Source organism: Neofelis nebulosa, chromosome 7, assembly GCF_028018385.1.
Source record: "Neofelis nebulosa isolate mNeoNeb1 chromosome 7, mNeoNeb1.pri, whole genome shotgun sequence".
Taxonomy (NCBI): domain Eukaryota; kingdom Metazoa; phylum Chordata; class Mammalia; order Carnivora; family Felidae; genus Neofelis; species Neofelis nebulosa.
This window is the reverse complement of record NC_080788.1, coordinates 99,642,482-99,786,660: the sequence shown is the minus strand read 5'-3', so window position 1 is coordinate 99,786,660 and position 144,179 is coordinate 99,642,482. Positions and strand designations below refer to the sequence as shown.

Here is a 144,179-nt window from a genome sequence, read left to right as displayed (position 1 = left end):
ATCTTATACCACTTTGTAATGTACTATTGTCATCTCTTGATTTGTAGTTGAGGAAATGAAGGCTCTCTAAAAATGAGATAACTTACCCAAGGCCACATATGGAGTCAGAATTTGATCCCGTGTGGGTCTGACCCCAAGGCCAGTGACCTGTGTCTTCTCATTGTCCAGTCAGATTTTAATAAGACCTGTTTGAATGACATTTATGAGAAGCCACCGAGTTTCATCTAATTTACTTTCTGGATCTAGGATTACTTTCTCCTCTTTTTTATGTAATCTACAGTTTGCTTACATTTCATCCCTTTTAGTTGCCCAGAATGTAAAAAACAGAACTGAACAACAGTCCCCTATCACAAAACCCAAACTCCCATGACTTGCAGACAACAGAAGCAAACTGTCCGCACGATGGTTTAAATACTCTGACGTCGTGCTTGCTGCGGCAGCACATATACTGAACACTGTCATCAAGCAGGCCAATATTCAAATTCTCAGGGGGTTGCTGAGTATTAAACAAGGTCATGTATGTAAGCACCTGATAGACGTACAATAAACAGTCACTTGATCTGACAAATACTTCACTGAGTGGCAAACAAAGCTGACCCGACTTCTGTCCCCATTAGACAGCCTTGGAGGAGAGGAAGGGAATGAACAGTGAAGGTGGGGGAATAACACAAAGGGCCAGGGCCTCAAGGCCGCGCAGCCAAACGCAGCTGAGAGTGTGGAGACCAAACCTCCCGCTTCACAAAGTCAAGGTCTGGGGCTTTTAACTGTGTTCAGGGCTTGGTAAAGCTTTCTTCTCCATTAGTGAAGCTTCCAGTTCCAGTTGCCACTTGGGAGGGAAGCAGTCAAGCCTGGCAGGTAACAAGTAGCTCTGTGACGACAACACTGCTCAGACATCAAGCCTGTTGACAGAACAAGCTGACAAGTTCATACCCCCATGCGGGATTGCGAATTCTCTGATGTGTTTTGCCACCTTCAAGTGTGGACAGATGTATTTGGGGGGAAAAATGATTTTATGGCAAGTTAGGTTTTTCTTGTTGCTCAGCAGCCCCTGTAGTTTTGACAGGTGCAAGAGAAGTGGTGGATGTAGGTTTGCAAATCTAGCTAGGATGCCTCGACGCCTCCCCCAGTTGTGCATCGTGGAGGATCAGCAGGCTGTGCTGGCATTTGTCCCATCAGGATGCATGTGGCTGGTGCTGCTTGGAAGAAGCCTTCCTGGATAAACTCGCCCCACCCCCGTCTTTCAACCTTTCTGGTGAATTCCTTTAGGGAGCTCACGGTGTGCCAAATACTGTTCGAAGTATATGTAACTAATCACTTTATCTTCACATCAGCCTGTGAGGCAGCCACTATATTTGCCGCATGTCACAAATGAGGAAACAGGGACACAGGACAGTTAAGTATCTTGCCCCCAGTCACCCTTGTAAATAAGTGGCAGGGCCATGTTCTGGACCTAAGCAGAAAGATGCTGGAGTCCACACAGTGTGCAGGACCTTGCACTGAGAGGCTGGAGATGCTGGGATTCATCCCTCACTCTGCCACTTCCTCATAGTGACGTCTACATTCGCCGAGCACGTACTGTGGTCCTAGCCCTGCGCTAAGCACCTTCAATACATTTTTCACTTAATACAACAATAGGAAGTGAATACTACTGTTATCCTTACAAATGGGAGGATTGAGGGGTGCCTGGCTGGCTCAGTGGGTTAAGCCTCCGACTTCGGCTCAGGTCATGATCTCGCAGTTCATGAGTTTGAGCCCTGTGTCAGGCTCTGTGCAGACAGCTCAGGGCCTGGAGCCTGCTTTGGATTCTGTGTCTCCCTCTCTCTCTCTGCCCCTCCTCCACTTGCACTCTGTCTCTCAAAAAAAAAATTTTTTTTTAATGGAAGGTTGTCCTTCTAAAAAAAAAATGGGGAGACTGAGTCTTAGAAACGTAAGGAAGTTGCCCAAGTTTACAAAACTAGTAAGAGTTGAGGCCAAGACAACTTTATCTCTCTGACCCCAGAGGTCTTAACTACTACAGTGTCCTGCCTCTGTCCCATATTAGTTGTCTTGAGTATTTGACCTCTCTAGGCTTCATTTTCCTCATCTTGAAATGGGCATAATATTAGTAACTATCTCAAAAGATCAATGTGAGGCTGAAACAAAGGTATATGAAGAAAATCTACAAACCATAATGTACCAGACAATTTTTAGCTACTATCATTTTTTTTAATTGCCCTTTCAAGTACTTATCTAACCAGGCCCCCAACTAAATGCGAGTTTCTCAAGAGTGGAAACCATGACTTCTCTGCTTGTCATTTTATCTCCAAAAGAATTTGGCATAGAATTTGGATGTATGGTCAGGTGCATAGGTAGAGCCTGGTGAATGTTTCTTTTTTTTTTTTTTTTTTTTTAAATTTTTTTTAACATTTTTTATTTTATTTTTGAGACAGGGAGAGACAGAGCATGAATAGGGGAGGGGCAGAGAGAGAGGGAGACACAGAATCTGAAACAGGCTCCAGGCTCTGAGCCGTCAGCACAGAGCCCGACGCGGGGCTCGAACTCACGGACCACGAGATCATGACCTGAGCCGAAGTCGGACGCTTAACCGACTGAGCCACCCAGGCGCCCCCTGGTGAATGTTTCTTAAATAAGCATAAGCATGTGGGACAACAATGCCAGAAGTTTTGTCTTAGAGGAAGCTTGGCTAAGCCACTTTGCAAAGACAACTTCAGGCTTTTAGCCAATAATTGTCTTATCTATAATAATTATGAAAGACATGTACATTGTTTTACTTTAAAACAATACACGAACTAATGTGAATCAAATCAATGTGGGAAAAGACTCCAAGAAAAAACCCATAATTTCACTCTAAATCCATTAACCTGAGGTATCCATCCCTCCACAGCTATTTCAAAAGCTCACTCGGTTTAGAAGAAAGGGAGTCTGCTTTGTGGGAAATATGTGATTTATGTAGCAGGACTAGTGACAATGACCTCCCTTTCCTTGAATTTTCTAACCTATTCTCTACAAGGATAAACTCTCTTGTGTTAATTGAGGGATTCTCTCCATGACTAGTTTGATCAATGTGTGACCATTATATTATCAATACACATTTTCTGTAAGACGTGCTGTAATTCACATTCTTCTCCAAGCAAATTAATTCAGTCCTTCTCAGAGCTGAAGCCTCTGGCACGTGTGACCTCACTGATTTACATGCACTGAGACATAACTCAGAGGGTGGAGGAGAGAAGAGAGAAAAGAGAGGGCAAATCTCTTGCCTCTGTCTTCTCCACCCAGTGGTTTTGTGCAGGGGAATCCCAGACAGTCCTGTAGCACGACCATGTCTTTAGTCTTGAACAAGGTAATGCAAATAAATGAGGCTTTTTCCTTCAAACAGGACAAGTTCCTTGTAGGTCAGGGTCTTTGCACTTGTCACTCCTTCTGTCTTGGGTGTGTATTCCCAGATCCCCCCATCACTGTCTCCTTTCTGCCTTTCAGTTTCTTTCCCCAGAGGCCTTCATCCCTCGCCAAAGTAGTCCACTTCCCAGTCCCACCCAGTAAGCCTGTTTAAGTATCTCCACATTTACCTGGGCCCAAAGGTATCTTACGTGTTTCTGTACTTCCTACCTGTCCCCCTCAACTTGGGCTCAAACTCCTACAGGGCAGACAAATCTGCTGCACCCCTAGATGCTTGGCATAGTGTGGACTTCACTCTGGGGAGACAGGCCGCCCTCCCTGCCAACCTCACTCCTACCCCCCTCCCCCATCTCCATGCCAGAAGGGCTGTACTGAGGGCACATCCGAGGAAGTGGGGTGCCCTGGCCCTTGGTGGTGCCCTGTATTCTCATGGTGACTGGGGCACTGTAGCTCTGTCTGTGGCACCACCTCAGCTCAAATCCTGATCCACACACTTGGTGTACTATTTCAAGGAGTCTATATCATGACTGTGAGGGTACAAATTCCTGTGCCAGCTCTTAGCAGCTGGGTGATCTTGGGCGAATTATTTAATCCCACTAGGCCTGAATTTCTTCCCCCTAACAAAGGGGACATAAAGCACCTATTCTGCAGAGTTGTGAAGATTCACTGAGATAATGAATGTACTGTGCTGTGCCCAGGGCCTACTACAAGGCAAGCTGTCAATAAATTGTAGCTCTGAATTTATTAATGATGGAAGATCATTTATGCTTATGCTGCCAGTCCCTCTCCCATGGTGGACCCCACTAATTGATTATACCATTCTTTCTGTTAAAAAAACAAAAAGAATGGCTTCACAACCTTCATGTAACACCACTGTCTCCTAGAGGGTCACTACCAATCAATCATTCAGTGTTGGTGTGCAGACTGAGGCCTATTAGCCCTTCCTGATTTAGGAAGCTCTTAACAGGCTGTCAGGATTATTAACATTGAGCTTGATGTCCAAAAAGGAGATTTGTAGTTAATTTTGCTTCTGGACAAGTGATATATTCAGAAGTATACACCCATGAACAAACCCACTAATGTGGGAGAAAGAACAGTAATGGGAGAGCCTGCTCTTGAGAGATGAAGTGGAGGGGAAGGCCCCACCTCCTCCCATTAGGTCTGGCTCTCAAGAGGTTACAGAAACAGGACTATCAGAAGGCAAGTTGTGAGCACTGCTCTGATTTACTCTCTGATATATCGCTTTAGATGTAAGAGCTCTGATGGAAACTGGAAAAAAAATGTCCTTCATGATTGGTTCCCTTTGAATTCTCATTAAGTATTCCAAACACCTCCTAACAATTTCTGGGTTCCAATCAATATCAACAGAGGACTACAGTTTTTAATAACTTATTTTTAAATTGAATCAAGCAGCTTATTACTTTTTTTTTGGTACCATTTTAGAAGTGACAATGAGATTATTAAGGAGCTTTTCCGACAGCTGAGAAGCCTGCTGGCTTGGATGGATAACAATAATACTTTCAGAGCAAAAATGTAAAGAAGCTAGAAAGATGAACTATAGACATAAAAATAGAAAGTGAGGCTTGTGTTTAACTTACTTCTGTTAAGTCTGGCCCTCCCCTAAAAAGCAAATTAGGAGATGCCAGCTTCCCCACACCCCCAGGTCTCCTTTCTTATTCCCACTTTCAGTGGGTTTTCTTCATTTCTTGAAGGACCCAGTGCCCCAACTTTCTCCATCAGTTTCATCATTGAAATCTTCCCCTAAGAAATTAGTTGGGGAAAAGATAATTCATACCAGAGTGGAAATGCCTAGTGGCTTAATATTTCCTCTTATAGACAATATACAGACTTCATCGCTTAAAGACTTAGGGCTGAATTGTGTCCCTCCACCAATCCGGTGTTGGAGTCCTAACCCCCAGTAACTCAGTATGTGAGAGATAGGGCCTCTAAAGAAGTAATTAAAGTTAAATGAAGTCATTGGAGTGGGCTTTAACCAATATGACTTGTGTCCTTATAAAAAAGAGGAGATTAGGGGCACCTGGGTGGCTGAGTTGATTAAGCATTTGACTCTTAGTTTTGGCTCAGGGCATGATCTCATGGTTTGTGAGTTCAAGCCCCTTGTCGGGCTCTGCACTGGCAGTGTGGAACCTGCTTGAGATTCTCTCTCTCTCTCTCTCTCTCTCTCTCTCTGCCCCTCCCCTGCTCGTGTTCTCTCTCTCTCCCTCTCTCTCTCTTTCTCTCTCTCAATAAATACAATCTAAAAAAAGAAGAAGAGGAGGAGATTAGGACACAGACAGGCACAGGGGGAAGACCTCTTGAAGGTGGAGACAGAAGACAGCCATCTACCAGCCAAGGAGGGAGGCCTCAGAAGAAGCTGACCCTGCTGACACTTTCATCTTGAACTCCTAGCCTCCAGAGCTCTGAGGAAATAGATCCTTGTTGTTTAAGTCACCCACTCTGTGGTATTTTGTTATGGCAGTCCTAGCAAACTAGTACAAATAGATTTGGAATCAGTGAAATTTATGTTAGAATCTCAACTCTCGCGTTTAGTAACTGTGAAATCTCAGGTAGACAGCTCCCTGAACTTTAGCTTTCGCAACTATTTTTTTTTCTTTTTTTCTTTTTTTTTTTAAATTTTTTTTTTTAACGTTTATTTATTTTTGAGACAGAGAGAGACAGAGCATGAACAGGGGAGGAGCAGAGAGAGAGGGAGACACAGAATCCGAAACAGGCTCCAGGCTCTGAGCTGTCAGCACAGAGCCCGACGCGGGGCTCGAACTCACGGGCCGTGAGATCATGACCCGAGCCGAAGTCGGACGCTTAACCGACCAAGCCACCCAGGCGCCCCTAGCTTTCTCAACTATTAATAGAGATGACAATCCCAACCTCATAGGGTGCTTGTGAGGGTTAAGTGAGACAGTATGCATTATTGGTTAGCATAGTACTTTCATGGCACCTGGTACCTTGTCAAGTATTATTATTACCACCATTACTACTTTTATACTGGAATTTTAACTGGATACAGATGGAGGAGATCAGTACTTTTATACCATCACTTGTCTTTACATAGTAGATACTCATAAAACATTTATTCCTGGATCATGCTTCCCTGGGGGCTTCTCACTCCTAAGGGACCCTCAATTCCCATACAGATGGCACTGCAAGCTACAGGTGGCCTTGGTCTTCAAGAAGGTAGATAAGAATTGTGGAAAAATATAAGCAGAGTCTATCCTGCAACAAAGGAGGTGAGATGAGTCTTCACCAACTTTTCATTTGAAATAAATTTTAAGCTTACAGAACTATCAGTGATTATAGTTAGACATAGTTTATTAAATGATTCATACTAATACTGAAGCAGCTTGTTTCTAATTAATTTTCTGAGAAAGACACTTAAATGTAGGCTTTAAGACAAATGTCTTGACTTGTGGAACAGTTATGTAATAATTATTGTTTCAGGCCAGACCCATTAAATTTCAAAAAAAAATTCTGAATTTTGACAATTAAATTGTTTTTAGAATCTATGGTTTTTCTAGCAATCAAAACTTCTGATAAGGGAAGGGAAGACCTCACTAAAACTAATACTATAGGGGCGCCTGGGTGGCTCAGTCGGTTAAGCGTCCGACTTCGGCTCAGGTCATGATCTCACAGTCCGTGAGTTTGAGCCCCGCGTCGGGCTCTGTGCTGACAGCTCAGAGTCTGGAGCCTGCTTCTGATTCTGTGTCTCCCTCTCTCTCTGACCCTCCCCCGCTCATGCTCTGTCTCTCTCTGTCTCAAAAATAAATAAACGTTAAAAAAAAAAAAAACTAATACTATATCCCCTACCCTACAGTTTCACAAAAAGGTTATAAAACAGATCACTCAAAACCATTTATCCACAAGGCGTTCTACGCAGTCAATACAAATAAGTCACATTCCCTTGCATTGCATCAGGAAGCAGACATAGAGCCCCTTTGGACCTCTGGGTTCTAGGATTTTAGAAGTGAGCACATTAGCATCAACTGCACATTTTAAGGCTTTCCCACAAGCTTAATCAGTTAATGGAAGTAAAGCTGAGATTGAACCAGGTAGGTACGTAACACCAAAATGCAAAACCAATGTAACCTTTCTTCTAAGTTTTGTCCCTAGTGTGCACACTCTATCGCCGCCATTCCTTGCCAGTAGCAGTGAGGTGTCCCCTTTTTGTCTCTCTACTCCAACTTTCGCAGGAAATGTCTCTATTCATTTATCCTAAGTCCATAATGTTCCCCATCCTGCAGCTGTATGTTCTACTATGCCCCCCTCCACTCTCTGGTGCCCGAAGCCCACTACAACCTCCCCTTCTCAATTATCTATCTCTTATCTATTTCCCTGTGCAATACAACTGATCACACTGTGCAACAGACTCAAGAAATCCTGGGTAGAAAGGCTGAGAAGAGGGGGGATCTGGGTCCCACTCTCATATCTGGCCTCTGGGAGTTCCTAGAGCACAGCTGTTAAGAGTATATCATTAGTTCTCACAGTTCGTGAGTTCGAGCCCCAGGTTGGGTTCTGTGCTGACAGCCTGGAGCCTGCTTCAGATTCTGTGTCTCCCTCTCTCTGCCCCTCCCCAACTCATCCCACCCCCCCCCACCGCCTCTCTCTCTCTCTCTCAAAAATAAACATTAAAAAAAGGGTACATCATTAGATTGCCAATCAGTACCTCCGCAAATCTAGAACTGACCCAAATAAATGCACATTAAAATCTTTGAAGAAGTAGCCTAACAATAGAAAAACAGACAAAACATTGAGTTGTTTGTTTTTTCTTTAGACTTCTTTTGTAGTTGATTTCCCCTTCAAGAAGAATAAGAGCAAGATAACTTTCTTTGAATTGAAATGAAATTCTCCGTTAGGAATGGTTATATACACAAGACTTGCAGAAAACCATTTCCCAACTTCTCCAACAGCACACAAATGATCACGGGGACATGTTCTCTTCACTTCCGTTAGTGTGTCACCTCCACATTGTCCAGCAGAGGAGAAAAGAAAGACTGACTTGTGCTTAGTCACACAGGATAACCGAAACTTCACTGCACATATATTTTTGCTCGCTACATCGCTGGGCCCAGCAGAACACTAAATTGTTTTCTGCTTTTCTTAAGTAACGATCAATCAATAGATTGATTCAGCTTAGCCTCCCTGTGTTTACAATCTCATGGTAAACCAGGGCCACGCTTGATTTCCTTTGTCCTGCATCCTTCAGTCGCCAAGAAGCTTTTCTGCCTGTTCAGGTGACCCTACTCCCCAGGCGAGCTTAGCTCTTCATGGGTAAACTTGGTTTGCAAGTGCACACCCATAGTCTTTGATTCAGCAATTCCCCACAGCTTTTGCATCCGACCTGACTATACTGTCTCTCCTTTCTTCACATTGTAATTTGTCCATCAACTTTATCAGCCAGTCAATGTGTTCTATTTTAAAAATTCTTTTAGGCTTTACTGGTGAGAGAATATAGAAACGAATAATGCTGTGATGCTCTGGACTTCTTTAATGCAATGCTCCTGGTAAGCATGTAGTAGATACCCATTAACCAATTAAGAGACAAAGAAAACACCAAAATGTAGCTCAGTTGTACACCTTCAGAGAGTGCAGTCACTGACAAACTGCAGATACTTAGGACACGAGGCTTCATCATCCCCTGTGCAGGTGATGGGGAGACTTGAATGAAGCAAGTGTCATTTAAAAGGGAAAGCTTTGGAGTGCCTGGGTGACTCAGTCGGTTAAGCGTCCGACTCTTGGTTTCAGCTCAGGTCATGGTCTCTCAGTTCATGAGATGGAGCCCCTCCTGGGGCTCTGTGCTGAAGGCCCAGAGCCTATTTTGGGGTGTCTCTCTCTCTCTCTCTGCCCCCCCCCCCACTCTCACTGTCCTAAGTAAATAAATAAAATTTTTAAAAAAAGAGAGCTTCTTTTGTCTTTAGCAGTGGTAACATCAGTGAAACTTCCTTCTTTTCTTCCCTCTTTCCTTCCTTCCTTCCTGTCTGTCTTAAAATCATCATACTAAGCAAACACCTATTGTTTAACAGAAAACTCTGCCTTCTCAGTATTAACTGGAATGCACATACTTCCAATCGAGATGTTTAGTCTTCTGTTTAATAATGTATTGGATCTATTTCTGCCCTTGTAATCAAAGATTTTTATCCAAGTTTAGCCCTAGACTGTAGTGTCTTTGAAAAGTATTGTTCATTCTAGGACTTTGTAAAAATGGAATAAGCCAGACTTTAGGAAAGGTACTATCAACTATTTGGACTTCCCAGACCTAGGACCAGAAGCTCTGACTGATATGGATTTACTCCTAAAGGGAATGGATGGTTCCCTTTCAATCTCTGGTGGCAGAAAAGGACAGCCCAACGACAGTCATTCTCGAACAGGAACACAAGTGGGTCTTGCAATGAGGATGGGAAAAGGAACTTTTTCTTACTCTTCGGCCAGAGGTTGGACTGGCCATCCAGAGTATGTATGGTGGTGGGTGGAGATCTTAATTTTTAAGGTTGAGCCAACCTCTACTACTCAGAGGCCTATCCAACTGTGGGCCTAAGAGTAGTCACTTTTGATGGCCTACCTAAACTGTTCTCAAAAGTCAACTGATAAACATGAGGCAAAGCTTCACTATATCATCTTTGTCACTTGCAAATCTCATCCTGAATCTAAAAGTAGAATGAAGTTTTTTAATTCACGGTATCCCTAGCATATAGCACAGCTCTTGGCAAACGTAATATTGGATTGAAGTTTCATAAAATTCTATGGTATTATCAGTATAGGAGTTTTATCTGTATTGACTAAAGGGAACAAGCCCTTGATTGACTTATTTCTTTTTTTTTTTTTTTAAATTTTTTTTTTCAATGTTTTTTATTTATTTTTGGGACAGAGAGACACAGAGCATGAACGGGGGAGGGGCAGAGAGAGAGGGAGACACAGAATTGGAAACAGGCTCCAGGCTCCGAGCTGTCAGCACAGAGCCCGACGCGGGGCTCGAACTCACAGACGCGAGATCGTGACCTGGCTGAAGTCGGCCGCTCAACCGACTGCGCCATCCAGGCGCCCTTGATTGACTTATTTCTAACTTGAGTGGCAAAAGTCTAGCTCAACTAGCTTGCTTTCATTTTTGTTAAACTAAATTGGTTGATCCTGTCATTGAAAACAAGTGAACCCACTAGTGTTCCCACAGGCACAGAGGAGAAAATCACTGATTCACCCCACTGTCATTCTGAGCCTTGTCTCCATTTCTCTCAATGTAGGTGCTGACTGGGCCAGCAAAAAGCATCAAAGCCAATAAATGTTTTGTTTTCCCAATCCATGTAAAGACACATTTTCATCATGTTCTTGGACCTACTGAAATTAACCCACATATTCTTTTTTTTCTAATGTTTATCTTTGAAAGAGAGAAAGAGAGAGAGAAAGCACAAGCGGGGGAGGGCAGAGAGAGAGGGAGACACAGAATCTGAAGCAGGCTTCAGGCTCTGAGCTGTCAGCACAGAGCCTGATGCAGCACTTGAACTCACAAACCATGAGATCATGACCTGAGCTGAAGTCAGCCACTTAACCAATTGAGCAACACAGGTGCCCCAAGCCACATAGTCTTAAAAACCACCTGTACAGTCATAAAAATAAAAAGGGAATTAATCAATGAAAGATATAGTTAGGTGCACCTTGATCTGAGAATGTAAAGAATATCATGTTTTTATTTTTTTATTTAAAAAAAAATTTTTTTTTTACGTTTATTTATTTTTGAGACAGAGAGAGACAGAGCATGAACGGGGGAGGGGCAGAGAGAGAGGGAGACACAGAATCAGAAGCAGGCTCCAGGCTCTGAGCCATCAGCCCAGAGCCTGACGCGGGGCTCGAACTCACGGACCGTGAGATCGTGACCTGAGCTGAAGTCGGACGCTTAACCGACTGAGCCACCCAGGCGCCCCGAGAATATCATGTTTTTAGAAACCTGGTGCGTGAAAGGTACTGTTAGACACTTCCCTTAGCATTTTCTTATGCAATTTCTCAATACAACTCAAGTTAGGTATTACATTCCCCACTTTATTAATGAGGAAATTGAGGTTGATTGTTAATTCACTCAACAAGTATTTATGAAGCACTCATATTCCAGGTGCTGTTCTAGATGCTGGATATACATAGCAGTGAGCAGAAAAAGGTCCTCATGGAATTTATGCCCATGTCCTTGCAGCTTAGTAAGTGGATTTACATCCAGATCTGTCTTATCCCGATATTCATGCTTTTTCACTACACATGGCAACTGGAATGGAGGAACTCGAAGAGAGAAGACTGTGCTATTTGAGTAATCTGAATAAATGTTATGTGGTGCTGCCTTTGTTCTGTAATAAAAGAGTGTACCCAAAAAGTAAACTTCAATTCTTGGTTCTAAATTGTTTACTTTTTAAACAATAAGCATATATTATTTTTTCACTAAAAAATATATTGTTAAATTCCCCTTCTCCTGTATAGACTCCAGAAAAAGATCAGATTTTCACTAGAAGGAATTATTCTGAGTTTTTCAGAGGATGCTAAGACTCATTGACATGTTTTGCCCTTTTGGAAAAAATCCAATGGACCCTTCCATCCATATGTTCTTGTGTTCCATACAGTAAAATAATAACTCAGGATTGATTCTCCTTTACTATAAATTATATCTTCAAAAACCCCAAGCTCCAACTTCTCTGCTTACTATGTACCCTACTATATGTTCTTCCTTACCCTAGCTCTTTCTTTTGAAATCCCACCTGTGGAGGCTTCATAACCTCACCCACACAGGCTACCCTCCTCCTCTGACCTTTATGACATTCTGGAACCCTTCTCTGGCATCTATGGTCTTCTATAATCATGAGTGACTTTTGTCTTATTCTCTAACAAAACATTAACTCGGAGAGGTCAGGGATGCCCTTCTCAAGTCTCTCATAATCAACAGATGAGCGGTAAATGCTTTTAATTGGCTGTATTATTCTTTATAATTAAGCCCATAATTATCTCTACTCAGATTTTTTAACTGCCATTTTAGAGAAGCAGATATTTTCAAAGCCACAAAGAAACATGCCACTCAGATAAAAACCCCACGTTACAGTTAACTTGAATCTGTAAGATACGGAAGAGGATTTTCATTCAATCTATAAATAATTATTTGTCATTAATACTGCACAAGGAATTATTCCAGGAGAATTGGAGGTTGCACTGAAGAACCAAATGTACATGCAAATTTGTGAAGTGTTATAAAATAATTTAATAGTTAATCAATTACGAGGTGATTATAAGCAATTCAAAGAGATTTGAATCATGGATTTAGGGCAAGGAAAATGATCTTGCTCGTTCAGTCTCTTGTCAGGAATAGTTCAGTAAAATTGAAAAACCTAGGGCTCAAAAACCAGAAATAAATGAAACTATTCAAAAATCTGCATAAAGACAGTCTAATATAGTATCCATTAGTAGCATCAAGGAAGAGAAATATGGAGCAATACATATTAACCAGTTCATAAAAATTGGTATCTCATTTTTCTATGTAACTACTCCATAAATGTCACTGAAGCTGAGAAAACATTGCATAGTAGAATGCTACTTCCAAAAATTATGACAAAATGTCGCTTTACAGGTTGGTTTGGCTACACATACATATGACCTGAGTTCTACTCCAAGGATATCTGCATGACCCTGGGCACCCTATTTAACCTTCCAGAGACTCTGCTTTTTAAAGAGAAAGTCACTTACTCTGCAGGGTCATGAGAACATCAAATATATGAAGGTGATAGTGAAAAATTAGGAACCGTACCAAAGATATTATTATGTTTCTTATCTGCTTAAATATTAAACTAATGTATTTATTACATTAAACTTTTACTTAAAGATATAAATAGTTATTTTCTGCTTGAGAAATTGACTAAAAATCATATCAAAGAACAGGAATTAATAATAAATGGCTAATAGTACTATAGCCATATTGGAGCAGTTACCCTCTCTGAAATGAGTTTGGGCTCTAATTTATCCCATTTAGATGTCATCATGTAGCAAGTGGTTTTTACCTTTCACTTATCACATGAATTTGTACAGGATGTTTTAAGTACTAAGTGGGTCCTAGAGTCTATCCTGATTCTCATTGGGCTGGGAGAATATGATCTGTAAGTCTTTTCCTTGGAGACTACATAGCAGATTTCTCTCCTTCTCCTCATCTTTCTTCTCCTCCTTCTTTGCCTTCTCCTCCTCCTCCTATTTTTTCTTCATTCCCTTCTCTTTTTCTTCCTCTTTTGCAGAAATATAGTGTAGCTATTAAAACCAAAGTTTTGTAGAGCTTCAAAGGATCCAAGGAACCATCTAGGCATTCCTAAGACTTAGAAATTTAGGGCCCACAGGGTACAGGATCTGCACAGGACCTATTCAAGATCATATAGCCCATACAGTCTTTAGAAATCTAACTTGAGAACCAGAACCTATGATTCCCATCTTCAAGGAACGATCAAGTTGAAAGAATCAGTCCATTCAAATCTTCATATTCAAGTCCAGGATCTTTACAAATTCTCTTACCTTACCAATATTAAAAAATATATGAATGATAACTTTATTGTTTCTTTTCTACTAGCTCAATGCAGGAAAAAAAGAATTGTACTGGACATCAGAAGTCCTGGCTTAAAATCCTGGCTCTGATCATTACTTTGTCAGCTTGGAGAAGTCACTAGATTTCTTTAAGTCCCAGTTTCTGTACCTTTAAAACTAACACGCCTGCCAGGATTATTTTGCAGAGTTTTAACAAAGAAGATGGTAGATGTGGATGTATATAACCTATAGGTTATATAGTCCTGAATGAACACAGGCACTTTTGTTATATATTCTGTGATCTCCTGAATGATTTTTAAAGATTAAAAGAGAAAGTTATATTCTATGGGATGGAAACACAAATAAATTCTGTTTAAATATAGAAGATAAGAATAATGTCAGAAAGAGAACAGGAAGCTCCAGCCCTCATTGCCATACAGAGACACTGACTTAACAACAATAGATGGAATAAAATGCCTTTAGGAGAACTCCAGAAACTACTTAAGAAACCTGATACCCCAGGTGAATGCAAAGCCAAGAACAGCTGGGTTAAAATGGGTAAAGAAAACCACTGCATTGGATCTGCAGTTTGCCCCTCACCTCAGCTGGTACAGTTTAGGGAAGAAAAAGCCCAACGCAGGGCTTCTCTCTTAGAATAGAGAGAGAAGAGTGGAATGTGCCTCTGATGTTCCAGTTGCCCAAGACACTGTTTTTTGTCTCACCTGGTTTGGAAAGACAATGGAACCAGTTTACTTTGTTTGGATGCTGGGAGTTGAGGGCATGCGTTGGGGTTGGGGGACGGGAGGCAGGGCAATGACACAGAGAACAAAAGAGTTCTGGGGCTTGCTGCAGCACCGTAGAGACTGCAGTGCCACAAACAGACACCAGAAGGAGCAAGAGATTATAAGCTCCTAACAAATCAGCAAACCTTTCTGACTGGAAAATTACATGCACAACAGGAAAGACACATCCCCAGAAAAAGTTTCAGAAGTCTCCAGAATCTCTGCCCAGTCTAACTGGCGAAGGTCTTCCTCTGTACAGAACTTCCCTTAAAGACTAGAAGAGGTGGCTGTTTTTTTCAAATATGTAACTTTCAACAACAACAACACAAATTCACCAGGCATGCAAAGAAACAGGGAAACATGGCCCAATCAGAGGGACAACAATAACAAAAAGCTCCACAAACTGACCATAAAGAAACGTGTGAATTACCTGACAAAGAATTCAAAATAGATGTCTTAAAGAAGTTCAATGTGCTTAGAACACAGACAACTAAGTGAAACAAAAAACAAAAAAAGGATACATGAACAGAATGCGAATATAAACAAAGAGACAGGAACTAAAAAGAACCAAGTGAAAATTTGGCAGCTGAAATTAGGTGGTATAAAAGGCAGAATGGGCAGAGCGTCACTACAAGTGGAGGAATAGATGACAATTTCATGAGATGAAGCTGCCGTTCATGGCCTGCTTATGCACACAAAATGGTTATCTGGGTTCGGATTCCTCTGAGAAGCATACCCAGAGACATGAATTTAAGTGTAAGTTTTCTTTGGGGGATGATCCCAAGGAATACTATTAAGGAAGTGCATAAAGAAAGACATGATATTATCAGGCCACGTTGGGCATCTTGAGCTTACGGGGACTCTGGAAGACAATGTGGAACATGCCTCAAAATTATCTAGACCAAGAGATGTTAGGGACCTGTGTATTTATCCGCCAAAACCTTCACCTACCCAGCATCATTTATTGGGGCTGCTTCCAGAGGGATTGACTCTCTAGCCCTGCTGGCTGTGTCTTCACTGAGCACACGCCCTCAGCTAGAAAAATCCTTTAAAAACTCAGATTGTAGGGGCACCTGGGTGGCGCAGTCGGTTAAGCGTCCGACTTCAGCCAGGTCACGATCTCGCGGTCCGTGAGTTTGAGCCCCGCGTCAGGCTCTGGGCTGATGGCTCGGAGCCTGGAGCCTGTTTCCAATTCTGTGTCTCCCTCTCTCTCTGCCCCTCCCCCGTTCATGCTCTGTCTCTCTCTGTCCCAAAAATAAATAAAAAACGTTGAAAAAAAATTAAAAAAAAAAAAAACTCAGATTGTTGTACGAAGCAGCCTTCAGCACGAAGAGGTGCATGCTAAGAGCACCAACAGCATCTGCCACAAGAGCTGAATATGTAAGTAATTAAAATGTGACTAACTGAATAATTTGATTTTGGTCTTTTGAATGCCAGGAAAAAAGGCACCCATAAGCTCACCAAGAAAAGTTAAATATATTGTAAAGACACCAATAGGTTTGTGAGCATGCAAGGTAATAAAGAAACCAAAGTAATGCTAGGCCTAATGGGAAGGGTAATGACATAAGCTATTAAGAAGAAACATAGCTGCTTTATTTCTTTCAAGTACCACACTCATGACTGGTCTCGGCCTGTGTCTTCTCCTCATCTCCCTTTACTATACTATATTAGTCAGGATAGGCTATGCTATGTTACAGTAACACATCGCCCTCCCGTCTCTGGCTTAACATAACAAAAGTTAGTTTCTCCTAAGTTGTTCTCCAAGCAGTGAAACAACAGTTCTGATAGCTGTTTTCCCATGTGGTGATTCAGTAATCAGGGCAGCCTTGATCTTCTGGTTCAACAAAATCTCAACACATTTTCCATAACATTGTGCGGGAACTTTTTAACTGACCCTATCTGGAAATAAAACATACCACTTCTGTACACATTTCTTTGGCCAGAACTGGTCACAAACTCTTCCCTAACAACAAAGGGGTGGGATGAATAGTTTCCCATATGCCCAGGAAGGATGGGCTCCCTAAATATTGTGAGACACTGGTAATGTCTACCACACCATCATGTTTTTTGAAACTTTAGCTTCTGTATAATCATATTGGCTAATTTGGCCTCTACTACACTTCTTACCCTTTATACTTAGGCAGCCCCCCCCCCCCCCCAGCTAATGGACTCAGTCTTTCCATTTTCAAATTCCTATACTCAGTGTCTTCTAGCATGACCAAAAGTGGTAATGGCTAAATTGAAAATAAATTCTGGTATGAATGACTTCTGACTTTGAGACTTACACATTAGAGGCACTATTTACTGAACACCTAAAGAAAAAGGATTCTCCCAGCAAATTTATTTTTCTAGCAAACTATCGTCTTCTTAAAGGCAAAGAAAAATATTTGAAAACTTACAGAATGTGGGGAAATTCACCAGGAAGAAAACTCCTGAGAACATGATAAAAAACAACGGCATTGGAACCATATTGAAAGTTCTAAGGAGGAAGTAGCTGTGATTTCTAATAGAGACAAAGTAAGTGGTAGAAAGTCAGATTAACACCATAATAGCATATGGAAAGTAGAATTCCAAAATACAAGATCAGGAATATAAGAGGTGCTTCCAAATTCTAATATGTGACAATGTAGATTAGCTAGGAGAAAGGGGATCCCAAGGAGAAATGCTCACACTCCTTTGGAAATTAGTTCAGAATTCTTCTGAAAATTATTTATTAGATACTTTCCAAATTATAACACATTTGTAACATACGCTTGTTACAAACATTGAAATAACCTAGTACAAAAGTGTATAAAGACTAAGCCAATCATTTCTCTTTTTGCTCCTTTCTCAGCCCGATCTCAGAAGCAGTGCTGATAATATGGTATTCTGACCCTTTCTTCTTGTTCATACATATACATTCAAGTGAATATATTTATACCCAGTGGTGTGTGGGTTGGTTGGGTTTTTTTTAATGTTTATCTTTTTTTGAGAGGGGGGGTAGGGGCAGAGAGAGGGAGACTAAGGATCCGACATGGGCTCTGTACTGAGAGCAGAGAGCCCAATGTGGGGCTGGAATCCACAAACTGTGAGATTATGACCTGAGTTGAAGTCAGACGCTTACCTGAATGAGCCACCCAGGCACCCAGAACTGGTTGGTTTTTAACAAAAGGGAATCATAATGTGCACATTAGCCTGCAATTTGCTTTTTCATTTGACAGGATATTAGGATAACCATATATGTCACTATCTATACATCTAGGTAATTTTTCTTTAAAAACGTATGTGTGTGGTGCTGGCTTCGGCAGCACATATACTAAAATTGGAACAATAAAAATGTATGTGTGTGTATAAAGTACATAAGACACTCATAAACTTGGTTTACATAAGTGGGATATCCTATGTGCTGGGGAAATAGAATTGATACGTTTTTAATGACTTCCATACTCTCCCTCCATCTCTACCTACAGACCATCCCCTGACCTCCTTAGGTAACCATGGTTTACAATTGATGTACATGCTTTAATAAGCTTCCATGTGATTATATAATCATATGCAAACATATTTACATAGGTATTTTAAGCAGGCGTCCTTGTCAACCTCCCAAAAACAAAATCATCTTGTGTACACTCTGTGTACCTTCCTTTTCTGAAGCCACAAGATTGATGGAAATCCATGTAAATCAAATGCTAACCAATTCATGTCTTCATATTCCATGGTGTGGATGCAATATAATTTATTCAACATTACACTATCAGTGAAAGTTATTGCTCCCCACCCCCCACTTTAGGGACAATCTGAACATCTTGTAAGTGAGTCTAAGCTTGTTCCATTCACTGCCCAACAGGCCAGTAGGTTGAGAAACAAGATGTTGGGGTGTGAAAAGCAACTTTATTTAGAAATCCAGCAAATCAGAGAGATTGTGCACTATTGTCCTAAAGTACCACCTTAACTCGGCATGAAATTCAAGCCTCTTAGGTTAGGAAGAGGAGGAAGTGGCAGGTGACTAACATCAAAAGTAGTTGACATCCATAGGTGCCTGCAAGGGTCCAAGGGAAGTCATATAACTTCTTTGTCCTTAGTCATTTGATCTTTGCATACAGGAATCTGGTCATGTCCTTACTGTAAACCTTAAATGCAGTGTTGTTATTTTTGTACATGCTTCTGCATCTGCTTGGGGAGGTGGATTTCAGGTAAAGAACAGCCTTGCAGATCGTAGCTGTAAGCAAAATTCCTTTGATGGTTAACATATGTATGTACAAGACTAAACAGAAGTGTCTAACCTATAGGTCACAGCAGCAAAGGAGACAGAAGCCACTGTGGAGTCAGGCATACTAAGTTTTTCCCATTACAATCTTTCTATGCATTCTATAATATTCTTACATATCAATCCTTTTTATAACATAGCTTCCTAGAAATGAAATTGGTGAGTGGAACTTCTCAACTCTTTTAGATGGTTATTTTGACTTTAATACATGTTTCCATACAGTTTCCATAGAATGTTTACCTACAATTAATTGACCATAGGTATGTGATTCTATTTCTAGATTCTTTCTGTTTCAGAGATCTATGTCTGTTCTTAAGTCACAGACACAACATGTTGATTAAGCATAGCTTTACAGTAAATCTTAAAATAAGTTAGTATCAGTCTTTCAAGTAGGATATTTTTCAAAACACTTTTGGGTATTCTGGCTTCTTTGCATCTTCAAGTAGATTTTAAAATCAGTTTGTCAATTTCTACCCCTCATTCCCAAAAGTCCTCTGAAAATTTTAATTGGAATTGCATTGAATCTATAGATCAATTTGGGAGAAATTTCTTGTTACACAATATTGTGACTACCAATCTATGAACATAGCAATCTCACCATTTGTTGAAGTTGCCTTGAATTTTTCTCCGGAATGTTTTGTAGTTGTCAATGTATAGATATTCCACATATTTTGTTAATCCAATTTCATGTTTTTTGATGCTGTTGTAAATGCTACAGTTTTTAATATCAATTGCTAGTCGTGCATTGCTAGTATGATTGATGTTTGTGTATCTTGTATATCCAGTGAGTTCTCTTCATTCTGACTGAAAGGAATATAAATGATTCCTGGTCCTGTGTGTGCTCTGAAAATTGTTTGTATTACAGTTCCAGTAATTGCTCTTTCCTCAGAAGTTGTTTCACCCAGCCGACTGGTGGAGGTTCACCCTATACATGCACACACTGTATTCAGTCAGAGACCCAAGCAAATCTCTATGCTGAAACTCTTTGTCTCACTCATACCTCTCTGCAGATTGTACCTTCCTTGACCTTCCCCAAATCTAGTCTGTCTGTCTCCTCAACTCAGAGAGATTGGTGGGATTTGTTTGGGTTCCTCCTCCCTGTTCCACAGTCTAGAAATTACCATCTGTTAGAAAGCCCTGACGGTAGAAAGCTGACGGTAGGACTCACCTCTTTGCCTTCTCTCAGGAATCACAGTGCTACACTGCCTATTATCCAATGTCTGACAATAGTCGTTTCCTATAATTAATCCTGCCTTTTAGTATTAATGGAAGGAGGATTATTCCCATATGGCCCAAAGAGGGAACTGTCCCCCTTTAATTTTTCATGTAATAAATGGTGTTGATAGTTTTACTGACATTAGATTCCTGGGAAAATCCCTACTTGGTCATAGTTTATTAATCTTTTGAAACAATGTTAAAATCTATTTTGTAATGTACTGTTTAGCACTTTCACATCTATTACTTAGGTGATATTAGCCTATAGTATTTTTTTAGTTATTGCATTTTCTGTTAACTGTATTATTAAATTTTATTATTAAAGTTATGATGGCTTTATAAAGCAGATCAGGGAACATTCTGTATTTTTCTTTATATTATCTTGATAACATTGAAATTACTTGTTTTTAAAAAGTTAACTATAACTCATCTGTGCAACCGTCCTATCCTTTTTAATGATAAATCTGAAATTACCTTTCAAATCTCTTTTCTGGAAATTGGTCTATGCAAGCTTTCCACTTTGAGAACATATTAACATCTTTTTTGAAGGTTCTTTTCTTTTGCTTTTTGCAATGTCATTCCATTCAAAACCAATAGAAACATAATAGTGTTAGCATGCTTACAATAGAATATTCGAACAGAAAATCTGTATACATTATCCTTTACAGCAACTTTACATGGTAGATTAACTGATTGTTTAAAAATGTTCTTTTTAAACTCCTCTGCTATCTTCATTCTTGGAATATTATGGTAGAAGGCCTATCTAGTACTATTTACAGGTATAAAATTAAGCCTGTGTAACTTACATAGAATCCATTAATTTAAGAGCTCAATTTAATATCTTTGACTCTTCAGTACGAGGAATATATGAGGAAGAAAAATCTATCTTGACATATTGACAAAAAGCCAAAGGTTCAATCTGCATAAAAATATTAAAGCTATCCAGGGGCGCCTGGGTGGCTCAGTCAGTTAAGCTTCCGACTTCAGCTCAGGTCATGATCTCCCGGTTTGTGAGTTTGAGGCCCGCATGGGGCTCTGTGCTGACAGCTCAGAGCCCGGAGCCTGCTTCAGATTCTGTGTCTCTCCCTCTCTCCGCCCCTCCCATGCTCATGCTCTGTTTCTCTGTCTCTCAATAATAAATAAACGTTAAAAAAATTAAAAAAATATATTAAAGGTATCCAATTCTGAGAATACCTACTCAGCTACCACAAAAGAAAGTTGATGCTACATTGATGCTGGATTTGAAGGACTAATTAAGTCAAAATATTTTTGACAGAAAAAGCATTCATTTCTTTTAGGTTTTATTTTATTTTTTAAATGTTTGTTTATTCATTTTGAGAGAGAAAGTGAGAGAGAGTGCAGGCTTGTGCCTGAGTGGGGGGGGGGGGGGAGGGGGGAGGGGGTGGGAGAGAGAGAGAATCCCAAGCCGGCTCTGCCCAACTCAGGGCTCAGTCTCACAGTTCATGAGATCATGACTTGAGCCAAAATCAAGAGTCAGCCGCTTAACCAACTGAGCCACCCAGGTGCCCCCATTTCCTTTAGGTTTTAAATTTTTTTGTCATAGAGTTTCACAGAGTATTTTCCCAGTGTTTGTTAATTGTGAGTTCTATCGTACTTTCCATTATATCAATAATTATATTTCCTTTGGCATGCCTCATAATGCCCATTTTATTTACTGTTGTGCGAAAAATAAAAGATGCTAAGTAACCCCTCCAACCAAAATTTTCTGTTCCTACCTTTCCCATTTCTTCTCTTTCTCAAGTAATACCAGGGCCTCAGGGTACTTTTCCTTCCCCACTAGCTCCTTACCCTTACCATCTTAGGAGTCATTTGTTACTTAGTTTAAAATCTTTTCTGAAGTATTTTTCTCAGATGGAATATGTGAGTGCTACACTCTGTATATTCTTGCAAATATTCTTTAACCTAACAATCAAGTGATCTCTCGGGTGGCTATGAAATACTTAGGATGGTTTTTGTTTGTTTGTTTGTTTGTTTGTTCGTGTTTGTTTTTTGCTTTTAGTAGGCTGTGGGCTTTATTTCACTTGTATGTATGTATGTATGTATGTATGTATGTATGTATGTATTTAAATTTATGTTCAAGTTAGTTAACATACAGTGTAGTCTTGGCTCCAGTGATTCATCTGTTACGTATGACACCCAGTGCTCACCCCAAAAAGTGCCCTCCTTAATGCCCATTGCCCATTTAACCCACCCTGGAAACCCTCCTCCAGCAACCCTGTTTGTTCTCTGTATTAAGAGTCTCATAACATTTGCCTCCCTCTCTGTTTTTATCTTATTTTTCCTTCCCTTCCCCTATGTTCATCTGTTGAGTTTCTCAAATTCCATATATGATTGAGATCACATGATATCTGTCTTTCTCTGAATGACTTCTTTCACTTAGCATAATACACTCTAGTTCCATCCATGTTGTAGCAAATGGCAAAATTTCATTCTTTTTCATTGCTGAGCACTATTCCATTCTGTATATATATACACCACATCTTCTTTATCCATTCATCCATCAATGAACATTTGGGCTCTTTCCATACTTTGGCTATTGTTGATAACATTGCTATAAACATTGGGGTGCATGTGCCCCCTTCAAATCAACACTCATGTATCCTTTGGATAAATTCCTAGTAACGCAATTGCTGGGTCATAGGCTAGTTCTTTTATTTCACATTCTTGATGTCTTCAAGGCTGTACAGAGAAGTCCAGTGCCAATCTGATTATTTCTTCTTTATAATTAAGTTTTCTCTCTAGGAGCCTGTAAGATATTCTTTTTCCCTTGGAGTTCAAGAATTATGTCCATATATAGCTGGGTAATTTTTCATCAATGTCATCTATAATTCTAAAACCCTTTCAATCTGTAATCTCACATATTTTCTTTAATTCAGGACAATTACTTTTTCAATCATGATTTTCTTCCTCCATCTGTGCCTTTTCCTCCTTCTAGGAGTCCCATTATTCACACATCGGGCCTCCTGGATTTATCCTCCAACTCTCTTACCTTGATACCAGATTCATTAAACTTCTATCTTCCCAGATTCTCCTGTCTACCCTTTCTACATTATTAGTAATTTTTAGTTAGGAATACTACAGAATTTGAATATAGTAGTACTAAATGGGCAAAACACTCTTAATTTACTGTAATATTTGTGTAATTTGAAAGGCAATAGGATATCAATAAGAAATAAATATGGGAGTTATTAAAGGATGGCACAAACATTACAAATATAAAATTAAATGTTAATGGGCTAAATTACCCCATGACTTTCCTCAGAATTTCTTCTGAAATAAAAACATCACTATTTAAATAGTGCAATTTTTACAAACCACCATCAGCAAGTCCTTAATCACAAAGTAAATACAGAGTATTTTATCTATGTGTCAAAGAATCTTAAATTGCCAAAGCCTATAATGAGCTCCTTTAATTGATTCCTCCCTTTACAACTAAGGACTGAGGGCTTTAGGGGAGAATGCAGGGAGAAGAGAGAGACTTCTTTCTTCTCTGAGTGCTCATTCTTTAGAATCAAAGAGATTATTGTGTCAAAAATCAAGCACTTTAGTCAAAAATTAAGTAGGAAAGCACCTAAATTTTTCATTGGAAAGCATTTGTTTTTGAAAAAAAAATGGAAAAGCTGCTAGTACATTTTAAATGTGCTCAACCCATTACTAAAAAACATCATTTGGGTGAATACTTTAGTAAGTTTCAGAGTATAATAAGGCACTTTACACAAATGAGAACATCTGCAGTCACCCCAGGAATGATAAAATTACAGAGCTTTCAATCCTCATGCTTCAGGGCATGGGCTGATCACCAGCTGGAAGAGAGAAGATATTCCCTACAGTATTTCTATAATACCATCAATTATATTCAGATTTTTATTTCTTTTTAAACACAGCTCATTGGAGGACTTTAAAGTACATTATGGCCACATGAAGGGAAAATCTTCAAAAGTTTAGAAAATATTTGTAGAGAAATGAATTCAAGAAAAACAATAAACTCGCCGAGAAGGTAAACAGAATAGTATAGAAGCTAACAAAGATCATTTTGGGGGTGCCTGGGTGGCTCAGGTCATGATCTCATGGCTCCTGAAATCAAGCCCCACATCAGGCTCCTTTGCTGACAGCACAGAGCCTGCTTGGGATTCTCTCTCTCTCCCTCTCTCTCTGCCTCTCCCTCTTTCTCTGCTTCCTGCCCCCATCTACCCCTCCCTCTCATGTGTGCTCTCTTTCAAATAAATAAACTTTAAAAAAATATCATTTTGGGTATTTCTTACACATAGAGCTTGACAGAGTGAGAACTCAGCATTTTTTGAATGAATGAGCAAGGAAGCAAAATTACATGTGCCTGGATTCAAATCCCAGCCTCATCAATATTTGACCTTGAGTACTTTGTTTATCCTCAGATTATTCATCTTTAAAATGAAGACGATTATGCCCACCTCTTTTTATTATCACAGAGACTGAACTATGTAATCCATGTAAATAAATAAACCCACTTCCTGGAACAAAATGAACACTTAACAAATTACAGTCATTTTAACAGCTCTCCTGGGATTGGTTTAGCTAATTCCTGGCCAAATAGATCTAACAATTAAATCATCTCAATATATTGTGTAATAGCTCAATTCTTTGTGTATTGATTATATTATAAATCTGTATTTTATTGAGTCTCTGTGAAACCAACAGTGTATTACACTTCAGACATTTCCTAAAATTATCCTTTATTTTTAAAAAAATGTTTAAGTTTATTTATTTTAAGAGAAAGAAAGAGAGCACACACAAGAGAGGGAGGGACAGAGAAGGAGAGACAGAATCCCAAGCAGGTTCCGTGCCATCAGTGCACAGCCCAATGTGGGGTTTCAACTCACAAACCTTGAGATCATGACCTGAGCCAAGATCAAGAGTCTATTGCTTAACTGACTATGCCACCCAGGCACCCCAAATTATCCTTTATTTTTAACTTAGGATACGTTTTCTGCTAATAAGCAGACCTGTTAGATGGTGTCTTTGTCAGCAGGAAAGAATATCCAATGGAAAAAAGACAGTCTCTTTAACAAATGGTGCTGGGAGAACTGGACAGCAACATGCAGAAGGTTGAAACTAGACCACTTTCTCACACCATTCACAAAAATAAACTCAAAATGGATAAAGGACCTGAATGTGAGACAGGAAACCATCAAAACCTTAGAGGAGAAAGCAGGAAAAGACCTCTCTGACCTCAGCCGTAGCAATCTCTTACTCGGCACATCCCCAAAGGCAAGGGAATTAAAAGCAAAAGTGAATTACTGGGACCTTATGAAGATAAAAAGCTTCTGCACAGCAAAGGAAACAACCAACAAAACTAAAAGGCAACCAACGGAATGGGAAAAGATATTTGCAAATGACACATCGGACAAAGGGCTAGTATCCAAAATCTATAAAGAGCTCATCAAACTCCACACCCAAAAAACAAATAACCCAGTGAAGAAATGGGCAGAAAACATGAATAGACACTTCTCTAAAGAAGACATCCGGATGGCCAACAGGCACATGAAAAGATGTTCAACGTCGCTCCTTATCAGGGAAATACAAATCAAAACCACACTCAGATACCACCTCACGCCAGTCAGAGTGGCCAAAATGAAGAAATCAGGAGACTATAGATGCTGGAGAGGATGTGGAGAAACAGGAACCCTCTTGCACTGTTGGTGGGAATGCAAATTGGTTCAGCCGCTCTGGAAAGCAGTGTGGAGGTTCCTCAGAAAATTAAAAATAGACCTACCCTATGACCCAGCAATAGCACTGCTAGGAATTGACCCAAGGGATACAGGAGTACTGATGCATAGGGGCACTTGTACCCCAATGTTTATAGCAGCACTCTCAACAATAGCCAAATTGTGGAAAGAGCCTAAATGTCCATCAACTGATGAATGGATAAAGAAATTGTGGTTTATATACACAATGGAATACTATGTGGCAATGAGAAAAAATGAAATATGGCCTTTTGTAGCAACGTGGATGGAACTGGAGAGTGTGATCCTAAGTGAAATAAGCCATACAGAGAAAGACAGATACCATATGGTTTCACTCTTATGTGGATCCTGAGAAACTTAACAGAAACCCATGGGGGAGGGGAAGGAAAAAAAAAAAAAAAAGAGGTTAGAGTGGGAGAGAGCCAAAGCATAAGAGACTGTTAAAAACTGAGAACAAACTGAGGGTTGATGGGGGGTGGGAGGGAGGGCAGGGTGGGTGATGGGTATTGAGGAGGGCACCTTTTGGGATGAGCACTGGGTGTTGTATGGAAACCAATTTGACCGTAAATTTCATATATTAAAAAATAAAAAAAAAAAAAAGATGGTGTCTTTGTCTTTTTGGGGTGCTAAAACAAAATACCACAGACTGGATAGCTTATAAATAATAGAAATGTATTTCTCACATTCTGGAGGCTGGGAATTACAAGATCAAGGTGCCCACAGATTTGGCATCTGGCAAGATGCCATCATAGATGGTGGTCTTCTCATGGTAACCTCATGAGGCTGGAAGAGGGTAAGGGAGACTTCTTGGGCCACTGTTATAAGTGTACTAATCCCATTCATGAAGGTTCTGTTCTCATGACCTAATCAGTTCTCAAAAGCCCCCCCTCCGAATACCATCACCTTGCAAGTTAGGATTTCAAGATATGAATTTTGGGGAGATACATTTAATCTATAGCAGATGGTATACTATGATAAGCAAAGTTCAAACTCATAAAAGGAGTAACAGCTGCTTGCCTTGAAATGTCCATAGCCTTGGCCCAAGGCCACTTTGACTTTCAGGCAAATGCATACAAAAGTCATGGAAAGGGTTGTAAATTATGAGTGGTACTGACACTCCTTTCTAACAGTTTCTTAATAATTAACTAGTGTTAGCAATTTCTTCTGGGACCCTTAAATTACATAAATCCGGCAGATACAAATAATGTTCCAAGCCCACATGAAGTAACTGTATATCTGTAAACAGGAGTACATATGCCTTTGGATGCTGTGAACTAAGCCAGTTAAAAACCAGATTAAAAATAAATCAAATGGTATTTGTGATTAGCATAACTTTAAATAACAATGAGAACTCCCCCCCCCCCCCGCAAACAATAATCAAATGCTATTTTCATTGCAACTGAAGGTGTTGGAAAGATAACCTAGTTTATTGGACTGTTTCTCTGAGGGCAGGATTATGGTCCATTTTTCACTGGGCAATAAAGTGCTTTTAAATTATAAACGTAGCTGCATATAATCAAGTTATCTTTTTTTGGAAGATGAAAAATGGAAGATTTCTTAAACCTTGGAATGAGTTTTTGCCATTTACTCAGCAAAAGGCAGCCATGTACAATTTCAAAAAGCGGCTATCTCAGAATGTCACTAAGTCACTTGACTCAAAGATTTTTCTTTCTTTTTTTTGGGGGGGGGGTTGCTGGGGAGGGTTCCTCCTCCTCCTACATTAATCAAATTAACAGTTCTGTGGGCAAGGGACAGGACCAGATATCTCCATCAATGTTTGGGGACAGGGAGAAGAAGGGGGCTTAATATTTGAGGACTAACACTTAAACTAACCCCCATCCCCTACCCGCACCCCTCCACCAGCACCCCCACGCACTTCACTGGAGGAAACAAGAAGAAACGGAAAGAACCCACCATTCTGAAGCTGTGGTAAAGGCTCAGGCCACGTGACACTGAATAATGCTGTTTGGATTCAAACACGGAGACTCCGCAGTGACACAGTGATTCATCTGCAGCTTGTTACTAAACTGTGGGCACTGAGAAATAGGCAACCCATACCTGCCTCAAACTGAGCCAAAGGTACTGCTGGCCTCGCGAAAGCACAACCAGGCGCTGAGAGCAGGGTGACAGCACAGCTTTGGAAGGCAGGGAGAGTGAGGAGAGGAGAGAGGCACGTTCGCACCCTAGGGTTCACACCACGGCTTGGGAAGCCTCTGGGCCGAGCCTGAATTTAAAGCGGGAAAGGTAGGGGGCAGAGATTTTAACTAACATACTGAGCCTTTCAGTCTCACGGCAGCACTAAGAAATTAATATTATTAATCCCGTCTTAAAACCCAGCGACTGAGGGTGAAAGAAGCAAAGAAGCGCTTCCCAGGGCTCACGCCAGACGCCTGGGATGGGGTAGAGCCGGGGCCGGGCTGCACCGCGTTCCTGGAGGGGAGAAGAGCCCGGCTGCGGTACCGAAATCCAGGCCTGGGTGAGGCGCCAGCCCAGGCTGCCAGCAGCGGAAAGAGAAGGCGGGGAGGGTGGTCCTCGGTGTCGCCCGGCCCTAGCTGGTGGTAGGTCGGCGCGGACACCAGAGCTGGAAGCCAAACACAAGACAGTTGGCGAGAAGCGCCAGCCCCCTCCGCCAGCCTACTCGCTGCGGGGAGGGGTTTCTCACGCCCCCTGCTCCTGGGTGACTGCACCGGAGGTCGGAAGGAAGCGGGGCGAAGGATGAGTCATCCCGCCTAATTCCTCCTTCCCGGGCCCTCGCCTCCGCACGCCGGCCCCCTCCCGAGATCCTGCAGCCAGGAGCGAAGACTCGCTCATCCTCAGAGTCCGCTACGAAACCCCCCCTGGCCTGCAGAAGAGAGGAGAAGGACGGGGCGCGTGGCCAATGAGAGCTTCGCTCTCTCGCCGCCGTCCAATGGGCCGCTGTTTACAGGGCAGGGCGGGACTAGGAGGGGGCGGTCCGGGGCTGGCGCGCGGCGTCGCGGTTCTTTGGCTCACAGACAGAGTGGCTTGGAGAGAAAGCGCCTCCCCGGGAGTCGGTGCCCAGGCGACGCGGGAAGGCGCCACCACCGCCGCCGCCGCTGGCCAAGGTGCTGGAGACGAGAGGCCGTCGGCCGCTTCACCAGCTCAGGCAACCGTTGCAGCCGCTGCTGCCTCGCTCCCAGCCCGGTCCTCATGGAAGAGATGGAAGAAGAGTTAAAATGCCCTGTGTGCGGCTCCTTCTATCGGGAGCCCATCATCCTGCCCTGCTCTCACAATTTATGTCAAGCGTGCGCCCGCAACATCCTGGTACAGACCCCGGAGTCTGAGTCCCCCCAGAGCCGTCGGGCCTCGGGCTCTGGGGTCTCCGACTATGACTATCTGGACCTGGACAAGATGAGCCTGTACAGCGAAGCAGACAGCGGCTATGGTTCCTACGGGGGCTTCGCCAGTGCCCCCACTACGCCGTGCCAGAAGTCCCCCAACGGCGTCCGCGTGTTCCCGCCGGCTATGCCGCCACCGGCCACCCATCTGTCACCGGCCTTGGCCCCGGTGCCCCGCAACTCCTGTATCACCTGTCCCCAGTGCCACCGCAGCCTCATACTGGATGACCGGGGGCTCCGCGGCTTCCCCAAGAACCGCGTCCTGGAAGGGGTAATTGACCGCTACCAACAGAGCAAAGCCGCAGCCCTCAAGTGCCAGCTCTGCGAGAAGGCGCCTAAGGAGGCCACCGTCATGTGCGAACAGTGCGATGTCTTCTACTGCGATCCGTGCCGCCTGCGCTGCCACCCGCCCCGAGGGCCCCTAGCCAAGCACCGCCTGGTGCCCCCGGCCCAGGGCCGCGTGAGCCGGCGGCTGAGCCCGCGCAAGGTATCCACCTGCACAGATCACGAGCTGGAGAACCACAGCATGTATTGCGTGCAGTGCAAGATGCCTGTGTGCTACCAGTGCTTGGAGGAGGGCAAACACTCCAGCCACGAAGTCAAAGCCCTGGGGGCCATGTGGAAACTGCACAAGGTGAGTCCTTAAAAAAAAAAGAAAAAAAAAAACCCACCCCTAACTCCCTGCGCCTCGGATCCTCCGGTTTTGCAGCAGACGGTCTCCTTTTTGCGCAAGTGCATCCCAGCGGGGGCGCAATGCAGGTCCTCCTATATTTGCTTCCCCCGTCTGGTGCACTGCAGAAGCGCAGGGGGACCTTAAACCGAGAGCTGGGGAGTTGAATATCCCTAGAGTTGTTGCGGGGATGCCTTAGAGCGGGTCTCCCCGGGGGCGCCGCCTAGCACAGGGCGCCCCCTCTCCGCTGCGGAGGCGCAGCTTGTGGCCGCCGCCAGCCTGCTGGAAAGCGCGGCGTAACCCCGCCAGTGCCCGGGGCTGCCAGGAACGCTTCAGGGCAGATGAGGCTGCGGTCCACAGGGACCGGGTGGGGGCGGTGAGGCGGCGCGGAACGCGGAAAGGCTGGAGCTGCGGGATAGGCGGGCGCGGTGATTCGCGGCGGGGGCGGGGAGAACTCCGCGGGAGGAATACTGATGAGTCTGCGCTGCCCCAAACTTGGGAGTCTGCGCTGGAGCGGATGCGGGACCTGGTGCTTTGCCCCCAGGAGTGGGGAGTGTAGCGAGGGGAAAGAAAAATCCTGTGGTGGCTACGGCAACCAGGCTTGAGGGCTTCGGGCCCTGACCCTCCCCAGGCTAGGGACCTGGGGCTGAAGTAGCAGGACCAGAGGTTTCTGGGTGGTCTAGGCCTGAAAGCTGCGCAGGTGCGTCTCCCAGGGTACTCCGTGCTCCCAACCACCACGCATCCGTTGGTCCAGGATTCAACCCTTTTCCCCTTTCAGTAGTTGTCCTAGCAAGCTTTGAGGCACCTGTTACCATCGGATTTATCTTTCTGATCTCTTTTGATGGCACCTCCACCAAAACTAGCTTCAAGAAGAGTGCCTTTAACAACATTTAGGTCATGCCACTCCTCTGCTCAGAATCCTCCAAACGTCCATTTCTTAGACGGTCCCTGGAATGGCCCACCACGACCTGCTTGACCTGTTCACATTCGGTCTCATCGACCTTATTTCCTCCCACTCTTCCCCTCTGCTCCAGTTACACTGTCCCCTAACCAATACCAGACACCTTTCCGGCCCCTGGGCCTTTGCATTTGATGTTTCTTCAACCTGGGACAGCCTTACCCAAAACCCTGTAATGGAATGGCTCACTCTCTTCCCTCCTTAAGATTGTCGCTCACGTGTCACCTTTGCCAGACCCTTCTGGCCACAGTTGCCACCACTCCTCTCAGCCACCACTAACTGGCATGCTGTATATTTTAATTATCCTGTTATTTTTGTATTTATTTATTGCTCCCCTCCTCACACACTAGAAAATAAGCTTCATGAGGAGAAAGATCTTGATAATGTTATGCCCACCCTGCTTAGAAGGAAGGGAACCACTCTTGAGGAGATGTGTGTAAATTGCACTTTTAATTTTTTTAAGATTAAAAAAATATTTGTTTATTTTGAGAGAGAGCAAGAGTGTGAGCAGGTAAGGTGCAGAGAGAGAGGGAGAGAGAGAATCTCAAGGAGGCTCCCTGCTGTCAGTACAGAGTTGGACTTGGGGCTCAATTCCAGGAACCTTGAGATCATGATCTGCCCTGAAATCAAGCGTTGGTAGCTTAACTCACTGAGCCACCCAGGTGCCCCATTCTAATTTTAAATAATTCACTTTGTTGGAGATGCAAAGGGTAAGACAGGAGTTCAGGATTGTTGTAAGGAGATTTTCTTCACATCATTGAGTTGCAAGCCCAAGGATCAGGCAGGGCAGTAAAGTTGGTGCTCAGGCCTCCTATGTGCCCCACTAAGGATTTCCCAGCATTGCTTGGAGACCAGAAAGACTAGCCTTTGAGAGAAACGATGGGGTTAAGGCTGGAACATTGATATTTTATTTACAACAAGAAAAGAAATAAGATATCACTGTTTTCAGCCATCAGGGAGGTTTTCTCAATTCAGTATTAGTTGAATGTGACCTGTGTTTACAGTCATTTGTGTTCTCACATGTAACCTATTACATCTTATGTGTACTGATGAAAATCTAAATCAGCACAAATCTGAGCCCTACTAGGCACATGCCACTATTTTGAAGACACTTCAATTTAAAATTGTTAACGATACTTAATTTTGAAAGTTTTCAAAACTTTAGTTCGCCGCCAATCTTTTCTTCATGTTATGATTTCACTCTTAAACTGCTAACTACAGCCTCTTTTAAATTACCCTTCAAAACTACCCTTGGAACTAAGAAATTAATCGCCCTGTCTGAAAAAAGAACTTAGAGTCACAGGCTAATTAGGATGGTCAAACCACAGCATTATTTTTCTGTGATGGAGAGCCTATATACTTTATCCATTAAGACCAAAAGCAACCTTTCATCTTTGTCAAGCCCTGTGTAGATTTGAAATGTTAAATTATTCGTTTTATGAGAAATGGAATTTGTGAGTAGACACTGGTGTGGACTGAGTTGAAATTTGGATGTCTGTTAAAAAACCAATAATGTCAAAGACCTTGAGACATAAGTAGGCTAGAAAAGGAAGGTTAGTTCATTGCAGGGGTGGGGGGGAGGGGGCAGGGAGAACATTTCTTCTCTGATCTATTGCACATTTTTTCCAAAATAGTGAATATGTATAATTTTTGTTCAGTCAATATCAGGATCATTAAACTGCCAAAAATAAATAAATAAATAAATAAATAAATAAATAAATAAGGCACACAGATGACAGATTTTAACATTTGCTTTATCATCTTAGATGAACAACAAGCATTACTCGCCCATCTTATCTTCTTAATAAAGTAATTAATGTGTTAATACTAAATTTTCCCATATAGTCTCTTTGTGCTCTGTTTCCACAAAAGCTCATAGGCCAGAATTTCTATGCCCTTCAAAACAATGGAAAGCAAAGAATTACATTAAGTAGTTTTCCCAAAGTTAGGCAAGTAGTTATCGACACAGGTTATTACTAGACCCAAAAGTTTTCATTAATGTTCTACTGTATTAATTAGTCATTTCTAGTGATTAAAATTCTATGAATAAGTATTTCCCTCAAGGACTAAATCATCATCTTACACATTAAGACAAAATGGCTGAAGTTTATTTTTAGAGGCTTTAAAAACAACTGGTTGAATCTCATTAGTTGTCAATTGACCAAATTAAAATACTTCTCACATGTGTATGGCCTTCAAAATCCATGAAAAATAATACTGCCTTATAAGAAAAATGTCTGGTAACAATTTATATTTAGTACCAGCATTTGCTATGTTATTTTACCCAACTTAGGCTGGTATGAAGAATTGCTACACAAAAAAATAATTTTGTAGATACTTTCAAATAGGCAATTGGAACCACTGTTACTGCTTTGTATTTTTAGCAATTCACATTTCTAAATCTAACATCCTCCTTGAATTCTTGGTATATTTTATCAATCACTGAATCAGTAATATATTTGTAACTGTTCTTTTGTACTTGTGCAGTTGAGCAAGGATTTTCTTTTCCTTTCTATACTATCTACTCTGAATCTTGTTTCAAATGTTATTTTTCTCTTACCTTCTTTTTTTTTTTAATGAAAATTTGCAATTTAGCTACATTTTAAAATAAACTGTCAGTGCTTTAATTTTCAAACTATTCTGGAAAACAAATATCTGCTTTTTAGTATGTTGGCATCTCATCAAATATGTGTGTAGCAAAGCGTGTCATTTAATATAACTAAAATGATATTCAGTTAACTATAAGCAGTAAACACAGTATAATCTAGATGTTCCTATGGTAAATATAATAGGTAGCAGATATGCATGTTTTTTATAGTTTTAGACTTTACTTCTAGGACAATCAGAACATTCTGTGCACAGTGTTACAGATATTGAGGAGAATGTATCAGAGAAGTCAGTTGTTCTTTGTACCAAGGCATAATAGAAATAGCTAGATGACAAGAGATCCCATTCCAGACCTGATGCTGCCACTTACTTGCCAAGAGCTTGAAGCAAGTCTTACAACTTCTATGCTTCCTACCCACAAAACTATACTTGTGGAAATATTTTGAAAAACTAATTTAAATGTTTATTCATTTCAGTTTGGCACAAGAGAAAGTTTTGTGTAAAACAGAAGTTACTGTCTCACTAGTCAACAATTATTGCATAAAAATCTCATGCCCTAATTTTGGAGACTTTGCTCGCTCCTTTCAGAGCACAGGATAAGGTAAAAGGCTTCTCTTGAGGGTAGCCTGAAAGACTGAGCCATACCCTCATGGGTGGTGGGGGGGGGGGGGTTCAGAGAATACTCAGTTGAATTAAACTCAAGGAATGAAAACACTACACAAAGATTTATGTATATAGTAAACAAAGGGATTTTATTTTTCAATAACAAAGCTAAAATGATAATTGATAGGACTCCGTTGTTTCAGATTCTCCAGTGAAGATAGTGTTATCACTCTGAAGTAGCAGAAATTGTTCTTCCTGTATATACCATGAAACAATGCTATTAATTGAAATTTCAGGTTAAGTCGCAGTTTGCATAAAGTAAGAGAAAACTACCATAGCTATCTGTTATTGACTAATAATAATACACAGTCAAAAATTATCCTTACTTTCAGTGCAGTAAATTCTCTCATCTAAGCATTTCTCAAAGTGTGTGCATGCATACAACTCAACCTTGGCACAGGGGAGGAAAGAACCCATTACATGGTAAAAAGAACAAAATCGTTCTAAATAATATCATTGTTATCAATTTTATCAGGGACTCTTGGTTATAAGGAACAGAACACCCACTTAAGTGATCTCAGAGGATTTCATGGGTATGAAACAAAATCAAGTTTCAAGGAGGACAAACTGAAAGACTAGAAACTAAGTTTATTCTCTGTATCAGTCAGGTTAGACTAAGTTATGCTACAGTAACCATTTCCTAATTTCCGTGAATTATAACAGAAGTATATAATTTCTTACCTCAGTGCCCACTGAGAATCAGCTGTGGCCCTTCTCCACATCTTCTTATTCTTGAACTTCAGCTGAAACAGCATGTTTGGAACATGCCAACCTTACCATAGAGGGAAGACAGCAAAGCAGAACTACTCAATAGCACCTGAAGTTTCTACTCAGATGTGGCGTTTCGCCTCTGCTTATATTCCATTGGCTAAAACAAGTCATGTGGCCATGCCTGATGTCCCTGCTGCGGGCAATACACTCTTCCAACAGAAAGAGGCATCAGAAAAGGACCCTATAGAGGGGGGCAGAGGATATTTTGGACAAATAATAAAAATCTGCCACATGCTCAACTCCCTCATTCTGTCTCTTACAGTGGTCCTCTTTGGCCTGAACAAGGCCTGACAAGAGTCCTCCAGCCACAACTCAGAATGACATTTCAGTGCAAGTGTTCACTGTCATCTGGATAGAGTCTCTGTCTCTTTCCATTTTCAAGTTTAGAGAAAGAATCTGATTAGCTCAACTTGAGTGAGGTATTTCCTGATGGTGTTCCAGGTCATGACCCCACCCCTTTGGTGAGGTGGATGCAGAAGACTAGAGTGAGGCACTCACCTTACGTGCAAAATTTAAGGGGGCACCAAACCTCAGTAATTCGGGGGTGCCTGGGTGGCTCAGTCGGTTAAGCGTCCAACTTCGGCTCAGGTCATGATCTCGCGGTCCATGAGTTCGAGCCCCTCATCGGGCTCTGTGCTGACAGCTCAGAGCCTGGAGCCTGCTTCAGATTCTGTGTCTCCCTCTCTCTCTGCCCCTCCCCTGCTCATGCTGTCTCTCTCTCCATCTCAAAAATAAATAAACATTTAAAAAATTTCAAACACTCAGTAATCAAGATACAAAATATTATAATACAATATCTTAAACAATAAAAATTAATGCAAAAAAATCCATGATGGACAACATATCAACATTTTAAATAAAGACAAAGTCGGGGGGGCACCTGGGTGGCTCAGTTGGTTGAGCGTCCAACTTCGGCTCAGGTTATGATCTCACGGTTATGATCTCACGGTTTGTGGGTTTGAGGCCTGCATCAGGCTCTGTGCTGACAGCTCATAGCCTGGAGCCTGCTTCAGATCCTGTGTCTCCCTCGCTCTCTGCCCCTCCCCCACTCACACTCTGTCTCTCTCTCTCAAAGACAAATAAACATTTTAAAACATTTTAAAAAAATAAAGGCAAGGTCAGTAACAGTGCCATGTTGAGCCATATTGGAGCCTGTGTCAAAAGGAAATATCAGTAGTATTAGTCCTCTCTTTGTTTAATATTTTGACCTTTTGTTCTTCATAGATTCTTTGCATTAATTTTATTTTTAAAAAATACTGCATTAAAATAGTATTAATGTTGATGACTGAGGTTTTTGGCACTCCCTTAAATTCTACACTGGAGGCGAGTGCCTCAACTCCCCATCCCCCCTCTCCACCCCCAGTCCCAGCCCTGATGGACAGAGGAAAGCTCCAGGCAGAAGGCCTTTGAGAGCAGCGGGGGCAGGGAGGCACTGAAGTACCTTTTGTGCAGTCTGAGAGGAAACCCTTCTGGGTGCAGAAGAAAGCCCCTTTGCTCTCCTTGGACCTTCTGCATTCTAGCTGCAGCACTAATCTCTTGAGCTGCTTTGAAGGTGAAGCAAGAGTTGATGATGATGAAAAAGAAGACAGAGAAGTATAGCGAACACCGCAGCTGTAGCTCGCTGCTTCCTCTCCCCAGCAGTGTTCCACCACCAAAGTGATGTGTGTTGTTATTACTATTATATGTTATGGTGAATGTGGCCACATCAGAGCAAAGTAGTTTCTGACTTGACTAATGTATGAGCAGAGGAAGGAGCACAGAAGGTGCCAAAGCATGATTTTGTACTAACTTTGGGTACCTCTTTTAAAGTATGTAGTTGGGTTGGGAGTGGGAGAAAATTAAATTCATATAGTTTCATGTCAATAATTGCAGCTACTTCATAGAAGGAAAAAAGAGCTTTAGTAACCATGGAGTTCAGTGTTTTGTGTTTTTTGTCTTTTGGCCTCATAACGGCAGTATTCTTCTTGCCCTAGTTAAATGTTTCCCTCACCACCAGTTCCTACCGCTGCCCAGTGCCTGCGATTCTGGTGGGGTTGCCAATCCAACGCCCTGCCTTACCTGGCCAGGTGGGAGGGCATGTGACATAGGCCTGGCCAGTCATGACACCCTATCCCTTTGGCCCAAGTAATTCATTTAAAAGATTAGCACATGTCCCAAGCCAGTCCAATCAGCGTCCTTTCTGAGGTTTGTATCTACTGAGTCAGGGACAGAGAGCCTTGCTCTTCTCTGGGCTTGTTAATATTATTAGCTAGAATAATAAAAGCCAGAAGCTGTCTATATCCATGCCTCTTCCACCTACCCCATAAGTAGAAGAAAATAAGGCAACCCACAGAAATACAGAGCTGAGAAATGGAGAGTGAATTCGGAGAACAGTATTTGAGCTTCTGGAACCTGTCATGACTGAGGAGGCCAGCTAACCCCTCTTGCCTTTTGAGTTACTGAGCCAAGAGACCTCCCTCCTTTTTTGCGTTAGCTAGTTTGTGTCAGTTTTCAGCCACTTTCAACTGAGAAGTCCTAACTTATAAAAACAAATTAACACATGTGAACATTTGTGTTTGAAGATACTAATTCTTATTCATTCTAGATATTGTCTCTAGAATATTATATTCTGATGCCAAAAATACAAACAAATACAAAAATACAAATGGAAAGCACTTTTGATTTAATGAAGCAGGAATCATGTGATATTTAATCTAACACTGTCTGCCCATTCGCTGCTGTGTAGTCTGTACTAGTCTATTGGCTGTTTTCCTCTATTCTTATTGAGGGGTTTCTTACAAAGAAGTGTAAGGAAATTTCTTTTTTACCAACTTTAAATTACTTGGTGTATGTGGTGATGATACTGTCAAGGGCAACAGCCTGGACAGGGAGATTCTGAAATCAATAATCAATTTTATTTTTTTTCCAAAGTCAAGAAACCTCTGAAAACATACATGTTGCTTTGACCCGTTCTCTAGGTCAGAGTTTCTCAAACTGCGTTCCCTCAAAGTTTCTGTGATTAAATAATTTTGAGACACTCCACTCTACATGTGCTCCAGGTGGTCCACATTGTACATTATTATAACAATGTACTGACCCATTTGGCAGCAAAAAAACCCTGCTTGATTTAATCTAGAAATGTCTAAACTTATTTGTCTTTGGAAACTTTATTTTTTCATTTTTTTCCAGCCTTATTGTGATACTATTGACATATAGCCTATGGAAGTTAAAGGTGTACAAAGTGATGATTTGATACATGTATATATTGTGAAATGATTGCCACAACAAGGTTTGTTAGCACATCCATCTGCTCACACAAGTGCCTTTTGTATGTGTGTGGCGATAACTTTTAAGAATTACACTCTGGGGGTGCCTCGGCTCAGTCAGTTAGGTATCCAACTCCTAGTTTCGCTCAGGTCATGATGATCTCACGGTTCATGGGTTCAAGCCCCACATTGGGTTCTATGCTGACAGCATGGATCTTGCTTGGGATTCTCTCTCTCTCCCCTTCTCTTTCTCTGTCTCTCTCTCTCTCTCACTCTCTCTAAATAAACATTAAAAAAAAAAGATTTACACTCTCAGCTTTCAAGTATATAATACTGTATTGTAAATTATAGTCATCATATTATATTAGATCCCTAGAACGTATTCATGTTATAGCTGGAAATTTGTACCCTTTGACTAACATCTGTCCATTTACCCAACCCCCAACTCTTGACAACCACCATTCTATTCTCTATTTCTTTGGGTTCAGCTTTTTTAAATTCCACATATAAGTGAGAACATAGAGTATTTGTCTTTCTTTGGCTTATAACCTCTAAGGTCCATCCATGTTGTTGCCAAAGGCAGACTTTCCTTTTTTTTGGCTGAATAATAGTCCTCTGTGTACATATACCACATTTTCTTTATCCATTCATCTGTTGATGGACACTTAAGTTGTAGAACCTCTTTTTTAGTGCCAAACACGTTTGGGAAACACTGTTCTAGACAATGATAAGCCAGTAGCAAAGTAAGTTTCTTGTGTATGCAGAGTAGACTACTCTAAAACTCTAGTCTATGGATAACTGTTTCAAATAAGACTATCGTTAAACCATACATTGATTTTTTTTTTTTTTTGAGAGAGAGAGAGAGAGAGAAAGCACACAATCAGGGGAGGGGCAGAGGAAGAGGGAGAAAAAATCTTAAGCAGGCTCCATGCCTAGTGCAGAGCCTGACACAGCACTTGATCTCATAGCCGTGAGATCATGACCTGAGCCAAAATCAAGAGACAGACAGTTAACCAACTGAGCCACCCAGGCACCCCTTGTATTAATTCTTAAAACATGTATTAAAAATTAAATTTGGGGTGCCTGGGTGGCTCAGTGGATTAAGCAGCCAACTCTTGATTTTGGCTCAGGTCATGATCTCACAGTTCATAAGTTCAAGCCCCCCATCTGGCTCTGTGCTGACAGTGCAGAGCCTGCTTGAGATTCTCTCTCTCTCTCTCTCTCTCTCTCTCTCTCTCTCCCTCAAAATAAATAAATGAACATTTAAAAAGTTAAGTTTATGTTATTTTTTATTTTTAAAATTATTTTTAATGTTTATTTATTTTTGAGAGAGAGAGAGAGAGAGAGAGAGAGAGAGAGAGAGAGAATTGAGCAGGGGAGGGGCAGAGAGAGAGGGAGACACAGAATCTGAAGCAGGCTCCGGGCTCTGAACTGTCAGCATAGAGCCTGATGCATGGCTTGAACTCAACAGACTGTAAGATCATGACCTGAGCCGAAGTCGACTGCTTAACCACTGAGCCACCCAGGCACTCCCATGTTATTCTTTAAATATTAAAGTTAAAAATAGAGGTAAAAGCAATTAATGTAAATTTTATAGTATTTATATACATATGTTCAGTATATGTTGCTTTCCTTTGTATTGTAAATAACTGAAAAATTATTTTAGGCATCAGTAATACTAATGTAATATAACTAGAAATAATGGCTTTGATCCACTTTGACTATTTTTAGGCATTGTGTACATGATGCCAAGTGACTTATTTGACTGAGTTTGTCATCAAATTGTGGTAGACATAAATAGATTGTTTTAAAGTACTTATGATAAAGCAAAAAATGATAATTAAAAGTTTAAACTCTAAAGTTGCTTCTGTGACAGCATATCACAACAATTTATGAAAGTTAAAAGAGCAGTGCTTGCCTGTTATATTCTAGGCTTTGCTAATATTTTCAAAATGACATTTGGAGTCAATTTGTAACCTTGGAAGAAGAGTTAGCTATAAAATGGCCCCCAGCAGTGTACCTATATTATTAGAGACCATCTAGGCTTTGTCAGCAGTGTATCTAATTAATCCCAAAAGACATCTCAAAACCAAAAACACTTCCCTGCGGTGTTCTCACAGCAGTTTTTATCCCAACCCCAAACTGGACCCTTGTCTGAAACTCAGAGTGAGATTATTCAGAAAAACCCAAGCAGAATACACAGAATGCACTTGACACATCGTCAGGGAAATCATCACAATTTCACTTCACTTTTGTTCAGCCCTGGCGTTGTCATCTTGTTAACAGTGATGGCTTATGGTGCAGCATTTTGGCCACGGATCCAGCCATACTCCCATCTGCCTAAGTTACCTCTTCCTTCTCGACCCGCATGGTCTTCCAGTTTCCCCACAGAGCCGTCTCCCAGTCCAGCAGCCCTGCCCTCCAGCATTTTTTAAAACTCAACCTTCAGACCAGCTGAGCTGGCCCTGACCTTCCCACCAGCCCCAACCCACCAGCCAGCCGGAAGCTCAGTGCTGCTCTCATTCCACCAGAGTCACCCCTGCACCTGCTCCACTCCCACCCCAGCTGGGTTTAATTACACTTTTTTTTCCTCAACTGTAGAGTTTTTTTCTTCATTTTGACTGACTCATTTTAAGCTGAAAAAGCAAGAAAACTTGTCTTGAGTTTCTAATCATGAATAAATAAGCATCACCGACTCTTCTCTCTTCCTCAACCTGCCTATCTCTAGAGACTCATCTACTCCATGGTCTCACCTCTCACTTGCACCTGAATGTCTGAACCAGCCATCAGTCTCATTCCCTTGCCCAATGTGTTCCCAAACTCTCTTCTGTCTTCTTTCCACGCCCCTCCACAGCTCCCATCTCTGTGTTCCAACACTGAGCATCCCCCAGTGTATTATAATTGCATATGTTAGAATCTTCCACTGGACCCTACTAACTCAAAGTCTCAAAGTTTCTTAATATGCCCTTGTTTCCTCCATTAATGCACTTAGTAGATATTTGAAAAGGTTTAATGAAGAAAAGTCAATTAACAGATGAATGATTAGCAAATATTCCAATATTTTAAGTTTTTCATATTAGTCTGACAGTAATAATTAAATTTGAAAACCTTCTATTTTATACTTTTGTTTAAAATTTACTGAGCACTTACTACATGACAGGAACTGTTCTAAGCCATGTCCAAGCACTTTCTCACTTAATCTTCAGAATTCACACATCTTCCTATGAGAAAACTGGGGCACAGAAAGATTATAAAGTTGTACCAGCTGTAAGTGGCAGGGCCAGGGTTTGAATCCAAGCTGTTTGACTTCAGAGCTCATGTACTTAACTGCTATCTGTCCTGCCCTCTGATAATCACAGGAAACACATGTCCTATAAAACACTGTTTTATGATGCTGCAAATTACAATGGCATAAACAAATAACTGAATTCCTTTAGTTCTCATGTATGAAAATTACTGAGCAATTAAGTCATTTGTCTCCTAAGTTTCCTGGTGATAAAGTATATTTAAAAAGAAAAATATGGGGCAGAGAGAAAGGAAAGACAAATATGTTGAGTATTCCATAGACCAGACCATCGGAGGTGCACTGGGTAGGCCAGATTACCCTGGGAGGGCTCTGTCCCACCTCCTTGTCCAAACCAATCAAGCAACAGGCAGGCAGTGGGGTTCTATCAGCTCAGTCACTGATTCATTGTCCTCTTATAACAAAATAATCATCTTAAAATTTTTATAGACAGAAATAACATAAAAGATTAAGTTGAGGTTTTTTGGCATTTTTAAGTATCTTTATTTCTGCAGCTCTAAAACATTTACAAGTCTATCTTGGAAAACACAAAACTATGCTTAAACCCATAAGCAGGTGTCTGCTCTGTTTTCTTGTACCTTTTGCTGAGGTGGTTAAAAGAAGTACATACATTCCTTTTCGAGAATATACACCTGGCCTGCCTTTTCCATAAGTATGAAAAGGAATATATGAATTGGAAAAGCCTATTGTTTAAGAATGGGTTTAAGCACTGCCAAATAAAATTTGTTTTTTATAAGCCTTGCATAGATCCAGAACTGTGCATTTTATACTAATAGCTCTGGTCAAAGAAGAAACTGTTCCTTAAAGAATTAGCTTCAGAAGTAGAATGCTTAACATTGTTCTTTGGTGTGGGAATAGCCACCTTCTGTCATTAGCCAGTACACATAGATGGTTAATTCTCATTGACTGCTGATTTATTCATGTGAAGCTGCCTTTCCAGCCAGATAGCATCAATTCAGCTTTATTGAGATTTTTGTTCACCCTCTCTTTACTCTCACTTTGCTTGCAGCTTGCATTTTAAGAAGCAACTGTTTGACACCAAATACTACTCTCTCCCGTGCTCCAGGAAAAGCCCGGGACAGGGCCATGCTGCTCTGACCTATGCTGTATGTCAGTCTAAGACATTATCTAATCTCTGAAAAAGCAGGTTGCAGAGAGAAGTAAATGTGAATATGGGGGGATTAAACAGTTTCTTCCTAAGGCAGGTCTTCTTAATGGGCTTTTTGATTCTGTAGGGAGAAAATGCTTGGAAGGTCAAAAATATGCAGGCTCGACTGTAATTACAGCTCACCCAAAGCCAAAGGAAAATAACTCTAGATTCTATCCTTTTTTACTGCCTCTACTTTAATTTATGTTCATCACTACAAAAAGCCAACAAGTGATTTTACTGTAGATATATGTGGTACATTTACATGGTATTCCTGATGATGTTTATGCCATCACCTGGACACAGGTTCATGATAAAATGGGTAACTTGATAAAATGGTGTTGCCTGTGACATCCTCACCCCTACATCTATGAAATGGTATCCCAAGAGCATTAGTCACAAAAAATCAAATGTAAAGTTGGACTCCCATCCAATCTAATAAATCTTACATGGTGCGAATAAATCTGTGGTGCTTTTAACAAGCAGATGTTATTGATTTCATTGACCATCAATCATCTGGCCAGACTTAGCAAGGAAATATAAATAGCTTCCAACACACAGCTCAATACAGTGTGAAGAAGCTTGATGTTTACATTCAACTCATGTTATCTGGCTACCTTCTGCCATTAAGGAAGCAAATCTTCTAGTAGTGGAATGAAAATATTGCTCAGCATTAAATAAAATTTTCTCTAACTTTCTATTTTGAGAGACAAGAAATATGGAATACAGAAACTTGGACAAGCACTGAATTTCCAGGCTGGCTTCAATAAGCATAATAAGCAAGGGCACCTAGGGTAACTACCCTTCTGTTACAGTTCAAAACTGTCACCTTTCTACCTAGACTGAGGTAGAATCCATGTGCATGAGGAGGACGTAGATTTCTGATTGCTCTGGTTATCTCATAGAAACTTAACAGAATACCATAGGGGAAGGGAAGGGGAAAAATAATTTCAAACAAAGAGGGAGGCAAACCATAAGAGACTCTTATACAGAGAACAAGCTAAGGGTTGATGGGGGGGCAGGGGAGGGAAGAAATGGGTGATGGGCACTTATTGGGATGAGCACTGAGTGTTGTATATAAGTGATGAATCACAGGAATTTACCCACAAAACCAAGAGCACAGTGTATATGCTGTATGTTAGCTAACTTAACAATAAATTGTGTATAAAAAAATGTTGTAGAAAAGTTTGAATTCATAGTGAAGTCCAGTTATGTAGATCTAAAACATACTAGTAAATATTGGTGTTGGTTGGCAAATCAACACATAAATATTTTACATTAAAAAATACATGAAACCAAAGAGAAAGTCCATGCTTCTAGCATTGACAATATCCTTGATTGTTGATTTCCAAAGAGGCTGTACCATCTTACATTCCTACCAGCAATATATAAGGGATCCAATTTCTCCATATTTTCACCAACACTTTTTGTTTAGAGCCATCCTAGTGGTTGCAAAAGGATATCTCATGTGGTCTTGATTTGCAGTTCTCTAATGACTGGTGATATTAAACATCTTTTCATGTGCTCATTGGCTGTTTTTCTATCTTTTGTAGAGAAATGTCTATTCAAATCCTTTGCCATTTTTATTTGGGTTATTTCTCCCTTATTGTTGAGTTGTAAGAGAGCTTTTATATATTCTGGACACTTATTCACTCATTTAAAATGGAAGGGACAGTGATGTGAGCCTCTCTTCTCTCAAAGACACAGAAAGTAAAAAGCAGACACAGCACTGAGTATGAGGAAAAACTTGTCAAGATTGTGGCCCACCAGGACCTGCTGCTAATTTCTTGCCCAATAACCTCTATCAGCCAATTCTGGTAGAGCTTATCTGAGCTCTGCCTCAGAATTGGCTCCAGATGAATAGGAAACATGGAAAAGTAGGAGGAGGAAATAATTTGGTTATCAAGGTACCTAGATATGGTGGCTGTACCTCCTCCTCAACTTGAGTTACACTTGTGCCAACTTTGGTGGTGATATTCACTCATATATTATTAAGTTTCAGTGGTACTATGTTTTCTGTTACTTATAGGTTATCAACATGGTATTAAAAAAATTACCATCACCTTAGGGTGTCAAGATGGTGGATTCTTCCCCTCTATTTGAGAGTTATGAGTTGATAGAATTGGGACACTAGATGTTTGAGATCACTTTCTAACCCCCTCCAAAATCAAAGGAGTAAATCCCAGAACACTTCAGTAAATTACCAAAATCACACAGCATGTATTATCAAAAACAAAACAAGAAAACAAAACAAAAACAAAAAATGTTGATTTCTTAGAACTTATATTAAGAATTCTGAACATCCCAGGACCCGTTTTCAGTTGCTTCTGTGTGTGTGTGTGTGTGTGTGTGTGTGTGTGTGTGTGTTCAGTGAAGGTCAATGAAAACACCTATTTTCTTTTAGAGGTTCTCCTGTGCCCCCAGATAACTATAATCACGGTTTTCTATACTGCATGATCACAACTATCAAAGTTTATCTTAACTGTGTTGTTCTCTCTTTAAGGGGAAATTGTATATCTCTATACTATTGAATTAATGTTCCTTCCTTATAAATAAGATATATTTTTTTTAATACTGGCCGTCAATAGACAGTGCCTTTGCTCAAAGGATCAATCCAATGGAGGAGTTTCAGCATAAAAACTGGAAAGGGAAGAATTTATAGAAAATAAGCTTTGTTTTGTCCCTTACACGCAGAGAACTGAAGCATTACAGCATGGCTGTCCCCTTGGATTGGTTGTCTGATTGGGTACTGCCCTAGCCAAAAGCACAAAAGAAGTTTATAGGATGAAGCAAAAGAGAGTCTCCTGTTGCTCTTCTCTCCAGCCCCAGTACACTACTTGACAACTCTGTTGGCACCTTACTGACCACCAGTGCTCTCTATTTCTCCCCTCCCCTCCCACAGTGGTCTCCTGTGAATCTTCTGGTTTCTGCCTACCTGTCTGAAAGCCCAGCTTTGGTTCCAACGTATGTGCCTTTGTTTGGTCATCGCCATGCCTTGCTCTGACCTCTGTGTATCCGTTCTCTTCACCCAACCCTAGCTAGGCTCTTGACGAGCAACTTCTGGGAGTGTCTCTCTGCCCAGCCCTTCTGGCTTGTGCATCCTCTGCCTCCAGCCTGACACTGGCTTTCCTGGCTGGCTTCCTTCCCAGTGAAGGACCCAGTGCTGACAGCTCCTCAAATCATACCTCATGGGTAGCAGCTTCAGAGCTGGCACTGATCCCAAAAATAGATTACTGTAATGTACTTGGCCCATCACCCGTAATGTTAAAATAAGATTATAACATATACATCTAGGTTATATAAAAATGCACTCACATAATTCTTTTCGTTTGAAACATGCCATAAAATGATTTAACCAAATACAAACACAGAATCTGTTGACATATAGCCACCACTGAAATGTAATATGATAAGATATTTAGTGGAACCTGGAAGTTCTACTTACGTTGAAGGCAGAAAGTAAGAAATAATTTACAAATTTCATCTGTAAAACAGGGAAGGAATGAGTTAGTTAGTAGAAGATTATTACTCAATTTGGAGGCTAGCCAGAGACTGGCCAATTACTCTCTTCCAAGTGGAGCCAAATACTTCAATTATATTGTAGTTTTACTCCCATAGGTCTTTTATTTACTTACATGAGAACAGTGTCATCAATTTACCATTTATATTACTTAATTTGCATATGCTGATGGCTTTTAGGTTATGGTCAATTATTAAGTTTTCTAAAATTATATGTACAAAATGTTATTATTGTGAGATAGAGCCCTCAAAAGTTAAGCCAGTGTTTTTAGAGAAATTCGTTAATTAGAATGTGTATCTGAAGAGATTGGTATAAAATTCCCATAAATATTATATTTGAAAATTAATTTCATTTAGTATTTATTTGTTCATATCTCATGATTTTCTTCCGGGATTAAGTTACATTTATCAGTGATATACTAAGCCTACTACATTCCTTCCTGTCCTGCTGTTTGTTAATCTTCCCAGCCATGTTAAGGAATTTAAATGATCTGTATTCACAACTCCATCCTCACTGTAATTACTGCAAGAACCAATGTGGGCTGAGTAAGGCCATTCCTGTTGCTGATTCAAGATTAGGATACTGGTGGTATAGCATGAGACCACTGTCTATTTAGCCGACCCTGTGCTCCAGGTTTATTCAGCTGCTCAAGTGGGGAAATTCACACAGTAAGGGAGATTTCCAGTTTGAACACATAAACAAAGCACTTTTATGCCCCAGGAAGAGGACTGGATAATGGTTACACAGATAATGGCGTGTGACCATTTCAATTCCCAAGCACTCCAAGAAGAACTTGTTCTCATAATGTTAAAACCAAGGTCATGGAACAGCTGTTGCTAGAACAGGATTTGCTGTGTGCACCAATTGCTGTAAGATGTGATTTCATATCAGAGTGTTTTCCACCATGAACTGTTTCTTTGATTTAATAGCAAGGATCATTAGAACTGGGTTAGGAGGGCTTTGTGTATATTGAAGCTGAGACTGAGGGCCGGAACTTAAGTCTGACAGCTCATGAACACCTTACCTCCGACCTTAAAACACCCTGTCAAGGCTCTCATGTCTCCTACAGGAAGCATGAGACTCCTTCCTCCCTGCTCCTAAAAGTAATCGATCATGCAAGCCTCTGTGAAGTTGCCACATCAGTGCCTTGCTGGCTGAGGACAAATGATGACAAGCATTTTGACTCTATATATAAGGCTGGAGAATCTAAGATTCACAGCAAGAATCAGGTAACAGGAAATACAATGAGCATGGCAGAAATGCAAAAATTGGTCTCGGGTTAACCCCTTTTATTGCAAGTACTAAAAGGATTAGAACCAGAGGACTAGAGCCAGGCTCAAGAGGCTGAAAGCTGTAGTGTGGACTGCCTGCATGCTATTGTGCAGCTCACTGGTATGGGGCCCAAAAAGCTGGGGTCTGTTCCTGGGTCCACTATAATCCAGACAACACAGTGAAGGGTTGAGAACATGGGCCTTAAAGCACACTGCCTGTATTTAGCACCTGGCTTTTCCACTGCTTAGCTGTGTGAACTTAGGTAAGTTATTTGACCTCTCTGTGCCTCAGTTTTCTCATCTGTAAAATGGAGACAATTATCAGACCATATATAGAGTTGTGCAATCACTGTGTTGTACACCTGAAACTAATGTAACACTATGTGTTAATTATACTAGAATTTTAAAAATTTGCTTTTTAAAAATCACTCCAAAGAGTGTTGTGAGGATGAAAGGTATGGTTGACACAAAGCCCTTGGAACACAGCTTGGCCAGAATGTGTGCAGGATTAATGTGTGCTATTGTTACCTATGAAGTGGGGCTTAAAATTATAGACATAGATATAAATTATATTGTAATTTGTAATTATATATTATGTTTGTGTTATTTATATTACATATTGACTTATTATAAGGAATTGGCTCATGCAGTTGAAGGCTGAAAAGTCTCATGATCTGCAAGCTGGAGACAGAGGCAAGCTGGTGACGTAGTTCAATCTGAGTCTGAGGGCCTGAGAACCAGGGGGGCTGATGGCATAATTCCCAATTCGAGGACAGGAGAAGACCAATGTCCCAGGTCAACAATCAGTTAATGAGAACAAATTCTCCCTTCTTCCACTTTTTGTTCTTTTCAAGCCCTCAATAAACTGGATGATGCCTGTGCACACTGGGAAGGGCAAACTGCTTTCCTCAGTCTACCAATTCACATGCTAATCTCATCCAGAAACATACTCACAGACACACTCAGAAATAATGTGTAGCCAAATATCTGGGCATTCCATGATCCAGTCAAGTTGACACACAAAATTAACCATCACATTGGTTTTGTCAGAAGTTGACCAAGAGCAATAAGAAATTCAGATAGATCAGATTCCTCCCCCCAAAGTTTTGAGAGTTAAGGCAGCTCAGCCGTCTGTATTTGTCCTTTGTTCTTGCCCAGGGCCTGCTCCAAGGCTTCCTGTCTCTCACTCACCTCTTGGTATTTGCAGAGAATTTGGGCAGCAACTTCAAGGAGGGCAGAAAAAATAGAAGAAAGATTGGCAGGCAACAAGTTGCTTCTGAAATGCAGCCCCAAGTAGGCATGTGTTCCTAAACATTTTATGTAAACCAAACCATATTTTAAATGTACTAAGACGTTTCAGTATAAAGAAACCTTTGGTATATACTTTTCAAATGTAAATATCTGTTGTAAAGCCACATTGCCTAGATTCCAGGACACCAACAAGTTAATAACAGCCTTTTAAATTGTTTTCTAGAAAAGAGCCAAAAAGAACAAGAATTTTAAAAAGAATTGTAAGATATATCCCAATTTCAGCAACATTAACATGGTGTAAGAGTGGTGGTGGGGGTCCATCAAGGAATTGAGAATACTGGCAGCCACATATAATAGAAAAAACAGAGCTAGGGGCCTCTGTTTTGATCCTGTATCTACCTCTTGGGCAACCCACTTGACTCCCCTGGACCTCCAGCTTCTCATGTAGAGGGTAAGGGTGTAGAATTAGATTAGAGCAAAGATCCCTGTCAGTGGTGAATTTAATGGGATCTAGATTTATTGATGTTTCTCTGGCCCAGTTCCTGAGAAGAGTTTCTTGGATAAAACTGTCTGCTACCTGCTGCTTGTGCCTTTGTAAAGAGACACTTTAATTTTCCTCTTGTTTCAAGTTTCTTGGCTGGGGCTTCACCATTTGGAAATCAAAGGCAGAGGGACCAGATAGCGTTCTCCTTCCATCCCCCTCATTTTGCCCAGGCCTTGGCAGTGCCCCGGGGCTCCAGAGCCACGTGGAGGGTGCTGACAGGTATAATAGGCAGAGGCAGCTAAGTGGGGAGAGGGGCACCACCTGCTGCCCAGTTTTGGCCTCTGCTTCTCCATCCTGGGTGGAACAACCCACTGGTGGACCTGTAATGACCCTTGTCTACAGATGATACTCATTGTCATTTCCTTGCAGATGAAGAGAAGTGTGGGGTGGAGGGGGGTGGTCAAGAAGGAATAAACAAGCTGTTTTGACTATTCCTGAAATGAGAGGTAAGATTCTACTGAGAGAGGTAAAAGATAGAAACAAAATGGGTAAATAATGCTTATGCCTTCTCACACCCCCATCACGGGGATTTTGAAGATTAAGTGTTGATGTGAACCTGACTTCGAGTTCCTTTTTTTTTTTAATTTTTTAACACTTATTTATTATTGAGAGACAGAGAGAGACAGAGCATGAGCATGGGAAGGGTAGAGAGAGAGGGAGAAGCAGAATCCGAAGCAGGCTCCAGGCTCTGAGTTGTCAGCACAGAGCCCAACGCAGGGCTCAAACTCACAAACTGTGAGATCATGACCTGAGCCCAAGTCAGACCCTTAAGCAACTGAGCCATCCAGACACCCCTCGAGTTCCTTATTTTAAGGAAAGAGTCAGTTGGGTGCTAAACTTCTAAAGGGAATAAGGTATGTTCCTAATTCTTTCTATTTCAAGTGATTATTATTTATGCAGAAGAAATAGATATTTGGGTTTTTGTTTTCATTATCATTGCTGTGATTCAGTGGTGTGCTGTTAAATATGCAAATACTTGATTTCCAGCATTTGCCAAGGGTGACTTCCAGCTACCCTGACATGAAGGTACTGACCTTGAAGTTGAGAAGAGAGTCAGAGCAAGCCAGCTCCAGCACACCACCACTTATTGTTAGTTCTTTTCCTCTATGTCAGACCAGAGGAAGTGCCAAATTACAAGTTTTCTAAAATTATTTAAGCCTGCAGCTGGAAAAAGCAAAAAAAAAAAAGATATGGTACAGAAATTTTTAGTGTAGAAATCATGAATGTACAGCTCAGTGAATTTTCACAAACTGATTACACCTGTGTAATTAGCAAAACTCAAGAAACAATATTATCAGCCCCTGGAAGCCCTCCCCATGCTCCCTTTCAGCCAACAGTCCACCCATCCCTGCCAAGGGTAACCAGTAAGTACCCTGCTTTCTAACTGCATGTTAGTTTTGCCTGGTTTTGTATTTTACATGAAAGTATTCAGCATGCCCTGCAACATGGCTTCTTTGGCTCATCTTTTTTTTTTTTTTTTTTTAGTATTTATTTATTCTTGAGAGAGACAGAGACAGAATGTGAAGAGTGGGGGGGTAGTGCAGAGAGAGAGAGGGAGACACAGAATCTGAACCAGGCTCCAGGCTCCGAGCTGTCAGCACAGAGCCCGACGCAGAGCTCGAACTCACAAGCTGTGAGATCATGACCTGAGCTGAAGTCAGTCACTCAACCGACTGAGCCACCCATACGCCCCTTCTTTGGCTCATCTTTGTGTTTGTTGGATTCATTCACGTTACTGCATGTCGTCTTAGATCATTCTCATTGTTTTATAGTATTTTATTTTAGGAATGTTCTATAATTTATCCGTTCTACCACTGGTGGTCATTTGGGCAGTTTCAGGTTTTGGCTATTACAAGTAGTGCAGCTGTACACGTTATAGTACATGTCTTTTGGTGCACAAATGTAAGTGATTCTGTCGGTTTTATCTCTAGGAGAGAAATTGCCGGGTCATAGAGTACGCTTATAAGCTCAGCGTTGGTACATTCTGCCAAACAGTGTTACCAAATGGTGATGCCATGGTACATTGCCCCAGTAGTAAACCTCATTGTCACCAACATTTGCTATTGTTTCCATTTTTACTATCCTGGTTGGTATATAACAGTACCACAGTGCTGTGGCAACCACACAGTACCACGTATTGAGGACATTTTCATATGTCTTCTGGTCCTTTGAATATCCTCTTTCATGTGGAGTCTAAGTAATTTGCCCACTTTTCCATTGAGTTGTCTACCTTACTTTTACTCTTTCTTTTTTCACCCATAAATACTAAAAAACAAAAACAAAAACAAACCCTAGTTATGAAACAAGCCACTTGTGGGCCAAAGGCACTAACCAGAAAAGATTTGCCTACTCTGTTTCCTTGTGTAATTTTTTTCTCAACTCAGAGTTTCTCCTACACTGTACATTGCTCTCTATAGGTCTTTACCAGATTTTGGGTTTATTTCATAGCTTCACTTCAAAATAGTGTAAGGTAATTTTAGAGAGAAGGGTTTTTTTAAGAATAAACAGTGCAAATGCAAATACATTTTCAAAAGTGAGCCATTCTTTCTTACATGAAAGTGAGAGCTATTCAAATAGTCTGTAAGAAAAAAAATAAATTCTAACCTCAATTACTTCAAAAAAGTAATTCTGATTTCATATTAAATGTGAATTTTTTAAAGTTTCCAGAGGTAACGCTTCATTTTCCTTTCTATTATCTCAATAGAAAAACCTTGTTTCTTATCTGTAAGTCCTTTTTTAAAAAACCATGTTCACTAAAAATTGAATTCCTCCTATGTATTGTGTGAGCTTTCTTAGTTTTTTAAATCCTTATTTAGATACAGGAGTACAATCTATTCATCCAAAACTGATCCTATGGCAAGAATATAGAACATTTTAAAGAATAATTCACAATTTCAGAGATTAAGGAACTTTTCCTGGGTGATTGAATGTGGGTCAAACACACCAAACAGTTTTTTCATAGAAGCCTAATTGCTTTACCTCCTTCATTATTTTTTATCATGTAACAACATAGGATAAAGTATTAAGACTACTGTTTCAGGAGAGTTAAGTCTCCCCATGAAGAAGAGGAAAGAAATTCCTTAAAATGTTCCAGAAAGAATTGGGGATATTTGCAGAATCACCTGAAGGCCCAGAATTTGCCCCCATAGGCGAGGCCTGCCTGTCCTGCACATGTGCCTTTTCACTGCACATGGCTTGGGCAGCCCAGAGCAAAACTGGGAAGAGGAGAAATTTCCCTTCCATGCAGTCTGCTTCTCTTGTCCCTATGCTGTCCCTTCATGGTGCTTCCTCACATTGCTGAGACCAGGACTGGCAAATATAAAGCACCTTGCCATTCCTCTATTCTGGGCCCATGGCAACCACCATTGTCAACCATAGCACTTTTCCCAGCGAGTCCAGGTGTAACCCAAATGCAGCCCCAGATTCTTAACACAGTTCACTGGGAGACCAATACCAATCTATCAGAGTTGTCATCTGAGATGGTACCTACTTGCCATCACTTTCTTAGACAGTATGACTCCTATTCCATCTTCTGCAGCAGCCCCAAAACGTAAGTGTGTTACATTTCCCAAGATTATTTACATTACCTTATATGATGGTTCTTGTTGTCTGAATCTGTGACTCATCATTTTCTATCCTGGTTCAAGACATCTTCGATCTCAGCCAAAAACAAAAACCACAAACGCCGAAGGTTGTGAGTCAAATGCCTACAGGGACCAGATGATACAAGCAAGTTTTTCCTATTTAGTCCAGGACAACAATAGTTTTCACCTTCAGAAAGAAACACATTGTCTCAGTTTTCAAGTAACATGTGGCCCTTAGTCTAACTTTGGCTTATGTACTTTTGAAAAAGGCATACCATTTATTCTCATTATCCAAGGTAGCTATATTGTATGAAGTCACCAAGAGCACTGAATTAGCAAATATTGAACCATTGCTCCTAGGGGAAATTTATGGTTAGGTTCCTGTGAGTTCTCGTCACATTTTTGACAACTGATCAATATATAACCCCGTTTTATGTGTTTTTCTATTTATAGATTCCTTATTTGATACATATTGTTAATTCATTATCATTAAAATCATGGCCAACAGCACTATAACTCATGCCTGAACAAAGCTTATCTAACACATGCATTTTTTCCATAAGGTACATCACAGCTTTCTTGCACTTCTTGCACATCAGGCAGCATTCAAACACTACCCTTGGGGGTCATTTTAAATAGAAAAATCACCAATGAAGCACAGAAATGCAAAAAAAAATATGGCACTAAATACACCTGAGAAGGATAGTTGTTTACAGTATGAGAGTTGACACAAGAATGAAGCGCACGTACCTCAGCTAGGACGTGCGCATTGGACAACTCAGATTTTCTACTGCTTTGTCCATGAATGACCATGAAAGCACTGTGAGTGTTGATTTTCAGGCCACAAATAAATTTTAGGAAGTAGGCAAATTTACTGATGTAGAATCTGCAAATAATAAGGATTGATTGTACTGTTGTACCATAAGAAAAATAATAGTGCAAAGCAAAGATAAATGGCAGCTGAGTTTGGTCTCAGTGACAGGAGAGAAAATTGGAGTTGTGAGACTGGCAAACCGAGGAAGGTGCAGTTAGTCGGTTACAGTCGGGCCTCACCCAGGAGAAATTTGGAGCCAGAGTTGGCACATCTTCCAAGAGAAGCCTGCCATCTGGATCATTTTAATGTGAACTCTCTTGGTTTTAAATGTTGGTTTAAATTAAAAACAACAGCATCACAGAACACACTAAACACATCTTGTTACCTTGTCTGACTTGCCCTGAGGGCCTCAGGTTTACAATTTGTCCCTATAGTCTAGAGCAGAATTTCTCAATCTCAGCACTGTGTCAATAGTGAGTCATTTGGGGCTGGGTAATTTCTTGTTGGGTGGTGGATGTCTTATGCATTGTAAGATGTTGACAGCATCCCTGGCCTCCACTGGCTAGGTGCCAGTAGAATATCTATTTTTCCATCCTACCACTGGTGACAGCCAGAAATTCCTCCAGATATTGCCAAAGGGGCCCCTGGGGAGCAAAATCACCCCCAATTGAGAACCACTGGTCTAGACTGAGACAGATGAACCATATAAAGGCACCTATGACTCAACCTTTCTCTGTTCCTGAGACTACCACTCTCCTGATTATCCAGGCATGAATCCTCCAAATACTTGGATATTTCCCTTTCCCAGATGTATTCCATTTCTAAACCTATCAGTTCTTATATTCAGCTCTCCCTTTATTCTTACTAAAAACCTTACCTCAGTCCCCTATATCCTCCTGTCTAGACTATTGAAATTGTCTCCTACCTGGGCACCCCACACTAGTTTATCCTTTCTATTTCCATCAGACCATCACTCTGAATTGATATTCCAAGACACTAATTTTTTTTTACCATGTTGTTAACCTCATACGATCCCAGTCCTCACTCAAAAATGTTAAACAATGCTTCATTTAACAGAAATCGTTGCTAAACACCCAACAACTCTTGTAAAATCTTATCAGACGAAGCATGGAGGCATGGCAGGAGAATAAACAGGTGTTCTAGAATGCCAGGAACCCTGGATTAAGCTTTGGCTCTGCATCACAGGCTTGCTTCTTCTAATTCCTCCTCTTCTAATTCTACCCAATGTCCCATCCTTCCTATTCTTCTCAACTTATAACCCACCCACGGTGGCAAAACAATGACTGGCTAAGTGCTTGAGTTTTGAGATACAGGTTACAATTCTCAAGAAGTTCCTTAACCTTTCTGAACCTTATTTTTGTGATTTTTTAAATGGGGGTTAAAAATAATACATACAAGGTTGTTGTGACACTTAACTAATATTTTCCATGTAAAATACTAGGCCTATTATAGGCACATAGGAAGCTCCTAATAAATGTCACATGATATTTATTCTTACTGTACCTTCCTCTTGTGAGACCTTATTGATCTTACCACTTAATGCTGCCGATTTGACATCTCACATCTATTGACTTTATTCTATGTACACGTGTGTTTGCTTGTATGTGTACACACACATACACATAAAGTTTCTTTATTTTTTTAACTAGAGTACGTGCTTATTGGGAGCCAATGCCCTGTGTTTACTTCTTCTTACTCCTCATGGTCCTAGCATAGGAAAAGATAGCTGGCACTCAGTAAATACTAGCCCAGCTCTCAAGGTGTGGTCTTTAGACCATCTGCTGTGAACTTGTTAAAAATGCAAATTCTTGAGTGTCACTCCAGACTTATGCATCAGAAATTCTGGGGATGGGGTCCAGAAATCTGTGTTTTAACAAGCCCTCTAGGTGATTTTGGTGTATAATAAATTTTGATTACCACTCAAACTTTAATTCATTTATTCAGCAAGTATTGAACACCTACCATTGTCAGTAACTTTTAGGGATTTGGGATACAGCAATAAACAAGGGTATCTCTGCTGTCATGAGACGTATATTTTGTTGGAAGAAACAGAAATAACACAAAGTCAAATAAATAATATATTTGATACTTGATAAAGACAGGTGTTAAGACTCAAATAAAATAGTAAAATGAATTGGAGAGTGATTAGAAGGAGGTGGTGAATAAGGAATTACCTGTGCCTGTTTTTGGTTGCTCTCCAGTGTCTTCAAATACTTTTTTTAAATGCATATTTTTCCTATGGTTTATAACTGATACTTGTACAAGGGTAATTTCAATAAAAGCTATTCCAAGGGCACCTGGGTGGCTCAGTCAAGTTAAACCTCTGACTTCAGCTCAGGTCATGATCTCATGGTTTGTGGGTTTGAGCCCTGTGTTGGGCTCTGTGCTGACAGCTCCGAGCCTGGAGCCTGCTTTGAATTCTTTATCTCTCTTTCTCTCTCTCTCTCTTTGCCCCTCCCCCCTCAAAACATGAAACAGGTTTATTAATTGGGCTTAATAACAGACTGGACATAGTAGAAGAAAGAATCAGTGACTTTGAAGAAGTAATCATCAAAAATCAAAATAGAGGGTCTGAAATTTGTGGGGTAATATTACATGGTCTAACATACATGTTACTAGAGTCCCAGAAGAGTGGAGAAAGGGAATGGGACAGAAGAAATATTTGGAGAGATGATGCCTGTGAATTTTCCATATTTGAAGAATTGTTTTAAGCCATGGATCCAAAAAGGCTAACAGAAGCCTAAGTAGGATAAATTATGCCAGTATACAAAAATAAATAGATAGATAGATAGATAGATAGATAGATAGATAGATAATAAAAACAATACAAACCTCAAGTCTTATATCAATCTATATATAAACAATAGCTTGAATTGGATCATAGGCCTAACAGTATATATGAGGATCATAAAGCTGCTAGAAGACATAGGAGAGTGTATATTCAGTTTGGAAAGAGGAAAAGTTTCTTAGAGGATACAAAAAGTGTTAACCATAAAGGGAAAAATATATAAATTAATTTTATCAAAATTTCAAAATATTTAGCAAAAATGAACTACTGGGGCTTCATCAAGAGAAAAAGCTTCTGTTCAGCTCAGGTCATGATCTTCGGTTCACAAGTTCGAGCACTGCATCCAGCTCTGTGCTGACAGCTCAGAGCCTGGAGCCTGCTTTAGATTGTGTCTCCCTCTCTCTCTCTGCCCCTCCCCTGCTTGCACTCAGCCTCTCTCTCTCTCAAAAATAAAAACATTAAAAAAAATTTTTTTAAAGAAAAGATGAAAAGCTTCTGCATAGTGAAGGAAACAATCAGCAAAACTATAAGGCAACCAACAGAATGAGAGGAGATATTTGCAAATGACTTATTGGATAAAGGATTAGTATCCAAAAACCTACAAAAAACTTATCAAATTCAACACCCCAAAAACAAACAATCCAGTGAGGAAATGGACAGAATACATGAATAGGCAATTTTCCAAAGAAGACATCCAGATGGCTAATAAGACACATGAAAAGATGCTTGACATCACTTATCATTGGGGAAATACAATTCAAAACCACTATGAGATACCACCTCACACCTGTCAGAATGGCTAAAATTAACAACTCAAGAAACAACAGTTGTTGGCAAGGATGAAGAAAAAGGGGAACACTTTTGCACTGTTGTTGGGAATGCAAACTGGTGCAGCCACTCTGGAAAACAGTATGGAGATTCCCCCCAAAAATTAAAAGTATAACTACCCTGTAACCCAACAATTGCACTACTAGGTATTTATCCAAAAAATACAAAAATTCTGATTCGAAGGGGCACATTTTCCCCCAATGTTTATAGCAGCACTATCAACAATAGGTAAACTATGGAAGAGCCCAAATGCCCATCCACTGATGAATGGATAAAGAAGATGTGGTATGTATATACAATGGAATATTACTCAGTGATCAAAAAGAATGAAATATTGCCATTTGCAACAATGTGGCTGGAACTAGAGCATATTATGCTAAGTTAATTGAAGTAAGTCAGTCAAAGACAAATATCATATGATTTTACTCATATGTGGAATTTAGGAAACAAAACAGATGAACATAGGGGAAGGGAAGGAAAAATATGAACAGAGAGGGAGGCAAACTATAAGAGACTTAAATACAGAGAACAAACTGAGGGTTGCTGGAGGGGTGTTTGGTGGGGTGATAAGCTAAATGGGTGATGGACACTAAAGAGGGCATTTGTGTTGGGATGAGCACTGGGTGTTATATGTAAGTGATGAATCACTGGGTTCTATTTCTGAAACCAATACTACATGGTATGTTAATTAACTTGAATTTAAATAAATGTAAAAGAATTTATTTTTTACAAATCAAAAAACACCAAGACACAGACGAGGAAAAAATAAAACATGTGTCAAAGAACTTGAATCTGGCATATATATATTCCTGTAATAAAAAAAATAACAATCCAATTTCAAAATGACAAGACTCAAGGGAGATACAGACTTCCATTTATGGAAGGAATAAGTCATGGCAATAAAAGGCACGGCAAAAGGAATCCAGCCAATGACATTGTAGTAACGATGTAATGGGACATATGGTAGTACACTTGTGGTGAACATAGCATAGTGTACAAGCTTGTCAAATCGCTAAGTTGTACACCTGAAACTAGTGTAACATTTCATGTCAACTACACTCAAATAAAAAATAAAATAAAATAAAAATGACAAGACTTGAACAGACATTTTACCAAAAATTAGGAATGGCAATTAACCACATGAAAAGATGTTCAACATCATTAATCATCAAGTAAAAGTGAATTAAAACCACAGTAAGATACCATTTTATATTATACATTGTTTTATATTTATATAATTGTTTCTCTAATTAAACATACTGAAAATACCAAATATTAGCAACTATATGAAGCAACTAGAACTTTCATCAATTTCTGGTGGAGGAATAAAATGATTTTTGGAAAACTGGCAATTTCTTAAAAAGTTAAATATCTATGCTATGAATCAACAATACTACTCTTAGGAGAAATAAATGCCCACAAAAGAGTTGTACAGGGTTGTTCATGGTAGTCATACTCATAATAGCCTACACTGTAAACAACCCAAATGTCTATAAATATGAGCATGGATAGACACATTGTGGAATATCCACATAGTGGAATACTACTCAGCAATACAGAAGAATGAATGTGTGATACATATGAATGAATCTCAAAAACTTTATGTTGAGTAAAAGCAGTTGACACACACACAAAAACCTCGTACTGTATGGTTCTATAAAAATAGGAAATGTATGGGGGTGTCTGGGTGGCTCAGTCAGTTGAGCGACCAACTTTGGCTCATGTCGTGATCTCATGGTTTGTGAGTTTGAGCCCCGCGTCGGGCTCCATGCCGACAGCTTGGAGCCTGGAGCCTGCTTCGGATTCTGTGTCTCCCTCTTGCTCTCTGCCCCTTCCCCACTCATGCTCTGTCTCTCTCTGTCTCAGAAATAAATAAACATTTTTTAAAAATTTAAAAAAAATAGGAAATGTATGATATAGGTAGAGAGTGCTATGATGTTGACCTCAGAGTACTGAGGGGGTAAAGAGGTTAACTAGATAGTAACAGGAAGATGAACTGATAAAGGACTCCAAAGGGTAGTCTAAGGGAGTGAGAAATGACCAAACAAAATAATAATATTTAGATTCTTAACAGATAAATAATATGATAGAAATGGTTATGAAATATTGTCTTCACAGCCAAATGCAATTTGATTTATAGAAGGAAGAAACAGAAAGCTAGAAAACCCATCACAAATTCCGATGCGTTAAAGGTAGGAGGAGATGATTCATCTGTGTACTCTAGTTTGATAGAATTCTTTTTGAATGAAAGACCTGTAAAAATCCCCAAGTTGTGATAAAACATTTCTTTTACAAAAACTTATTCCATATTTGCCACTTAATGTGTTATTTGGAACATGGTTTTAATGGCCTTGCTAGTAACCAATATTCTAAAAAAGCTACATTGGAGGTTTAGATGTTCAAAGCCATAGTAAAGGACTAGGGCTATATTTTTTTCCCCATTCTGTTCATTGTGTCCCCGATTCTATGCCTCCAATTTGAATATTGGTGAACAATTAAAAGCAAATGTTGGAAAATATATAATGTGTATTTTTAATGGATAGCCTGTTCTATTAATAATGAGAGCACCTGGGTAACTGCTATGCTGTGCTAGGCCACAATTGCTGTTTCTGTAGAAATTAATTCAAAAGTCATGTGGTAACCATGGTAACATGAGGCAAAGTTGTAGAAGTGGCGTTTAGGGGAAATGAAAAATCTCTGCCCTGTCTCTGCTCTCTGATCATCTCTATTCTTCACGGTTTTTCCTCCCTGGAGGAATGAGTTGATTTCCCAAGGTGGGGATTTGTGCTGATACTGGTCTGGTCCTCGGCCTGGCCGACTAAGCCTCCATTTCATCGGTTCTTCCTTTACTGACATAATCTGACCTGCTCTAGAGAACTTGGAGAACTCTGTGGTCAGCCCAAGGGTTCCTGAAGAAAAACCCAAGTGATCACATGAGAATTCTAGAATGTAACCCATGAAAGCTTCTAAATCAGCAATACACACACACACACACACACACACACACACACACACACACGCACGCACACACATATATATATTATTCTTCAAACACCTTATAGCAAATCCCATCCAAAATCTTTAGGGCATCTGTCATTCTGAATTGGGCAGCTGAATTGAAGGGGCTTCAACAAGGTAGAACTTTATTTCTTTCAGGTAAGAGTCTGAGTTGAGTGTGTCTGCTGCTGGAGCAGTCACTGAGAATGCAGGTGCCTCTGGTCTTGTCCATCCTCCTTGTGGCTCAGGATGGCTCACCACCTGACATGCATTCTCACCACAGTGGGAAAAGGCAACAGGAGAGCATTTCCTGGAGGATGCCTTCCCCTCACATCCAGAGTACAGATGTCATTCTAGTGGCACACTCAGCTGCAAGAGAGGCTAGGAAATGCAGTCTTTATTCTGGTAGAGAGAATTCGCATGCAGCTGAATCAATAACCTAACTAATAAGTGTATGATCTCACTTTGTCTTCCCAACCAATGACAATGAAGGAGTAGGCAAGGCAGAAATAACTCTTTCCTTTCTGTAGATGCCAGGCTCGCAGCACCTGCATACCCAGGGGTACTCATTAAGTGGTTATTCTGGACTAGGCTCTTGTTGGGCTCTAAGTCCCAGTGTCTAATCGTGTTGTACTGTAATGTAGGAACATCCTCAGTCGGCTGTGCTAGCCAAGGCCCCTGGATTTCCAGGAGACTTTTTTTTTTTCATTTTCACTTGGTTTTCAGTCTCTTTACTGACAGGCTATCAGCTCTTACCTCTTCTGTAATCTTTTTATAGAAGTGTTACCTTCAATGAGTTATAGATGTAGAAGTAAATAAACAAGGTTGTTAGAATTTAACTTAAAATCATAGTAAATCAGCATGGAATCAGAGCCCAAATTCTCTCCTTTGAGTAAATTATCTTTAAGTGATCTTTAATGGATAAACTTGTGTATCAAGTTGGCTCTGCCGGGCATCATTTCCACTTACCTCTTCTTTCTTACTTGAATTCCAGAGAGGTTTAGTCTTACACAAATGTTTTAGTCTCAAAAAAATTTTTTTGACTTACATATTTTATAAGTGTGGCCTATTTTTTTAAATCAATAGAGTACATTACTAGAAGAAAGGTGAATAAATCAGATTAGAAGATCATTATTTGGATTTTATAACAAAAATAACACATGATTTTCATACTTCCTGAAAACTGCTGATGAGTATACTATGTAACTCTGCCTGTGGATGTAATGTTTTTAGTGTGTCCAACAGCTGATAAGCAGATTGTAAAGATGAAAAAAACCTAAGAAAAAATTTCAAAAATAACATTTTTAATCTTACATTTAGTGTTTTATTTTAGCAGATATAATATTACTGTAAAAAGGAGCTCTTTTTAATAATATTAATTGTGATGACTTTCAGAAAACAAATCCTTTCCTTTCATCTGTAAGGGGAAATAATATGACTTGCATTATAACCATCATCATTGAAGACAACTAAAGTAATATTTGATTTGTAAATATTTGTAAATTTCTTTGAGTTGTTTTAGAAGACAGAAACATTTTAATTCTGTAAAAAGAGGAGCACTCCTGATAGTCAGGCTAATAGCAGTATTAGAACAATTCATTAGCTAAGTAATTTGCTGTCATGGCCGCCCATTGAAAGTGTGAGCGATTTTTACTAAAGGGTGATGGGGCGTTTTGAGTATGGCATCAATGGTGATACAGATAGAATATATCTGAGGCCCTATGCTGGCTACCCAAATGCTCCAGAAAGTAAAAGGCTCCAGAATGGTTGTGTTAATGAATAGGAGACGAGTTCATTTATTTGTTCTCCTATCTGATAGGCAGAAGCTAAGGTAAGCCAGATGAATATTAGTAGGTACAAGATAATTGTCTTCAATCTCTGTTTCACCCTAATAAATACTTGCTTCTTAATACCTGAAGCTGGACATACTGACCTTCGATTTGGAAGAGGTAAGGGAAAAGCTTGGGCAAATTGTATTCCATATGACAAGACAGCAATGATAGAAGAAACACAGAAATGGAAAGAAAAAAACTGGTTGCTGGAATAATCAAGATGTTGGACCATTTGCAGTGAAGATCCTGGAATTGTGAAACTGGAAGGAAGGATAATGGCACAAAAAAGCAAAATACTGTCATAGTCTTTTTTGATGGTTTGCTGAGCTGTTGATCCAAACAAATTGCCTGGGTCATCTGTTTTGTATTCAGAGGGCTTTGCTCTCTGACGGATAGCTTGTTGTGCACACGTGAAGTGACATTTCCATACTGCCTGAAAAATGTTGGACTCATTTGTTTAATGTCAAAGTTTTACATGTGGAGATTATGAGATCTGGGATCTAGAATGTGGCATATTTGGTGCTGGGGATTATTTCATGATGAGTTTGTTTATTGTTTTGTTAGAGGTTCAGCTTTGGATTTAGGTAGTATGGTTGCAAACAATGCATTTGTACAGAATTAATGTATTATGTGCTGGACCAAAGGCGAGCAAAGAATTTGATATTCAAAAAACTTTTAAACCTAATAAATGCCAATTAATGTTTTTCAGTCCATTGCATCATAAAGATTCACTAAGTATACATTTTTTTCAATGTTTATTTATTTATTTTGAGAGAGAGAGAGAGAGAGCAGGGGAGGGGCAGAGAGAGAAGGAGACAGAATCCCAAACAGGCTCCATCCACACTGTCAGTGCAGAGCCCGATGTGGGACTCGAACTCATGAACTGTGAGATCATGACCTGAGTTGAAATCAAGTCAGATGCTTAACTAACTGAGCCACCCAGGTGCCCCCATAAGTATAAAATTAATCTCTGGCCTGATTAGAGAGGTTTTAATACTTCTGGGATCTTCTGACTTTTTAGCTGGATCAAGCACTATGAATGCATAAGCATAATTTTTGTCCCATTGTAAAAGCTTGCTTTTCCATGTCTGCAATAAAAGTAAAAAACAAAAACAAAAACAAAAACCAAGAAGTAAAAAAAAGAATCAGAGGCATGAAAGGAGTGTTGACTAGTGAGGTTGGGCTTTGGACATACAATTGATAATTCATACATCCTACTGTATAATTTATACATGCTAATGAAAGTTGTCCCCTAAGGCAGAGGAGTGCCATAATTAAGCTTTTCAGGATTGTCTAAAACTATTTATTTATGAATAATAGTTGAACAGTTCTCACGAATTTATATATCTAGTAAAAGTTAAATATTACAATTTCAAATTTGCACAAGTTATATTATCATCATGGATTGTAAGATGTATATGTATTAGTTTCCTATCCCTGCTATAACAAATTATACAAACTTAGTGGCTTGAACCAGTGCAAATTAATTATCTCTTATAGTTCTCTAGGTAAGAAGTCAGATACAGGTCTCTCTGGGCTAAAATCAAGGTGACAGCAGAGCTATAGGGGAAAATCCGTTTCCTTGCCTTTTCTAGCTTCTAGAGGCCATTCACATTTCTTGACTCATAGCCCCTTCCTCCATCTCCAAGGCCAGCAACTTTACTTCTTTCTGAATACTCTCCTATAATCACATCTCCCTCTAACTTTTCTGTCTTCCATTTTAAGGACCCTTGTGATTACATTGTGATTGTAATGGAGGATAATTTCCCCATCTGCTGATTAGCAACCTTAATTCCACCTGCAACCTTAATTTCCTTTTGCCATGTAACCCAACCTATTCATGCATTCTAGGGATCCAGATGTGGACATGTTTGGAACCATTAGTCTGCCTACCACATTTTATTTTTCACATATTATCATGTCTACAATCAGGATACATCTTACAATCGATGTGATAAGAAAAGATTAGTTTTTAGTTTAAAACATTGGCAATTCTTTTCTTTCTTGTTGGAACATAAAATAATGGTGCCTCTTAAAATTGATGGCATTTAGACTTAATGAAATGATTTATTGTAGCTTCACTGTAATAAACCAAATGAGTATAAGATTCAATTCTTTCTCTTCTGTGTGTCATAAATCATACCCTCAGAATGATGTCAAGATGATTTCTATAGAAAGATTAATAAATTCTGTGATAGTCTCTGGATTTCAATTATATCAAATTTTAAAATAATGAATTTTTAAAATTCAGGTTGGTCATTCATCTGTCTTTAGAGATGGCAGCTGATTAAATTGACAATTTCCTTTATTAAAGGTTTTAGGGAAGCTGAACCTTGTAGGCCTTGCCCATAAATATTCCCTTTACATTTTGTAGTCTTTATCTTTGAATGACAATTTGTAACCCCTCCCATCCATAACAATACCTGTTCTGATCAATTTGGCACTTGAACTTGTGTGTCTGAGGCACTCCCAGAGAGCATGAAGTGTGCACTACAAACTGAGTGTTGAAAGAACTTTCCACATTTGAATTGAAGCATCTCCTATTGTCACTATGCATGTCCCCATCATCAGACACACACACATGTCCTTCCACAATTGTCCGTGAGCATGTGTATCACTTCCCTGTCATCAGACACACACACACACACACACACACACACACACACACACACACACATCCCTCCACAAAGACTCAACTCCTTAAAAGAAAATACTGAGAGAAGCAGAGGATTACCCTGAGGACCTTGGAAGCAAATGAGTATTTATAAACTTGACTCCTCTTGGGACTCTTAAGAATTTGGTAATATCTGGTAAATACTAAGAAAGTACCTAAAATCAAGCTTACCTTATTATCATTAATAAAACATTTCATAAATATGAAGTAGCTTTGGGCAAGGCATTTTTCAAGATTCTTTTTGATTCTGAGTTTTCTTGTTTTACTCTAAAGTTACTAAAGTTAGGGGCACCTGGATGGCTCTGTCGGTTAAGCGTCCGACTACAGCTCAGGTCATGATCTCACAGCTCAGGCCCCACGTAGGGCTCTGTGCTGACAGCTCAGAGCCTGGAATGTACTTTGGATTCTTTGTCTCCCTCTCTCTATGCCCCTCCCCTGCTCATGCTCTCTCTCTCTCTCTCTCTCTCTCTCTCAAAAATAAACTAAAAAAAAAAAAAAAATTAAAGGTACTAAAGTGACATGTTCCCTCTGTCAGTGCCAGGAATGAGGTATGAGGCTTACACAGTGCACCAGTAAAGTGGCGTGAACTGCCGAATTCTAACCCTCAACACATAGAGTATTGGCAATAATGTCTGTATGTGGAGTCTAAAACGAGGGCTGAAGAAATCTGCTTATGTAATAGAGTCTGAGTGCATAGTGGCAGCAGCTAACTGAGTGTCATAATCTTGGCCGCCTCTGTGCCTACATCAAAACTCCTACTTTGAAATCAAGGACTCGTGTCATTGAAGACTGATGACACGTTGATTCAATGGTGCTGCTTCAGGCAAAATCAGAATCACTTTCCTTCCCATTCAGAATCAAGCCCTTAGGGAATAAACACAAGTTAAGTGTTGCTAATAGCAACAGTAGCCAAAATGCTGAGGGATGGGGTGATGATCACATTTAATTCCCAGGAGAAAAGGAATTCAGCAGATACACAATAGGGGGTAAAAATGTTTTGAGAAGTCATTATTAACTAAAAAGTAATTTCTAATCTTGTTTACAGACCTTGGCTCTTTTGTTATTTTTAAAGGGTCTTTTCAAGTATTAGGGAGTTGGCAGTTTGCTTTACAGCATTTATAGGTCTTTTTTTCACCATATTAATGATTTTGGAAAAATATGCATTGAAAGAATTAATTTAATGCCAAGATAGATGAAGATATTAGAATTCAGTACCTGGATCATTATGACTGTCATATAAAAGACTTAAGGGGCGCCTGGGTGGCTCAGTCAGTTAAGTGTCCAACTCTTGATTTCATCTCAGGTCATGATCTCAGGGTCATGAGATAGAGCCCTGTATTGAGCTCTACGCTGAGCATGGAGCCTGCTTGGGATATTCTCTCTCTCTCTCTCTCTCTCTCTCTCTCTCTCTCTCTCTCTCTTTCCCTCTGCCCCCCTCCCCTGCTTGTACTCTCTCTCTCAAAATAAAAAGCTATAAGATTTTAAGTATGGATTATCTAACTGCCATCTTTGTCTTCAGGGAGCCCACATTTGTACCTCACAATTCATGTTCAGGATGATGTAGCTATTTGTATTATACTTCTCTGCCAAGTACACCCACACTGGCAAGTTATGTGAATGCATCTCTTCCTGGGTGCTTTGGGTAAAAATCTCTGATCTTCCAACCTCAATGAGCAACAGAGGCCTGCCAGGTCAGAGTTGCCTGCTTCCGCCCCACCCAAACCAAATTCCTGTTTGATCTTTCCTCCACAGTCAGTTTCGCTAAGAGAATCACACTCCTTGAGTGGCCTTGGACAAGTCACAGAGGGAGAAGATGAGAATAACAGAGAGGGGCTATAAGCAGTGAGTGGGAAGAAGGAGCTAGAGAGACATTGAAGGGAGACAAGGACGGAAAAGATGACACAAAGAAATAGGAGGAAAGAGAAAATATATAAAAAATTTTTAGGGGCAAAGAGGATTTCCTTTGTTATCTGGTTATGATTTTTTTTTGTAACTGGTAAATCAGAGCATATCGATTCTTTACAAAAAATACTCCAGTGACTCGCCATAATTAGAATTAAATCCAGGATCCTTACCATGACCTACAAGGCCCTACATGATCTAGCTCTTAGGCACCACTTAGTAACTAAAAATAATTCATTATCTCTCACAGTTTCTTTGCACCAGGAATCAGGAGTGGCTGGTAATTCTGGCTGAGAGTCTGTCCTAAGATTGAAATCAGATGTTATCTGGTATCAAAGGCATTGTAAGATTTGAGTAGGGTTGGAGAATCAGTTTCCAAGGAGGCTCATTCATATGGCCAGCCAGTTGATGCTGGCTGTTTGCAGGAAGCTTCTGTCCTCTCTACATAGGTCTCTCCAGGTAGACCAGGCTTCCTTACAACCTGGCAGCTGGTTTCCAATGGTAAACATCCATAGAAAGAAAGAGGGAGGGAAAGGGGAAGAGAAGAGAGAAGAGGAGAGAGGGAGAGAGATTGGAAGCTAGCAGAAGTTTCATCCTTTGTATGACCTAGCCTTAGAAGGTACATAAGATCACCTCTGTCATACTCCAAGAGTCTCTCCAGATTCAGGAAGAGGAAACATCGTTAGAAGTACATCTAGGAAGAGATAGATACATAGATATGGCTATCTCTGGAAAATATAGTCTTCCAAGGGGAGGATTTCCTATGGTTAAGTGGTTATAACTCTTTTGTATAGCTGGTAAATCAGATCATATCAATTGCTCTGTTTTTCTTCAAGACACCTATCGCTAAGGGAAAGAACTCATTTTTTTTAATTTTCTAGTAAGACTAAATTTATTCAATACCCTAGTAAAAGTTTTGATTATAAGTATCCAACAGTATAAAAAGTACAAAACAGATTTGTAGATTTCTAATATATTAATACAAAGTGCATGACTACATACAGTACATCCTACAGGCAAAGAGGTGGAAGGGGAAAAAGAAGGCTGTGGTTGAGGTCTAGTAATAAATAAATAAATACAGAAGTAGAGATGATCCATAGGGAAAGAACTCATTTTGTTCAGTGTATGGAACAGTGTCCATCTCCTATCTCCAGTTCATGGAACTATACCCACTCCAGAGTAGGTGCTCAGTGTGTGTGTCTGTGTGTGTGTGTGTGTGTGTGTGTGTGTGTGTGTGTGTGTGTGTTGAATGGATGATTGAAAAAACAGACTGATGGTGATTCTTTCTGCAGGCCATTCCCAGGTTGCTCTGACCAGTGGTGGAAGAACTGCAGTGAATGTGTCTGGCAGGATTCCACTGCCTGCACAGATTCTAGCTGCCAAGAAGAATTCACATCGCTTCAACTTATAGTGAACCTGGTAGCATCTATTCAGTCTTGATAAATGAATAAGAAAGGTCCATAATCATGCTCACATAATCCATGTTAATGTAAATGATAAGACTGAGATGGGATGACTTCTAATTTGTGGATTCAGAATCTGAACCAGCCATTTGCTTTTGAGTTTCTTCATCATTCATGCCAAAATCAACAATCTTTGAGGCTTTTTGAAATAGTGGAGTGCTGGGGCGCCTGGGTGGCTCAGTCGGTTGAGCGTCTGACTTCGGCTCAGGTCATGATCTCGCGGTCTGTGGGTTTGAGCCCCGCGTCGGGCTCTGTGCTGACTACTCAGAGCCTGGAGCCTGTTTCAGATTCTGTGTCTCCCTCTCTCTCTGACCCTCACCCATTCATGCTCTATCTCTCTCTGTCTCAAAAATAAATAAACGTTAAAAAAAAAAAATGAAAAAAAAAAAGAAATAGTGGAGTGCTATCGTAATGAGGCTATGTCAAAGGATTAAAACTTCAAGGTAAATAGAATTCTATGATATATTTTAAAGGCAGGCTTGCCTTGGGTGTCACTGGGTACAAGGTAAATTGTACTGCTGATGAGATGATAGGTCAGAGCTTTTCTGAAAGCCAGAAGAATAAAACCAAGAATAACACCCATGCTCACTAATTTAAGAAATTTAGCAATGACTTGATCAGATGGGCTGTGCTTGCTATGGGAAGCAGAGAAAGCATCAAGGCATCTCTGGACCATGTCTCCTCACTGCCCTACTACATCCATGCTGAACTGCTCACTGTTCCTGGCCAAACTGGGCCATCTTACACCTCTAGGCCTTTGCTCACTGTGTTCCCTGTTTTGGGAATGCTACAACTATTTAGCTTGCCTCCTCTCAGAAGCCAACCCACACCCACGTCAAACCAGGTACTTCCTTCTGTTGACTCCATGGTACCCTGTACACACACCTCTCCCAGAATTGTAGCACCCCTTTTTATGTTTAATAGTTTGTGTGCCTGGCCTCTCCTGGATCACCAGGAGCTTGGAGGCAAAGTCTGGGTCTTACTGGTCTCTGTACCCCACCAAGAAGGTAATGATTTTTACATAGGACACACTCAACAGGAAACTTTGATAGATAGATAGATAGATAGATAGATAGATAGATAGATAGGCAGACAGACAAATGTGGGAACTTTCTTAACAGTGAGATCTTTCTCAGCAAGAGAGATCTTGAAAGCCTAAGAGAAGGCTTACTCATGTTGATAACATACTCACTGGGGAAAAGGATTGGTGACTCTCTTCCTGGACTGTCGCACTGAATATAGCTCCCGTCTGTAAGATCAGTAAGATGAGAATTCTCAGGACTGGCCTTCAGGGACAGGGTTCAAGGTGTTCAGCATGGCCTCTACATCACATACAATTGAATGTTAATTAACAAGGCAAAGATTGCCATGCAGTGATTCTTCCATAAGCGACTAGACAACCATTTTAATTCTGAAAACTGCTGCACTGCACAACAGTTGGGGGATTTAATTTGGTAAAACTAGATATCCATTGTTCTAACATTAACAACAGCATGTTGTGTGAGTAAAATTTAGGAAATGGCATCTTGGAGCAAGCTATCAATCAGGAAGGAAAATGTTACCTTTCGGTGTCTGAATGAAGGCATATACTGCATGGTTATAACATTTGCTAAGGGGATCTTTTTTAATAATAAATTACATAAGAATATATATATATATATATATATATACTCAGAATGGATTGTTCTCTTATGTTAGGGGTTTTTTTAATTAGAATGAAATATAACTTTTTATTAAAGTCTATATATTTCCATTAAAAATATTTTTATATAAAACATTGTTAAAAGCTATAGATTTCTGTTGAAAGTGTTGTTCTTATTCTCTAAGATGTGGTGTGTTATTCTTACTTGGGGAAAAAAAAAAGAATCTCAGGTTCACCCCATAGCATTTTGTCAGTACCCTTCTTTGGCCATTTTTCTTACCAGAGACAGATCATATGTGCAAGTCTTTCCTATACGAGACCATATGTCCCTTGAGTATGTACCTTATCCTGTTTGCCTTTGTATGGCGGGGCCTAGACCAGTGCCTTGCACATGTTAGGTGCGTCATGAATATTTTAATTAATTGCCCATCAAATAGCTTGCGGCAGAGTGTTCATTGTCCTCTCTTGCTCCTAACTGAAACACTTCTGATGATAAATCAGTCCCATAATTTCATCATCCTACAGAATGGTTTTCTTTCTCTTTTTTTAATTAACTTATTTATTTTGAGAGAGTGAGAGCAGGGAAGGGGCAGAAAGAGAGAGAAAGAGGGAGAGAGAGAATTCCAAGCAGGCTCCACACTGTCAGCACAGAGTCAAATGTGGGACTCAATCACATGAACTGTGAGGCCATGACCTGAGCTGAAACCAAGAGTCAGACACTTAACCACCTGAGCCACTCAGGTGCCCCAGAAATTGCACACTGTGCAGATAAATGGTAATCCCTTTGTATTCCTTCCCAGGGATATTTCCCTCCCTGTTACCAGAGGTGTTTCTGTCCTGAATTTGTATTTATCCCCTCTATGCATTTCTTTATAGTCTTACTGTACATGTGTGGATTCCTATCCTAATAACACCTACTTTTGAATTTTATATCAGTGGTATCATAGTGTTCGTGTAGTAAGAACCAGCACTTAATATGTGCCAAGCACTGTTGTGAACACTGTAAATATATTGATCCAGTTAATTTTCACAACGACTTGATGATGTCAGTACTATTGTTATTCCATTTTACTAAAAAAGAAATTAAGGTTCAGAGTATTTAATTTGTCCAAAATTTCACAAATAATAAGTGGTAAAGCCAGGATTACTCCCTGGCAATCTGGTTCCAAAGACTGAGTTTTTTTTACCTTGTGTTTAAAAGTAATTTTAGGGACACCCAGTTGACTCAGTCACTTAAGCATCAAACTCTTGATATCAGCTCAGGTCGTGATCTCACAATTGTGAGATTGAGCTCCATGGAGGGCTCCACGTGAGGCATGGAGCCTGCTTGGGATTCAATCTCTCCCTCTCTCTCCTCCCTCCTTCCCCTCCCAAAAAGAATAAGTAAACATTAAAAAATAAACAAATAAAAGTAATTTTATTAGTGAGAATCACCCTGTTTTTCTGTGAGAGTGAAAAGTTTTTTAATTTTCTATCATGGAACAGGAGACAAAGAATATTTTCCAGTTTTTTCATATCTGAAATGATGTTTCTTTCTTTCTTTTTAAATTAATAAAACTGTAGATTCATATACAATTATAGGAAATAATTTAGAGAAATCCTGTGTATGCTTTTCTCAGTTTCCCTCAGTGGTAATATTTTCTAAAACTGTAATACAATATCACAATATCACTGGGTATTGACATTGATACAATCCACCACCTTTATTCAGGTTTCCCAATTTTACTTTCACTCATGTGTGTGTATGTTAACTTTTATACAACTTCAGCACTTGTGAAAGTTTATATAGGCACCACCACAGTCAATATAAGCAATAAGTCCAACCCCTCAAAGATTCCTCATGTTGCCCTTTTAAACCCATACCTCCTCTGTCACCCCCTCAACCTGCTCCAACCCCCTCCCTAATCCCTGGAAACCACTAAACTGTCCTCAGTTTCTAAAATGTTATCATTGTAAAGCCTAATTTTTAACCCATCTATTATATTGCAATTTGCTTCTTTTCCAATGAACGTTACTAGTGGATAATTTGCTATAATCATGATCACTAGAAGGATCTTATCAGGACCACTATCCTCTTTCTAATGAACATCCAAATTAGTACATCATCCATATTATATCATATATGAGTCCTTCATTTCTTTTTATTGCTTAATAATACTCTATCGTAAGGATATGCCACATCTCATTTATCTACTCATTAGTTGATGGATATTTGGATTGTTTCCACTTTGGGGCTTTATGAATGATGCTGCTATAAATATTTCTGTACAAATTCTTGCGTAGACATGTTTTCAATTCTTGTGGAATTTCTGGATCTTTTGGTAACTCTGTGTTTAATTTTTTGAGGAAGCTGTTTTCCAAAGTGGCTGCACCAACTGACATGCTCACCAACAATGTATGAGATTCTAACTTCTCCACATCCTCCAACATTTGTTATTGTCATTTTTATTATACTCATCCTAATGGGTGTGAATCAGTGGTTTTCAATTCACGCTTTGATTTGATTCTTATATGCACAGTGTTCTTGGTCATTAAAGAAGACTTAATCTGCTTATGCTAGAATTAAATGTCTTCAGAACGCTTCTTACCTTCTGGTATCAGTCAGGATCCAATCAAAGAAGCAGTTCCACTAGGAGGTATTGTTACTTACTTACTTACTTACTTACTTACTTACTTAGATGGATTTGGTACAAGAATTTTTATACATTTGTGGGGGAACTGATACATTAAGCAGTGTCTATAAGGCTGTCAACTTCACATCTGATCCCAGAGCTTGAAGTTCACAGGGCAGAGTTAGCGAAGGCTAAAATGCACAAGCACAAGTTGGAGCCCATGAGGTTTGACTGAAACCCATGTCAGTTCTTGCTTCTGACCTTGGTGATGTCATGCCGGTATCCTGTAGAATCTGGAGCCTTTTGTCATAGAACTAAACACACAGGCCTTTTGTCATAGAACTAAACACGCATGCGCGTGCGCACACACACACACACACACACACACACACACACACACGCCTGGCCCCCAAAATTAGAGAAGCTAAAGGGAGGACCTGGGGAGAGGGGAGCAAATGCTGTCTTAGCTGCTGCTGCATGCCAACTGGCTGAGACAGCAGGTGTAACATTGTCTGTGAGCTACAAAAGGACTGATAATTCACTTCCTCCCTCCAGATCTCCTACAGGAATCTCTCTTGTGGCCCACCCTAACTACACATACAGGAGAGGGGCTTCCAGGGGGTGTAGTTCAACCTACCTTGACACATTTGGAAGCTACCACTTCTGGTTTCATTGTATGACCATGAACTGAAAAGCATTCATATAGTGAGCTGCCTAGTTCTGCTAACTGTGGTTGCATGCCATATAGAAACAGATAAGGAATCTCTAAGCTATAAGTACTAATATTTGTTTACCTGTCCAGATTTTATAACCTCTGTGGCATTGATCCCCTCTGGTTCCTCAGGGTTAGCCCCAGTTGAGGCCACATCACCTAGCTTTTGGGGCCATAGATAGAAATGATCAAGAGTGCTCTGGAGATCACGGCATCTCCTTCCCACCGCACATGGTCTTATATTTGATTCTAACTTGTTCCCCATCTTCCCTGTGTGTATCTCTTTACCTTCATCCTCTTTCCATTGTCCCCACCATTCCCTGTCTCCTCCCTCTGGATGTTCCTCTCCAAAGTTTGATGTCTCAGCTGTGTTCTGCTCATGGGACCACATATTCCATACAGTCTGGTTTCTACCATCCCCAACACCTTGCCTCTCTCCATACCTGTCATCAGTTAGCCATTAGCATAGCTGAGTTCTGTCATTTGAAATATATAACTAGAAATAGGCAAAAGGTGACGTTCCAAATATAAGACATTCAGGAAGATACACTCCATAAAATTGCCATAAAATCGATGCACTCCACTAACAACATTCTTTGTCAGAAATTCAGGAGTAGAAACACAATAGGAGAGAGAATGTATCCGTTTTAAGACCTCATGTAAGTAAGTTATGCCATTGCCATTATTAACTATAAGCTTAGATCATGTTTTATGCCAGGCTATATATCAGAGGAGGCAGGGAAGGAGGCTAGCCCTTTGTTCACCAGAGAAGGTTGTAGACAGGTCTGCATGAAGAAATGCTGGCATGTCTGTACCAGCTTGGGCTTAGGTCCTGGGAAAAGCTCATGATGAACGGACCAGTTCCTCCACCCCCACCTACTAATAAGACTAGGCCTCCAGTGACCTCAGAGGGATGCTTTTGCCCTAAGGACAAGATGCCCAATGGGAGAAGTAGGAGAAAAGAAACTTCATCCTAAAAATATAGTATCGGGTTTGCCTTTGTGGCCAGCTAGGTAAAATTAATGTGATTTCAAGGTCCCCTTTCCTAAGCCAAATTGTCCCCACGTTTCTACACATTATTGAAAATTTCCTTAACTACAAAATCTTTCATTTGAGAACTAGAGATGAAAAATGTAAAAGGGAAATCTTTGGTTTAGATAAAAATTTAATATTCATGAATTTCACTGAGCGGCTAATGGGCTACTTGGCCCATCATTCTTAAGAGACTGACATTAGGTCCTTCCTAAGCTTTGAAAGGAGGAAGGAAAAGGCAAGTGGGCATCAGGGGACAGCGTGAAGTGACAGGAAAGGTGCACAACATGGAGATGCGGACTTTACCAGACTTAGCCATGATTATCTTCTGCTGGGCAGGGACAGTGACAGGCTGGGTACTAAGGGATTTCGGTCGCATACTTGCACTGACTTTTCAAAACCAGCTCACTGAGCATGAATGCATCCATATGCTGGGGTGGGAAGGATTTGAGTTAGCTATTAAATTTGCACTTTGCAGTGCATCCTCATTCCAGCCCTGAATACTTCCAAAGTATTCTTATTCAAAGACACACATTCATTCCCTCTTCACATCCCTGCTGAAGATACCACCTCATTCTGACAGAAGTCCCTGCTTCAGCAGCAAGCCCCGCTGTTCAGAAGGAAACCTGGCTTACTGGATCCAGGAATGGAAGCAATGGAATTCACTTGAATTATATGCCAGTAGGTTGATACCAATTTTTGTCTTGCACATCAGAATTAACCATTATAATTTGCATGAATGTTGTTAGGAAAATATGTTCATAAAACATTTTTGAAACACTTGGCATCATGTCAGGTTTTTAAATGAAAACTAAAAATCTGGAAGTGTTTCTATATATTTTATAATTAATAAAATAAGACAGACTACTAAAAAGGGAAAATGATAGTGGAAAAGAGCATTTTTGTACGCTAGCGGCAACTAATTTAACAGAGAAATAGTCATAAGCAATTAAATTCACACCATGCTGGATGCCTTAAGCATAGCTTTGGGAATCGTGTCCTTTCAAGGAACTAATAGTTTCTGGATATAAGAGGAAAGACATTTGGGGGTGAACACTTGTCATTTGCTATGAGGTTGCTCTAAAATCTATTCCCTCCACCTGGAATTAAAACATCATTGAAATTCACAAGAGGGCCAGGCTGTACAACCCACATCTGGTGGGTGCAGAACAGAACAAGCTGCAGCACAAAACAGGCGTTTCCCAGCACCGCGCTCCCTGTGATGTCAGCGGCAGATTCAGCAGTCACCTCGCATAACCTCCCCTTGCTCGTGCAAGCTTTGAACAGGCTTTTCTTTGGAAATGATTGCACAGTTATTTAGTCGTTTACAAAATCAACCAATTCCCATGGTGAGATTTATTTCTGTGGGAGTCATATCTTAGATTCTAACTAGCAGAGCGAAAATCCGTTGTCATGGAAACCGTTCCCTTTTCACTAGGCTGGTGCTGCACTTGACTTGCATGGAGGAGGATTGACAGAGATGCAGAGGGAAAGGGTGAAAAGAAATCAGACATGGCTTCAATCCATTTTCCTGAATGATATTTATGATCACTATTAATTTTATGTTGGATGGGAATTGACCTATAAATACTGAATTCTAACAAATCTTTCAATACTCTGGAGAGAAAAACCAAAATATGCTTTAGATGCTACCTAAGATATCCCAAAGAGTTTCTCTTTTGCCAAAGAGAATCATTTATTAGAAAAACATTGTGTTTTACTGTGTTCCTAGAGTAATCAAAGCAATAGTAGTGAAAAGGAGAGTTATGTTAAGGGTAATTTAATTTTCTTATATTTGGACTTTATAGATTAAATGTTAGGACTGTCAGAGAGGGAATATGTGGATTTATTATCAAGATGAAAGGATCACATACTTCTCAAGCTCATAATCAAAGTAAGGGAACCAAGAACATCTACACACGAGTTCTTCTTCCTACAAACTTATGACATCATGAGTTGACTAAAAAGGGCACATGTGTGTAAGGAGCCTGATGGCATTTGTGCCTTCCCAAAGGACAGGACGTTTCTGAGAGTGGGCGAAGATACTGGCGGAGTGGAATTCTTCTGCAACAGGAGAAAAGTGCCATGATGACCAGGGGAAGGGCATGAGATGATCCAAGACAATAACAGCCTGTAAGTGGACAGTTCCCAATATCAAGTATGAAACAAAATTGAGTGAAATATTTCTATGGATCCATTACAAGATGCTTGAGGGTTTTGTAGATATCTACTTAAATTCAGAGATTAAATTGAAAAAACAAGGCCATCTGCAAACATTTTTTTTCTACACAGCATGGGGTCTTAGTAAGCAGAGATTGATTATATAAGGAGTATTCATCTTTGAAGAAAAAATGTCCATTATTTTAACCTATTTATGTATTTATTAGTGAGGTATAATTGATATTTGACATATTTATTTCAGGTGTAGAACAACATAATGATGAGGAATATATCATTAATGATATATTAATGATAAGGAATATATTGCAAAATGATCACCACAATCAGTCTAGTTAACATCCATCACCACACGTAGTTACAAAATTTTTTTTCTTGTGATGAGAAATTTTCATATTTACTCTTAGCAACTTTCAAATGTGCAATGCAATATTATTAACTATAGTCACCATGCTGTGCATACATTACATCCCCATGACTCATTTATTTTATAACTGGGAGTTTATACGTTTTGACTCCCTTCACCCATTTCACCCACCACCTCCATCCACCCCTTACCCCCTCCCTCTGGCAACCACCAATCTGTTCTCTGTATCTATGAGTTTGGGGGTCTTTTTGTTTTGTTTTACTTTGTTTTGTTTGAGATTCTACCATATAAATAAGGTCATATGGTATTTCTCTGTCTCTTTCCAACTTAGTTCACTTAGCATAATTCCCTCGAGGTCTATCCATATTGTCTCAAATGGCAAGATTTCATTCTTTTTTGTGGCTGAGTATATATCTCACATCTTCTTTATCCATTCATCTACTAACGGGCATTTAGGTTGTTTCCATATCTTGGCTGTTGTAATAAATGCTGCAATGAACATGAGGGTGCATATATTTCTTCAAGTTAGTGTTTTCATTTTCTTTGGATAAATACCCAGAAGTGGAATTGCTGGATCATATTGTAGTTCTATTGTTAATTTTTTGAGGAACCCCCTTAGAATGTTCCATTGGCTGAACCAGTTTATATTCCCACCAACACTGCATAAGCATTCCCTTTTCTTCACATCTTTACCAACACTTGCTATTTGTTGTCTTTTTGAAAAAGCTATTCTATCAGGTATGAGGTGATATCTCATTGTGGTTTTGAGTTGCATTTTCCTGATTATTAGTGCTCTCTTTGTGTACTTGTGGGCCTTCTGTATCTTCTGGGAAAAAATGCCTATTAAGATCCTCTGCCCATTTTTAATGTGATAATTTGTTAATTTGCTATTGAGTTATATCTGTTCTTTATATATTTTGGATATTAACCCCTTATCAGGTATATGATTTGCAAATATTCATATATCACATATTGCAAATATTCATATAACCCATTCAACAGGTTGCCTTTTCATTTTGCTGATGATTTTCTTTGCTTTGCAGAAGCTTTTTAGTTTGATGTAGTCACACATCTACTTTTGCTTTTTGTTGCCTTTGTTTTTGGTCTCAAATCCAAAAAACATTGCCACAAATGATGTCAAGGAGGTTACCACCTAGGTTTTCTTCTAGGTGTTTTATGGTTTTAGGTCTCATGTTCAAGTCTTTAATCCATTTGAGTTCATTTTTGTGTATGGTGTAAAATAGTAGTCCAGTTTTCTCAACACCATTTCTTGAAGAGACTGTCCTTTCTCCATTATAAATTCCTGGCTCCTTTGTTGCAAATTACTTGACCATGTACGTGTGAATTTATTTCTGGGCTTTCTATTCTGTTCCATTAATCTGTGTGTCTCTTTTTATGCCAATACCATACTGTTTTGATTACTATAGCTGTGTAATATAGTCTGAAATCAGGGAGCATGATGCCTCTAACTTTGTGCATTCTTTTTTTTTTTTTTTTTTTTTTTTTTTTAGTTTTTTTTTTTTCAACGTTTTTTATTTATTTTTGGGACAGAGAGAGACAGAGCATGAACGGGGGAGAGGCAGAGAGAGAGGGAGACACAGAATCGGAAACAGGCTCCAGGCTCCGGGCCATCAGCCCAGAGCCCGACGCGGGGCTCGAACTCACGGACCGCGAGATCGTGACCTGGCTGAAGTCGGACGCTTAACCGACTGCGCCACCCAGGCGCCCCCTAACTTTGTGCATTCTTAAGATTGCTTTGGCTATTCAGGATCAAAAATATCCATTTTTTAAAAAGCATAAATTGTCTACAATGAAGTATACAAATTTTAAATTGACAGCTCAATAAACTTTAACATATATATGTACATGTCTATATTTACATACATACATATACATGCATGCATATATATAATTACCACCCCAATCAAGATATAGAACATATCTCCACGTCAGAGAATTTCTTTACATTACTTTCAAGTTCTCCCCATTTTTCCTGACTTCAATCATTATAGATTAGTTCTTGAAATAGCCTATTCTTGAAATTTACATAAAAATAATATGCACTTTCTTGTGTCTGACTTCTTTTACTCAATATAATTTTTAAAATTTTATTTATGTCTTGCATAAATTGGCTTGTACTTTTTTATTGCCAAATAGTATCCCATTGTATGAATATACACAATTTTTTTCATTCCAATGTATGAATAGACACAATTTATTTATGCATATTACCACTAATAGACATTTGTACTGTTTCCAGCTTTGGGGCTAGTATAAATAAAATAGCTAGGAACATTGTATCCAAGCCTTTTGTGGACATATGCTGTCATGTAGGGTAGGTATATATTTAACTTTATTAGAAAGAGCCAGTTTTCCCAAGTGGTTTTTGCCATTTTAACTCCCACTCTCAATGTATGAGGCTCCCCGTCCTCACCAGAACTCGGTGTTGTCAGTCTGGTAGGTGTGTAGTGGTGTCTCCTCGTGTGCCCTTTGTTTTTAAAGAATCTGTGCTATGGGGCGCCTGGGTGGCTCAGTCGGTTGAGCGTGCGACTTCAGCTCAGGTAACGATCTCGCGGTCCGTGAGTTCGAGCCCCGCGTCGGGCTCTGGGCTGATGGCTTGGAGCCTGGATCCTGCTTCCGATTCTGTGTCTCCCTCTCTCTCTGCCCCTCCCCCATTCATGCTCTGTCTCTCTCTGTCTCAAAAATAAATAAACGTAAAAAAAAATTAAAAAAAAATAAAGAATCTGTGCTAATGTCTGCATTAGTGGTGTACTCGGGTCTTAAGGTCAGAATTAAAATTCAGATATTGCGTTTAACATTTCCCAGCCTACTAATAACCCCATGCCTTTGAAAAATATAGCTTTCCTAAGGTAAGTTCAAGTAAGCTGAGATTTCATTAAAAAATATTCTGAAATTTTGAACCCTTAGAACTTAAGAATAATCAGAGCCATCCTGGATAGAAGCACTTAAGTACAAAAAAGCCACCTCTTTCTTTTATGATCCATTTCTTTTATTTTCCATCTAAGAACAGTATTTCTAGAGGGAGCAGTAGTAAAGTGTTTGAGTTGCCTAGCTAGCCCAAAAACATCATATTAAATAAAGCAATATATTTCATAAACTGATTCTCCTCATTAATATATAGGAATCTGTAAATGCAGTTTTAATTTTCTGTTTGATCCAGGAGTTCTTTAAAATGATATTTCTTAATTTCTAAGAGATTATTAAACATTAAATGAAGCATTTGGGGGAATGTAGTGGGGTAGGAGAATTAAAGTTACTAGTTAATTTTGACTTAGTTATAGACAAATGTAGGTTTACATGTGATGAAACATGGGAAGGTAACAGCTTGCAAAATGGAAAAACAGTAAAATATCCAAATTAGCTGATGAGTACTTTAAGATATTGAAGGAAATGTGATAAAGCCAAAAAAAAATTTAAAGGAAAATGGATAATAGAAACATGTATGATAAAAATGGAATAAAGCCAACTATATCAATTAATACAATAAATGTAAATAGCCCAAATTTCCCTATGATAAGGTAAAAGAAAAAGCATCAGATTGAGTCAAAAACAAATGTAGTTTTAAAATAAAAGATGACGGGGGCACCTGGGTGGCTCAGTCAGTTAAGCTTCCAACTTCAGCTCAGGTCATGATCTCACGTGCTGACAGCCCAGAGCCTGGAGCCTGCTTCTGATTCTGTGTCTTCCTCTCTTTCTGCCCCTCCCCTGCTTGCTCTCTGTCTCTCTCTCTCAAAAAAATAAACATTAAAAAAATTTTTTTAATAAAATAAAAGATGAGGAAGCTTATACAAAAGAGAGAAAGAGAGGAGGGTATATATAATAATATCAGATGAAATGAAGTTCAAAGCCAAAAGACCTAAGTGAAACATAGACGGATGTGGTCTAATGTTAAAAGGTACAATCAATGTACAAAGAATATAGGACAGCAAAGCCACAGATTATATAAGATAAAAACTCCCAGAAATAAAGGAGAATACAGTCAAAGCACAATCTTTGTGGGAAATTTAATCACATATTTATTTGAAAATATTGTAGGTCAAAGAGACAAATAACAAGCAAGAATATAGAGTATCTGAATAACCCAGTTAACAAGTTTAATTATGCTTACAAACATGTTACAAAAGTTTATATTGTGCATATTATCTTTATATTATATATATATTCTCTCCTAGAAGCAAAGACTATATTCTTCTTTTATACCCATTTAATGTTTACAGAAGCTCTTGTGTACATGTATGTGTCCACAAAATAAGGAGTATAACTTCTAAAGAGTAGAGATTTTGTGAACCAGACATTCTGACCGAATTCTACTAAAACTACTAAGCCACAACTTTTCACTTCTCTGGAAGGCCACCTAAACTTTCCAAGTTGTTTTCCAGTTTTTGGTCCCTCAGGCTTTCTTGGTAAGCAAACAAGTGTTTTGAGGCCAGCCTTGTTCACCAATAGTCATCAACAGTAGGAAGAAACTAATTCCTGAACAAACACTTATGCATTACTAGTAGGGCTCTATGGGCTAGGACCTCTCATGAGTGCTTTACAAATAATACCAGTGGGAACTTTCACCTTAACTAGGAAAAGATCAATAAGAAGCTTTTGAAACCACTACCCTGTAATTTTAAAATGCAAATTTTAGGAGTAAGATTTCATTCATTGCCTATCTGATCATGAAAACAAATACAAATGATAATATTTGTGGGGTTTTTTAAAGTTTATTTATTTATTTGAGAGAGATTGAGAGTACGTGATCAAGGGAAGAAGCAGAGAGAGAGAGAGAGAGAGAGTGAGAGAGTTCCAAGCAGGCTCCACACTGTCAGTGCAGAGCCTGGTGCGTGGCTTGAACTCACAAACTGTGAGATCAAGACCTGAGTTGAAATCATGAGTTGGACACTTAACCAACTAAGCCACCCAGGTGCCCCCAAATGATATTTTCAGTGAGTTATATAGGCAAGTATCACTCACATCAGCTTTATCAGGAGTGTAAATTGAATGACCACTCAAGGACATTTTGATAACATGATAACATTTAGTATAAGTAAATGTGAATTTTCATTTCGGGAAATGAGAATAATCAAGAATGTATTGAAGGATTTTCTTCATGAAATTCATGTCAGAAATTCTTTGCAAAAGATGAAAGCAAACTAAATGTCCTAAAGTAGGAAATTAGTTAAATCAATTAGGATGCATCTATACATTGGGTTAGTGGTCATAGTTTAGTGGGTAACAGATTAGATTCTGGTCACAGCATCTCCTTAACAGTTTTTTTTAATGTTTATTTATTTTTGAGAGAGAGAGAGAGAGAGAGAGAGACAGAGTGCAAGCGGGAGAGGGGCTGAGAGAGAGGAAGACACAATCTGAAACAAGCTGCAGGCTCTGAGCTGTCAGTACAGAGCTGGATGCGGGATTCAAACTTGTGAACCGTGAAATCATGACCTGAGCTGAAGTTGGATGCTTAACTGACTGAGCCACCCATGCACTCCTGCTTAATGATTTTGGACCACATAACTTCCCTTGCTTAGTTCTATCACCTACAAAAATTATGAACAATAGTAGTACCCACCTTTGCTGTTGTGTGTGTGTATGTGTGTGTGTGTGTGTGTGTGTGTGTGTAAAAGGTGAGTTAATATGTACAAAGCATTACAAGCAGTGCTGGGCACATAGTAAATGTTATCAAAGTGTTAGATAGCTATCACAAAGGGGGAAGTAGCATATTTTTAGTCAGATGGGAAAACATTTATATCATATCAAGTGCAAAGAGCAGATTTCAAGACAGAAATGGGTATATGACATTATTCCAATTTTGTTCATACACATTATATAAAGGGATACATATTTGCCTATCAATGTACACAAGATCTCCAAGGATAAACATCAAGGATTCATTATTAATGCTATTAATAATGTATCTGGTGGGGTGCTAGGATGTCCAGCTCTTGGTTTCAGCTCAGGTCATGATCTCATGGTTTGAGTTTGAGCCCCCAGTTGGGCTCTGTGCTGACAGTGCACAGCCTTCTTGGGATTCTCTCTTTCTCCTTCCTCTCTGTCCTTCCCCTGATCATGCTCTCTCTCTCAAAATAAATAAGCTTTATTTAAAAAATAAATTCAAAAAATAATGTATCTGGTGACATAATTTTTTTCTTCTTTTGAGTCTTTTATTTTCTGATTTTTCTGAGAGGAGCATGTTTGGTTTTGAAACATGGGGTGGGTTGGGGGGCGGGGTGGGGAGTTATTTCTTGAAACAAAAACGTCTTGCTCCTACTAGTAGTTACTTAGTTCTCACCACTAGAAACATGAGGAACAAATAATGGTCATCAGCTTTGGCACTTACCACTTGTGTCTCTGAAAGAACACAATGAAAGCATTTCTATATAAAAAAATAGTTCAGTGATTTTTTTCACTTCATCATATATGTTTCTAAGAACATGTTTTTTAATTGTTTAGAGAAAAACCTTCATTTGAAGAATGAAAGTTTCCCTCTGGGACACTTAAAAACTATAGAGAACTAAAATTTTATTGTTTTCAAATCTGTTTTGCTTATCTTCAAACTGTTCCCCAGTAGTATCAGACAATGCAGAATGCTATACCACCGGGAAGGGCATGGCAGACCGGTGTGGACATTCAGGCAGCCAGAGGGATCCACAAAGAAAACAGCTTTCTGGGAAAGGACTCAGAGCCTGCTGACAGGTGCCCTAGAATTCTCCCCAGAGAAAAGGCAACATACGTACAAAGGAGATCTATCCAGTCATCAATCTCTGGGATGTAAAATCCAATATTTACACGAAGGCTTAGCCCAAGGAAGGCATATTTTTGATCCTTGGCTGTAAATACTTAGTAACTGCCTAACAACACACATATCATGTGTGTTGAATATCCATAGAAAGGCATGCTCTCTGACAGAGCCTTGGGCAGGGTGATGTTGACCATGCAGCCTATAGGCTTGCTGCATTATTAAAGTTTCATGCCTTCCCTGGCAACAGTTGCTACATGAATTCTTTCATTGCTTCCAGCACTCTGCAAAAGCCATAGAGACATGGCAAATTGATTTTCCCCCAAGAAGCTATGAACTTTGGGCAAAGCAACAGGTTTTTTGTTGTTTTGTTTTGTTTTGTTTTTGTTTGTTGTTGTTGTTGTTTTCTTTTTCTTTTCTTTCTTTTTTTTTTTTTTTTTTTTTTTTTTTTTTTTTTTGCTGTGCCTTAAGGTGATAAGTGGCTCTTCTATCTAGTTCGCTGAAAGAAACCCTCCATGTTGATTTGCATCTCCAGCTTGAGAGTTTCCTGTCTAAGGCAGATAAATATTTTAAGTTGGGTGGATTAAGGCCGTGCAGAGTATATGTCTGGAATTCAAACTGTAGCCAGAACTGGCTATGCCTGGCGAGGAAAGCAGCTACTTCTCATTTGCCCTGAGAGGTGGAGAAGGTACATTTCTGTTGTTAGTTGTTAGAATAGTCTAGTCTTCTTCTGCTTCAATAGAGAGCCCATAAGAGAGAACTTTTAAATGGACATTGTTAAGCTCAGAATGGTGGTGGTTTCAGAACAGTGATGGTTCCATGAGGGAAGGGATTGTATTTATTTTCTTTATCATTGTTTTCCTAGCATGAATCATTGTGGCTGGTCCACAGCAAATTCCATGAAAATTGATTGAATCAAATCACAAAGGAAAAGTTTATCATTGCTATCTGTATTAGTCAGTTTTGCTACAGTAACAAACAACCCCTAAAATCTCAGAGGCAAAGGTTTATTCCTTGCTCATATTCTATCGTAGGAGGTAGTCTGAAGTTCTGTTCCATATGTCTTCTTTCTGAAGCCCACAGCCACTGTGTGGGACACACCCAGTGGTAGCAGGTATGCAGGTACCTCGTTGTACCTGCACACTGCTCCAAAGAGTTGATAGTACACACACCTCTTCTAACTCCACATTCAATAATGTCGTGTTGGTAGCCTAAAACCAACTATGTATTAACACCTTTGAAATTAGCAAACATTATAAATCAGAATGTGTTTTTTGAGAGCCAGTTTATCCACACGCCATTGAATTTGTGTGACAAGAAGAGCAAAGGAGCTGGCAGAAAATCACAACGTTTCTTTAACCTAAAGCAAATCACGTGGCCAAGAATAAGAATGGGGCAGGAACACATGCTCCCTCTACAGGAGACACCGCAAGTCTCATGGCAAAAATGAGGAGGGGGCAAATAGTTGTGAACAATACTACAATCTAGGGCACTGTCTGACTAATCGTGGTTGGCCAAACCCCAAACTGGGACATGTGGCATAACAAAATGTTCCAATGATTTATGCATGTATATTTTAACATAATTCTTATTATAAAAATAGTAATTATTTATAAGTATTACATGCTTACACAATGCTCACAGGTGTTGTATAGAGGAACTTTGAATACATGATTTCACGTAATCCTCACTACAGTCCTATGACGCAGGTACTGTTATTATCCCCATGTTGTAGGTGGGGGAACTGAAACCTAGCAAGCTTAGTGTTTTAAATTGGGGCTCCTGGACACAGACTCAGAGAGTTGTGAAGGGATAGTTAGCTGCTCAGGGTTTCAGTAGGTCCACCTGTGAGGAAATGAGAAGGCCAGGGTTGAGCAGAGGATGAACCTGACCTGCAGTGGCCTCAGCCAAGTCTGAAGGGAGTTCTAGAGCTGGGATGGCCCTTCAGGGTTGTTCTCAGATCATGGCAAGGAGACCAGTCAGTCATTCATGGGACACCCTGGATGTGGGCACAGCACTGAGCAATGCAGTTCCATAGGCAAGAACAACGCCTAGTGCCATCTATCAACAGTGATATTCCCAGCAGCTGGAAGAAGAACACACCAGCCTTTAGAAGGGAATCTGGGCAGAGCACCACAATATCCACTACAGTTAGGTGATATGTCCATGGTCACACAGCTAGTAAAAGGCTAGGATTTAAAGCCAAGTCCATCTGACTGTAAAGTCTATCCTCTTAACCCCACTGCCAGATTAATTCCCATTGCCCTATCTCATTCAGTTGCTGCTCTCTGGTGAAATAACAGCATTTCTGGTCCATGTTTATGCTTTAAAGAATGACGAAAACAGAATGTTTGGATTTAAATTGTTATCAAAAAGGAGGTAAATGGCATTATGCATTAGCTTTTGGTGTGGATATTTGTGTACTTGTGTGTCCAGATCTAGCACTGAGAAACAGAAATGGGATAATATGGAACAGTGTGTTAGATTATAGGTGTGTAAGGTCTTCCTCCCTTCTGTCCTCCATAGAGCTTACAGGTCATGTTCACATCTTATCTGATTGCTAAGTATAATCAAATTCCCTCATAATCAATCATAATCCCCCCACCAAATCACCTTCTTTGGTTTCACATGCTTTCACTGCAGGTTGTTTTTATTCTTCCTGCATGAGTGAGAGAAGACTTCTCTTCTTTGGGTGGCTGAAGCAAAGAGGACAACTTTAGAGTCAGACAACTAGGCTTTGTGTTCCTACTCTTTTGTATGTAAGTTGTAAAGCCTAAACTCAGGGAGCCTGGCTGGCTTAGTTGGTTAAGCATCTGATTCTTGGTTTCAGCTCAGGTCATGATCTCACGGTTCGTGAGATCGAGCCCCATGTCCAGCTCCTTCCTGACAGCAAGGAACCTGCTTGGGATTCTCTCTCTCCTCTCTGCCCCTTCCCTGCTTGCCCCCCACTCTCTCTCTCTTTCTCAAAATAAATAAACACTAAAAAAATAGATAAATAAAACCTAAACTCATGTGTGTCCTCTCTGAGACTGCAAAATTGCAGGGTGGTGACTGGGATTAAATAGGATACACATTAAAAGCACCCATCAGTTCCTTGATAATAAGAAACAATCAATATATCATAACTATTAGAATTTCTTGCCTTTGCTTTTTAATTATATAATGTCAATAATGTAGTAAGACTTAAAAAAAAACAGTATTTCTTCCAGAAAAAAATTGTTATTCTCCGAGGGGCCTTACTTTAGAATCACATGGCATCAATCATCACTTTGCTCCTGCATTTTGTGTTGACCCTCGTACCTGGGAAGGTGTGCACTGTGACAGGGTCACAGGGGCCATCAAGCCACTGTTGCTGGTTTGTCACCTCATCTATTTTGTACTAATTCTTTGGTTGACCCTTTTGACCCATCCCATACCCGTAACTTCAGATTGCAGACAGCTAGGAAGCTTCCTTTCATTTGTCCCCATTGTCTCCATCCAATATTCATAGTAAACTGAGGGAGGAAGTGACACGTGAATCATGTTCATGGCAGGGCACCCTCCTCTGCGTGGGTGTGCCTTGGCAGCTGGGCAGATGCTCGGGCAAGTGAGGAGTTGGTCAGGATGAACTGAATCCCATACTGGTTTGCTGAGCCTAAGTAATAATAGGTTGTGAACTGTCCTCCCCCCGGGGCTTCCAGGTTGAGCTTCTGACCCCTTATAACCTCCACTCCTTTGGAAGGTGTAGGGAATCTGTGTGGAAGTTGGAGGGACAAAGCAGCAGAAGAAGGAAGGAGGAGGCGGAGTGCTTTGTTCCTCTCCTTCAAGCTCTGAGCAACTTGCCTTCTTTCTGGGAGATCTTGGTTATTCAGAGCACGCTCTGAGATCTTGCCTGGAAATTTGTCAGTGCCTCCACGGCTACATCATTTCCCCACTCTCATTCACTTTCTGAACGTGACACCTTTTCAGAAAATTGGAAAACAAATATCCAGGAAATCAGAATGTCATTTCTTAGGCATTAAAAACCGCTTCTAACGGCTACATATACAGCCAGGGAGGCTGTAACGAAAACACACACTAAATATTTGCATCTTTGGTGTTCTGGTATAAATTTACAAGGCTGCTCTGTGGTCCTGAATACAGAACATTTCTGTTAGCCCAGAGCAGGAATTTAAATGCATCTGGGAAACAAAATCAATCAATAATAATGTTCTTCTACATCAGATTTAGCTTATAAATGTGATCAAAGAACTATCCTATAAAAGCGACGCACACATAAATCCTTATAATAAGAGCATTTTCTAATGATAAATAGTTTCCAGGGTTTTTCATTGTTTCCTGCTCAAATTTCTACAAGTTGGCAAAGCTTAAGAGAAAGGTTTTTAGATCTTTATCTTACAATGCAATTGTTTATCAAATACCAGAACCATCGTTAGCCAGGTAGAAGGCATTCTTGGGACTGAATATAGACACAAAGAAAGGTAATCTGCAAACGAATTGATTTTTCCAGTTGACTTATTGCTTTGCCATATCAAAACCTGGGAGTGGATGAGGCCAGCACTCTTTGTATACTACGGAATAATTTTTTTCTAAGTAGATAGCAGTACCTGGTCAACAATTTTTTATGGGTGTCAGATCTAGCTTACATTGTATAATTAATTGCAAGCCTGGGATACAACAAATCAGGTCGCATCTGTTCTGTATAAATGAGTGAACTTGGCTTCTGTACTCCAACATACAAATGTGGTTACTAAGGCATAGGTTATCATAAAAGGGGGAAGATGGGGTGCCTGGGTAGCTCAGTCGGTTAAGTGTCCTACTTTGGCTCGGGTCATGACATTGTGGTTTGTGAGTTTGAGCCCCATGTCAGGCTCTGTGCTGACAGCTCAGAGCCTGGAGCCTGCTTCAGATTCTGTGTCTCCCTCTCTCTCTGCCCTCCCCACACCCCTGCTCTGTCTCCCTCTCTCTCTCAAAAATAAATAAAAACATTAAAAAATTTTTAAAAAGAGGGAAGAAAACTGGTAACCAGCAAACTTTTGCTCATTCAGAAGAAGGGAAGTGAGTTTAAAGTAACAATGAAAAATGTCTCCTTTAGAATATGGCTCTCCCATTTTATTGCCTGCTCTTCTAAATGAGACCCTACTACTCTCCCTCATCCCCTCGGCTCTTGGAAAAAGTTCTTGAGGAGAAAACTTTCACCCCAAATTATAGGTGCAGTTGGGACTAGTAATAAATAATTGAGCAGCCCTTCCAGCACTGCAAGCTCACTTTGTGCTTTTTCTTCCTCAGCTGTGTTGGTCTAGCATCCCAGAGTCTGAGTACATAAATCAAAGTACAAGGGATGAGCAGAGCCCATTCCAGGAATCTGCCCTGTGACTCTCCCCAGTCAGTCTGCAGGTGTTCGTGAGCAGGAAGGAAGAAGATGAATAACAGCCAATGTTGATTAATCACGCAGCATGCACCAGAGAGGTTCTGAGCTTTAATCTAATATCTCATGCAATGCCCATAACACCCGAGAAGAGTAATATTCTTCTCATTTTATGGATGAGGTAAAATCATGTGTAAAGTTTGAAAAGCCACTGACTGGCAGAATTTATGAATTTGGATTAGTTCCCTTAACCATTACCCTTACTAGCAGGAGCTTTCCTATTGGTGAGTGCACTAAACCCTCACAATAACCCAACTACAAAATATTATTATGCTTCCCATTGTTTGCTTTGGAATAACTCAGGCAGAGGTAACTTTCTCAAGGTCACATTTAGTAAGGGACAGAGCCAGAATTTGAACCCTTCTAAAGCCTATGTTCTTTCTATCTCCCCACATTATTTCTATCAAGCATTTGACATGCATATTTTTAAAGAGATCCAGTGCCTAACTTTGTATTTAATAAGGCAGATATAAAAAGAACATTCACTTAGCATTATACTCTGTAGATCTATCCACATTCTTGCAAATGGCAAGATTTCATTCTTCTTTATGGCTGAGTAATATTCCATCGTGTATATATCTTCTATATATCTAGATATAGATATAGATATAGATATAGATATAGATATAGATATAGATATATCTCCTATATATCCTCTTTATCCATTCATCTATCAATGGACACTTGGGGTGCTTCCATATCTTGGTTATTTTCAATAATGCAGTAGACATAGGGGTACAGATATCTTTCAAATTAGTATTTTTGTATTCATTGGGTAAATACCCAGTAGTGGAATTATTGGATCATATGGTAAGGTGAAAGAGATTAAAAGTACACTTATGAGTACACTTGATGAGCACTGAGTAATGTATAGAACTGTTGAATCACTATATTGCACACCTGAAACTAATATAACACTGTATGTTAACTGTACTGGATTGAAGAGAAAAAAGAAAGAGAAACATTCATTAGACCAAGAGATACAATTTTAAGATTCTGCCCTTTTACTGAGAGGAGAGAGGGATGAAGCTTTGTGTTGGTAAGGAGAGTGGGCTTTAATCTTTAAAGAAGGTGTTGTGGGAAAGGAGTTTGTCTCTATAATCTACAGGTGAGATGAAAGGATATAGCAGAAGGAATTTTGCATTAAGTACAATGCTGAAAGTAATGGAAAATCCCAAACAGGAACTTAAGGAGTTAATTTTCCCCACAAACAAGAAGCCTAGTGGTAGGAGACTCAACTGTTGTTCAGCTGCTCAATGATGCCAATGGAGCCAGGCTCTTTCTTCTTCCACCCCTCCTCCTTACCATGTTGGCCTTCTCAGTGAGAGTCATAAGACATCTGCCATAAAGTCAGGAACAAAAAGGCAGAGGCTGTACCAGCCACATTGGTCTCATGTTAGCAGAAAAGCAAGAGCTTTCTCAGACCCCTCCTCACCCCCAGCCATCTTCCACTTGAGTCTCATCAATTAGTAGTATGTCCCATGGCCACCCCAGCAGACAGGGAGGCTGGGAAAGCCAGTGTTTACCTGGACACATGGCCCCCAGCAGAACTGCATTCCAGATGGACAGGACAGTGTGGAAAAGTAGGATGAGAGTCTTCCTTGGTTGAGGAATGGACAGGAGTTAGGGCAACAGGGCTGTATTTGGGAGAAGGAAGGTGACCTTGATGAAAAAAATGTGGTTGTGGGTTTTGTATGTGCCATTACACTGAAGTAGCCCCAGAGCATCATACCAGTGCTCTAACCCTTCCTTCCTTCCTTCATCCTGTTCTTGACTGTATTCTTCCTGCCCCAACGCCAGACCAATAGCACTTTGGCCTAAATAATTTTGATAATCATCATATCTCCTGACTCACTTTAGCTTTTAATTTTAAGTTAAATAAATTATTGCTGAATTAATTAACTAATTCATGAGATGTGGAATTTCCAGGCAGGTATCAGCTGGTGAGGGCCTTTGCAATGACCAGGAGCTTTCACTGCTTCAGAGGAGAAACTTCTCAGGAGCCTGTGGAAGGTGCCTGGATGCCATTAGTACCAGAATCCTCATATACAGATGTTGGCTAACTGCCCCAAGCTCTGAGAAGAGGAATCTGAGGGGCTTGAGAACTCTTGGGTCTTGGATCAAAACAACACCGTAAGACCTTGTTGCTACTTCCTGTGGTTACAGCTCCCTGGCTTCCTTCTTTATCTTTGCAGAGCCAGCTCTCCCAGGCGCTGAATGGACTGTCAGACAGGGCCAAAGAAGCCAAGGAGTTTCTGGTGCAGCTCCGCAACATGGTCCAACAGATCCAGGTATTGCCAGCACCTGAGACAGAAAGCAAACTCCGTGGGTTAAGATGTAGCTGTGTAGCAGGGAGTTTGTTTCTTCTACCTTAATGTGTTGTGGAGAAATTCCAATTATTCTCTTCTGCTCTGTCCCTTCTAATACAAACACACATACAGGCCAACTTCAAACACACCCCTTCTCGAGGTGGTTGTGTTTTGCCAACAAGCCAGCAACACAACCTAGTTTTCCAAATAGTTGCTACCTTTGGCACTAGGGTCCTAATTCTCCACTACTGCGTATTTAGAAAGAGGCCTCTTTGTGAATTCAGAGTCATTATTGTTGAGTTTTTAAAACTCTTCAGGTTCCCAAAACACCTTGCAATAATTATATCTTATCTGATGATAACAAACAGGTCACATTTTCTCTTTTTTCCTTCCTTCCTTCCTCCCTCCCTTCCTTTCCTTCCCTCCTGCCTTTCCTTCCTTCCTTCCTTCCTTCCTTCCTTCCTTCCTTCCTTCCTTCCTTCCTTCCTTCCTTCCTTCCTTCCTTCACTCTTTCCTTCCTTCCTGCCCATAGTAATGCTTCTTCTCTACTTAGATACTTAAGTGTTTTCCAACCATGACCCCCCTGGTAACTATAATTTCAGATTGCTTTGTTTGGACACAATGACCCAAAGATCAGCCAGCATTTGAGAGCTCATGAGCTCTCCACTATTGCTAAAGGGAGAAACCATAAACTGCATGAGATGCTTAGCTAGTGAACATCTACACTGTTTACTGTTCTTATGTTTTGAGGTTTGCCTCACAGAAATAACCTTCACTCTGGCCTCCAGTAAATTGGCTTTCCTAGTTAATATTTAACCCATGTCAAAGTAGAATGGTCTTTTTAAAGGTAAGCCAGGCTTTCAAAGCATCTTATATTGATTTCCTCACTCTTTTTTCCACGCATGTTCATGTTAAAACTTTTGATCCCCTGACAATCTAACAGTTGTACACTTTCTTCTGTTTTCCAGAACAACAGAGGTGATCGGTCAGTCCCTTCTTTGCTTTTGCCCTGCACCCCACCTCTTCATCAGAGCAAAGCTTTCCTTCTGCTCTAAATCAGAAACTGCAAGAGGGCTGCCCTCATCCTCCCAATATTACCCTGTGTGGGACATAGAGCCCTCTTAAATAACATTTTCCAGAGGACTTCTCTGAGTACTCAAAAACAATTGCCAGGAAAGCCAAAATTTAGCATGTAGAAGGCACTAGTCAAGCAATTACTAATATAACACATTACATGAAGAAGATCTTGCATTTAAAAAGTTCTCAAATGCCTATCAGTAGATCCTTATATTAAGAGACATAGTTCTTTATGACTTAGAGAATAAATTAAAATTTGATAGGCTAAGCTGTTCCTTCCTTGCCAGCCCCCTAGAGCTTACAGTTGACTCAGTTGGGTGCTATTTTTTCAATGCTATTCATGTATGTGTGAGTATTCATCTTTCATTTGCTATAAATTATAACTGTCTTTCAGATTATCACTTGACAATCAAAATTACATATGTGATTTACTGAAAGGACTATCATAATGAATGCTTATGATTTAGGGAGAGAATTGCTTGAAAGAAATGCTATAGCATGTACAGATTTAAATCAAGAAAATAGTTAGATCCAACATTCAATGTAAACATCACAGAGAAGCTATAATTCATTTAGAACATGGTTAGTGTTCCCTCACAAGCTATTGGTTCGTGGCTTGACTTTTAGGGCTGGGTAGAAGTCAAGCCAATTGTTCTTGACTGTCTATGTACATTAACTATTTGCTTTCCTTAATGAAAGCAGCAAGTACTTTTGCCCATGATTATTCTTGTAAAGTTCTATTATCATTGGATTATTGATTAATATTGAAGACCACTTCTGTCCTCTTTCTTCCCTCTTCTCTTGAATTTAATGATTCTTTAGCTCTCATGCCTCTACAATACCCCACCTGCTCAGGCAGCCAGCCTCTCTGAATGCCACCTTCCACCATACATAAGCAGACATCCGCCAGCCCTCAGAAAGATTCATGTTCAACTCCACAAACTGAAGCTTTATTTTATACAATATAATGTAAACTGTGGGTATGATTTCCTTTTGATAAATTTATTAAGTAATATTTATCCTTTTCAATTTAAAGTGAACACTATCACTGTAGAATGAAATGTATCCAGGTATTGAAACAACATGAAATGTGCATTGTGGACAGAGTTCCTTTTCATCTCCTTCAGCAGGGATTTGCACCCCACAAATGGTCAGGGGAGCTCTGTCTTCTCCTGCAGCCCAAGGAGACCGGGTGCTTTGCGGCTGAGAGATGTGCTTTCTCATGCAGGAGAACAGTGTGGAGTTCGAGGCTTGCCTGGTGGCCCAGTGTGATGCCCTCATTGATGCCCTCAACAGAAGGAAAGCCCAGCTGCTCGCACGTGTCAACAAGGAGCATGAGCACAAGCTGAAGGTGAGTGCTGCTCCATGGGGAGAGGAGAAAGCCAAGGAGACAGGCTCCCAGGGCCGGGATGGACAGGCTAGACGGGTGGGCCAGATGCCCACAGTCTTGGTGGCCAGTGGCCTGGAGAGCAAGGAGCAAGCATCCCTTCATTCCCCACAAACTCCCTCATTTACCTCAGTGATATTTATTGAGTGACTCCCCTGGGCCAAGAATTGCTCTGAGTGTAGGCACAATTAAATAAATAAAAATCACTGCCCTCATGAGGCTTATTTTGCACCAGAAGGGATAAACAGTAAGCAAGATAAGTAAGTAAAATACGCAGTATTTAGTTAAAAAAAAAAAAAAAAGCTAAGAAAAATAATAAGGATTAGGGGATGGAAGTCCTAGGAAAGGGGGTTGAAGTTTTAGACAAGGTGGCCAGAATGGCCATACAGAGGCAAAAGGTATTTTTGAAATGGGAATGGAAACCATGCTTTCCAGAAGACAAACAAGGTTTTTCTTAACTTCTGAAGTGAACTGTGTGACGGGACGGCTACACAGACTTTTGTCATCGCACAGTGGAGTTGATTGATTATGAATGTGGGCCCTATTGGCAAAAGGATTGGTCCTCCTGGAGACATCTGATACCCCATCCACTCCCTCACTGGAGCAGGGCAACAAGATGTGAGAGCAGGCTGGAGACATGGGAACAACCCTGCAGGAGGGAGCCCAGAAGTAGGCAGTCAGCAGAGGTCCACATGCATGGCCAGTAAGCCCCAGGGTAACTACCAGTGGGTAGAGGATATGAGGTGCACAATGTTGGCCTGACATTAGGGTAGAGGGAGAGGTAAGGTCTGACCACAGGCCCTTTGTTGGGGTTAGGCAGCCAACTTCAGGGAGCTCATGATGTGGGCAGCAGGCAATGGATACAACCTCACGGGAGCTCATGAATGGCCCTGTGAGCCTCAGATACCCCAGCAGGTTGGGAACAGGCTATAGTCCCTGAAGAATAGGGGAAGGCCCCATTGTTAAACTAATGGGATTCCAGTAGGAAAACCAAGGGAGAAATGAAGAAATAAGAGAGCACAGCTTGCAAGATTTGGGGCTCAAGCTTAGTGGCAGGGAAGCTTCATCAAACAGGGCCAGCACCCATTTCATGGGTACCAGAAACAAGGCAATAAACTAGTTGCCAACTAGGGCATGAGACCTGGGCAAGACCCGCAGCAAGACTGCAATGCTGAGCCCTGAGCAGCAGTCACCAACCTTCCAACTTTATGTCCCAGCCACACACCAGGACCCGGAGCCCCAGGGGGCTCAGCCAGAAGGCAGGGAGACAGGCAACAAGATAAAGAACAACCTCTCCCCAGGGAAGCTTAACAGTTTTCTCCAAAAGTAAGAAAACCCCAACTCCAGCTTCCTCCTCTAAGAGGCTCCCTCCTCCGCTGCCCACCTGCTGCAAAACATTTAGAGCCACACACCTGCTTCTTCCTGCCCCAAAGTCAGAGCAATAATGTGGCTGGAATATAAACCTTTCTCCCCTGCCTTTGTGGCTTGCCCAGGTGTCACTCTGAGAGGGCCTGTGGAACTCAATCAGGCAGGCGACAGAGCTGGGGTAACAAAGTCCAGAAAGAGCCCTTGAGGGCTCTGCCCTGTGATGAAGTCTGCTGGCCTGACTTCCTGGGTGCTGTATCAGGGCCATGTCTCTCCACATGTTCCTGATGAGGGAGCAGCAGTGCAATCTTATCAAGGAGAGGTACTGTAGATTCCTTGATAAAGAAAATTGTGTGCCTTGAAGTTAAATCTGAACCAGGAAGGAGTTTGGAAAGAAAAGTGCACAGGGCTCTAATGTTCAGAGAGCCTCAGCCTGTTGGCTTAGACAGTGAAGCGAGGCTGGCAATTATAGCCCTGCTTCCAGAGATGCCATTGCTGTTTCTTGGTGGTGGCTCTTACTGGAAAACCCTCTTAGGTTCATCTTAGAATGCACTCAAACCTGATTCCGTCACCTGCTCTGACATTACTAAATGATTGTTGCTATTGCCCTTCATGTAACACTCTTCAGAAACCCAGAACTTTTATTATTATGGTGGAACTCAGAATACCACTTGAACCACCTAGAGCCACCTAAAATAAAACCACAGCTATCTTCAGGAAATGAGCTGGACAGCTGGATTTTCTCTCTAAATAGTAGACCAACCGTTTTAGTAGGTAGCCACCAGATTTTAACTTGTTCTCAGTGGAAATCTCTTTTTTAAGACATTTCAGACACTTTCTTGGTATCTTTAAGCAGAACGCAGTGAACCATTTGTGATAAACCACATAGTGACTGTAGCCGCAACTCCAGGTTTTCTGCGTGGGAGAGACAAAAGGGCAGTGACCTGGAAAGAAAAGGGAATCAAGGATTGAGAAAGCATCACTTCTCCATGTCAAACGGTAGCAGAGGGGCGTGAAAGCCCCCCCAGGTGCCTCTGCTCAGTGCTGCCTCTGCTGTAGGGGACTGTGCGAAAATCAGTTAATGGAGGGACTGCAGAGGAACCTGGTGACCTGCCCCAGCAGGGCACAGCGGTGTGCCCGGGGACACTGAGCAGCAGCAGCTGCCTGCTCGCATTCCACCCTGCCCTGGGCGGTGTTCCCTGCCCCTGATCCCATAGGGCCACAGAACCAGGAGACAGGTGGCTGGCTGTCCCCCACGGCAGGAAAGCTGTTCTGTCTTCTGTCTCGAGCGATTTGTTTCTCTGCTGTTGCCAGTGGATTGTATGTCACTGCTTCTAAAAACAGCCAGCAGGGCCGACGCCGTGACTACTGATGCAGCCTCCAATTTCCCTCCCTCTGCTTTTCTCCCTCCTGCCTTTCCCCTTTCTTGTCATTTCTGTTGCTCCTCAGATTTGTGAGAAAAGACTGGCCTTTATAGACATTGCTTGCCAAGCACAGTACTTCTTTCTGTCTTTGTTGGCTAACCCATCACTCATAGTCCGGCAAGGATAATCTTATGGTCTTCCGCTTCCCTTTGGCAGAGTTCTCTAGGGGCCCTGCTTTTTGCTGACAAAGAGGAGAGTTGTGTGTGTATTTTTCTGGCAACTTTCTCTCCTTGAGCAATCCAAAAGGCTAAGGATGCTGGAAAGTGAGTGTGTATAAAGACAGTCTTTATAATCTCCTCATGCCCCTCTCTGAAAGCACTGATTGCTTGAGCAGATTGAATAGTTCTGGTTCTGAGGCAAGCTGGCGCTGAGAGGTAAAGAGCCCAGATTCTGTGTCACAGAGAATGGGGTGTGAGGACACACTTTCTCACTTACTAGATCTCTAACTGTGGGCAAGCCTGTGGCTCAGTTTCTTTCACCTGTGTGTACAATCGGGCCAGAAGCAGTCATCACATCATAGGAAATTGCCAAGCACGTTAGCACAGTCCTCAATAAATATTAGCTATTACTGTTGTTATCATTGAGAGAGAATGCCTGGAAACCTGGTATCACTTAGTAAGTACACTGAAGAAGTTCTCCAAGGGACTGGCTTTCCATAATACTAGAGAATGTGGTGTAGAATTAGTCTATACACAGGCGTGATTGTCTCTGGACCTAGGAAAGTGACTTGAGACATATGTATGCAGCTGTGACTGTATTTTAGGAATATTGTTTCTTAATACTATTCTTTGGTTTGGAAAAAAAAAAAAACACTGGGAGCCACATATCTATTTTCAGGATGTGGTGAACTAATGAAATGTCAGAAAGCTACTGACAGGGGAAAATTGCTTTTGAGCTTCCAAGGGATATTACTAACTCATGTTTTTGAGACTACTTGGGTGATATCCCCACAATAAGCACGGTAAACCGGAACCCCTGGGTGTCTTGTTCAAACTACATGTTTTTTGTTGTTGTTGTTGTTGTTGTTGACAAAATGTGAGCAGGGGAGGGACAGAGAGAGGGAGACACAGAATCCGAAGTGGGCTCTAGGCTCTGAGCTGTCAGCACAGAGCCCGACATGGGGCTCGAAACCATGAACCAGAAGATCATGACCTGAGCTAAAGTCAGACACTCAACTGACTGAGCCACTCAGGTGCCACATGAACTATATGTTTTGTTAACATCCTTTCTGGGCCTTCTTGACCTGAATAGGACCTTAGAGTATCCTCACCATCTGCGATCCTCACAGGGAATTTGTGACAACACTGAAGTGTGCCATTAATGAGATCTGTGCTTTTCTCGGGAAACTGACAATGTCATTTTTCTTTTGGTAGGCCCAAAGAAATATCAGAGAATTATTTTTATTTATGTAACACTCAGAATTTGAAGTAATTCCACAATGATCTTAAATACATACTTGCTCCAGTATTTTAGAGTAAATTCATATGTGTGCGAAACAAAGTGACAGGTTTCTTCTTGGTCACCTTTCAATTCTAAGATTCTTGGGAAGAAAAAAAGTTATAGTTATTCAAAAATATCCCCCCAAAAATCTAGGCTTTAATTTCCATGTGTGGCCGGTAAATGAACGTACCAACAAAATCATGGAGCGAGTGTGCTGAGGGATAACGATAAAGTGTACTGTTTTTACAGCAGCCAACACATCCCAATTGTAACTATACACAGGTTTGATTTTGAATCCAAGTGTACTGTTGGATCTTGTTAGAATCATTCTCATTATGGTGACAATTATCTCGGTTGTTATTTACCATGTATTGCGTATCATGTTCCCATTATGTTTATTAAAAAATTATACAGTCATATCATTAAGAGTACACATTTACACTAGGGATATTACCGGCTTGTCAAATTGCTTACTTAAGCTATTTGCCATTGTCTTAAAACAAACAAGTAACCCTTGATTTAGATTGGGGTGGGGGATGGGGAAGAAAGAGAGGGAGGGAGGGTGGAAGACAGACCTATCCAAGCCCACAAAATTTTGTTTAAATAATCAGATATGATTTAATGGGCTACAGACTTTACTAGAAAGAAAAATCAGGGTGCCTGGATGGCTTAGTTAGTTAAGTGTCCACCTTTGGCTTAGGTCATGGTCTCATGGTTCGTGAGTTCGAGCCCCGCATCGGTCTCTGTGCTGACAGCTCAGAGCCTGGAGCTTGCTTCAGATTCTGTGTCTCCCTCTCTCTTTCTCTCTCTCTGCCCCTCTCCTGCTCATGTTCACTCTGTCTCTCTTTCTCTTTCTCTCTCTCTCAAAAATAAACATTAAAAAAAATTTTAATAAAAATAAAAGAGAAAGAAAAAGCAACAAATTTAACCCAATAATCAGCACAATCCCAGTAAAACTACTGGCAACAAGTTCTGTTAAGTCCATTACAGTCAAGACATTTGGAAAGATCAGGCACACCAAAACACTTGAAACCTTTGGCTGCCATTAGGGGTCCAACCCTAAAATTTTAATCACAATCATTTTTTATTATAAGCCTATCATTAAGGGGGAATTCATTTGGCAAATTCTGTGATCCTCTGCTTCCTACCACGTAGGAGCAGAAGTCACAGAGGGACAATACAGAACAGAGTGCCCAGGGTGCCCATGGAATCACCGGGCGCCACACACACAGCTGGAGCTCACCAAAGCTACGGGACATACTTCTGAACACCCCGTACCCGCTTTGGCAACGTCCATGAAGGGCAGTCACAGATCTTTGACGCCCTTTGCCTGAACCCAGACATGAGTGACATTCCTTACCTCCAGAGGGCACTAAACACATACTTTGAAGATGGCAATCTAGTGAATCTCCCTGAGCCTCACAGCCTAGGAAACACCACATTGTACGCATCACTTCCACCGCGGGCAAGCATAAATAGTGTCCTCCTGTGTGGATGGGTCCGCACCACCATGCTTCTGTCTCCAAATGACTTGTGTTTCCTCACTAACTTCTCTGTACAAGGATGTAGTATTCTACACACTAAGAGCATGCTTTCTTTGCATATTCCACCCAACGTTTATTGATGAGGCTATTGGTGACATTTACATTTCTGGAATGGAAAGTTCAGTCTTGCTGTTAAAATCTCAAGCGTTTCTCAAAAGAGGTACATGTCTTACTCATTTGATAGGGCTAACTGATCCTTTTCTTGATGAAAAACTCAAAGCCTCAAGAACCTGTCTTTGAAATGATTAGTTGCCAATGTGGGTAATTAATAACACTCGTACAGAAGAGTGGTACCAAGAGAAAGGGGAAATATTTGCCTCTAACCATGTGGGAGAATGGTGGCATGTGAGAAATTTAAAAAGCTCCCCCTTAATTTAAATGCCTCTAAGTGTCACTGAATATAGTGATAATATAGAAGATAAAATTCTACCCTAGGGGGAGAAAAAGAGAATTCATTATTTTATTAGCTGAACCTCGTGGCCAAAGCACTTCACCTGTAACTCACAAATGAGTCAATTCCAGGCATTAGTTAGTCATCTTGCTTCAGGAATGATGGTGCATATAGAAATTTCCTCCACTGACCAAAAGGACCTGTGAAGAATACATTTTTCAAGCTTGCATCTTGAAAGTACTTGTACCTTACATTAAAAAAAAAGAGGTTACTTTATACTTGGGGGAAACTGTTTTAAACTGTGATGGGAAGGGATATATTTAAGAACAAATTTCTTAAAATAGGAGAGAGAATGTTAGTGTTGACTTAGACTAAAAATTCATTAGTGGTATCTCTCCAGACTCCAGGACGAACAAAAATACTATGAGCGAAAGTATTTATTAAAAATAAGAAAGAAAGAACAAGAAAGAAAGAAAGAAAGAAAGAAAGAAAGAAAGAAAGAAAGAAAGAAAGAAAGAAAGAAAAAGAATTTTAAAGAGCCGTATGCAAGATGGGAGAGGTGAACAGAGGTAGAGAAAGGGTATCGAGGTCAAATTGGATAAAATAAGGAAATTCACCCTAATTGGCTTCAGTTCTTGCTGCTGGTTGTGTTACCTGAGCTGAGTGGAGGGAGGAGATTGGTCTACTAGAGATGGGATGGAAAAATGTAGTTGTAGATAGAACAAAATCTTACACTTATATACTGTATAAGCTTTTGTGGATTGCTCTATGCTACCAAAAAAGTTCAAGCATTCAGAGGGAATGCTCAATTCCCCCTTTCCAAAGTGTCAGTGACATATCTTGACCCAAGGAATGACCTTCATAAATTTGCCACTTAGCAAAGTAAAGCTGTTCAAGCAAGCAATAAGACTTGCCATCCCGAACAGATGGGGACTGCTAATAAAATGGTGAAAGCCTTCTCTGAAACCATGAACTAAAGATTACTCATTGTCCCAGAGCTAGTTTAGGCTTTACTGCAGATGAAAGCAGGAAGATTGTTTCCCAGTCCCTATTTGTGTCATTCCTGTCACTTGCACATTTCCTTCCTGAGAAAAGGAACTCTTAACTCCGGCCAGCAGCAAACACGTTGCCAACGGTTTCTCCGGAGCATCCAAGCAACTGCACAGAAATGTGGAACCCAAAGAAAAAGTGACACGGCCTCACTTCCTAGGGATTGTTTTCCATACAAAAATATAATGTAAAATAAATAATAATGGTAAATAGTAGAAATAACACAGAGTGAAGAAGGTAACAAGAGAGCTGATAAAGACACGCAATTGAAGAAAAAATATTTATACTCTTAAAAGATCTAACTATTTGGCTAATTTCCATAAGATGGAAAATCTTGCCAAATTAATTCAAAAACTAGACGTCTATTACAACACATCCAAAAGTACCGCCTCTGGGAAACCTGAAGTTTAATTTTGAGTAGTGAATTTTTAAATAATTTTTTTATGTTTATTTTTAAGAGAGAGAGAGAGAGGATGCAAGCAGGAAAGGGGCAGAGAGAGAGGGAGACACAGAATCCGAACGAAGCAGGCTCCAGGCTCTGAGCTGTCAGCCCAGAGCCCAACGCAGCCACAAGCGATGAGATCATGACCTGAGCCAAAGTTGGATGCTTAACTGACTGAGCCACCCAGGTGCCCCAAGCAGTGATTTTTATCACTGGCTACTGTGACCATTGTGAAGTGGTTGATTAACAGGTAAAATGATGGACCCAAATCCATTGTTGCAACAGTGGGAGTTGAGAGCCAGGAGCTCAGGAATAGTGAGTCCTTCCAAGAAGCTTGAACCATGGAAGACAGGAGCAAATGGCAAATGGCAATGGCAAACCCCCACTGAAACTCACCAACTCTTTGGCACTGCAACAATGAAGTTTCCTAAGAGTAGTCAGAGAGACCCAACGCTCAGCTCCTTTGGCATCAAATAAATCTTACTTGAGAAGAAATTTGTAGAAGCAAACATAGAATTTTATGAGGCCTGATTAATGTATTTATTTCAGCTTTTCAGTCATAAAATTATCATTGATCTGAATGCTCTGGAAAGTAAATACAACAATTCAAGTCTATTTTGCTTCAAAAGCTAACTCGCTTTGGGTTACAATGCCCAGACCTAATCCGTGCTTGTTATTCAGACTGGAGCACCAGTCACTTCTGCACAGTCCTAGGACAGATGCCATTTGGTTAGTGAATGATGACTGCTGAGGTTTCTGCTAGCTAGAGCCGTTGATGCACTGGCTACCAAAATATAACACCATTTTCTGAGAACAATTTAGTTAAGCCTATTATAGCAGAGAGAAGTAGCAGATTAGCTTTAGGTCACCTGTCCTGCATTTTTTGTTTCACTTATGCGTGAGGTTTTCTCCCCACTAAGGAGTAGAAATTTAACCTTCTGTTAAAAAGGTTAAACTTTCCGTTTAAAAAATAAAATAAAATAATTTCCATCCCTTGAGCAGAATACTAGATGCCAGAAGAAAATAAGTCAACCAGTGAATTTTAAATTTGATCTCCCTTCTACCTGTCAAAATCAGTCTTCACATCAAAGTTGGTTTCTTTCGCCAATTCTGATAAGGAGATTTTTAAATCCTACATTTTATTTTTTGTTTTTCTTTTACTAAAATTTAAAAAGTGATAACAAATCATCTGTCAAAAAATTAGGAGATTCCATAGAGCCAAAACAATCGTGTAAAAGGAAAAACTTGGAGTTCTCACACTTCCTGTTTACGTAACTTACAGCAAAGCTACAAAATTCCAAACAGTGTAGTATGGCATGGAAACAAACATATAGGCCACTGGAATTGAATAAAGAGCCCAGAAATAAACCTACACATATATGGTAAAATGATTTTTGACAAGGGTTCCAAGACCATTCAATGGGGAAAGGGCAGATTTACAACAAATGACACTGGGAAAATTGGCTATCCACATGCAAAAGAATGAAGTCGGGCCATTACCTAACACCGTATACAAAAATTAACTCAAATTGGATCAAAGACTTAAATGTAAGAAGTAAAACTATAAAACTCTTAAGTGGAAACACGGGGCAAATGCTTCACAATGCTGGATTTGGCAATGATTTCTTGGGTATTGCACCAGAGGCACAGGCAACAAAGGAAAAGGTAGACAAAAATGTATAAATTTTGTGCATCAGAAGACAATAACAACAACAAAACCAAAAATAGAATTATCATGTGATCCAGAAATTTCACTTCAGGCTATCTACCCAAAAGCAGTGAAACGGGGACTTCCACAGATACTTACACAGCCATATTCATAACAGCTTTATTTACAATAGCCAAAAGGTGGAAGCAACCCCAATGTCCATCAACAGATGAATGGATAAACAAAATGTGGTGTAAACCTGCAATGGAATATTATTCAGTCTTACAAAGAAGGAAATTTTGACACCAGCTACAACATGGGGAAACCTTGAAGACATCATGCTAAGTGAAACAAGCCAGTCATAGAAGAACAAATATTGTATGATATTATATTATCTGAGAGTCCTAGAGTAGTCAAATCCATAGGCACAGAAAGTAGAATGGTGGTTTCCAGGGGCCAGGGGGGAGGGGAGAATGGAGAGTTATTGTTTAATGAGTACAAAATTTTAGTTTGGAAAAATAAAAAAGTTCTGGAGATAGACGGTGATGATAGTTGCACAACAATATGAATGTATTGAGTACAATATGAATGCCATATAATTATCCAATTAAAAATAAATAAAATGGTAAATTTTATGTTATATATGTTTCATCACACACAAAAAAATTAGAAACAAAGACCAGCAATAATAAATGGATGAATTGTCAAAAAATTAGGAATTTAGGGACACGTGGGTGGCTCAGTTGGTTGAACGTCCAACTCTTGATTTCAGCTCAGGTCAAGATCTCACGGTTGGTGGGACTGTGCCCTGCATGGGCTCTGCACCAACAGCCCAGAGCCTGCTTGGGATTCTCTCTCTCTCTCTTCATCTCTCTCTGCCCTTCCCCTGCTCGCACGTGCATGCCTGCGTGTGCTCTCTCTCTCAATCTCAAAATAAATAAATGAACTTTTTAAAAATTAGGAGGAATTTAAATGTCCAAAAATAGAGGAACAGGAATGATTAAATAAATTATGATAACCCACTCAGTGGGATATTTATGTAGCCAGTAACATTTATTGATGGTGGCAACATGTAAAATGACTATGGTATAGTGTTAAGTGGGAAGGAGGTAAAATTGTCACATATTACGATTGCAACTATACATATATCTAGCTCAAGGATAAAACCTGAAAGGAAATATCAAAATCCTTTAAAAATCTTCAGTAGAGTGATGAGATGATTGCCTTTTGGTCTAGTTTCCAATTGCTTTTGAAAGTAAATGAAACATCCTTTAATGGAAGGTGTATAATCAAAACTAAAAAGAAGGAACAAAGAAAAAGGTTTTCAATAATTAATATTAAAACTCCTTTTAGTTATTATTTGTAAAAATCCAGAAGGCTGGATATTTCTGAGGCTTTTGCAAAGTAGTATAAATATCGAGGATGTAAGCAATTGAGGTTCCTAGAAAACTCTTGTTCAACTCTAGCTTCAGAAACCACTTCAGGATTTGGGTCACTGAGCAGAGGACACAGAAAATGAACATCTTTGAAGAAAGAAACTTTTCAAGGACTGTCATGTGTTTGACACTGGGCAAAGACAACTTCCCAGAGGCAGAAACTGCATGTTCAGAGAGAGGCCTTTCTAGGTTAAACCAGACTCACAGCATGGTAAATAGAGAGCCTTTAAAACTGCTTTCCCAAATGAGGCAGTGATTGCTTCTAAGTAGGTTATTCTCAAAACTTAATTCTGCATCCGTCTTTCTCTGGCTTACTTGTGGTTATTAGCTCATTGTCTTTCAGCAAGTTTCACCTTTAACCTCACCCCACCACCCCCTCAGGAAAAAGAATCAGAATGAGAAGGAACTGGTTCGGATGGTGACATCTGCTCTTTAGAAGAGACAGGCACAGGGTGGGAGCAGGTGGGTGACTGTTCCCAGAACAGAAGCTGCAGCCACACCTCGGGTTACGCAGCTCCTCTGTAGACTCCCAGCGACCTCCCACTTAGAACAGCTCACAGTATCAGCTTCCCAGGAGACGGAAAGAAGGGGGGATTAGGAAGACGTCCCTTCGGGCACCAGAGTAACCAGCTTCCTGGGCTTCCACCATCTGCATGCCTTTCTGATGGGTCCTGTTGTTACCAGTCCCTGTAATAAAAGCATTTATACAATCTGTCTTCTGGAGCCATTGTCCACAGCAGACACTGCCACAAAATATTCTCATACATTTATTCCATTCCATGATGCTCTTGGAATATGGTTTGAAGAAGCTTTCTAACGTCCCAGTTTGCTTCTTTTTTACCCTCTGCCATTTTGGACCACTCTGTTCTCTCATCAACCCTAGGTGGTTCGAGATCAGATCTCTCACTGCACAGTGAAATTGCGCCAGACCACAGGTCTCATGGAGTACTGCTTGGAGGTCATTAAGGAAAATGATCCCAGTGGCTTTTTACAGGTGAGTGCCAGCTAGTTTCTACTTCAGATTCTCAATGTCCCATGAGACTGAGTCTCCGATGCCAGGGTGGACTCCTAACAGCCCTTGGAGAGCAAGGATCCCCTCCACAATGAAACCCACCTTCAGACTGCCATGCGTATATGGGTGCCGGCAAAACTCCATTGACTTGTTGGAAGCCTTGGCCCCCATGTGCTACAAGATTGAGCAGCGCGTGGGCTTTTTAAAATTGTTTTTGCTCATGTTTAATCTTGAAAATGTAATTCCCTTTAAGTTCCCCCCAAAGCAGAGCTACTGACTTGCCTAAGAATTGAGTCCCTTTCCACTAATTCCTTGGACAATTTGGTCAGCTAGAAATGTCTAAATATGCAAGGCTTCTACCTTCTTGACAGTTCCTACTGGCCAGTTATTCAGTGATTTCCTAAATAAAGTGAAGGTTTTTCATTGCTTAGATTTCTCATGATTTCTTCAGTATTGTTTTAATGAGATGTGCTGATGTCAGCTGAATTTTACTTAAGTTTTGATCGTAATGATTAAGGGACCTTTTATTAAGGAATACATAGATTATCCTTCCGACTCACATTCTGTCAAACTGGCCAAGAATGACAGAGGGAGATTAAATACAAGAAGTGGAAGAGGTCTCTATCAAAGAATAAAGTGATACAGTCAGATGATCTGCTTTAAAGTGTAAGAAATTCCACTTTACAGATTACCATATGCAGCCTCTCTACTATTTTATAAAACTCATTTCTGGAGCACCTGGGTGGTTCAGTCGGTTGAGACTTCGGCTTGAGTTTGTGGGTTTGAGCCCCACATTGGGCTCTGTGCTGGTGTTGCAGGGCCTGCTTGGGATTCTCTCTCTCTCTCTCTCTCTCTCTCCCCCTTCCCCACTTTCTCAAAATAATTATTTCTTATTTCTCAAAATAAATAAATAAACTTAAAAAAAACCCTCATTTCCAAGTTTTGACAGGAAACCCACACCTCCTCTTAGAAACTTAGGGTTGTTGGTGCTAGTAGGATTAATTGATCACCAACATATTATGATCAGTTATAAATAGCATGAGCATATATCCAGGGTTGTCTATTAGAGCAATTAACAGCTGCCAATTATTTCTAGTGGCCCCCTCTGACTCACAGAAGGACCCAGATTTGCATGGGTCACTCTTATCAGAAGAGACTCCTCACTGCCTACACGGAGACAGGAAGGGTATGAGTCCCAAAGTGGTTTGGTAAAGCTCCCAGAGAGTGGAGGAGCAGCGTTCTGTGTCCAGTGTGGTGTTATATTTCTTAGGCTGTGGTCTTTGATGTGATTAGATTTCTGACGCCCTCATAAGGAGAGTCCACCTGACTGAGGATCAGTGGGGGAAAGGCACGCTCACTCCCAGGATGACCACGGACTTCGACCTGAGTCTGGACAACAGCCCTCTGCTGCAATCCATTCACCAACTCGACTTCGTGCAGATGAAAGGTATGTGCCTGCATCTCCCTAAACAGAGCAACATCCCGGGTGGATACTGGTGCTTGAAGCAGGATCAAGGCTTTGTGCCAGATTGCTGCAAAAAAAAAAAAAAAAAAAAAAAAAGGCAGCTGCCAGGTTTATGAATCACCTAAGGGGTGAGGAAGTAAACACACACACTTCTGGTTAATGGTACAGAAATCTAGAGTGGCTCCTATCTTATCACATAAAGGAAATATATGGTTGTAGCAGTGGGACCTAACTCTCAGAAAGTCAGATAAATTCAGATAAACTCAATGCTTGCCTCTTTGAGAGTCTTAGAAATTTCACAAGCCTAATATCAGGGGATCGCTGACGTTAAAAAGATAAGGAGATAGAGACAGCATCACTGTACATAAATAAAATCTTGTTACAGAAAGTAACCCAGTTACTGAATCAAGGCAGTTGAGAATTGAAGTGACTGCCTCCACGTGGATAGGTAGTGAGCAAATGGCTGAGCATGAAATCAGTGGGACTTTGAGAGGATCCCAGTTGGCTTGCCAAAACTGATCAGGAAAATGCAAGCCTGGTTACCGAAGGAAAATGAAAATTTGAGACAAGTTTTAACTTTTTAAACTTGCTGGCTTATGTGATAGAGGGATATGCAAGATCTCTCTGAGATTTTTTTGGGTGGCTGAGGGGAAATGCAAGTACCTAAAATTACTCTTACAAAGAAAAATAAAAAGCCAACCATGCAACAATATTTTTATGGCTGTGTAGGTAATATCCATTTGGACAATATTCTGACTTCTTTTTAACTTTCATTTTGCACTATTTATACATTCACAAGAATATGCAAAACTAGTAAGGAGAGGTCCAGTATACCCTTAGCCCCCTTTCCACCAATGGTTCCATCTTGCATAACTAGCATATCAAAACCAGGAAGTTAATATTGGTACAGTGTATATGTATGACTGTGCCATTTTGTCACATGTGAAGATTCATATAACCACCACTGCAGTCAAGATACAGAACCACTGTATCACCACAAAGATCTCATGCTACCCCATTATCACCATACAGTCATACCCATGCCCCTCCCCTCTGTCACCTCCAATCCCTGGATTCTTCTGTTCTTCATCTCTGTAATTTTGTCGTTTTCTAATATTTTTTAAAACTGAAGAAATGTATTTGCTCTCTGCTTTTCCTAATTTAAGCATCCACATAATAAAGGACTTAGAATCCAGCACTTAAAAATTTTCATTTTTTTAAGAAAAATCTACATACTTCCTTTTATTAGACAGAAAACCGTCTAACCCAGCAAGTTTTAAGGCTATATGCTTGTGGCTCCCATCATGCAGCTAAACTCACCCCTGTACCTTGTACAAGTACCTCTCTCATCCCTTTAATAGATTTTTGCTCTTTTATTTTCAGTTTTCTCACTTTTTGTTTAATATGTATGGCTTTGGGATGGTGCCTTCATTAATTTTTGGAGGAAGTACTATAAAGATTGTAAATAAAAGCACTTTGGTGCAGTAATAAAAATGTTTAGCCTTTGCCAACTGCTTACCAAACCAAATAAGTGCTTCACGTGAATTAACTCAGTTTATTCTCACAGCCCTAGTATGTAGCTGAGGAAACTGAGGCACAGGAAGACTGGATAACTTGCCTGAATTCACACAGCTGGGAGTGACAGGGCAGAGATTCAAAACTAGGGAGTGAGGTTCCGGAACCTCACTTGTCCTCATTATAACACAACTTCCAGTTTGTGTTATAATGTTATTGTGTAATGAACTGGCTTCTTCAAGGAATAACTGAATTGCTCTCTTAAATTTCAGAAATTTAATTTTTTGTTACAGCGAGTCTTTCTTACTGTTTAAATTTTTTTTCTTTCACACCCACATGGTGACCTGTGAAATACAGCCATCGGAGTAATATAGGGAGTCCCGGGTAAATCCCCCTCAATCAGCCTCTCTCTGTACCCAGTTCTCCCAATAAGGTAAAATCATTAAAAGTTATGTCACAAAACAGCTCAGGGGAGAAAATATGTCCCAAAGGGCAAGGGAAGGGCTTTTGGTGGAAGCGGAAAAAAAAAATGAACCAACCCAATTAGCCTTGGTGATGGAACAGGTAGAGGGTAAAAGCCTCAGGGCTTTCAAATGCTTTCATTGCCTGACTGAGCCCTCTCCTCCCCCATTTGCTGTCCTTCTGAATCACGCCCATCTGCCCAGAGTGGAGTCCAGGCCAGTTGGCAGGATGGGAACAATTGTGTTGGAGTGAACAGGCCCTTCATCTGGTATGGGAACTGCAGATTCGTGTGGTGTGTGTCACAGACCACATTCCTAAAGCAACGTCACTCAGCCATGTAAAGCTGCCTACAGAAATATGCGTGAACGTGGCTGTGTGCACGCTCCACTAAAGTCTGTACACACGGCAGAGAATACCAAGCACTGTAAAGACCAAAACGCAGAACACAATCACAGCAAAAATTCACCTGGAATGCAAAATTATCCCAAACAGTTATTTCTGAAGTTCATATAACAGGCCATTTGGCATGAGACTGGATTATTCCATTTTCCTTTTCTTTTTAACACTTCCTATTAATTTAATTTACTTCTGATTAGTGTCCTTCTACAGAGCTCATTTATATGCTTTGCTTTGTGCTCATTAAGTTAATTAATTCAGTGAGAGCCAAGTCCTCTATAGACTCTAAATAATTTTTACCTGTCAGATGTCTTTGATGGAAAGAAAAAGCCAAAAGGTCATGAGGCAACAGATCTTAGCTAGCTATAGTTAAAACTACTCCTACCGGCCTTTTTGAGATCTGTCAACATACACAACTGTGCCCAGTGTAGTGTTAGACATTTTTTTCCCTTAGGCTCTTCTTGGTCAGTTTAATAAACTGCACTTTCACAGCTTGTCAGTAAAAATATCTCAAGAAACTGTACCCCAGAATCCATGCACAAATGGCCAAAATTTAAATAGCATTGAGAATGGTGCTAAAGTAATCTGACCATTGATACAGTACGTGTACTTACTAATATGTTTTCTAATAGTACTAAGTGGATTACAGTAGAAAGTTAAAAGATCTTCAAAGCTACTTAAAATATGCATTTAAACTTATGACTCAAACTGACAACAAAAATATCTGTTTATTCCTTGACTAAAAATGTTAGCATCTCTCTGGTTTTGAGATTTCATCTCAGATGCCTTTTTGTCCCTTGATATCCAAGATAGGTGTGTTGCTGGTTTTTAAATGTTTCTAGTTAGGCCAGCAACTATTCAGCAAGAATGCACTGCCTAAAATTATTCTCGTAGCCAAGGATTTAACTGATCTGCTCTTTCTTATTCTACATCGCCCTCAAGCAATTGAAATCTAAGTGGAGGGGCTCCTGGGTGACTCAGTTGGTTGAGCTTCCGACTTCAGCTCAGGTCATGATCTCACAGTCTGTGGGTTCGAGCCCTGCATCGGGCTCTGTGCTGACAGCTCAGAGCCTGGAGCCTGCTCCACAGTCTGTGTCTCCCTCTCTCTCTGACCCTCCCCCGTTCATGCTCTGTCTCTCTCTGTCTCAAAAATAAATAAACATTAAAAGAAAGAAAGAAAGAAAGAAAGAAAGAAAGAAAGAAAGAAAGAAAGAAAGAAAGAAAGAAAGAAAGAAAGAAAGAAATCTAAGTGGAGAATGCCAGAACCTTCTTTATTCAAACATCTCCAGAAAAATATTAGCCCAGAATTGTTTTAAGTGTACAAGGTATCCCAAGGTTCATGAGTCAGTACTAAAATGAAATGCCAGCATGTTCATTCTGAACCAGGATAACACAGTGACCTAATGTTTTCCAAGCCTTTTTAGCACTTAGAGCGATGGCTGCTAATCCCTTAAGTGCCTCTTCTCACCTAGGAACACATTTGTCTTCATTAACTCATGTTGAATGTAAAAGCCTTGATTATGCACCAAGGTCATGGGCAGGGTCAGTGTGATGTGAACAGACCCTCTTATAAATCATGGAAAAAGAGCACCTAGAGGTTTGTTTGGTGGGGATAGGGTTGAGCACACATGCTGACTCACATGTAATTTGTTCATGCATGTGATCTGTTCATGGTTTGGAGGCCTGAAATGCTTGTCCTCAAAACCTACATTCACATTTCTCTTTAACAGTGTACGAATGAGAGCTTTGCAGAAATGGTTTGTTGTCCCTCTAAAGTCTGTATTTTACTCAGATGCCACTCGTATAGTTCAGCTACCGTAAAAAGGAGTGACAGTCCACCAAGGACATTCAGACAAGATGATTCAGTAGACTTGCATTCCCAACCACTGTAGCTCTTATGGGGAAATATTTTCCTTTTCTTTCTTTCTTTCTTTCTTTTTTTCTTTCTTTCTTTCTTTCTTTCTTTCTTTCTTTCTTTCTTTCTTTCTTTCTTTCCTTTCTTTCTTCCTTCCTTCCTTCCTTCCTTCCTTCCTTCCTTCCTTCCTTCCTTTCTTTCCTTCTTTGTTTCTTTCTTTCTGCAATTTTTTCAAGTATAGTTGACACACAATGTTACATTAGTTTCAGATGAACAACATAGACATTTGACCAATGATACATTATGCTATGTATGGTGAAATATTTCCTTAATTATACCAGCAAGTCTTGGGGAACTTTCTCATGGATGTTACAGGAAGCAAAAAGAGACATTCCTCCTGGAATTAGGCTGGGGACTTCCCTGTAGTACACTATTACTACACACCGGTGTAGTGCAATTTAAACATAAAGCCCCTGGAGCCAGTCTGCTTGGCTTCAAATCCTGGCTTTCCCACTTAGGTAGGAGCCATGAAAACTTTCTGTGTTTCAGTTTCCTCTTCTACACAATAGACATAATAATGGTACCCATTACTGTCGGGGTGCTGTGAAAATTACACGAGTGACTACATGGAAAGCCTCTCACCACACTTTCGGGCATTCAGTAAGTGCTCGAAAAGCAGCCCCTGCCATTATTTTTCATGTCCAGTGCGGGAGGCCATATGTCCTCACATGTCCTCATCACAGTCCTATGACCTTTCACAGAGGAATTCTGCCTAGTTGTGAGTGTTCACAATCTGAAGGATCTGGAAAAAAAAAAATGATTATAAAAAAAAAAAAGTAAGCTATAATCTGAACCAGAATGGCTATTTGAAAACTTTAAGAAGACACTGTTGCAGAATTTCATTTTGAGCCCAGGCTCAAGGAGGTCCCCTTCAAGGAGGTCAGTAAGAACAGCTGTTCCTTGTAACTAAGAAGAGAATTTTTAGCCAGAGACTTCGTTTTATGGTTAACAAAAATGCTAAGCACTAGTCTTCTGATCAGGGCAAGGGAAACTAGTTCTTTAGGAAAAACATAAACATCCAAGAATGATCATGAAAGTGTTAAGATTGAGATGGCTACAGCAGCCCAGTGACGCAGTTTTAATAAAATAAAACTTTTCTTAGAGTTCAGCCCAGGAACCGTGATGCTATCCATTTCCAAAACACAAATAATAAGTTAATTTGAAAATACTTTGGATTCTTATAGACCATTTGTTTTATACCTAATAAAGTGAAATAGGGTAATATAACACCCACTATAAAATCTGTTTTGCTAAAATGTCAGCCTTAGTCTTTACTAATGAGGCTGTAATTTTGTCACATTTGCCTTTTATAGGCAACATCACTTTGGAGTAAATAAGGAAACAGAAAAAATAATTTGAAGCACATCGAGAAATAGATTTAGACATGCAAATGTTTCTGTGGTCCTTCATTTTCCTCTCTCTCTCTCCTCCCTCTCCCTCCCTCCCTCCTTCTCTTCCTCAGCTTGATCTTTTGTGTGCTTATTTGTTTAAATCTGGTTAAAATTTGATCCTCAGCTTGATCTTTTGTGTGCTTATTTGTTTAAATCTTGTTAAAATTTATTAAAATCTAAAGATTAGTGACTGGTTAGACTTTTTATTATCTTTCTGGTCTTTTAAAGTGTATCCGCTGAGGATTACAAATGAAGTTCCCATGTTTTAATTACACGTGACACCATGTGTTTCAATTAATCTGTTAATTATACCTATGCCTATACAAGGAAATCTGAGTTTCTTATCAGAGACATTGCAAGCATTTGCATGATTCAAGTTGAAACCATCTTGTGATGTTACTCTTTGATTTGAAAATTGATGAAATGTAAGCTGCCTGAAACATGAACAAAGGGAAAATGAAGACTGATAAGGCAGCTAAGGAAATAAAGAAAGTCCAAGGAATTATTTTATGGTAGGCGCTGATTAATGAGGATAACTGACAGCAAATATCCCTGGGGAGAATCATTCCATGTCTTTAGAAGCCCTTTGAAGAACAGGTTGCTCAAACTTATTATAATCTACTCCACTGTTAATATGTTAAAATTTATTGTTTTTATAAACAAAAACCTTTTAATGACAAAGTAGCTCCCTAATACATGATAACCTAAAGCTAGCCCTCCAATTACAACTGTTAGGTGATGCCTGTTTATATGTAGATGATCATGAGGAGTTACATCTTTTCTCTCCTCCCCTTCCCATCCAGTCCTGTAGTCTATGTCTTGAACAAGGCAATGAATTCATTTCCTCTCCTCCATTTCCAGATGTTCTGGGACCTCCGAGGCTGCAGAAGCCACTGGTCTCTCCTAAGACCAACCGAACTCCATGCCATTGAAACCTGAAACGTGATTTCCCTTCCTAAACTCACCACCTCCATTAACTGCTCATAATTTTGGTTTAATTATGTTTGACCTAGTCACTCAGGCATGGTTTTATTGTATCACAGTCTTTTCTTACGTATAATTGACCTGCCTCACCTTCCCATTTCTTGTGTTATGGTCACTGCCTGTGTTTTCTAGGTTGTCTACCATAGAACCTGCTTCTTAAACTGCTATTAAATAAGCCATCTTTTTGGTTGAGGTGATGGCAGGGAGCATGTAACTCAATGTGTGACACAGAGTCCAATCTTGGTACAGCATACCAGGTGCTGTACAATTAACATTTGTTCGCTTAAGTGTCCCTGGGTGTGGTCCAAACTGTTCCCTCCTATTGTTAAAGTGCTTTAAAGATTAATGTTTTGTTGCTGAAAAATATTTGAAGCAGTTCATAAAAACATTGTTTCCAAATACATATACTGAGTTTATATATTAGGAACTGGGATTATGTGTTACCTAACATTTCCACGTCTTTGTGTCTGAAGCCTCAACCACTCTGCAGTTTTAAGTAATAGAAAAGACTCTCGGCTCAAAATGGGGACAGGGGCATGTTGTGACTAGTAATACTGTGGCAGATTCTCACAAAGTCACGAGGACACCTTGACCCTCCCCTGCCAGGCCCCTTCTGCTCCCATACTACTCTCCAGGCTCACAGTTGGCGGTTCTACGCCCGCGGAAAGAGTGAACTTGAGCTAGCGTAGCTACCTTGAAAGAATGAGGTCAAGTTCCTCAGAAGTTTCGAAATGGCAAAAATCACTGTTTTTGTGTCACTTGGCACCAAATTTTCAAAAGCCAGTGTTATAACTACTTAATGCACACAAGACTTGAGTAGAATCACTGGTTTAAAAACAAAAAGAAAGGATAGAACCTTAGAAGGACAATGGTTTCAGAGCTACTGCTCAGAAGGCAGTTCCAAGTTTATAAACTGGGGGGTCAAGGCACAGAATAAATTTTATGATAAAATTTTCAGCCATGTTGTGAGTTAAATAGACTTTAGCGGTCTGGACTGGAAACCCATCCCCCATGTAAAACGTGTCCCTTGGGGATGATGTCTTCAGTCCTCAAGGGGGCGAGAACAGAGCAGTTGTCTCCCCTCCAGTTAAGGTAGGAAGCCCCACCACCAGCTTGGGAGAAGGCAGCACGGCAGCTCAGGAACCATCCCCACTCCTGGAGACTCCGGAAGGGATCCAGTTCAGGTCGTCCCTGGGCCAGCTACTTAGTGGAGCCACGTGTTGATCAGGGGGATGTTAACATTCTGAGACACCGAAATGTTTGCAGCTCAACAGAAACCAGGGTCACACTAATTTCTGTTTAGCTTCCTCTCCAGTCCCAGCAACCCCCATCCTGCAGCTGGAGGAGTGTTGCACTCACAACAACAGCGCCACACTGTCCTGGAAACAGCCACCTCTGTCCACGGTGCCTGCCGAAGGCTACATTCTGGAGCTGGATGACGGCAACGGTGGTCAGTTTCGGGTAAGCAGAGAACCTGCTACTTGTCAACCAAGGCCACTGACCACCTCAGAGAGCCCACCATGGGGTCTCAGGCCAAGCTTCCCCATGTCTCCTAGAGCCAGACCATCCCGGCAGAGCCTGCCTGCCCTTCAACTGAGGCTTGTGTTCTCCTTGAACCATTAAAGATGGATGATGGAGTCTCTGAGTAGAAACTGCCCTACGCTTCTTCAGAGAAAGCGGATGCAGTGCTGTAAGCTCTGGGGTCAGACTGCGTGCACCCATATCCGGACTCCACCATTTAGCTGTGTGACTGCCCATTTCTCGCCTCGTTGAGCCCTCGGGACCCCCTCATTTGGAAAATGAGGATAATATTAACATGTACCTTATGCATTTTTGTTAAGAGTCAATTAGACAACCCGTATGCAATTCTCAGCATGCCAGGATCCCCAACCCCAATCGTGTTAGTATCCCACCAGACAGTCGTCATTTTAAGGCTGTGCTTGGAATACAAATTATTTTTACTCATTACATCAGCATAATGTTGCAAAGCATACAGCTAAAGAGGGAGGCACATGCCTAACCTATGCTAAAGATGCATTATGCTACAATTTATTTTAAGCCTTTGAAATGTCATTCTTCCTCCAGCCCCTGTTTCCTCCCCCTTCCCTCTGTACCACGATAAAACCAATATTCCTGTGACTTTGAGGGTAGTCTTTGTGACAGTTTCTGAAATTACCAGTGGAGTTATAAACATAGCAGAGACCACCCTCATGTTTTCAAACCAGTTTTTAAAAATCTCACGGAAGGATAAAGAGCTCGGTAGGTATAACATATTTATAAACGCCAAGTTAATAATAGTATGCATAATGCTAACTAAAGCACCCAGTTTTAATTTTTTAAGCCCTAGCCACTAGTAAGTGGCATTCATTAAGGTGTGAGGCCCATGCTAAATGTAAGGCACTGTGTCAATTTGCACACATGACCTCCATATATGCTCATATAGCAACCTCATAAAGTGGGCATTACTGTCCCCGTTTTACAGATGAGGAAACTGAGACGAAACGAGGTCAATTAAATGGCTTAGGATCTCACAGGATTTGAACCAGATCAGGCTGACACTAAAATGCCTGCTCCTAACCTCTGAGCGACAGTGCCTCCCCAACCCCTCACGGGAGATGGCGTTAAACGGTGGCCTGTTATTTGTTGACCCTCAGGAAGTGTATGTTGGAAAGGAGACGATGTGCACCGTGGACGGTCTTCACTTCAACAGCACATACAACGCTCGCATCAAGGCCTTCAACAAAACAGGAGTCAGCCAGTACAGCAAGACCCTGGTCCTCCAAACGTCTGAGGGTAAGGCCCTTCAGCAGTATCCCTCAGAGCGAGAACTTCGAGGCATCTAAAATGGCTGGCAAGCCCGGAGGTAACCCCACCACTGCCCACATTCTCAAGTGTTTCCATGACTTGCTCTGCATTCTGGCACAAGGCCGCTGTTCCTCTCCTGCCGTTAGAGAGCCCATGGTATGTGGATGTGATCAAACCAAAGAGTCCACAGCAGCAGTTCAAATGGCCTGGGGCGTCGGCTTCCTTTGATAACATTCTAAATAAGCTGCAGTTGAAGAAGCTGAAAAATGAAGGCCTGAATGTCCCCCCCGGTGTGTGACACAAATGTATCTAGGCTCTAGGGCAGGCTCCCATTCTCCACGATACACATCACTTGCCAGTTTTGCCCAGATGATTCTAAATTGCTTTGTAGTGCTTGCTTGTTTCTGAGGGTGGGACCGAGGTTCTTTCCAGCTGTGGATTTGTGTGACTGAACATGTTTCCAGTGGGTGTGGGTGCTAGAGCTGTTCAGAGAGGGCCTGTTGGCCACTCCTGGCTTCCCCAGCACGGACTGCTTCCATCTCACCCAAAGCCGAGGCCGGCGGCGCCTGGACTGAGGCTTCCTGTGGGCACCAAACAGGAAGTGACCAGCAACTCCGCATTACCTCGCCATTTTCACCTTTGCCCGTCCCTCTAGGCTTGGTCAGGCCACCTTAGGGCCACCACACAAGGTCACTCTCTAGCGAACACTCGCTTCTTGGCTGTACTGTAAATAGTTTGGCCATCAAAGGCAAGCCATTCCCCTCGGAAGAAGGGCTTGAATTTGATGACCAGGTATAACCTCTGAGGCTTTTAACATTTTCATTTTAAAAGCAATCACAGCACATGAAATTAAACCTATGAAGAGGTATTTGTGGTTGGTGCCAAAGCATTTTCAGACCCCCTGGGTGTCATTTTAATCACAGAAGTGACCCCCCCACCGGCATTCCCCCATGACCTCCGTCTGCAGAACTATAATTGTGTTGATTTTGTTCAAATTCAAGATGTTAGCTAAAAGAACTGTGGTGGTGTTTTTTTCCCACGTCCCACAGACCTTGGCATGTGCCAGCCACCCTTAAAATGGTTCACATGGTTAAAAACAAGCACAACTTCAAATCCCACAGCAAGGTTGGCAGGTCCCTAGCCATACAAACCGTGCCTGGGGAGCAGGGGTAAGTCTGTGAGGGACGGTATTCGAAGAGAAGGATTCGCTGAAGGGAAAATGGCCGCGTGACCTATTCCCGTCGGGTTATGGGGATGTGGCAGCGGCAGCCTCCCGAATGATCACGTTAGCAACTTCTCTCTGGGATGACCTATCCGCTTGAGAGCAGTTGCCTCTTTTCCCAAAGCACCATGCTAAATGCTAAAGCCCTCAAGAGTTGCCTCGATGCAGGGCAGAAGGCCCTTCCTGATGATGGCCTCATTTCCCACGTGCGTACCAGGCATACAAGGCGGTTTGATTGAAGAGTGAAGTGCATGCCATCAGAGCAGGGAGCCAGTTTGCAGCAATGTTGCTAATATGTGTCATGAGACCTCCTATTTCTACTCATAATCCATCATGGGAATCATATTCTTCTGCTAAAATCAGTTATTAGCATAGCAGCTTGAGCATTCACGTTTCTCTTTTCATCCTGCAGGAGGATGTAGTTTCTCAGTTTCTCTTAATGTTCATAAGATTATGGTGTCTAATAAATTCCAGGATTGGAACTGCGATCCCCGTCACAGAACTGGGGGTCATTTTCTAAAAGAAACTAACGGAACAAGTCCTCTTCCAACAAAGAAACTGTACTGTAGAAATTAATTTCCTCCATGAATTTTATATATTGTGTACAAATATAAGGTATGTATCTAAATACAAAGAAAACCTTATCATCTTGTAGATATCAGTATTCTCTGTTACTGCCCAGAAGTGATTTTCTCATGATGAAATAAAGTTCACACACATACTTTCTCCATAACTTTGGTTTGTTCTATTTGTTTCTCCCTCATTCTAATCCATTCAAATGGTGAGACAAGGTTTAGAAAGCAAGAAAAAAAATATCATGAATGGCCAATGAAAAAGAAAAAAAAAAGATTTGATCAACCTTGTAATGATAGAGAAAACCTAGAGAATTAAAGAGTCATATGTAGATATATATATATGTGCATGTGTATACATATACATATATATGTATATGTATATATACACACACACACATATATATATTGTTTTTTTTTTTTAGAAATCAGTGAGAAAAATGCCATTGACAGAGATCAATACATTAACTGAACTTATATTATCCTCTATTAATCTTACTTCCTACAGCTCCTGGAAAGGTTTGCTTTGGAAAACATTTTTTTTCTTTGCTGCTATTGGGGGTGATGTGGTGGTTCATTTTGGCTTTCTATTGTAACAAATCTTGTGCGGTCTTCGTAGCAAGAGCTAACCCCTTTCCAAGTTTCAAAACAAAAATCTGTATTACAGAAGGGTATTATTTCATATGTGATAGCAAGTCTGACTTGTATTTACATGCATTTAGTCCGAGGTTTAAATCACTTATCACTTATACTGTTCGAACTGTCATAAAACCATCTGCTGACTTACAGGTAACATTATGCAGGGGAGATCACATGTCCACATTGTTAGAAATGCTGACCATTTTTTCTGACAGCAATTCTGTGTATTTATTGGGCAGTGTTTGGTAAATGTTCACTGTCTGTTACGCTGTGAGTTTAGAGGGTTGAGTAGATGTCGTCCCTGCTTTCATGAGCTTACAGTCTAGGAAGAGAGATGGTCCTGAAAAACACAGACACACGGCTAGTTATGTACATACAAGTTATTATAAACCCTGCGAAGGAAGGAAAAAGGACTAGTAGGAAGACATAATTTGTATGCGGCGGGGGGGGGGGGGGGGAATTCATCAGGAAAACAATGAAAATAATGTAATTCAATGGAAATGATAAAGAATGTGTTATTAAAAGAGACAAGGAAAGGAAAATGCATTATTGGATGAATTCAAATGTGGTTAGTTCCCTGAAAGCAGAGTTCTTGGAAATATACCTAAAACAGCCATGCAAATAAAGCCAGTTGCAGATCTAAACCAAATTACCCCCCGACTGAAGAAGAAATATAACTGTAAGCAATTAAGAATCTTTATGAAATTTTAAAATAAGGACCACAACCCCAGTTGTATATATTTTTAAAGTAACCCATTTAATAGCCACCATGGCTGTGTCACAGTCTTTGAAACCATCTGCAAAAGAGTAGCCATTATGTAATAGGGCCTTGTTCCTACTAGAGTTCTGGGGCTTATTCTGTGTGGGAGACTCCTCCTGAAACAAAAAAAAATTTTCTAGGCAAGGCTGAGAACAGAATAGGAAAACCTCCTATTGATGTTTCCCTATTTTCCCTTTACCTAACTAAACAGACTTACCTTTTTCTTTTTCTTTAATCTGGAGAGAAAATGAAATAGACCGAAGGTAACATTCCTGGGGCTCAAATAACTATTAACTGGCTGAAATGAGAGGGTCTCTCTCTGGCCCACCTCTCAGAGGAGAGAATTGCGAGCAAATTGCTTCACACAGTCTGAGCATAGGTGGGAGTCCTTCGGGGAAATTAGAACATGAAGGGTGGCACTCTTTACTCAGTATATACTCTCCAACACAAATCTTTGTGTAAAGAGATTATCTTCCTTAGACAAATTCTTAGAATTAGAATTATTGGACCAAGGAGTAGGAACATTTTTAAGGCCCTTGATCTGTGTTTCTAAATTGCTTTCCAGATAGATTTTACACCAGAAATGTATGCGCCTTTCCGTTTTTTAAAATCACCTTACTTCTATTTGGAGTTTAATTTCAACGAACAAGCAGCCCCCTAAAAGTAAGTGTTTCTCAAACAGGGCTTTTGAAATTTATATTTTCATGGAAATAATATCTCAATTGTTTTACATCTAAGAGCTACATGGAATATGTTACAACATATTGCAGGGAAAATGAATATAATCTAAAAAGGAGAGAAGACTTCCCAGAGAGTAGAGAGACAGAAATCCAAACACAGGGAATAACTGTATGCAAGGCAAAAACTTCAAAGTCTGCCTTGAGCTGGCTATGATAAAGAAACCTCACTCATTCAAAAGCATTAACTGAGCACCTCAATTTTGTCAGGCACTGTGCTGGGCCCAGGGTCACAAAGATGCATGAGACATGGCCCCTGCCCTGGAGTTTATAGGCTCCACCCCTCCTCCCTCCTGAACTCCATGGCACCTGACTCAAGAGTGCCTGAAAACTATGGTATCTCACCTTTCTAGAACTAAGATACCACCCTGAAATCTAGATGGTCATCTTACAATCAAGAAGTGACAATGACCTCTTACTGGCAAAAAAAAAAAAAAAAAGGTTGGTTGGGGGGTGGGCAACAAAGTTCAGGCATAGACACTCCTGTGTCTTTACAGCAGGGCCCCTGGTCTCCCTCAGTTCTTGCTTACTCTTACTTTACACACAAGTCCGAGAGCCCCTTGACCCAGCTGGGAAGACCACAGCAGACTAGGATCTTCACATTAGAAGAGACAAGAAGGGTTGGTGATCAGGGAAGGTAACAGAAAACTGAGAACAGACCCGGAGGAGGGGGGAGTCAAAAGAGAGCATTCTGTGGCTTGGGTTCTGATTAAGGAAGAAAGCATACATGAATTTTAAAAATATTTCCATCTAACATTTAAAAGTACATTATCTGGAACCCTTCATAATGAGCATTAGGTGTCTCTCAGAAGGCTTTATGGGATCACAGTACAAAATACACTGAGAAAACTATTGCAATAAACTGCCTCATTTCTACATTGTCCAGTAAAAGAGTCCATGAAAAATGACAGCAACACGACAGCCAGCAAGTATTTTTAGGAGACTGAAATCCAGTGGAGGAATTGTATAAAAACTATCCATTCTATGTTTCATTCTAAGCTTCTGAGGAAAAACTAGGAATTTTTTTCTGTTCACTCTAAGACAGCTATTTAGATTCCAGACTACACCTTCGTGCCCACTGCTAATGTAATGTCTAAACCCTTCTTCTGTTCTGTTGCTGCAATATTCCAGATTTACCCTGTGTATTAATTCCCTGTTGCTGCTCTAACAAATCGCTACACTCTTAGTAGCTTAAAACAGCACACATTTATGACCTTACAGTTCTGGAAGTCAGAATCCTAAGTGGATTTCACAGCAGAGATGCATTCCTTCAGGTAGTTCTAGAGGACAATCTGTTCTCTCTCCTTTTCCAGCTTCTAGAAGCCACCTGTATTCCTTGGCTCCTGGCCCCTTCCCCCATCTGCAAAGCTAGCAGTGTAGCATCTTTGAATCTCTTCCTGACTCTGAACCTCCTGTTTCCCTTTTATAAGGAGCCCTGTGATTATCTTGGGCCCATCTGGATAATCTCTCCATCTCAAAATCCCTAACGTAATGATATCTGTGAAGTTCTTTTTGACAGTAAGGTAATGTATTCACAGATTCCAAGGACTGGAATCCTACCACACTCTAGGAGGAAGTATTAGCATTATTATCTCACACTGCATTTGGGAAAACTGAGCCTTCCAGAGGTTAAGTGATATGTCAAACCCGGGCCTTCGGCCTGCAATGCCCAGTGTAGTGCACTCTGGTGCTGACATTAGAACAGTGCTATTTGCGCTCAACCAAAAGGGAGGAAAGAGGGAACCCTATCCTAAATCTGTTTGCTAAGTGTGTGAAACATCTTGTCAAAATGCAACAGCATTGCATAGCTGTCTCATGTATTCATCCAGAAACCCCAGCCAGAAATGGACTTTAACACTTTCAAACAGTCATGTTAGAATTTTGGTGAAAAAAATAACATTCGTCCTTTAAGAAGGAGGTGTGAAGAGGCTGTCCTTTCCAACGTCATATCCAAGCTCCTACTCAAGTCCTGTCCTTTTCTTCTGTCTCTGCATTTCCACTAGCTCCCCCCTCTTTCCTCCCCGGAGTGAGTGCTTCCCTAGAGAGGCCCTTCTCCTCTGTTGGTACTAGAGTATGCTCTTGGCTGGCAGTGACAGGTCGCTGCTTGGGGGAAAAAAAGGAATGTCAGAGTCACCTTTTCAAGGTCCTTGAAAGATCCTACCAAATGAGGTCTGGGTCTTGGAGCTCTTGTGCGGTTGAAACCACAGAGCCATTTCTTGACAAAAGCTCTCAGCCCTCCAGATTTCAATTGTGAGAAAACTAGAGAGAAGGTAAATAGTGATAGAGATTCAGTCTTTAGAGGATGCTCTCCAGCATTTTCTTAGCTGAATGTCCACAGGAGCCATTTCCTCAACACCTTTCAGGATTGTCTTGTGTAATGATAATGAAAGGGTTAAGATTCTTAAAATTACATCTTAGAAAATGCTTTCTAAAAGAGGGCATAGAAGATGTTATTCATAACATTAAAATGTCTATCCCCCCGCCCCCGCATTGGATTGTTAGCATCATACTCCCCCTTCTAATGTGATAGCTCCTTCTGCACACTAAAGGAAATAATCCAAAGAATATTCAGTGGTAGAAATAGAATATGACCCCAGAGTAGCCCCAGATGCATCTGTCCAGAATCTCTTTGAAGATATTTTATAGTGACTTTGGACCAATGTAAGTACTGCACTCTTAAATCCTGATGTCTTGAACTGCCGCCCCCCCCTCCACCCCAGAGAAGCTGTAACCTTGTGAGGGAAAAGGACCCTCATCTGATCTCAGAAGAACAACAACAGGAAACTCTCTGCTCACCCACTCCCCATGACAGAAATCCCAAAGGGGAGGATGATGTCTTTGCCTTTCAATCCCTAACCACCCCAGTCCCCAAAACTGCTCCATTTAGAGAAGAAAGATTCACCCTCACACAGTATGGTGCAGGATTTGGAGAATGATATATTAGGTTCATCTGCACAAAGCCTGGCCACCTCTGAGACCACTGGCATGTGCCCATGGCCTGTGGCATAGACTTTACCTTTTTGTGCATTTCCAAGGCACAAAAGAGAAACAATGGCCTTGTCACTCCCAAGGTATTATTCCCCAAGAATTGATCCTGCCTAGGTCCCTATCATGTCCTACCACAACTGGCAGTGTGACTTGGGATGTGTCCCTTAACTTCTCTGGACTTTAGGGGTTTTTGCTTTGTGGTTGTTGTATTTGGGAAGGGGGGTGGGGAGGCTTCTTGGTTTAGGGGGGTGGTTTTGTTTTTGTTTTTGTCTCCAAAACTAGAGACTTAGAGCAGATAACCTATAAGTTCTTTACAATCTGTACCCCTGGTTTTCTTATATGGTTTCTGTCTTCAAAAGTACTTGTGAAATCTGTTAACTGTTTCAGAAAATGCTATGAACAGGCATAGACACCTCCCCCCTCCTCCAAGGGTCTTAATAGGTCTTAAAGATCTGCCTATGATACTGAGAATTCAACAATAATAGAAAATAGTTGATAAAGGGTCATATAGGGAGAAGTATATTGTCCACTGGAGACATTTTTTCCTATGCCTCTGCTTTATTTCTCCTCACTCAGAGCATCAGAGCTCCCAAAACATTATTTAGTTAGAAGAATGTGCATTTCCAGGACAAAATCCTCAAGGTAGGTAAATCATACTTGAACAAATTCGGGTCGATATTACGAAATCCAAAGTGAGAAGCATGATAGGTTTCAGAACCCAGAAAAGAGAGATACCTTGTTCCTCTCAATGTTGACAACATGCATGATATCCCAGGGAATTTCCTGAATTTTTCCATAGAACTGAATTGGATCCAGACCCTGTCTTTGGTTTTGGGGAATATGCTTTGCAGTTGACACTCTGGAGAGCAGTTTAGTCCTTTGGGATCTTTTGTATCTATTTGAAATATAGGAATTTTTGGTTCTTCTGGTGGTAGTTACTTATAAATAGCTCCATGATATAATTCTAAATTGGAGTGGAGATTTGATGACAAAGTACACAATTGTCCCAGGAGTGGTAAGAGACTATTTCATTTCTTCCCTTAGAAGGAATTTTTCAAAACATATTTGCTTCTCACTTCCCAGTTGCAATTAATGCCACACTTAAGAGAGCTTAAATACCACCTTTCATTGTAAGTTATGTGCCAGTTGGACATAATTGTGACTTTGGACGCTTATTAGATCATTTGAGGAATCTCAGCCTCCTTCATTCATTTCTTTGTCTCCTAAAGAAGGCAAATTATTTTACAGATGGTTTATAATTGAACTGAAACTCATGCTTAATGCCATTTGTGCAGTTCTTACTGACATATTCTGCCTTACTGTGCTTTGAAATATAACTGTCTTGTCAGCCCAGCACCCAAGGGCTGTCCAAGTTATGAAGCTGTTTGCTACCAGACAAAAAGATGACCAAGAATTCTACCAGTCACAAAGAAACTGGATTAGCATACACTGTCATAAGGAAGACCTGTCAGTTTGCTTTTCCTCTTTGAATTCCAAAAATAATACGTCAAAGACTGATGAGAAATATTTCCAAAATATTCTACCACACTACAGAAATCTTTCGTACTCTGTACATGTTGGAATCAGTCAAGAAATTCTACCTCTAGAAGATTTTCTCTAAATTATTATTTTTCCTGTGGTCAGTTTGCCAACTTCATGTTTCATAGCTGCTCAGTTTTAATACAATGTCTGCCACACGGTAGGTGTTCGGTAAATATTAACTAATGAACAACAGCAACAAAAAGTATAAACACTAAGCCAAACAGGAGTACAGTACCTACACATTCTTTTTTCACCTTGAACCCAAAAGTCATTAAATAATAAGTGTGATCCCCAGTTGATCTTTGCTTTGATAATTCTTAACTGCTTCTTTAAAACAGAGGCCTCAACTCCTGAATCCAGCTAATGCTGGGTGGGAAGGGAAAACAGTCTAGGCAAAGGCAAGAGGAAAATGGTGGTCTTTGATAGAATTGATGGAAATTGTGTCTTGATGCATTCCCGTTATGACCACAGTCTCCACCACAGAGATTCAGCTGTGCCTAGAGTTACCATAACAGTATTCAGCTGACATTCTACTGCTCTTTCCATTGGTCTTTCCTGATAAACTGTTTTTACTCAGCAAAACTCTTCAGCAGACAGATTACTGCATAGAATGAAACATGACAAGAAATTAAAAATCTTTTAAGGCGCTACGTGTCTTTCTCTAGTGATATATACATTAAAAATTAATAGTAATGATCCTGTGGAGTGCCTGGGTGGCTCAGTCAGTTAAGCGTTTGCCTTTGGCTCAGGTCAGGATCTCACAGTTCGTGGGTTCAAGCCCCACATCAGGCTCTGTGCTGACAGCTCAGAGCCTGGAGCCACTTCGGATTCTGTGTCTCCCTCTCTCTCTGCTTCTCTCTCTGTCTCTCCCTCTCTCCCTCTGTTTCTCTCTCTCTCTCTCTCTCTCAAAAATAAATAAACATTAAACATTTTTAATAAAAAATAATAATAATGATCCTGCATATTAGCTATGATCTGAAACATGGCTTCCATATCATGTATTTTGGGGGAAAAAAAAGATTAACTTTGTTCCTATTTGTCTTGGCTAATAGAATACTGATGACTAAGAAACTTTCTCCAGATCTCAATAGTTGTGCTTTCAAGAGGAGGTGAGGGAGGAGGATGTACATCCTTCCTGCGTAGCTGTGTGTATATTCATTGTGAGTTGTGTGATTTGGCTAAACCGGGGAGTGGCAATACTGTTCCCAATATTATCATATTGTCTTTGGTTCATGTTTTTGAATATGTCCAGAGGGGCAAGACAATGAAAGTAAAGATTTGAAATCCATACCATAGAACAAGGGTTGGAAATAGATTCTATTTAGCCCAGAAAAGGGAAGATTTAAAGGGGTTTGCTGACTGCCCTCAAATACTTGAAGAACTAAAACTATCTTGGCCCCAGATAGTAATGCTACAATTGATGAGTAAAGATCCCAAAGAAGAATATCCAGAGCAATATAAGCAGTAATTGTAAACTGGAGAGGGGCTGCCCAGAGGCAATGAGTTCTTCCACCCAGGATATCTCAAGGGGAAGCATGATGATTGCTCCTTAGACGTTACCGAAAGAAGCGTCCTCCTCTAAGACTCCTGTAATCTAAGATAACATCAGGTAACATAGATGACCTAGAGGCAACTGACCAAACATTTGTACTATGTGCCCATGGGGAAGGGCATAAAGGGGCACTGTTGTTTAGGCCTGCTGGGATCAGGTGGAAAACACTCTCTCTCTTGTAATTCATTTGGAAAGTTTTCACAACGAGGTAAGAAATTTTTTTAGACTCTCCTTAGAGAACATCAGCCCAGCTGAAGAGTATGGGAGGCCATTGGTGGGGGGAAAAAAGACAGAGATGGAATGGTTGGATATTAAATAAGCTTGCCTGAAGAGAGGGCATAGTTCAAGAGTGAGAGAAGTCAAGGAAAATTGGGTCATCAATATAATGGACCCACATAAGAGGATAGAAAAGCAATAACTATTTTAGTGTCAAGTTGTTGATTGTATGAATGACCACAGCTACTCACAGCCCCCACCCCACAGAATGGTGCCATCACCAACTCAGTACTGAGAATAGGAAAGGTGAGTACAATTCATGATGGCTTGGGTATGGTCCGTGCGATCTGGATTCAGTATACATCTCTTCCTTGGTTTTCAGATGATGACCTGGAGTTTCAATATACTCTGGAATTCATTTTACTCTGTATATCCTTTCCCTTAATTTTTAAAGCAACAAGTATTTTCAATATAATGAATTGATTGCTACCACCTGGTGAAAAATACATTTCCAAGCAAATTCTTGTTAATGAAAAATCTTTTACTGACATAAATATGGCCTTCTCTTCCTAAACGAAGCCCATGTCAGTTTGTGGTGCTGTATTTCAAAATTTTTCCATTAAAGACTAGTTCCCCCTTGAGACAATTATAGAATCAGAATCATTTCTTATTTAACGTTTTTGAGCCAAGAAATGACCACGTACGTCAAATCACCGAAATTATATGAAGTTTAGGTTGAAGAAATTTTGATACATTGTGATTGGGAACACAACACCTTAACTCCATAGATAGCAATTCCTTTTCTCTGGGATCTTTTTATACTTCTTAAAAAGAAAATTCCCCAAGGATAAGAGTAAAGCCCGAAAAGCTAATTTTAATATTGTAAATTCAGAAACTAAAATGGGACTGACTCTTGGCAGTTTCAACTGAAACTAGCCAATCCCCTTATTCTGAGCTTTGCAAATAGGATCGTGTTATATGCACATGCACGCGCGCACACACACACACACACACACACACACTCACACACTTCAGTTATTTTGGCTTGAACATGTCCACAATAGTATTTTGATAGGCTAAGGGTATGTTCAACATGAGAAGCATGCCGACATACTCAAACCAGAAAAGTATCCCTAGGAACATCCTCTGGCCGCAAAAACAAAATTATTTTTTCAATGAAAAGATGGTTGCTTGGTGTTTTTGGACAGAGAATATTACCATTGTACCGTGTCTATTTCTTAAATTATTATTGTCAAACTATGTTCTAAAAAGGCCCCAATTGATAAAATATCTGTCTCTGACCAGACCACCCTGCTGCATAGAACCAGCTCTTGTTTGACAAAAGAGAAAGGAGTGATTTTAGCAATTTAGAGAAACTATCTAATAAGCCCTTCTAAAACCAGGTCGGATAATCGATAAGTCTTTATTTAATATAATAGTGACCTTCATGCCATACCCAAGTATCTGAAAATAAAGACATTTTTGCCACCAACGCACCTTACCACTGCCCCAGTTTGTTTATTATTAGACAACCAGAGATGTCCAAGTGGCATTGCTGGGGTCTGATCTTAATTCGGAAACAAAGGTAAGGCTCCTTCCCTGATTACTTGCTCAGCCCTATCTTCCTATCCTATTCAAGAGCAGGTCTTGTGTGCTAGTACACAAGAAAAATCATCTCGTCCATTCAGAAATGGAAATATATACATAAGAGAGAAAAGGGAAAAATATGGAAAAGCAAAGAGTGGGTAAAAAAAATCATCATTTCCTAAACAAAAACCCTTTAAGACGCCATTGTTATACAGGTAGTAACTTCCTTCCAAGGTAGCCAAAAGGGGTAAAGTGTTACTCTTGGTCATCAATGGGTAAAATCTACCTCTAAAGTTTCTAAATTCAACTCTAAAATATTGAATTAAAAGGGAACCTTCCAAGATACTGTCTCTACCACTGAGAATTGGGAGAAGTGAAAGCAATTGTCTGTGATATTTGAGGTGTCCCGTGCTCTTGAGTCCTGGCTGCTGAGAGTGCCCTCCTAGCCCCAAGCCACGTTGGTTTTGTAAATGCCTCGTGGCACCTGCGGGATGGATGAGGCTTTGTGCACATGCACTGGTAAGGCAGGTCTTGGGGAACCGTGCACGGGCAGGTACCAGATTTCTGATCTCTAGTTTGCGTTGATCTTACATTTAGACACAGATTCAGAAGAACAGACACTCCCTTTTCCAGTGCCTTCGGAAAGATTGCCGCTCCGTAGAATGAGTCCTTTCTCCTCCACCCTTAATCTACAACCCAGCTTTCCCGGGAGATCCTACTTTGATTTCCGACCCTCACCCCACCAGCTGAGCTTGCATTCCTCTTTGCAGTCTCTCAATGCACCGGGTGAGCTGAGCTCGTCTGACCTTTCCCCTTGATCTCTCTGTGCCTTGATGGCATCTTCCGAATACCTGTTTTGTTCTTGCCATTCATGTGCATGGAGAGGGCAATGAGCTAGTCTCTATGTCTGTGGCCTGCTTCCGGTCTGAGGAGCATTTGGATGCTGGAGCTTTGTGGCGTTCTTGTTTGTGTGGTGTAAGGCCCAACCATCGAGCTGTGGTCAATGTACAATGGCATTGGACAGTGACGAGCGAAATGGTTCTTTTTGCACAAGCTGGTACCGCCACGGATAACCCGCTCCGTCATCACATGCAGTGGCATCGCACGGCATAGGCTGGCTGAGTGGAGGCTGTGGCCTTCGTTTGGAGATTTGCAACCCTGCTGTATCCAGGAAACCAGCTGTGTCTGGGAGACTGGATCAGTGCATCCAGCTCATAGTGGTCTGATTAAACATAGACTCAAGAGATCTTTATTGGAAAAATAAAGTAAAAACACACCAAGAACAGAATGCATCCTACAAAACGGGCAAACCAGAGAGCAGAAAGTGAAAGTATTTTCTGCAAAAGCCCGTGCTCACTGGTAGGACGGTCTGGCTCATGGCTGATTTTTTTCCCTAGCGAAGGGGAGGGATCATCACTAGCCAAATTAGAAACCCTTAACTGGCCTAAGGCCCAAAGATCCAAGTCATGGAAAAGGCTGGCTTCCCCCAAGTTTCCTACAGCCAAGCAGGTTGTGACAGGGCTTCAGGCTGATTTCAGGGAAGCTAGACATGCGTTACTGTGCAATCAACTCTGTCTAGCAAATAGAAACCGAAAACATCTAAGATGCAGACCTATTTGATCTCTTCAGGACTATATTGTAATCGTGGATACACGTGGTGCACATTTCACATTTCCAAAGGTTTCTTTTGTTTTTTATTTTCTTCTTTTTGCTCATCCCACATCCCGGAATGAAGAAGGCCACAGCATGACAGTGCAAAAAGGATGCAGGGACTTCAAGCTCCCTTTAAAACGACCTTTTTCTTTGTGCTTGTATGTTTCTTATTGTTTTTCTGTGCACTACTGGCTTTCAAGACATGCTTTGTTATGGAACTCTTTTCACCTGTGTCCAATGTACTGAAATATTGTTGTAGTCTTTGTAACACGTACTGTCTCGAGAATAAAATGAAATGTGGATTTGGGGAGATGTGATGGCTGTATTTCACAGCATTGTGCTCATTGTATCGTTGAATCTTAAATGTATGGTGGTATGTTTTAAATAGTGTAAAAAGATTTCAGAGAACTTGTTTTGAAAAAGACTTGCACAAGGCATGATTCATTTAAAATTTTCAAAAGCCCTATTTGGATTCTACAGATTTATTTCCAAAGTGGGATAGGCGATTCAGCTTTAATCAAACCCCTGTGGTCAGTACTCACTACGCTCTAACCCATGAATGGGAATTTAAGTGATAATTGGTGGAAATTAAACATAAAAATCAGCCATGAGTCGGGAGAAGATGATTCTTTTGTCTGTGAACTCATCCCGTAGTAAAATAAAGTAACCAAAAGTAAGGTCATAACCTTTCAATTTTGTGTTTTAACTTAATCATTAGTCCTTTTTTTATGGTAAGTTGCCATCTTAATTCTAAAATTATTTGAATTCAGTGTATTATCATTTGATTGTTTTAGAAATTACTTTATAAGGGTCTTACTGACTTAAAAAAATTAAATGATCCTTTCTAGGGGATACCCTAGTGCTCCTCAAAAATGCATTTTCCAGTTCAGTCCCCAACATGACTTGAAACTATAGTTGATACACCTTTGAACATTTTAAAACTAGACTGCTTCCTCCCCCCAACCCAGTTTCTCATGGAGTAGCTAGAGGGTATCCAAATCTTCTAAGATTTGGAGGGGGTGAAAAAGTTCCACAGGTGATTCTAATATGTCTCTGACACCATAGTACCTCCACCAGGGCCCCCTCCCCTCCCTTCAGTAAGAAGAACTAATATAACAAAATGATCTGAGAAGGGGATGAAGTAATTTGTTTTACTACATTTAATTCATGTCATTATTAACAATTATCAGATGCTTTTATTAACATACATGTTACATTCCATGTTCATTTATACATATATGTGTCATTTAACTTGGGCCCAAGTCACGACAAAGGCCTTCCTGCATCACCAGAGTTAGAAGTGCATGGACAAGTAATATAGAACAGAGTTTTATCAAGATCTGTTGGTTTCTCCATTTCAATTGGGTGAATTTTTCTCATTTTTATTTTGTATTTTATTTTGTTTAGCTTCCCTCCCACCCCACATTTTTCTCATTTTAAACAGCAAGCCTTCTTAAAATGGAAATTTTAGTGGGAAAGGTTGAGCGTGGGGAGATGATAAAAATTTAAGCTGTATAGTTTAGCATCAGTTGGAGGAGGATTTGTTAAATGGAAAAAAGAAAGATGTACTTTTCGTTTTGAAAGAGCAAGAGAAACAGTTTTTATCCAGAAAACTAAACAAATATAAAAAGGGCTTTGGTTTTTCATGAATCAGGCCTCTGGTGATTCTTTTCAGCTGGTGCTTTTTCGTTGTATACAAATAATTTTTATCAACCTGGTTGCTGTTTCATAGCTTTGATGTGTAGTATCTCTTTATAGGATGCAATTTTGAGACACAATCTGCACCTTACTCTCAATTAGGCAAGTACACCTACTGTGATTGTCATCTTTTACTTTTGTGGTTGGCATGCTCAATCTCCTTCAGCAAATAAATGGCGGCAGCTTATTTTATGTCAATAAAATTGTCTAATTGTCATTAAAATCCTATTATAAGTTTCTCAAATACTTGGAAAAATGTACTTCTAAATTTTATACCTAGAAGAAGGTTACATTTCCCCCCATTTTTCTTAAACACCAATGCACTCTTTATGAGCGCTCACGTGGGTAAAGGTACCAGTCAGACCAACTGTTGTAATGTTTGCAGTGTCCTACATTGAGTCCTTTTTTGGTATTAGCCTATCAAAAGAGACCTGTTTTCTTATCAATGTCAATTTTGCTTCCTATTTCTCTCTCCCATGCCTTTCACTTGGAATGACAACAGTTGACATTAAAAAGCTGTTGGCAGGTATGGAATAACCTTATTCTGTTACAAATAGCAAAGACCAAAGTGCATGTGAGGTGGCTCACAGGTTCAGTAAATCAGCAATGACATCTCTCCAGAGTGTGTTATTGGTAGGCGGCATTTAGAACTCGAGTCATAATGATGTGTTCAAAGATGTCATTCTGTGTTCACCCGATGTCCAAAATACCTGCTGCTCCAGCAAAATAGTTTACACGTTAGGGTCAGGAGTAACATGCAAACTGTTATTTTTAAGGTACAAAGAAAGCAACCTGTCTTAAGTCCGAGTCACAGTCACTCATGAACATCAGCTCATGTTGCCGACAGCTTCGCAGCCTTTAAGCTTCCAATACCGCTTAAGGAAGTTTTCAAAATGACTAGACTTCAGCACTTCTGCCGAAGGGATATTTGCTGGTTTCACTCAGTGTGTTTTATCCCTCCTCCATCTAGGACTGTAGATCCTAGCCTCCCCGCCTCAGGGTTACACAGGCATCTTAGCGCACCCTCTCCCTTTATGTCTCTGGTGTACTGTTGTCCCAGTCACCGGGTGAAGGGACTTGCACCTTCCAAAATCGATGCCACCTCACTCCCGGATCACCTGGTTGGGAGTGCAGTCTGAGTCAGGTAACCCCTGCTGAATCGGTCTTGTGTCCTCCGTCTGCTTCTGGGTGCAGACAGTGCCACCTCCCAGGACATGCCCCCGGTCTGCTCACTCAGGGCCCCCTCTGGCCCCGGAAGCCTCCTTCCTGCATGGCAGCATGAAAACGGGACACGACACTCCTCACCCGCGCAGGAGCGTGTTGCGGCATAGAGCTCGCTGGGTCTGCCTTAGTAACCGCACTCCCTTCTCTTGTTCCCAGTGGCCTGGTTTGCTTTCGACCCCGGCTCGGCACACTCTGACATCATCTTCTCCAATGACAACCTGACTGTGACCTGCAGCAGCTACGATGACCGGGTGGTGCTGGGGAAGACCGGCTTCTCCAAGGGCGTCCACTACTGGGAGCTAACTGTAGACCGCTATGACAACCACCCTGACCCTGCCTTCGGCGTGGCTCGCATCGATGTGATGAAGGATGTGATGTTAGGAAAGGACGACAAAGCTTGGGCAATGTATGTGGACAATAACCGGAGCTGGTTCATGCACAACAACTCGCATACCAACAGGTACCCAGCGGCCCCCAAACCGAGCCTTCTTCACGTTGGCTTCTGGTCAAAAACGAGAGCCCAGGCTCAAAGTCCTGTTAAAGAGATGACATTAAGGGAGCCAGGCAGGTGGTCTTCAGTGGGTAGCATGGGAATTCTACCACTCTCCATCTCAGTGTTTGTTTATTTTATGTGTGTATATATATATATATATATATATACACATATACATGTATATATACATATACATACATACATATATACATATATGTGTGTGTATATATATACACACATATATGTATATATGTATGTATGTGTGTGTGTGTATATATATATATATACATGCATATGCAAGATATATATATGTATATATATATACATGCATATATATATATATATATATATATATATATATATATGATGTTTTGCATAATGCCAGAGACATGAGCACTTTCCTAGGCCCTTCACTGTTCTATTCCACCATGGCTGGAAACTAAGGATTCCAATGCATATCCATTTCAGGAAAACATCCCAGGATTCTAAAATCCCGAGCTACAACTTCCCAGGAAAGTCATTGAGTTTTTCTGAACCTTCCTCTCCAAATCCACCAAATTAGGATAATAATATTTTTTCATGTGGGAGTGTTCTCAAGATTAAATGAGATAGATATGGGGAAATGTGTCACATCAGAGGCATCTGAAAACAGAAGCCATTGTTCTTCTTGGTATGATTATTATTACTACCACTGCCCAGAATAGAAGCCATTCATTAAACTAAATCTTATGGATGTCAGTTTGGGTAACTTGAGAACCTTTAGCACCTACTCCTTTGGGTAGGACTATCTTATTATCGTATAAATTTGATTTGTTTGCTGGGGAAAGAGAACATAGAAATCTCCTTAGGTTTGCCTCTAACAGCAAATCATAAGCAATTATAATTTAATCTATGCTACACATTTTCCCCCTACACTTCCTTTATCATTTGGTTTGTATAAGTAGAGAGGTGTCTTTCATGGATCCTCATCCACCTTATTCTCAAAGATTTCCCTGAGATACGCTCTCACTGGTGTTTCAAGGAAAAAAATATAGAGTTCTATTCAGTCAGATCAAAAGGAAAGTGAGTCTGGCAGTGGTAGGCTGGTGGGCTCCACGGTCTCACCTTTTTCTGGATACATCATCTCTGCTCCTTCTCCAGCCAGTAGGATTCTTAGGACCTCCACTTCCTACTCCCTTAGACATTTTCTATACATCTCCACTCAGGTGTGCGTTGTCCACTATCGCTGAAAGTGAACATACATGCCCTTGCAGCCTGATATCAAATCCTTCTAGATGTAGATGAGCGGTCACCTTTGGTGATTTACACGTGGGGGAGCCCTCAGTCACTAGATTCCTGATGCCATTCCCCGAGGTAGCACACTTACTTTTCCCTTCTATTTTCTTTATTTTGGAGTAAAGGAGTAAAGAATAATATAAGTGTCACACTATGCAAAAAAAAAAAACAAAAAAACAAAAAAAACAAAAAAACAAAAACAAAAAAAAAACCACGTTCTTGAAGCTGAACACGTCTGCTTGCGTGCAGACTGCACGTCGCCTGTGCTGTCATTGTTGAAGCTGTGATTAACAAGATGCAACGTACAAGCCTGTCTTTTAACCGCTATGTACAGTCTGTATTCTGCATGCTGGGGCGGGGGGAGGAACAACACTTACCAATTTGTATGCTCTGCTGAGATCAGGGTGAAGTTCAATGTTGCTAGACCTCAAAGAGTTGGGAAGTGGCCAGTAAGACAAATCTGGTCATCCGTGCTAATGACTTTTGAGAAACCACCAACTGAAGCATAAGACATACTTTGTTTTAAAATGACATTTCAGTGCAGGTTCTTGAAAACCACTCCATCTTCTACAACGTAATTGTTTCACTTTGCAGGGGAGAATCCTCTTCGATGTTGTCATTTTATGGACAGCCTTCTCAATTCAAACTCAACAGGCCAAAAATTAACATCTTTCCGGAATGATTTTTTCTATTTAATGAGTAGCATAAGGCCCCAAATCCAATTTTTCATGCATATGCTTTAGATTTAGCTTAAGTGCCTCTTTATTTTGACTTTCAAATTAAGTCATTTTGGAGTTGATGTTCAAGCCACACCATTTGTGCAAAGTGCACAGCACAGCTGTAGGCAGAGCTCTGATAGCCCAAAGCCTACTTTGTTTTTTCTTGCACTTTACTGATTTGTTTTCTGCTGCTGTGGTTCAGTGGTAGAGACCTTCTGAGAAAGAGTTCGCCCTCAGCAACAGCAGAGCAGTGTGGTTGACTCTATATTCTCAACCGGGGCGCTATCTCCCCCCAAGGGAGTGAAAATTAGTGTGGGGGTTGGGGGCAAGCAAAACATGTTACTCTTTTCATTCACAAAGCACAGATATATACACAACACAGAAACATACGCAGCATATCTGTGATATGAAAATTTTATGTGAGGAGGGGTGATTAAGGAAAAAAGATATTTGAAGATGCTCCTCGGATGTGGGGAACGATATTCTTAAACAGGTCGAGAAACACTGGTTAGTCAAAAGGGTTTGTACATTTGGCACAAAAAGGAGAGCTTCTAGAATGATGACACATGATGTTTTCTTTTCTCACAGAACTGAGGGAGGAATCACCAAGGGGGCCACCATCGGGGTGCTCCTCGACTTAAATCGGAAAACCTTGACATTTTTTATCAACGACGAACAGCAGGGGCCCATAGCCTTCGAGAACGTGGAAGGCCTGTTCTTCCCGGCCGTCAGCCTGAACAGGAACGTGCAGGTAAGCACCGCGCCCCCGGGTGTCACCTCGGCTTCTGCTCGCTCTGCTTCAAAGGCTGCCCGCGGGCAGTACATTGATCCCCGAGACAGGGAAGCCAACCGTGTAAGGCCCAGACCAAGACACGGAGGAAAGGAGAGGGGAAAGGGATCAACGGTGACAACTGAGATGATTCCAGATCAGCATCAGCCCCTTCGTTAAGCCTGGACGCAGTCTAATGAACAGCGAAATGGAACTCTGTTCATGGTTTGCTATTGATCGTCCCCGAGGCCTAGATTCATCCCTAGTAGGAACGAAACCCCTGAACCAGCTGGAATGAAAACAGATGGAATGACTTATGCAGAGCGCCAGAAGCACCCCAGAAGTGAAGGTGTGAGACTGAAGTTTTAGCACCATTATCAGAAATCCTGAACATCTTCTCTGCACTCTTACTCGGTTCTATTAGATGCCACAGGGATAGAAAACAATCCCTGCCTGTGGGCCACTTACTTAGGATTTACTGCAAATGGCAAAACTACAGGTTCTTCTCATGCATTCACTCAACAAACACCTACTGGGTGCCTTTAATACGTAAGGCACCATTATTATAATTACTGTAAGTATTGTTGTTTATCAGTGAAAACAAAACATGCAAAATTGTGCCCTCGTAGAGTTACAGGAGATAGAAGAAATAATAAGCAAAGTACTACGTTAATTATATAATGTGTTAGAAGGCAATAAGTGCAAGGGAGACAAGGCCAAGGGCAGGGCGAGGGGGTGGAGAGTGCTGGGGTTGGACCGGCGGGCAGCTGCAGTCTGAGGGTAGGTCTTATTGCTGTGGCAGGTGAGCTGAGCCTTGGAGGGGGGTGGGGAGCGAGCCGTGTGGAGGTTTCCTGGCAGAGGGAGCAACCAGGACAAAGTTTCTAAGGTATGAGGGGCCTCACAGGGGCAAGGTGGGACCAAGGGGCCACGGCTGGGGCAAAGATCAGAGAGCTGTGGGGTGCCCTGAGGGGCTGCCCCTGCCCTTCTCACCTGGAGCTCTCGTTATCAGCTGTGCACCTCATTCAGCAGACGGCTGCCTTAAGGTACATAGGCCTTGGGAATCAAAACACTGCAGGTGATTTTTGCTCTGTTCAGAACTGCAATCTCGGGAACTATTAAAAAAAAAAAATTGTCGTTTATCAGTGTGTGCAGTAAAAGTGATTGCAACCCAGTGACCTCTGCCCTTCTCTCTTCCTGCGACTAGACCGGGTTTTCTGGGAGGCTGAAATCTAATCTCTCAGAGGTCAGCCTCTACCTTGGAAGGAAGAAAACCATAAATTGCCCTAGAAGTGAGTCTTAGAAAAACCTCCTTCGAAGTTTTCCACATTTTCAGCTGTTTCCCCTTCCCAGGAGTATGGCACTCAATGCTCTTCAGCGGTTTCCGGGATGTTCTGAGTATCTGGAGAAAGACTCTTGGGCTGGGGGAGACAGGGACGAGAAGGGGAGGGATGACAGCCCCGCATGGAACAGTTCCAGCCTCATCCGTGCAGCTTCCCACTGAAGTGCAAGGCTGCATGGAACCAGGGAAACCGTATAAGTGCCCATGTTTCTTCTTACCTGGCAATCACCTGTTCGTTCCCCATACAAAAGGCTTACCCTCCTGGGAGTGACTAGTGGACAAGTGGTAAGGGAAGGGTTGTCTGCTCACCTGTTCTCTATCCATGGACTTGGCAGTGTCACTGCGTCCTCGCCAACAGGCTTTGCTACCTGCAGATCAATGCCTGTGTCTTCGGTCATAAGGAACACGGTCTTCCCAGGATCCTTAAAAGAGGCAGATGGATGAGAACCATATTATCAAGTGTCTCCAGGATTTGGGAGCCCACCATGGTGGCCAGGCTCCTCGCACAGGCAGAATTCTACTAGAATTCTCTTTAACGTCTACTAGAATAGACGTTAAAGGAAGCCAACAGGGCCCCTGTTGAATTAGGAACACATGCCCTGTGCCCTGGGGAGGGGCATGCCGGGAGGGTTCCCGCGGTGCCTCCAGGACTCACAGTCTCGTCCCCCAGGTCACGCTTCACACCGGGCTCCCAGTCCCCGACTTCTACTCCAGCAGAGCATCAATAGCCTAAGGACGACGGGCCGGGCCGTCCTCACCTCTGCCTGAGAGAGCGACAGCAAGAGCTCAGCCAGCATGCAGAGGGAGCACTCCGGAAGCAGAGGGGGAGGAGGAGAGAAAAGCTGGACCCCCGTGTCTTCACAACCCACAGCTCCACCCCTTCTTTTCCAACCCCCCTCCTGCTCTGATGCCTGCCGTCACTTCCGCGTCCAGCAACAAAGGACCTAGACAGCCCACCGTGTCACTTAGTTTCCACTCCCAGATTTTGCTTTCATTTAACTTAAGTTTCTTTTAATGTAGGTGAGTTCTATTTTGTTTCTTTTCTGATCATGTTATTGGTGACTTACTGAACTGGTACCACCGAGAGAATATTCTCCTGATGACCTTTTTCTTAAGCTTTCTGACAAAGAGGTTGTAAAGAGAGCCGGGGAAGAATGAGTTGAATTTGGAGCTTGCAGTTTACCTCCTACAAGGTTCTTGCCCTGTTATCTCTCATGCAGAGTTAGCCCTGCATAGCTAGTCTTTGAGAGATGGGCAGAACGAATGCAGCATTGAGAAGTTATACTATCCATCAAAGCACAAAAATATTAGCCATAGGGCTACACAGAGGTTCACAGCACGTAGGATGATTAGGATAGGCCAGAAACCCTGGTCATCGAGTCAAACTAGAAAGTCTCTAGACATAGGCAGACCAGGAGATTTATGATTTGGTTCATTTATTTAATACAAGTTTTTAATTGAGAACCTACTATGGACCAGGCACTGTTCTAGACACTGGAGACACAGTGGTGAATACACAGGTGTGGTTACTGCCCTTCTGGGGCTTATATTCTCATAGGAAAGCAAACTGAAAATAAAACAATTACAAAATTGTTATAAGTACTAGAAAGGGAATAAACAAGGGACAAAGAGGCTCATTGGCAAGATCTCTCAGATCTCCAAGAGCGATGCTAAAAATCTACACATTCTGGCCATAGCGGCAGAAACATACCAACTCGATGCCTTTTCAACAACGCTATTTTAATTATGGTACCTGCTGCCATTCATCACAGAGCCCTTCTTTGACAGAAATGACGTCAGCATTCTTATTTGTTAATGCTGCACTGACACTAAGCCTTAAAAGTAAATGTGAAACAAAAGCAACCAGAGAGAGACCCCATTTTCAGTAATGGGGGATCTGAAGTTGCAGTCCACGGCACCCCCATTCTCAGGATAAACACGCTTGTCTCCATGTGTACCTGTGCCTGTCACAAATGACCAATCCGTCCACTCTGCTGCCATGCACAACCCAGCTCTCTGGAGTAGTTCAAACAATGTGTGGAAGAAAAATGCGATCGTGCGTCATGGCTGTGACTGAGAACAGAACAATAATTCTCATTACTTCTCTAGAGAGATAGACTCGCACAGGTTACCTTTCAGATTCTTTAGTTTGCCGTGAAGTTTTAGAAAACGGAGAACAGGGAAAGAGGTCCTGATCGGTTGCCTAAGCATTTGCCAGTGAGCCAAGAAATTCACCATGAAAAAACAAGAATAACAAATAGAAGAGGTAAGGTGGGAAGGCTAACAAACTAAAGTTTTGGCAAAAAATAATATATGTAAATAGCTGACTATTTCCTTTTGTGCTTTATTTAGGTCATTTCTATCAGTTACAGTGTTTTTCTAGTTAAGCGTACCTAATTTATTGAATGGGTGCTATCCTGTTTACGTCCATCTTGGTTTCTTGGCTACAGAAAAACTCTGTTGCAGGGCAACACTAGTTTGATATTTGATTTACTCTCCAATGAGACTCGAAGGCTGGGCCGCTGTAGACTCATAATTACTCTTGTTCTTTATTAAATTCATCTTGCTAATTAGATTTCTAGTGACTTGTAACACGTAGTTTACACAGAATGGCCATTGTAGATGCATACAGCTACTGTACTAGAAAAAAATGGATATTTCTGGTGTGCCAATAAAAGATTTTTATGAGGGAAGATCATATGTCTCTTCAGAATGTCGTGGTTTTTACCTAGTTGGGATGACAATTCACCTTTGTTGGAACGATATTTCTCCAGCCGAGTATAATTAGAAAGTCCCCCAAGCTCTTGAAAATATTTGCTCTTCATCTGATTTCCTTGGGAGCCCTGGCACTGTCTCCTGGTGATACCCACCTCCTGAATCTTAATTTGGTGTGAAACATTTAGAACTTAGATGTGTTTGGGTCTGCCTCCAAATATCGGGGACTTAACTTTTTAACAAGCCTACTCCTGAGAAAGGCCATAAACGTGTATTGCAAAATACAGTGTCACTGACTTTTTCAAACTGGTGCCTCCAACATTGCTTTGACTGGCTGAACCATACAGTTGTTTTCAAATAATCACAACAGTATTATTGTCATTACCCTTTTAAAATGAACTGTTTTTTCTGAGGTGGTCGGGGGGTGGGGGGTGCCCGGTGGCGTAGTTGGTTAAACGTCTGACTTTGGCTCATGTCATGATCTCACCGTGTGTGAATTCGAGCCCCGCGTCGGGCTCTGTGCTGACAGCTCTGAGCTTGGAGCCTGCTTTGGAATCTGTGTCTCCCTCTCTCTCTACCCCTCCCCCACTCATGCTCACGCTCTCTCTCTCTCTCTCTCTCTCTCAAAAATAAACATTAAAAATTTTTTTAAAGAGGAACTGTTTTTTAATGTTTATTTTTGAGAGAGAGAGAGAGAAAGAGAGAGAGAGAGAGAGAGAGAGGCACAGAATCTGAAGCAGGCTCCAGACTCTGACCTGTCAGCACAGCTCAAACCCCCAAACCACGAGACCATGACCTGAGCTGAAGTCGGATGCTCAACCGACTGAGCCACCCAGGGCCCCTGTTTAGTTTAGTTTAGTTTTGTTTAGTTTAGTTTTGTTTTGTTTTGTTTTGTTTAAAGGAAAACATCACCTGCAAGCGGCTGACCTTGGTTTTCATCTCAGAACAGCACACTAGGCAGTTGGAACAGCTCCTGCTCTGTGTCCACCCAGGTCTCCCCACATCCTCGCCCCGTACCCTGAAACTTCCTTCTTCTTCTATGGGTCCCATTGCTCTCATGGTTTTCTTTCCTTCTATTCTCTACCTAATGCAACCCGTTAGTCACTTTCTAGTCTTCTCATGGCACTAAGGTTAATGGAAATTCTGATCCCTGGCATTGCCTCATAGGATGATGAAGTGATTTGCAAAGATCTCATCCTATTTTCTGGAAGTGAAATCCCTTTTTTCTGCCTTTAATGGGTGCATTAATCTTTTGCTCATCTATTCAACTCACTGATAAGAAAGGAGGACTTTCTGTTGAACCAGGATTTTTTATCATGAATCAAGGGAACTATAGCAGTTAAGGAGGTTCTCGGATCACACTACCTTATGATTATTGTGAACATGCTAACGATACCCACATCTGTTTTTCAAATATATGTCCCAGCTACTTCCACAGATACTGGCGTTTATGGAAAGTTGGGTCTGACATAAGACATCACGGGCAACTGAGGCTTCCTAAACCTTGTCTTTATCCAAAGAGCCAGTGTTTCGGACACACACAGAATTTGCGGGAGTGAATAAGACTGTACGGTGGAGGCACCTAATTAAATACACACAGAAAGATCAGCCTAGTTTTGAATGTATTGTCTGCTCCACGGTGCCACAACTGCACTAAGAAAAACTTCAGGTACACATTAAATGTCACAGAATTAGCGGTGACATAACCTGGTGATTGTACCACAAATCACTGAGCTTGAACACTTGAAAGGCTGAAGGGCCATGTTGGACATGACCAGGACTCTCCTTATCCCCTCCCTCCAGCTACACCCAAGTCTGTTCCTACTTCCCCCAGCCTGTCCTCTGAGATAAAGCCCAAGGCCGAAGAAGGGGTGTTGAGGGCCTAGGAACAGACTTCCTGACCCTACTTTCTCCTTCCCTTCCTTTCCTTTCCTCCCCCCCCCCCCATATTCCCTTGGTTGGTGGAAGGGCTTTGATTTGCTTCCTCTCCCCATCTGGTGAAGATTGCCTCTCCATTTCACTCTCAACCTCTCTAACATGGACTTTAACTTGCCCCTTTCTTGAGGGCCATGATGGTGGGGAGAGTAAAACCCTGACTGCCATTAAGGAAGCAATTAGAAATAGCTCTAACATACCCCCAGTGGTTACGAATCTTGCTCACATTTTTCTTCCTTCCCGCACCAGGTAAAAATAAACGTTCACCATGAAGTCTAAAAGAGTTAATATTTTGGTTGGTAATTCTTGCCCTTTTTTCTCCAATATTTTTTCCTGAAACTCTCTAATGATGAGTATAATAAATTATAATGCCATCAATAAGCATGGTTGAATATTAAATTTTAATTACCTGCTAACAACTTACAAACCATCTTGTGATGTATAGCCACAATTTGTAATGTGTACAATAAAGGAAAGCATAACGCTTCAAAAAACCACCTTGATAAGAGAAACTTCATGAAAGTATAAACCAGTGGTTTTCAACCCTGGCTAAAATTCTCTAGTAAGGACACTATGTCCAACCATGCATTTCTATACGTTCTGCACAAAGGAAGGGGCACAAAGTGAGATCATGCATGTAAAAGTGCTTCGTGCAATCGAGATGGAAGACATGTTAAATGTGAGTATTAATTATTAAGTAACCTCTACACTCTGCATTATCAGACGACCCTGAGAGGAAAAAAGTATAGTGACCAAGAGCAGCATCTGGCGGTGACTGTCTGAATTTGGGCCCTGGCTCCAAGGTATGCCAGCCGTGTGCCCTGGAGCACACGATGGAAACTCAACCATAGTTTCTATAATCTAGAGATAACAATAGAATAGTTTTGGGGGTTAAATCAAACAATATGTGTAAATCACTCTAAGCAGCACTTAGCCCACGATGAGTGCTATGAAGTGGTAGGTATTATTCATTTGTGTGCAGTCTGTTCATGATGCCACTATCCCATCCCCTGCCTTTTTTATTCCTAAGATCCCAACTGAATATCAACAATGATTCATGTAATCGTCTTCTTGGGAGACAATGCCTATCTCTTGAGCTTGACAAAATAGTTCTTTTGTTAAATTAATGGAAGACTGTAGGCAAGGACATTCTGAGCAAAAGCAGTAAGGTAATTCACATGACACGGTAAAATCGACTTCAAAACCACAATAATCAAAAGGGCCGGCTATTACTCAAATCAACTATAACTCAGAAACAGAGATTTCAATAGATGTTGAACAGAGAATCACAAAAGAGGGAATGAAAATTACTCAAAAGTGATGAAAAATATTTGAAAGTTGGTCAGCTATTTGGAAAGCAAAGCTATATTCTTAATCATATCAAAACCCAGATATTAAGATATTAAACATAAAATATTTAAAACTTTACTAAGCCAGAAGAGATTACAAATACTCATCTGATCTTTCTCAAGGAGGTTTATGTCACTGTAAATTACTTTATGCAGTAAGCTTATCCATTTTCTAAAGCTCCTCCACAACTTATATTTTACATTTTGAACCCTCCTTTGTTACCCCTGCCTATATGTCATACCCATCTGTTTCCTTCTTTAATTAACTGGGCCCATCTTTCTCCTGTCTAAACCTACTTCTAGGACTACAGACTTATTGACTGTATTGATTTATTGCTATGCCACCATTTAACAAACTACTTTTAAGGAAATATGAAAGTATTAAATATGAACTACTCTGCACTCTCTTTCTGGACTGTATTTTCAACCTAGTAGTTAATGAGTTTATAATGAGCACAACGTCTGCGGTAAATGAGGATCCTAACACTTCCTTCTGTAATGCTGATTTCCACATGTGATCTGTGAAAAGACCGCTCCACTCAATATATTTTCCTAATTGCCTGGTGGGCCGTGTGGCTGTCAGATGTGAAGAAATAAGTCCCCCGTCTTCTCGGTTGGCAGGCTTAAAATGATGAGCAGGTGAAGGTTAATTGCAGCTTCTCCTGAGGTTAGTTTCGTCGCTGGCAATACAATAGGCTCTGCAGATATGCAAACTTTAATGCCTAGGTATAGTGATATGCTCAGACCCGATAGACCTGTGGGAAAAAACTGCAAATATCCATTGGAAAGAAATCAGTCCATCCTAGAAACGTAGTGCAGTTAACACCTGCAATCACACGTACTGTAAGCTGCTCGGCCATCATCCAACTTGGAGGGACACTTTTTCCCGATGTTAAAAAGAACCTGAGATCCGTTC

General features: G+C 40.7%; 1 protein-coding gene across 9 annotated transcripts; it reads left to right on the top strand.

The window, feature by feature from the left end:
- Positions 1-28,890: 28,890 nt before the first annotated feature.
- TRIM9 (tripartite motif containing 9) lies at positions 28,891-139,962 on the top strand. Of its 9 annotated transcripts, none has more exons than XM_058739028.1 (13): positions 28,891-29,906; positions 91,017-91,112; positions 93,436-93,558; positions 105,218-105,328; positions 106,640-106,793; positions 114,790-114,935; positions 116,129-116,267; positions 128,692-128,880; positions 131,506-131,547; positions 131,948-131,971; positions 132,826-133,129; positions 135,745-135,907; positions 137,935-139,962. In XM_058739028.1, exons 1-13 carry the CDS (start codon positions 29,085-29,087, stop codon positions 137,995-137,997), a joined length of 2,376 nt encoding a protein of 791 aa, XP_058595011.1. In that variant the 5' UTR covers positions 28,891-29,084; the 3' UTR covers positions 137,998-139,962. The 9 variants fall into 9 exon arrangements, with proteins under 9 accessions (XP_058595011.1, XP_058595018.1, XP_058595012.1 ...); XM_058739029.1 differs by having other exon boundaries at positions 28,892-29,906; positions 114,778-114,935; positions 132,826-133,075; XM_058739027.1 differs by having other exon boundaries at positions 28,892-29,906; positions 114,778-114,935.
- Positions 139,963-144,179: the final 4,217 nt, after the last annotated feature.

Excerpts from the sequence above, each read along its gene's own strand:
- TRIM9 (XM_058739027.1), top strand. The coding sequence starts at position 29,085 with ATGGAAGAGATGGAAGAAGAGTTAAAATGCCCTGTGTGCGGCTCCTTC. Across the intron at positions 93,559-105,217 it reads AGCATGAGCACAAGCTGAAG|GTGGTTCGAGATCAGATCTC; the intron begins GTGAGTGCTGCT and ends CATCAACCCTAG. Across the intron at positions 105,329-106,639 it reads ATCCCAGTGGCTTTTTACAG|ATTTCTGACGCCCTCATAAG; the intron begins GTGAGTGCCAGC and ends TGATGTGATTAG.